Source organism: Lissotriton vulgaris, chromosome 12, assembly GCF_964263255.1.
Source record: "Lissotriton vulgaris chromosome 12, aLisVul1.2, whole genome shotgun sequence".
Taxonomy (NCBI): Eukaryota; Metazoa; Chordata; class Amphibia; order Caudata; family Salamandridae; genus Lissotriton; species Lissotriton vulgaris.
Genome location: NC_141700.1, coordinates 807,015,311 through 807,159,489, shown reverse-complemented (window position 1 = coordinate 807,159,489; position 144,179 = coordinate 807,015,311). Strand labels below are relative to the sequence as shown.

Genomic DNA, 144,179 nt, shown 5'->3' with positions numbered 1-144,179 from the left:
TTTGCTGTGGCTGGAAAACTGCAGCTGCAGAAGCATAAAGAGGATGGGGGTGGAGTAGCCAAACCAGTCTCCATAGGGACAGTGACACTTTAACACAGCACAGGCTCAACCCTACATTCTGCACACCCAGCCACACAGGAGCCCCTGTAATTAGATTAGTGAAGGGCCTGGAAGGGGAGTGTTAGAGAACCTTAGCCACACAAGTGAGTTGCCTTAGCTATATCTAACCCAAAGGAGAGAGTCACTCCATTTTGGATTTTGGAGGAATAGTGCTTTATAGGAGAAGAATCTGTCACACTTTGCAGGAAGCTGTCATGCACATGGATGGCACCCTGCATCCTATTGGTGAGGGGGGGCAGCTTAATGCCCAGGAACACTGAATAAATATGGCAAAACTGTATGGCAACTCAGAACTACTGCCTGAAATAACATGTAGACGAAGGACTGCCCTGCTGGAACCCTGCCATAAGCCCAAAGGACTGCACTCTGGAGGACTGCACCTGCTGGACAATCTTGTACTACAGCCCTAAGGACTATGGCTGGCCTCATAAGGATTTAAAGACTGACTCCCTGCAAGCTGCCGGTTAACAGAGCCCACCTGCATAATCTCCACCAAGAACTCCCCATATTTTTTATGCGTTCAGTATACATTTAAAGGATTTGGCCAGGTGCAGTGTGGAAATTGTAATCCCAACTTTCCAAGGACCATCTCAGAGCTTCTAGACCTTTGGATTGGTGTTTTAGGTACTTTGAACCCACAAGAGAAACTCCAGGAAGAAACTCCAGAAATTTGGAGTATAGAGCAAAATTTTAAAAAAGATCCAGGAGGTGACCGACTTGACGTTGAGAGTCAAGCCTGCGACCTCAAACTGGGAGCTGACCTGGAGTTCAGGTTTGTTCCTCTGAAATCACCAGAGCCAAAGACTTTCAAAAGTTGACAGAGGGCTAGCACTGGATCAAGCCAACAACGTTGATACTAACCTGGCCTGAAAGGGAGCCTTGATTGATGTTTAGATAAAATCCTCAAGAAACGTTTCTAAGTCCACCTGTAAAAATTTGACCAAGGTTTCCCCACTTAGTGTATTTGATCAGGGCTCCATCACAGTCAGCCTAAAACTTTTACTATGGTTTTTTAGCCCTAGAAACAGTTTTTTCTTAAAAACGTCATATCTCCAGTGCCCGACATTGTATTTTTGACATTTTGGTGTCATTTTATACATAAAAATATTTCCTTTGCTTATATACTGGTGTTGATTTGGTAGTGTGTGTGTTGTGTCTTACCTATTCAATGTATTTGTTTTTTCAAATGGTTTATACACCTGTCTCCTAATTTAAGCCTGCTTGCTTGTTGCCAGCTACCAAGGGTTGAGCAAGGGATTCATTTATTAAGACCCCAACTGAACATTTTATTGTATTTGTTACCTAATTCCTGGTGGTAAGTCACTGTGTATCATGCCTGATAAACCACCTTCCAACAAGGTGTATGGTGAAACTGACAAGGGGGAAGTCTGTCTAGGTCAAAGGCTGTTGATAGAGGAGAAAATTGGGGCCAATTAGTGGCCGGTTGTGTGGGTAGGTTCAGTAACAATCTGGATGAGGCCAAGGTTTGTGAAGTTTCCTTGAAGGAGCCTTGGATTTTGGGTCTGTGAGGTCTTTTAGATGAAAGGTATTGTTTCCAAGGAGGATGGAGGTGCTGGCATTTATGATGAGGTATGCAACAAAGTCCATGATGTCGCTAGCAATTTTGGTGCGGGGTCCTGGTGGCTTGTATTCAAGGGTTCCGGCAGGCAGAAGTTTGCTGTGATGTGTATCTTAAATGGGAACTGTTCCATGTAGCTTGTGAAAGTGTCATATAGGTAATGTAGTGGATGGTATCTTTGAATATGATTATATCTCCACCTCTGGAGTTGTGCTGATGGTCATGCCTAACGATCTTGTAGCCAGTGGGGATGACAGTAATGATGTCCGGTGCAGAGGTTTGGTTTAGCTATGTGTCGGTGAGAAAGAGCTGATCTGGAGTATGGTCATGCCATAGGTCCCACATCATTGTGGTGTGTTCGAAGAGTGAGCAGGTGTCAAGGAGCAAGCATGTGAGTGTAGCATGTTGTTTGGGTGGTGTTTGGTCTGTGTGAGTGGGAATGTGATGTCAGTGAGTGTGAACAGATGGGGTGCTGGGTGCTATTGGTACGGGAGTGGCCGGAGTTTGGGTCCAGGAAAGTACATGTGAACTTTCGTGTTGTGCGGTGCAGTGTGGCACAATGGGACCAGTGGTGACCAGGATTAAGAGCATGGAGGAGCACAGCAGTGTATTGTCGGTAGGTTGAGAACCAGGGTGCCTATACACTGGGCATAGTTGAGGCGAGGAAAGGCACAGATAGGATTGGTTTTGGTACATCAACGGTGCGTCCCCTGTGTGATGCCACTGCAGCCACCATTAAATAGGTCCTGGGAGGAAGGAGAAGCGCAGGGTACTGTGAGTGTATGAAAGTGAAGTATCGTGCAGCAAGGTTGGTTAGGCTTAGCTATGTAATTGTCTCACAATACCCCAAAGATGGTCCTTGCATTCAGAATAATAAATCCATAGCTCAGTCCTGTTAGTGTGGCAAAGAGCAGTCAGGCTTTACTAAAGGAACACGTGTTAAGCATTTTAGAGTAACAACATGGACAATGAGTAAGTGACATGACACAAAAAAAATCCGACAGCAATTTATAAAAAGTTTAAGCAGATTTTCATATTAGTTTAGAGACAAAAATGAAGACAATCGGAAATGTATGTCTGGAGTTTTGGATTTTCCAAGGAAAAGTAAATTAAAGCAACTCAATACTGCAGATCTTGACATTGCAGGCAATGGTATAAAGCACTAGTGGAGGTAGGTTATTGGCAGGATGAGTGGCGCGGAACCCACTGGGAGGGGGGGGGGTAAGGTTATGTGGGTCCCACTCCCAGGCCCAGGCCACGACCATCAGTTCAATTTTACCTGGCTGGTAGGGCCGGGGTACAGAGTGGTATTAGTTGTCCCTAGTGCTGAAGTGAGATCTGCGGGGAAGCTGATTTGGAGTGTGCTGGTGAGGAAACAGATGCAAAAAGGTGACAACAGGGCCACTGCAGTGGTCAGTTAAAGGTGCTAAGGAGTTCCCATGAAGTGTAGCATTGAGTGAAGATTGTGGCCACCAACAGGCCTTGGCAGCAGTAAACTCGGTGTTCAGATACTTTGACACCCAGAGGTCTGGGGAAAGGGGTACTCACCTGAAACTTGCTGTAGGCTAGGACTACATTTCTAATCATGCAAAGGACCATCTGCTTTTAAGCAATCCTTCAGGCAGCCCGATGGGCAGCGATTCTTTGTTTCCAGGATGATGTTTTACCTGCGGACTGCAGGGGGCTAGTGACAATAGTCCAAGGAACTCTGGAGTTTCCTTTGGCTCTCAAAGGGGTCGCTCTGACTGGGGGAACCAGTCTTTGGTCCTAGACGAGTTGCAGTCATGCAGGTCAAGAAAGGTTGCCACAGGTGCACACCTTTGTTTTGTGCAAGTCCTGTTGATGCAGATGTGGGCCTCTTCTTTGTCCTTTGCTGTAATTCAAATCAGAACTGAGGTTTTGGTGCCAGAGGTGTCCCTCGAATCCTAGATTTAGGTTTGTTAGGGGTGTGGGTGGAAGTACCTAGGGAGCTACCAGCCCCATTGACTACCCCCCCCCGAGGTAACCACACCCAGTGGGCTGAGTATCTTTGCTACCAAAACTCTCTATTCTACCACTTTTTAAATTGCAGAAACCTTTCATAGCGGTACAGATCAGGTAGCCCACCCTAGGGGTGGGGCTTGTCTCTGGGGATATACACCTCCTGACTATTGAATTTTCCCATCTGCCTGGGTGCAAATGTGCCTGGGGCCTTGGGCAGGGCTGTTTCCTCCTTTTGAAGTGGTGTGGCTCACTGGTTAGAGGCAGCAGACCCGTAAGCAGAGGACGGCCCGGGACCAGGGTTCGATTCCCGACGCGGCAGGGTCGTGGACCATGGTCAGCGGGCTCGATAATTCTCTTGCCTCGGTGCCTACTCCAGTCAGGGACCACACTCAGCAACTCTGGGCATTAGCTTGCCTCATCTTCACAACGGCCCCCCAGACCGCCGGGGATGCCTGGTTGCACCTTAGAGATACCCATTAGGGACCATCTCTCAGGGTGAGCCAGGACGGGTTCCCCAGCGGTCGAAGCGCGGAGATACTCCTCCGGGAGTCGATTCCTAGCGCTATATAAACCCACAATTAAATTAAATTAAATTGAAGGCAGCCTGGATGCATATCAGAGGCAGTGTAAACTTTGAAGCTCATCTCCTTCATGTGCCACTCTTAGCCATACTATTAGTTAGGGAGGGAGATGTCACCTCCTTCCCTTTCAGCCTTTTGTCTCTGATTCCTGGGAGCACTCACACCTCCTAGCAGTGGGTCTGATTCTTGTCTTGGTGTGAGCACAGGAAAGACTGGGGCACCCAAGTAGACAATCTCTAAGGTAGCCACCTGGGTGCATGTCACATCAAGTCTGTGATGAGAATGATGCTAGGGGTAATGAGACAAGGTACTCGATACCAAACATGACATATTTCCGTGGGGCCATAATGGAGCTGGCAACCTCAAGGCTGCACAGGTCCCTGCCCATATTATCCTAAGGCCCCCTGATCACTTATAGCAGTGCTTACATGGTGAGGGCAAATTCAAATTGGATCTGTTCTCACTGTTCCTGCGGTCTTCAGTGAAAGGCCTGCTGTCACCTGTTTACCTGGGTCACTCAGGATGGCACAAACAGTGCTTCAGGTCCTTGTGACCCCTGTAACTCCCATGCCCTGTGTACCACTGGTAACACTTGCCAGGGACTTATAAGGAGTTACATTCCTTGCCTAATGGGGTTTACAATTTGTTATGTTATGTTATTTAATTTTTTGAGCGCACAGCTGCCCCAGCAAAGGGGCGTCCCGGCGCTGTAACTGAAAAGGTAACATAACTAACAGAAAAGAGTAGGGAAATTTTAATAAGGCAGAGGGAAAAGATATGTTTTAACAGCCTTTCTAAAAACAAGAAGATTTTCCAAGGATCGAATATGCACAGGAAGCGCATTCCAAAGCCTAGAGGCCAACACAGTGAAAGAACAGCCACCTAATCTGCATTTTTGGAAACGTGGGACAAGTGCTAGGTTTTGACCTGCCGAGCGAAGGCTACGCGAGGGAGTGTACAGAGTCAAGAGGTGCTGGAGGATGGTAGGGGTGTCTGTTTTCAAGATCTTAAACGCGAAGCACAGAGTCTTAAACTCTATGCGTCTGATTACAGGCAGCCAATGTAGTTTAAAGATAGTGCTACGGGCAGAACAGAAGCGAGGTAGGCCTACCAGAGCCCTGGCTGCTGCGTTCTGCACCCGTTGGAGTCGCAGAACCTCCGCCTGATTGACGCCCAGAAGCAATAAACTCGCATAATCAAGCCTTGATGACACACTAGCTTGAATCACCATCTGGCGAGTAGAGGCATCAACAAATTTGAGGATAGGCCTCAAACCACGAAGAATTCCAAAACATGTAGATGCCACCTTCTTCGTATGACACGAGAAGGTTAATTTAGAATCCAGCCAGATACCAAGATTTTTTAGTTCAGAGACTGGTCTAGGGGGGGGTCCCAGCTCATTGGGCCACCAGCTCGCACCCCACAGATCAGGATGTTTTCCCAGAACCATCACCTCAGTTTTGAGGGCGTTGAGCTGTAAGCAGTTGGTAGTGAGCCAGTCAGCAACAGCCCTCAAGCCATCCGCAAAGTTAGATGCCAGTTGGTCAGAGTCCCCATCAAGAACTACCGCCAACTGGGTATCATCGGCGTATGATACCATAGTGAGACCCCAACTCTTCGCAACCGCCGCCAAAGGTTGGACGTATAGGTTGAAAAGAGTGGGGCTCAACGCCGAACCCTGCGGAACTCCTTGGGTGATGGCATGAGATTTAGATCTGAACGGTGGCACTACTACCTGAAATGATCGTTCTGAAAGGAACGATTGGAACCAATCCAGCGCCTTGCCTGATATGCCAGCCTCACTAAGTCTGTGAATAAGAATGGTGTGGGATACAGTGTCAAAGGCGGCACTCAGATCTAATAAGATCAGTGCCGCCGTTTGACCTACATCCAGTACAGAGCGGAGATGTTCTGCCATATATAGGAGTGCCGTCTCTGTACTGTGCCCAGACCAAAAACCATTCTGTGTGGGATCCAGTAGGTGTGCAGAGGTCAAATGTTTTGATAGGATGTTATTCACATGAGCCTCTGTGATCTTAGTCACCCATGGCAGAAGGGAGATAGGTCGATAACTCTCCGGCTTCACTGGATCCAACCCCGACTTCTTTATGATAGGCATGACACAGGCCGCCTTCCAACTAGGTGGAACAAGCCCGGTGGTAAGGGATTGATCCACCAGTTGTCGAATCGGTGGGAGGCAAATGGACGCTGAGTCCAGAAACTGGGCCGGTCTCAAAGGGTCATCTGGGGAGCCAGATTTAACCTTGGCCGCTAGGAGATTAAACTCCTGTTCCGATGGAATGGGAAGCGAAGCCAAGCACTGTGAGGTACGCAATGTAAAAGTCGTACTGTCAGGGTCGACTTTGGGAAAAGAACGATAGATGGTATTTACTTTCTCCACAAAGAAGCCAGCTAACGACTCACAGTGAGCAAGAGAACAGATCTCCGTGACAGGAAGCCTGCTTGCTGTGAGCTCCTTCAAGACTTTAAAAACCAGTTTGGACGGATTGGAACTCGCCTGGAACTCTCTGGCATAATAGTCAGCCAGAGCCCGACAAACAGCCCTATGATATATCTTCACCTTAGTCAGGCAACACATCTTTAGGTCTCTGTCATAGTTCTTCCTCCATGCTCTTTCGGCTTGACGGCAAGTGGCTTTAATCCGCCTTAGTGCCTCCGAATACCAAGGGTTAGACTGAGAAGAACGATTTCTGCTCCAGCTGGCCGGGATTAATATGTCAAGCGCTCTGACAATCCAGGCGCAAAAGATGTTGTACCCGGTTGTAACGTCATCCTTAAGAACCAGAGGAGTGGTAGTCATGACGCGGTGGAAGTCCTCCAGTTTGAGCTTTTTCCAGGGTCGCCTGAAAGATGTTTTATCGGGCTTCCCGGTGGCACGCGTTATCATTGTAACAAAAAGCTCGATGAGATGGTGATCACTCCATCCCATAGGTCTAGGGGGAGAGACCTCAACCAGTTGGAGATTAGTAAGAACCGGGTCAAGAATATGACCACCCTCATGGGTCAGGAGACGAACCAGTTGGGATAATTGCACTGCTTCAAGATCTTCCAGCAGGCTTCTAACCACTTGTAAGTCCGCGGCATCAAAATGTATGTTGAGATCGCCGATGATGGTGATATTGGAGGAGGACAGAGAAAGAGAGCTGACCAGCTCAGGAAGAGCTTTCCTGAAAGCACAGTCACTCCCTGGAGGGCGATATATCAAGAGACCTGATAGAGTTTGTGTCTGCCCAATATTGATAGAAAAATGGGCACACTCAGCACCAATCAAGTCCATGGGCTTCCAGGAGCAGGTGTAGCAGGTTTTAAAAGCCACAGCTATACCTCCTACTCTCCCCTTCCGATTTAATGTGTGGCTGGCATAGCCCGGAGGAAGGGCCAGATTGACAATAGCCACATCCTCATTGCCTAGCCAGGTCTCCGTCATAAAGAAGGCATCAGGGCCTTCCAACGAGATTAGTTCGTATATGTCTCGATGATGTTTCGACAGAGACCTTACGTTAAGGTGCCAAAGTTTAATGGCACTAGGGGGAGGGAGTGCTTTCTTCTGATGTAAAGATATCTGGCTGAGAGCCATAGATGGAGCAGGCAGTTCCCACCAGCCACATGGGCATGTATGGGGACCACACAAAGGATGCTGAGCAGAGTGCAAACAAACGGGCAAACCAGATCTAATACGGCGAAGGGCCTGACTAGAATACTGGAGAATCATGATGGCAATACAACAGAGTCCCTCCGCAATCCGCGCGTCCCAAGCGCGGACGAGCGCAGACGGGCAGGACTCTGGCTTGACTCCGGCGCGAGTCAGGCGCTACCGCTGCGCGTCACCGCTGCGCGAGTTGTGTGAGCTTTAAATAGGAGCTCACCTGAACTCCTGCAAAGCGCTAGAACGCTCAGGCAAGTGGCGCGTGATTCAATAGTCACCCCCAAGATGGCGACCGGCGCCACGAGCAGGCAACAAGAAGGTGAGTAACTCCGTCCAAAACGCGGTGGGGGCACAATTATAGTGTAAGTATAGGGCCAGGACAAGATGCAGATTAAAAACAAGGCAATACTAAATAATTCTAACAGAAATGCAAAAACTGGATTTTTTTAAAATAGGACAAGCGCAGCGCGCTGCAGTTCCAACAGCAACAATGCACCTAATGGCACCTTTCCAAAGGCAGAGCAACAGAAGTGCTCGCCTTAAATTTAAATACATCATTTAGGGAGAGAGCACTGGCACTGGGGCGTTGTTAGCAGGTTCCACTGTACTTTTAGAGTAAAAAAAACATCAGCTTTCAGGTCCAAAGTGGGCCAAAAGTGTGAGGGGAGGCACCTGCAAACAGCCTGCTTTCATACAACAAGCAACAAGTAATGTAACTTCCTGTGCAGATAGATGATGGGAAATCCAGTGCTGTCACTTCTAGTGCAAATGGATGATGGGCAATCCAGTGTTATCACTTTCTATGCATATGGGCAATGGGAACTTCTTGCTTGGCTTCCTTTAAAAATGGTTTTACCAGAAAACCAGTGCTGTCACTTCCTGTGCAGACAGAGGATGGGAAATCCAGTGATGTCATTTCCTCGGCAGATGGGCAATGGGAAATTAAGAGGTGTTGCTTGGATGCTTTTTTTTAAAGATGATTTTAACAGGAAACCATTGATGTGACTTCCTGTACAGATGGGTGATGGGAAATCGAGTGATGCCACTTCCTGTGCAGATTGGCAATAGCAAATTAAGTCTGCTTGCTTGGCTTCTTCTTTTAAAGATAATTTTGGCAGGAAACACTTGATGTATCTTCCTGTGCAGATGGAAGATGGGAAATCCAGTGATGTTCCTGCATCTTCCATGTTCTTTGAGCACTTCAGAAATGGCTCAAAACAGCAGCTTTGAGAATAGCATTCACATCACAGACTTTAGAAACTGGGGAGTAGGTTGGAGTAGTGAGGGAGTTGGTTTGAAGTGGCCACTATTTGTATGAGATGGCTTTTACTTCACAATGTATTCATTAGGAGGATCTTTTATATCTCCCTCCTCTTGTTAGAGGTCTATTTTTCTCTTTTCTTTCCTTTGGCACCTGTCATTTTCCCAATGGATGAATTTTATTGTTTTCGGCATGGAACGGGTTAGGGAGGGGGTGGGAGTTGAAGAATTTGTATGTTAAAATGTACAATGAAAAGATATTTATAAAAAACTTGACCAATAGCCCTTTGTTTAAAGGCTGACTCAACATCCCAGTGACAAAGTACTGTTGTGTGTGTCATTTAAAGATTAGGTGGGGATAATCCACATGTCTATACCATCAAATAAAACAAAATGACAATTGAGAATTTAGTGACAAGATATAATTTAGTTTTTATAGTTGAGAAAACCCTACTTCTTTGATGTGGATTATAATAACCTCTCTCCTCAGCATTAATGTTGGTAATGAGTCTAATATGTAATGTTACTGTAAATCTGTTGTATGATTTGTACTTTGGCATAAGTATTTGGGAGCTTGCATGTCAACTAGTGAAAGATGCCCAAAGCAATCAAACTCCAATGTGGCCTGATTAATTCTTGTGGCAGAGATCATTCAAAGAATCCCACCCATCACTTGGTAGTTTTCTTCAGGTTGACACCCGAGCAGTAACCGGGGTGCCCGGATATGGGTCCAGTGCTCGTTGTGTCACTGGATCAAACTACACCCGCCCGATGCACCCCAATCAGGGGTTTAAGTTCCAGTTTGGACTGGACTGGCCTGGCAGTCTGGGCCGGACTGTTCCCATTGGAGCAGGATTTGCATATGGCTTGGCATAATCTGTGGGGGCATGGTGGGCAAAAAAATCATGTTCTGGGATGCAACTCTGAATAATTACTAGTGAGTAATATTATTTCAATCATCCCAACCATGGCCAGTTTGTCTACATAAGCATTGAAACTAGGTCTATGAATGTCAGAGGTGAAAAACATTGCTATAGCATCAGCATGCACGGGGGGCGTGGCCGAGAGCCGACTATGGCGGACGTGTAGCTGAGGTGCTCCGTCCTGAGCCCTGAACACCAGCGGACTATCCTGTCATCCTGCACCGTTACCCACCCCGTCTCCACGTCCGAAGCTTCAGGGAGTGAGCGGCATACCTTTGCAGCGCACCACCCCTCTAGGACGCCGCCAAAACTTTGCTGACCTGTGGCGATCCCGGAGGCCTGTTTCCTCATGGCAAGCCGCGGACTCGATTTGCCTGGGAGCCGGGCTGTGGCGCGGCTCCAATGGACTACTGGCAAGCCCCGGAGGGGGGCGGGTCTACGGAGCTTGAGCGCACTGCCCGGGCCGGCGGCGGACACGGCCCCTGCTGCCGCCACACTGTCTGCCTCCACACCAACGAGCCTGGGTGACCGTCTCTGGCCGGACTGTCCGGATCGGGGCACTGCGCCGTCATGATAGCCTGCCTGCAAGAGACACACTTGAACTACGCTGAAGGCTTGAAACTCAGGAAGAAGTGGAGGGGTCAACTCTTTGCCACATCCTACTCAGCGTTCTCTAGGGGGGCTGCTATTTGGCTCTGCAACTCTGTTCCCTTTAAGCCGATTGAACAGCGAATTGATAATGAGGGCAGATATGTGTTTGTGAAGGGCCTGTTGGATGGGGACACGATTGTGTTGGGCTGTGTGTATTCGCCAAACTCTGGCCAATCAGATTTTCTGGTAAATGTCAATAGGATCCTTGCGGAGTGGGCAGACCACCAGTGGGTGATTGGAGGAGACTTTTATGCTGTCTTAAATGTTACACTAGATAGGTCTCACCCCCCACTACACGCCACAGAAAGCAGGAGACAGGCGGATGCGCTGGCACAATGGGCGGCGGGATGGGAACTGGCAGATGCGTGGCGCTGTGCGCACCCCCTGGACAGGGAATACACCTTCTTCTCCCCCCCTCACCAGCTACATACCGGGATAGACCGTATATTCTGTTCCCGCTCCCTGCTGGGATCGGTCGTCCGAGCCCAAAATATGGGGAAGACCCTCTCGGATCATAACCCTGTGGAGCTCACCTGGCAATGGGGCCGGATGCTGGCCCCGATCCCGACCTGGAGGTTACCCACAGAACTACTTGAAGACTCTGTCTTCAGGTCATCCATGGCGGACGCTGTTGAGACCTACTTTGCTACCAACACAAACACTGCCAGCTCCAGACAAATAGAGTGGGACACATTCAAGGTCTTCATCAGGGGAGAGGCGATGGCCTCCCGAGTGGGCAGGAGGAGGGAGGTGATAGGTGCCCTAAAAGAAGTGGAAGGTACACTGGCAATACTGGAGAGCGAAGCTGGGGGCACTAACACACACTTTACTCCACTGCAAGAGGCACACATTAAACACGCCGAGCTACTGGAAGACTTGAGGCTCCTAGATTATAAAGAATACACTATCAGACAACATACACAGGCGGATAGATCGGGCCCACTACTGGCCCGTATTATAAGAGACTCTCCGGTGAATCACCCGATCTTGGAAATATTGGACCAGGACGGTCTACTGGTCTCGTCCCAAGTGGGCATTAATGCCGCTTTCCGGGACTACTATGCCACACTTTATGGTCATCACCAGTGCCTCTCCGTGGTTGCATTAGAGGACTTCATGAGGGACCTTGAATTGCCCCAACTCACAGCCAGGCAAGCCAAAGACCTGAAGCGCACTATTACAATTGCGGAAATTAGACAGGCAATATGTGCTCTCCCGAAGAGCAAAACCCCTGGAACGGATGGCCTACCAGCTGAGTTCTACACTACATACATAGACCTCCTAGCCCCGCGTCTCCACACTTTATCTGGAAGCGTTGCGCACTGCCTCATTGCCCCAGTCCTCCCTCCAAGCTTTAATAACCTCCCTCTTAAAGCCGGGCAAAGATGGCATGCACCTAGCTAACTACAGACTCTTATCCCTCCTCAACACCGACTGCAAGATATTGAGCAAGATATTAGCGATGCGTTTGGCGCAATACATTCCACATCTGATACACCCCGACCAATGCGGGTTTGTGCCGGGAAGGAGCACGGCCATGAACCTTAGAAGGCTTGCTCAGCTAATGCTGCGGGACCCGGCGGAATTGGGTTCGGAAGGCTGCATCTCGTTGGACCTGAAACAGGCCTTTGATTCCCTTAGATGGGATTTCATGTTTGCTGCGCTCGCGAAATTTGGGATTCCACCCGAGTATATTGCTTGGGTCAAACTGCTCTATACCCGCCCCACGGCCGAGTGCGTACGTCCAGATACATCTCTGGTCCCGTGGACATAGCAAGGGGCACCAGACAGGGCTGCCCGCTCTCCCCATTCCTGTTCATCCTGGCCCTTGAACCACTGCTCTGTAAACTCAGAATGGCAGCTCCCCACTATGGGATCCGGGGGGGCACGACCACCCATGTGGTCTCCGCATACGCAGATGACATTATCCTATACCTCCGCGATCTGAGGGGAGACCTTGCTTCTATGTCTCAAATATTCGAGGACTTCAGATTATTATCTGGCCTCTCCATAAGCGAGTCCACACACATTTCAAATGGCGGACTCTATTTTCCGCTATCTCGGGGTACAAATCTACAGGGATGCGGCTATGATGATCGATGGCAACCTCGGCCGGGCTATGAGAGCGCTCAAATCCCAAATTCAATTTTGGTTGTCATTACCCTTATCAGTAGCCGGAAGGGTGGCCATCTCTAAGATGGTGATGCTTCCCCGCCTCATCTACTTTTTTACCAACTTGCCCTGGCATGACACTGGAGTGGTGACTGTAGGGGACCTCTTTGCCGAGGGGCGAATTCTGTCCTTCGGAGACTTTAGGACTGCACACGGTGTACCCGGGGGATCGTTCCTCATGCATGCCGGCCTCCGCCATTACGTGACTATTAGGTGGGCGCACAAGGGAATAGAACCTCCCACGAACCCATTACCAACGATGCTTTATCTTATGGGGACGGGGAGCCACCTGACTAAATGGTTAACCGCTAGCATCAGGACAGGGAGGGCAGCCCCACTGTCGCTCCTCAGGGCGAAATGGGAGGGTGATGTGGGAAGACCGCTACGAGACAAGGAGTGGGAGCGTATCCTCCAGTTCCCCAAAAAGGTAGCCAGAAACCCCAAATTTAAGTTCATTCAGCTCATGCTTCTACATAGGGCTTACTTAACACCACACCGCATACACGCCATGTTCCCTACTGTGGTTGACACATGCCCCCGATGCTCTGCGGATGACGCATTATTGGTACACATGCTGTGGGACTGCCCCAAGCTGGGCTACTACTGGTCCACGGTCGCCGAGTCACTCACCAGTGCAGGCGCCCTATCACGCACACTCACATTGGAATACGCACTACTGGGGTTGGGTCCCGCAGCGCGCACTAGAAGTGTAGCAACACGCTTTGCTGACCTGGCTATACTCTTGGCGAAGCGGGCGATTACGATGAGGTGGAAGTCGCCCAAACCACCTGATCCTGAGCTATGGAAAGCGGAAGTGACAAGGTGGGGCAAGGCGGAAGGTGAAGCGCTGCAACGCGAGGAACGCAGGGGCCTCAGAAAAACGCCGCTCTCACTGGATTGGTTTACCATATTGGGGATGTTCGAAGCGGAGGGAGATGGGAACTCTGTTGATTCGATGCCTTAGCACTGTACTGTGTCCTACGAACAGAGAAACCTATGTGACGCATCTGACTGTGGTGCACTAGATAAAGACACGGGATACCCCGTGCTGTTTATGCTGCTGCTCATGACTATCTGTATTAATCAGTACTATCGGGTGGAATGGACTCACAGGTGCAACCAAGTACGATCTGACTTACACATGCATGTGCAATGAGTGTCGAGAGAGGGGGGGTTCCTGTGGGTGGGGGGTGGGATTTTGTTCCGGTTGTTCAAGGGAATGTTACCTTATTAAGTATGCCACAAAATACAAAATATACGATGTAATTGCTGATATTATGCTTGCGAGAGCACGCTTTCTCCTAGTGCTGATGTTTACTGTTCACTCTGTAATGTTGCTCGAAACACTATGCTAATAAACAGATTTCCAAAAAAAAAAATAGCATCAGCATGCACAATGTCTTTGGAATAATGAATGTGGCAGTTGTTTATGCAGTATTGAATTGTTGTTAAATGGCAAAGTGGTTCACAGACATTAATATCTCTTGTTGTCTTTGTTTCTCAGACAATAGCAATGACAAAAGCGCTCTGCTCAGGGAACACAACTGGTGTGGCAGAATTCCTACTGACTGGACTGCAGGTTGACCCACAGTTGAAGCCTTTCCTCTTTTTTATATTCCTCAGTATGTATTTGTTAACAGTGTCAGGAAATTCCCTCATCATTCTAACTGTGTATCTGGAGGACAGCCTTCACTCTCCCATGTACTTCTTCCTTGGGAACCTGTCTCTGTTGGACATCTGTAACACATCCAGTGTCATCCACACCTTACTGAGTGGGTTATTGAAAGAAATCAACATAATATCTTTCTCTACTTGTTTGGCACAATATTTCTTCTTCGGCAGCATGGTAACCACAGAGTGCATCCTTCTGACAGTGATGGCTTATGACAGATATGTGGCCATATGCTTTCCTTTACATTACCGAACACTCATGGACCGCAGGTGCTGTCTTCAGCTGGCTCTGGGGTCCTGGGCAGCTGCATTCCTCCTGATAGCACCTCTGGCCTCTTTTGTGAGGACAGCACATTTTGTTGGAGTCAGTGAGATAGATCATTACTTTTGTGACTTTGAACCTCTTCTGAGAGTAGCCTGCTCGAACACCAACTTTATTAAAGTAGGAGCTTTTCTCCTATCAATTGCTGTCATTTCAACCCCTTTCATGGTAATTATTATATCCTATTTATATATTATATCAGCAGTCCTTAAATTCCCATCAACAAAAGGGAGAAGAAATGCTTTCTCTACGTGTAGTGCACACCTGGTGGTGGTCGGCACATACTTTAGCATGTTGATTATAATGTATATGGTGCCGTCATCTGGACACTCACTGAATGCAAACAAAGCGCTGTCGCTGCTCTACACCATGGGCACCCCAATGACTAATCCAGTTGTTTATGTCCTGAGGAATAAGGCAGTCTTGGAGGCCTTCAGAGGGATCCTACGGAAGATGCTAAAGTACTCCTATACCTAGAATTAACTTCTTTTGTATTTACTCAGTGTAAAAAGCTGCTGATCTCACTGATGGTTGCAATGTATATTGTTAGTGGGAGGATACAGTGTTGTTGTGGTGCTTTTTTGTTATAGGGCGGTGCACTGCCTTGATTGCATTTCACTTGTACTCCTAAAAATGCTGATGACTGCTTCACAGCATGAGCTAACTTTGATGGGTTATAGAAGCAACCACTCTAAGCATGGGAAGACACTGGACTCAGGTCTTAACCATAGTCCAAGTCTGGTGCCCTTGGCTGCAAGAGCTCCCCACTAGATTCACTCTTTTCTAACTATTTTGTTGTCAGTGTAAAATATGCATCTAAATGTAATATGTTAACATAACTTACTTTTTAGATAAATTAGCTGGCCCCCTTTTAGATGCCCTGTCTTTTAGACTCCTGCTATTTATTTCCTCTGATGGTGCATGGAAGCCAGTGTTGGGTACCTGTTTGCATTCTATAAAAACCTAATAGCATAACAACCCTAGTTGGGTACATTATGTGGAGTACTGTGCATTTTTCTAAAACTTTTGTGTGCAGTCTCTTCACCTCTGCACTGGTAGACACTCAAGCTGGGTACATACTTGGGACAGTGTTGATGATCTTCTCTATGGAATATGTTGATCTTTCCATCTGACTCGATGTTAAACATACCCAAGATTTAAATCGCTTAGCTTTCATCGAATGATATCACATCGCTCAAGCGGATTAAATCCTGTCTTGGTAAGGCCCTTCCACTTCTCTATTTAATGCAATATGCAGGCATTAGAGGTAATTTCATTAGTTGAGGTAACTTCATTGCAATATACATGTATTCGTAGCTGCAATTGCCAGGACAAATCGTGTGACTGCAAGGTCCACCTGACTCTAACTTCTCTTTTGGGCTTTGTATAGTCCTTCCTGGGTATCACAAGGGCAGTGAACCCAAAGGTTGTGTATGTTTGTGACAGTGCGCAATTGTACTGCACGCTGTGTCATGGGTTTTACCACAACCAGTGGATTATGTACATTAGTGTAGGGAATTTTCCTCTCACAACGAAAATAGGGATCTGTCATTCATAAATCTTGATAAAACCTACATGACCCATCTGAGTTGACTGAAACATGTAGAAGACCCTTGACCTGAATACAGGGTATAACTACTTTTTACCTGGTCCAAAATTTTAATAAATTGCACAAGGGTACTTGAGGTAATTTTTTACAGAGCACAGATCCCACAATCAATTCCCCTAGTAAGAGCTCCAATAGGTATTCTGGGTGAGGATTCGGTGATAAAGCATGCCATATGTGAATTTTAGTGGGTGAGAGTCCTTTTAAAAACAAGAAGGGATTCCTTATCTAGGATTGTGTATCAGTGGTCTCATTCCCTATTGATTGTTTCTTGGCATTGTCCAAATCCTTGTCTACAAAAGAATCAGGACCTCTCAAGGGATTTGTCTCATGGAGCTGTGTCAGGCTCCTTGAGAGTCAGCTTTGTACGGTCAAGGTCCCCTTGTGCAGACAAGTCAAGTATATTTGGTAGATCCATGAATAAAGGGTTGCCTTTACTGCCTTAAAAATGTGGTCTTTCTCCGTGGGGCCATCTTCATGAGCTGCTGAGTAGTCTCAGTATTTGTCAGGTATAGATTTATTTTTGGGCGGTGTTTTATATAGCGTGAACTTGACCCGATATCGGGTATCATAGCACTGTACATAGCACCAGTTGCATTACATGAGGACCCATTCATTTTTGTTAGGCACTCGGAGATTGAGTGATTTGCCCAGAATCACAGGATGTTCAACGTCATTGCTGAAACTCGAACCCGGTACCTCAGATTCGAGGTTGACCCCCTCTAGCCATTAGGTCAACTCCTCTCCCAATGGCTAATTTGTTTTTCAGAGGTAAGACAGTTTTCTATTAGTTGTCAGTGAAAGGTTCAGTCATCAAAGTCAGAGAGATGACCACTACCAAACCTGGTAATAATTCAACAGTTTCTTAAAAGACTTAAAATGTATAATATGCTGTTCCTGGTTTCAACTTGTTGAGTCTTACCTAAAGTCAGCGATAGCTGTTGGATAGCCTCATGCTTTCCAAAAAATGAACACATTATAATTTATAATTAAGCTATCTTGTTTTAGGATTAAACCTATAATACCTGATAAAACCCCACCAAAGGGTCTCGGATTATTCTGCTTGTGTTTTACTTTTTAGGGATGCCATTAAAATGTTGTTTTTTTCTTCCTTTTATTTCCTCCAGTTTTGTGTGCTTGGATTAAAAGTGCAGGGGTTAGAAGCATGCTTTAGGTTTCATCTAATCATTTTATACACCATAGTTAATCTTTGAATATTAAAGCATCATCATCTTCATCAAATTCTTTATTTCGGTTGGTAAAACCATAAAAGAAACAACCACACAGTTCCCAATTAGTACATACTGAGTTAAAAAGAGTATTTAGGGGCAAGCGGACCATAAATAGATAAAAAAAGAACACAAATTGACGTGATAAATCAGCGAAGAAAGGCAAGAATAATTCATTTCCCGTATGATACGTACTTGAGAACACGCTGACAAAGCGAGCCAGGGCTATAAGTCCACAGTAATTAAAAAGCTAAAGTGCTGGTGCATTAGCAAATATTGTACAAGTCAAATACCAGAATTAGAGCCCATATTTGATCTTTTGGCAGTCTTTAATTATGTCATTGATTGCTAAAACTGTTGGCTCATAAGAATCTTCGCCAATATGTACTATTACATTTAAACACAGCCACAGAATAGTAAAACTCTTTGATATATAAGCCCATTCACTAGAAAGTGCATATTAATAGCAGATCAACTGCCAAACACCCTAGAATTTAAACACTGAGTGGAAGATGTAATGATAGGTACCTATGAAAAGAGTGCTGTCGCCATGCACATTGGATAGGGGTGAAAGCATAACACAAGACTTTCCACATTTAAATGCAATCTATGGCTGTGAGATGTCCCATTATTCTGTGTGACACCTTCAGCTAATCATGGCTTTTTACCCAACTGCTGAGTTTTTGAGCCCATAGTTAAAATGTTACCAGCACATTTTCAAATCCTAGAAAAGAAAATGATGTCTGCTAAAATGTCAAGGCTGTTTTGAAGGGAGACATTTGCAGTGGAGAGACTTGGCAGCTCTTATACGTCCACACAACAGTAGTACCACCTTAATATATTCTGGCAAAGAGTTTAGAAAGCAGTGGCAGGCATGCTTATTGAACATCAGAATGCTGCCTTTACCCATTCATCAACTGACAGATTGCTGCTCTGAACTTTATATGGATATCTGTCTCAAATGTGTCTCAATTTTTGGTGAGGTCAGATTTTAAATTGCAGTTCTATAAATGCCACTTTTCGAAAAGTTGTAATTTTCTTGCCATAGCCACTTGGTGCCTGCAACCTGTCTCAGGTCACATGACTGGGTGTACTTGGCAGCTGGTCTTTGTATATTCCTCTTAAATAGCCACACACAACAGGAGCATGGGTGTGACTGAGTGGGTCATCACTCGCAGAATGGGAGGGAGGAGCTGGGTGCAGCCTCACCTACACCTGAATAGGCTGCATCTGTCCCCACACAAAGGGCTGCCTATCCGCTTCAGCTAGTCATTGGCAGATAGCGCCACATGAGATGCAAGAGTCTATGTGAATAATGTATAAATATAGAACATGCAACTATTGCAATGTATATCATGTAATTTGTAAGGTAAGAAGATCCAGTAGTCGTAGGTATTCTTGAAAGGGTGTTTATTAATTAAAAGCTGGTAAATAGGTAAATAGGAAGGAGGCCCCACCGGGAGCAGCATCCAGCTGCTCAGCCCACTCAATCAAACTGACCACACATTCAAACCATGCACACAGGAACATTCTAATGACATCACACACACAGGCTGAGCAGCAGGGAAAGAGATGATCAGGATATAACAGCAACCAATGACTTTTAGATTACGCATCTTTTAACTGTTTTAATTGTATTTAATTGTGTATAATGGGAATATTTCTTGCTATGTATTTGCAAAGATTTTAACTAATCAAGCAAAATAAAAATAAAATCTTCTCCTTCAGTTAGTCTGGAGCCAGGGCAGGGACAGCAAGAGGTCTGTGCACTTCAAACGCATGTCTCTGGAAGCTTCTTTCCACTTCAAGGGCACAAGTGTTTTAAAAGAAGGACCTCAAACACCAACACTTCCATACACTATTGGACATGTGGATACTCTGCCAGGAAGTAGGACTGCTGTGCTGCTGAAATACTGCCACTCTGCTTGACTGCACTCTTCTGGACTCCTGCTTTTCTGTGATGAGCTGCTGCCTGCGCTTGCCTGAGCAAGAACAACTGGACTTGCATCTCTTTAAGCCAGAACCCAGAGTGACTCCAAAGGCTAGTTGGCTGGACTACTTATCTGAAGCCTCAGGGACAGAACTGGCTTCCAACAACCTTGCACCTGCACTGGACTCTGTAATCTGTGAGCCTATCCCTCCAAGTATTGTCACCCAGTCCTGGACCCGTGGACCCTTGAACCTAAGATGCTTGGCAGTGAACCTGATGCATCTTCCCTGCTGTGTGATGCATCCCGAGCAGAACTGACGCATCTCCTCAGCTGAGTAAATCATCCTCAAGCAGAACCAGTGCATTGCTGCTGCTGGATGTATTTGACCAGTCGCAAAGACCTGCAGTGCCCAACACAGTCCTTTGAACAAATACATCACCCAGCTGCACGGTGCATCCACAGCCCAGATCCTTGCATCTCTCATCAACTGCAGCCTCGACAACAATACTGATTCAGAAAAGGGGGTGGTGATGAACAGAGTGTCTGAATTAAGCAGACCACTCTTACCCAGTCCAAAGATCAGGGCTTGATCCATCACCGTTTTTTAGCTCACTGCACCATCCCAGCTCAGAACTTGGCTATATGCAAATTAGTCTGACCCTGGCCCAGTGCATCATGGGAACAGGGCAGACCAAACTACCAAGCCAATTCTTATACTGGGAAGGAAACAAGCTACCGACAACAATACTGGACTCCTCATCACAGTCTCACAACTCCTTGCTACATCCCCGATGCCAGACTCCGCATCGCAAGCTTCCTCGACGGGACTCTTGATGAAGCAACAGGCCTTGCACCACAACCTCACTGCATTGCAGACCCAAACTCATCTCTTCTCTTGTTCAGTGCTTCTTCCACATGGATAAGTACAACGATCCACATCCAGGATTTAAGGTACTCTGTTCAGCAGGCTTAACCGGGTCCTCGTAGCTGGCCCATGCTCTATCGCCAAACTTGTGACTTTGTCCCGGTACGGGTGACCCGATATCCTCCATTGGTGGTTTGTGCTTCTTATGCACTATTTTCATTACAGACTATAACAATAAATATCTTCAATTCGATTAATTATATTTTTGTTGCTTTGGTCTTGTTTCATATATTGAAACTTACTTTGTTTTTATAAATCTGCTGTGGGCTTCTTTTGTGGTGTGTTTTTACTGTTTTACTGTTTGTAGTGTCCCACAAATTCTTGATACATTCCCTCTAAGTTAAGCCTGACTGCTCTGTGCCAAGCTACCAAGGGGTGAGCACACGTTAATTTGGGATATGCTTGTTCCTACCCTGACAAGGATTGTGGTTGCTGCTTGATCATGGCTATGGACCAGTCAACCAAGTGCACCATTTCTTCAGACAAGTAAAGAATACAAGTTCATTTGCAACTTTTTAACTACACTGCACCCTGCAGTATGGGCTATTTCGGGCCTACCGGAGGGGTGACTCATGTGTATTAAAAAGGATGGTTTAGGATGGACACAAGGTTTATTTTGCCAGGTCAAAATGACAGTTTAAGCTGCACACACAGGCAGCAATCGCAGGCCTGAAATATCTTTAGAGGGCTATGCAGGTGTGTGACACAATGAGTGCCGCAGACCCACTCGTAGAAAACAGGCCCTGGTTACATTTAGTAGCACTTTACTAGGGACTAAGAAGTAAAATAAATATGCCAATTGGGTGTATGCCAATTTCACCATGTATGAAGGAGAGGGTAAACACACATTAGCACTTTAGCACTGGCTAGCAATGGTAAAGTGTGCAGAGTGCTAAAACTAACAAAAATGAATTCAGCAAAAACAGGAGGTGTAAGGCAAAATGTTTTGGGGAAGATCACCCTTAGGCTGACAGGTCTAACAGTGTTGTACCATCAATTTTGCATTTTATAGTGAACATTTCAATGATGAGGTATATTATCTGGAATTTTATGGAGGACATAGCGTAACTATTCGCCAATATTATAGTTCTACATTTGCCAACATCGGGACGATGTAAGTCTGAGTGGGCTTTGACATTTTCGAATCGTTTCCTTGCAAGTCACTGCAGTTCCTAGTGGTGAGCAAAACTTCACATATACAAACTTTCTGCAATGCATGCAGGAAAAGTGACTTGTAATTATGAAGACGCCGATTATGAGATGCTACGGATAAACTGCTGATGGTAACATGAACAGCAATTTTGTAAAAGAACTGCGTCGACCAGAAAGGAATGGGACCCTGATGCATTGGGTGCTATTGTTAAATTTTATAAAAGTTGTAAACGTGAAAATACCGTCACAACGAAACGAATTATGAAAAATGTAAAAATAAAATAAGTGAACATTCTAAACACTAAACACTCTTTGGATTACAGTTTGAATTATTAAAACTTTGTTGAACTGAGTGAAGACTGGAGACGCTTTTCACAGGAGGAGAAAAGCGCTGATTTATGTTGGTATGGGAGAAAGGCAATTTGGTTTTTAGGGAATGAAGGTGTCCATTTCAGACTTAGATACCATTTCTAATTGCAATGTGTACTATTGACCCTAGAGCTGAAGTTTTTTTTTTTTTCTTTGGCATCTTTCCCCACTCAGTCACGTGGCCAAAATGTCCTCCTCCTCCTTCATTGTCAATCTATGCTGTGCACATTGTTCTATGTGAGTTCTTTCCATTAGCTGCACATGGTAAATGTAAAATAAAACTGAAAACTGAGACATAATAATATTTTTTAAGTCATAATGTGTAGTTCTTCTTCAAATTCAGGAAAGTGTCTAGAGGATGAACACTAGCCGCATGTGATATCAGAGAAATTGGCTTCATCATTGGGTGTGTCTTGTTGAGCTTTATAATTTGTGGGTATAAATTGTTTATTCATTTTTATCATCATCAGGCGCTCCACATTTGGAGGAGATAGACTGGTTCTTCTAACTATGACAACTGTCCCAGCTACACTAAACATTTACGCTGAGGAAACACTGGCTACAGGACATACACTTCACCACCATCCTGTAGATATCTGGCCACTGTTCCTTTTGCTATGCTCATGGACCAAAGTCGATTAATCCAGCTAGTAGTCATGTACAATGTTTTCCACTGTCAGAGTTGTGGATCTGGGTAGTTTCAAAGTTGCCTATGTTTGTGCAGTTGATTAAAGTCCTGGAGTGTTCATACATCAACCCTTTGCAGGGGTTAGAAGTGAAAGCGATGCTGTTGGTGTTCTAGGTTTAATGGCAGGAGATTGTGTTTCCACCGGTGGAAGCTGAAGCTGCAATTGCAACATGCTTCTGGATTTTGAGCCACAACTGTGCTGTCCAGAGGTTGAAGGCAGCACTTCAGTTCGGTTATGCCATGGATATTGCAATCATTCATCGTCTAGATCACTCACGTTTGTGACTATTCAGTTCTTGTAAATGGAGACTTACACTGATTAAAAGGGAATGAACAAGGGTAGCCCATGTGTGCACCATGGATCTGGTACAAGGACACACATATGCAATCTCTCTTTCCAGCCTTTGATTTGTGTTCACATGAAGGGGTAGCCTGTTGACGAAATAAGCTGCTTCTTCAATGACGCTGGTGTATGTTTGTTCCACCTTTTGCAGCATGTGTAATAATGGATTGGCTTAGTTCATGGTAACAATTGTACTTGCTGGCTTCCCATGTCCAAATCTGAAAAGGCAGTAGCAGTTGGATGAGGCACTTCACTAGACGGCATGTGTTACCTCCATTACCATGGCTTTGGCAGTAACCCCCTGCCTCTACACTGCTCTGCTCAAACAGGCTTTGCAGCACATAGAATGTCAGGTTTCACCCTGGTGCTTTTACTGGGGGTCTATTATCATGCTAAATACCCCTCAGTTGCTTCCTTTGAAAGAATTACTGGAATGAGTGTACTCCTGTGTCAAGTGATCAGTATGTTCTTGACAACTTCCTTTTTTTTAAAGTGCTGCACAATTAGGCTGATGCAATAAGATAAATTGTGAAGTATTGTGCATCAGCCATGGCCCTTATTAGTGCCATTGTCAGTTGCAACAAATCCAATACTTCTTCCAGAATGTTGGCCATTGAAAGTGATTTCTCCCAAGATAACATTTCAACTGTAGCATTTTGGCAAATACCTTGAAACACAGTGACAACAATAGGAAAAGTGGTTAGCCTTTGCAAAAATTAAAAGAGGCCATGTGTGAATTGATACAACTTGTCCAAATATCTGATGTGAGGTAGATGGAGTGAACAGTGCCCCCATTTCATTGCTTCACCAACCCGGTCCAGCACTTGATGTCAAAGCAGCAGTTTAAAAATAGGTTCATCTCGGACCATTCCATTTAGGGTAGAGGGTCTCTTCAAATTCCCAAAATACATCACCTTCTATAAAAAAATGGGGTCATCAATTTGGCTGGCTTCCCATTGTAAAAATGAACTAGAAGTTCGTTTAGTGGTGTTTAGCTAGGATTGTGCAATAGAAATACCACATACATACATACATACATACATAAATACATACCTACATACATACATACCTACATACATACATACGTACATACATACATACCTACATACATACATACATACCTACATACATGCATACATACATACATACATAATTACATACGTTGACTCCTTGCTGTAGATGGGAAACAACCTTTACAACGCAACTTTTACAACGCACTACCATTACAATGAAACTTTTACAACGCAACATCCATTACAACGCATGCAATTACAATGCAACCATTACAACGCATGACACTACAACACGCACCACTACAATGCATGTCATTACAACTCAGTCATTACAACGCATACCATTACAATGCATAACATTACCACCCAACACTTACCCTACTGTTGCACCCCCTGGAGTTAGAATAGTAATTTTTACCCCTACACTATCCAACACTTACCCTACTGTTGCACCCCCTGGAGTTGGAATAGTAATTTTTACCCTTACACTCTCCAATACTTACCAAACATGCAATGTAATGTTATGCATTGTAATGGTATGCATTGTAAAGGTATTATGCGTTGTAATGGAATGCGTTGTAAATGTAGTTTTTAAAATTTCGCTGTAATGACATGCCTTGTAATGGAATGTGTTGTAATGGATGTTGCGTTGCAAAAAATGTGTTGTAAAGGTATGCGTTGTAAAATTGTGCGTTGTAACGTCATACATCCCTGTAGATAGACTTGATAGTGGGTTGTTGTGTTTATTGTTTCTTTTATGAAAATCCCACCTCAATTGACCTATGAGGTGGAGGTAAGTTGTTTGGACAATTTGGAGTGACTTTATCTTTCTTTTCCTTGTGCCATCTTGCGGTTGCTGCTGGTGATGAAGTCACACTAGGAGGACAAAGTTTCTTATCAAATTATTTTTTAGGTTTTGGAAAAGAACATGTTCTCCCCCAGCCTAGATTGCACTTTAAATCTAGCCTTAATCAAGGTCTTTAAAGCTTTTCTGAACTTTAATAATGTGGTTTGAGCTTGAATCACAAGGGGAATCAAGTTCCAAAAGGGCATTCTAAATCTTAAATGACTTTCCACCCCATGTTTTGTAATAAAAGCAGAGAGCTTTAAAAATTGAGTATCTCAGGATCCCAATAGGAGAAATTTTTTAACTGCCATAGTACAATTTGTGAATTACACATACATTTAAAAAAATATATCTTATTCCCTGGCAGTCAGTGAAGTTGATAAATATGAGTGAAGAAGGAGTCAATCTATTTGAGACTGAAGATTGATGTTACTAAGGAGTTTTGGATGTTTTAGAGATGGTCAATATATTTAGAATGGAGGCCTGCATAAGGGGATTGATATAGTCAGAAGTGAGTTTACAAATGCATCCACTACCACTATTTTGTGGGAGAAACAGATAAAAGGGAGGGTGCATTGTAATACTCTCAGTTGATTGAAACAGGTTTGAGTAACCTTATCCATCTGACACTCCGGATTATGCTAAGACCCCAGAATGAAGTTTAAAATATGGACTGAATAGACCAGATATGGGGTGACACCAAGACGTCTTGGCCAAAAGGAGTTATCCCAGCGACTAAACTTGCTAGTGATGGGTAAGATATTTCAATGGCTTTAGTTTCAAGTACTTTTGATCGATTGATTCATTCATTCATTGTAGTCAGGATGCAATACAACCCTAGACAGAGGCTAAGCATCCACATTAAAAAAGTAGGGGGAAAACTAAGAGTCCACTGGAAAACCCCAAAGCAGTGGGGTGGCTATTGTTGAGAAGGAGCCATTTGGGTTTGTTGGGTTCTTTCAGTTACAAAGGATTCTAGCCAATTCAACATGTTTATTCACAGCTGGTAAAGTTTAAGCTGCTTCAGCAGGATTCGGTGGTGGATTGTGCTGCAGATAAATCCAGATGTATTAGTACTCCTGATCTACCACTATTCTTCGCATGATGGCAACATCTTCTTCCTCCTCATCACTACTACCTCCTTCTACCTCTTCAAATTCTTTCCCTCTCTTGCCAGGAGCTATCCTTTTGAGGAGCTCTTTCCAAAGAATTGCTTGTTGATTTTTCAGATGGGAAGCTGATCAACATACAATAATACTGACCTGACCTCCCACAACATACTGGTTTACAGCAAAATGTTCAATCTGTGAAGTGATCCTCATTAGGCCTCACTGTAAAGAAGTCCCAACATTTCTTATAGAGCTAAAGCCCCAACAACTTGATGAGGTGGACTTTCCAGTTGTGTTGTTCTTACCTTAGAGTGGGCTGCCACTGCAGTAAGGATGGGGGTTGGTGGTACTCAATAACTCACAGTAGATAAAGCAGAAGTCACCACTTTCTTCTCTGCTCTTACCTCCTAAACAGTAGGTATAGCAGACTTTCGATTTTGAGTTTCCTCTGAAGATTTGTTTGGCTGCAAAAGGAAATTTGATTTTTTTCTCACTGCTCTCAGCCATGACTGCCTTCACTGTAACACTCAGAGATATCTGCTTATCTGCTTTGGTTCTCATAGTGCTAGTGGTAGGTACCCTGGTGATAGCCAGGGGTGATCCTCCCCCAAGTGCCTTCCTGCTCAGAAGAAGGTACAGGAGGTGTGGTGTACACTCAGACAAAGGATGAGATCTTGACGGCAGTAGTCGTAATAGGGTTTTCTCACTGGCAACTTTCCTATCAGGATCTGTTTCTTAATGGTCATCTTCCTTACTTCTTGTACTCTTGGTTAGCAGCATGAGCAGACGCAGTTAGCAAAAACGTGTCTGGACTCTGAGGTCAGCTGATTCAAATACTTCCCTCTATCTCTGTATCCTCTTGGAGGTGTGAGACTTGGCAATTATAGTCAATATAACACAAGGCATCACCATCGTCATAACAATATTATAGAAATCAGTTTAATTAATAGCTAAATACCTGACAGCGGACAACAGATAAACATTGATTACATTATTTTTAAAAAGTGTGTGTCCCTCCAGGCAGGGCCATTGGACCTCTATGGAAGCTATGGGAAATAGGCAAAAAAGGATTACATTAATGAAAAACAATAACCGAGTACTACAGACTACTGAAATCAGCCACATACACAAATAAATACATCAAGAAAAATATCTAAAAAATGTGAGAAGTGAACAAAATTAACACAGGCTTCTAAAGGGTCAAAAAATCAATGTTCCTGACAAAATATTTTTAAATGTGGCATAAATTTATATTAATCAGGCACACATCTTGCCTCCACAAATGATGTCTGTAAAAGAACAGAGGTCCCAAACATAAAGCATAAAAACATCTGAATGAAATAGGTATGCAAGCAATGAAACCTATATCTGTTGCCCAGTGGACAGTTTTTAAATGATTTATTTTGCATAAATATCAAACAATAAGGTGGGAAGGAAAAACAAAACAAAAAGACAGTCAATTTGGACTACATAGGCTCAGGCACATACATATGACAAATTAAACTCAATGGTTGTAGTCACAATTCAAAAGTACCACTGTTCTTGTGTTCAAAAATATCAACATTTTCAATTGAGTCTACGTATTAAGGTCAACAAAGTTTTGATCCTTACAATAACATAGGATCATAATCAGGACATAGAATAGTATGCTAGATAGAGAGTCACAGAAATTGTGAACACTCACATGGCCCTAGTATTAAATTGCACCTTTTTCCCATAGAAGAAATGCACCGTGCAATTTCCCATCTTCCATCTGATGCAGACTTCATCTCCATTCGGAAGACAAGTTCCTCCAGCTCCCGTTGATACGCTTATTCGCTTCAGGCTCCGCGCTTATTATTGGATCCACCCTCAGACATTGTTTTCCTTGTACCGCAAGGTAATAACCCATTGTAATATGGAAGGTACCCCAAAGGACTCATCCTCGTATGACTGGGACACACAAATGCCTGACCGTAGACACATAATGCATCACTTACACACACGGACAGATGATGCCTTACTTCACACCACAACATGGCAACTAATTCTCTTGCTTCCCTTCCTTTTTTACCCTCTTCTTTTCCCTTTTAGTTCATGTAGTTTACAATTTCTGTCCTTCACCGAACACAACTATACACCCTAAAGGGACAGCAAACCACTTCAATCTACTTCAATACAGAACAACATCCCCACAACACACAGAACCTGCCTATGAAATACAGACTATAACCATAAACACTTCTCAGGAACAATGAACCATAGCTTCCATTATGAACCACTCAAACCTAAGACAGATCACTCTCTGAAAATAGGAAGGAAGACCCTGAAGAACTCACTGGAATGCTTGTTGCATAACAGCAGATGAGCGGCTAAACGTGCCACTGATCTAGCTAACCATATCATGTTACACTATCTAGACATAGGAATCCTAACACATGCCTGGTTAAATGACACTTCTGTGTCACTATTTGATATATTAGATCCGCCAAACTACAACATCATAAAAGTCGACCTCACACTAACACCTTACAATTGATTCTCCTGTAAAGGTATTGGAATTGAAGTCCTCACAAAGAGCTGATCCCTCACTAAATTACATATTATCAACCACCCCCCTAGAGACAACCAGACTTTCACTGAGAAACTAATGGGAACTTTTACAAAAGACACCTTACATCACCCAAACACAATCTTTCTATATGATTTTAACTTACACTGGAATGAAATCAAAGACCCACACATGAACTTGATGAAATCTTTCCTCAAATACCATGATCAGGTATGACCATGCATACAACAAACAACAAAGGAGCAACCCTATACCTTTTAATCTCAAAGACAGAAGCGCTATGTGTAGACTCAATGCCGTATGTGAGTGGGCCGATCACCACTGCATCTCATTCCACATCACAGTTCCCAAAGCAAAGGCCAAGAGACAGGAGGTGAAACCTAGATGTTGGGTCAGAGACACTTCAAATATGAACAGAGATGAACTAGTTCATCTATACTTTCTATGTCAAAGAAAACTTTATCCCTAGGAAAACATTTCTGATGTACACAAACTAATGGAAAACTACAACAGAACAGTGAATGACAATATGAGCAATGTAACCCCATGACAAAAAGGATCAAAAATAAATTAACACAACCAAGATACACCAGTCACCTAAATGAAGAACGGAGGAAATTCAGACTTGCAGAAAGTCAATGGAGGCAAGTACCATCCTCATCACACATAATAGAGCTCAGAAATCTGAGAAATGTTTACAAAAAAAGTAACTGCGATACAAAAATGGAATACTTCAGATCACAGCCGCAAATTGCAAAAAAAACACCCAAGCAAGCTGTTTGGAAACTAATTAGCAACATTACACCACAGGAAATGATCACATAATGGAACTGTGAAGACTTCTTAACCTTCTTCCATAAAAAGTTGAAGAAAATTCAAAGTGCAATAACAAAGGATTAAGCACATTTACAAGCAAATTTCTCTATGCCCAATGTCCACAACATAAGTAAACAGAATGTCAAAAGCTGCCAACACTATACTTCTATATGAAAGCAAATTATAAAGCCACCTGAAGTGAATTCCAGACACTCAGTGAGAGCACAATTGAAGCAAAAACCCTCTATGAGCGAAGCCAACAATACACTTCAAAGACCAAATACCTTCTAAAATCCTGAAAGACCTTAAAACTATTTTCTCCACTCTGAACTAACATTGTGAAGTCTTCCCTTTTTGTCTTAAAACTGGTCAAGTAACACCACTCCTTCCTGACTCTGATCTATTAGACATAAATGACTTGTGTCCAATATCCTCCATACCGTTTCTCATGAAATTGCTGGAATAATGTATACATACAAAACTATGCCAGCCCATTAGTCTATTAGACCGGTCTAAACCAGACTTTAGACCAGGCACAGCACAGGAAACAGTCATTGCACATATTATGGGTGGAGTCCTAAAAATACTGGACCAAAAGGACTCATGCCCCTTGATGCTCCTGGACTGGACCAATACTGAGCATTCAAAATGGTCAGACAATCTCCTAGAACCCCTAGAAAACAGAATGAGGTTGGCCAAAAATGCACTGAATGGTGAACCTCCTTTTTCCAGAAATGAGTGCAGAGAATTAGGCTGAGTAACTCACTATTCAGTGCCTCTCCGGTCTCAATCAGGGTTTCGTAAAGAACCACCTTATCCCCCACTCTGTTCAGAATATACATGGCTCCACTGAAGGAAATCCTTAAACAAGCTAATATATGTTACCACATTTACATAGATGGCACACAGCTACACCTAAAGATATAATTTCTGGAAGACATCAGAGGACTCACTAATGGAAACACAACATTGGCTGGCACAAACACACCTAAAATAAATTAAAAACCCTAAAAACAGAACTCATACTAATATCCATATCGCAATGCTCTCCACCAGCCGAAGAATGGATCAACAACTCAGTAGCCCTCAAATGCAAACCAAAGATCATTTAGTCATTTAACATCACTTGGAATAACTCTAGACAAAAACCTCAACAAGAAAGCGCTCAGCAGTGCAGCCACAAGAGGAACCTCTTTCCAAATGAATCTCCTCAAGAAACTAGAACCTTTCTTACCACCCTAATACTTGAAAACAGAAGCATCTAGACTGGAATATGGGTGTGCAACATAAACAAGACTGCAAAAAGCAAGGGCTGTTCCACTCAAAGCTTCTCTTAAACCTGCAACTAGGATGAATATAGGATCAAGATGCTACAACCACATTAGTCCTATGCTCCATCACTACACTGGCTCTCTTTTGAGGCCAAGATTCAACTGAAGATATTTTGTATAACACACAAATCTTTACATCACAACACTCCCTTATACCTGGCCCAGAAGCTGTCAATCACAGGAGGCAGTCATACTGATCAGATCTCCAGCTTTTTGTTGCTAAAACCTCTGAAGTTCAGAAAAAAGTCATGACTGAAAGTTCTCGGGTGGCACCAAAAATCTGGAAGTCCCTCCCACTGGGGACACCGACTAAACCTCCTTGCTCAGCCTTCAAAATAGAAATCTAATCCTAATTAACAGATTCCTGTATGTGCTTTTTAAGACAAAAAATCACTTTTGCTTTTAGCTAATTTTGTTGAACATGGCAGCTTCCCCAACAATAAAGTTTTTGCAAGAACTATGACAAAGAAAAACAAGCATTGATCACGTCAAAAACCTGTCTGACAACACCAGACCATTGCAAATGTTTTTTATGCTTGCCTTGAAGCAGGCACTGGTGGCAGCTGCAGCTAGATTGTGTAAAAAATTAACAAAAGCATATCACAGCAAATGGACCATCTGGGCAGGCATTTTGTAATTGGAAAGACAAACCTGTCATTCATACTACAGCTCTTCTCAGGTACCCCACCATGCAGGTATCACCCTCTCAATATAAGAGACTTCAATTGTTTGTTTAGTCACCACTATTATCTAACTGAGGTAACAATATCATGCTAAAAAGTATTTTGGGCAAATGTACATTGATCTGGCCACAATATTGGTCACCAATTGTTCACCAGTACAGATTTTCAAGAGCCTGTGTAATATTAGGTCAATATTTAAAGATCTGAGCCATAGGGCATTGCAATTTGAGCTACATCATGACATGTAACGAGGTAGGTTGCATATTGCGACTCACTAAGGCGGAAGGCCAACACCGGGATGGTGGCTTACAAAGTGTCAGCAGACCACCTTGTCTGTAGTCACATTTACAAAAAGCAAACTGCTTTTAATGCAGCCTTTTTCCTTAAAGGAAACCAGGCTATGTTTAAAAAGAAAAGTTTAATCTTGTTTTAAATTGGTGAGAGTGCTTTTGGAGCTCTGCCTACACCCAGGCAAACTTCTTTTTTTTTTACATTCAGAAAGAGGAAGGGGTCCCCAGGGGACCCATTCCCTTTTGTGAATGAGTTACTATCCCAAATTGGAGGCCAGTAACCTTTCAATGTTTGTAGGTATTTGAGTCTAAAACCATTGATGTATATTGGCAGGAATCGCTTTCTGGAAGGAATACCTACAAAATGCACCTTCCAAAGAGCAACTCTCTAGAATAGCGTTTTAAAAGCTTTAATGTTGTGAGAAGATTCACAGTGCCAGAAAAAAAGATGGCTGGACATTGTTATTAAGGATAAGTAGCAAGTTTGGGTACCCACAATGTGTCTTTGTTTAATGCCATTATCTTGATCATTTTTTTTTGTAAAAACGAATATAAACATATTATACATTTATTATTTAAGTGTAAAATATGGATTATTAAATATTGTATATTTAAACAATACATATGTACTATTTATATGCATTGTTTAACAATAATTTATATGTATTCATATATTTATCTATTTTAAAGAATCCACTGTATTTTCATATTATTTCCTATGAGATTGTATTTAAAGTCCTTACCTACATTATTTTCTATGGGAGGATGTTGCAGGACTATTGGTTTGGCCAAGTGTAGTGCTGTACTTACCACCATAGTGTAAGTTACTACAAAAATGTAAGTTATTACAAAAGAGCAGTTTGTGAATAGTAAAAAGCAGAAAAGTTACTCAAAAGTGTAAACTTACTAAAAAGTGGTCTTTGTGAATCAGGCCCTAGGTCTCTACTCTTCCATAGAGAGACAGTACATTAGTATTTGGTACACGACTTCAAAGGGTTTCTTCTGTCAGAGGGTCTGAAAGAAATCTGATTAATATTTGGAGTGAGTGAAACCTCATCCCTTTTGTTTTATTTTTCATATTAATCTTTATTCGATGATACATTATAATCATAAAAGATAACAAAACTTTAAAAAGAGACATGTTAAAACATTAAAAACCTTATTAAACACAAACCAATACAATACATCAAAGTAAGACAATTCATGAGTGTACAATAACTTTGTAAAATAAGCTGCCCTACCTAACATATACATCATAATTTACTAGGCAAACCTTATTTTATTGCAATGTAAGGCACCTTTTAGATAACCAATAACTGACGACATCACCACCTGATGCGTTAAGAACTGTAAGTATAAAAAGGCAGGTTGAAATTGAGCAAAACCCCTCACTTTTAAAAGTGGTGGTAGGTACCTACTACTCAGAAATTCATAAAGTTTATAAAATAAAACCACATGTATTAGGATCTGGGGAGAACTGTCATCACAAGGGCAAATTAAAAGGGCTTGGGGATCAAACTGACCTGGAGGGAAAGATATCATTGTACAGATATTGCCCAAGCAAAATTTAGTAAGCGGAGATCTATCCCTGGGATGCTTAACTGCTGGAACATAAATGTCAGGACCGATAACAGATTTGATGGAATTTTTTTCCAATACCCAAGTTTCCTTTTTTTTCCTTAAAATTATTTAAAAATCATTCCTTAAAAAGACCACAATCACCCTTTTTAAGGAGGTGTGGCCTGTCGAAAATATGCTACAATCAAGAGAACAGATTTTATACAGTTTATCCACGGTATCTTTTGTCAATCCATGTATTCCATACAGTCCTCAATCACACTCCTGTTGAACCACAATCTGTTGTTGACCCAAACAGAAATCCAGAGTAGCATGGAGCCAGTTTAACCTGATCCTCCACATAGTCACAGCCCAATTCCTCATGGGTGACAATTGAGGAACAGTTTGGAATCAACCCCAAAAGTTTCCTACAGAATCGGTGTTCTTCCAGCAGGATCCCACTACACTTGCGGTGCCTTAAATGGCAGCACCATGAGTCAGTGCTAGCAGACACGTATTTCTGTGGATCTGTAACAGGGGCAGAATGAGCTTATTACCCACCAACAGTGAAAATCTTAACAAGGCGCAGCAGGCTTATGTGAATTTGGAACAGCGGCTGGAATGGGAGGAACGCCAATTATTCTGATGGTTGGACGATATCCCCAAATAGGGAAAGGTCGAAACCCTTGTGATATTTTGCCCTTTAATGTCAGTGGGTCTTGCCTTGGCTGTTTTCCTCCCACAGACCACATAATTGGTCTTTGAGATGTTAGTATCTAGGTCCAGATCGTCCATCAACTTAACAAACTGGTCCACACAAAGTTTTAACCTATTAGCCGTTCTGGCCATCAATACGTCGGCGGCGGCATATAACAGGATAGGCACACTGACAGACTTTACCCTGAGCAGATCAGCCCCATTTTCACTCAAGCAGGAGTTAACTTTATTACTATATAATAAAAACAATTTTGGTGCCATCATGCATCCCAGTCTAACCCCCCACAGAAAGTTAAAAGATGCAGTAGTCTCCCCCTCTGTGCCGTATCTGATGCAGGAATTGACGTCCGCGTGTAGAGCTCTAAGAATTATTCAATTGAGCTGACAGTCCCATTTACCCAAGAATATCCCAAAGCTTAGACCTGTTCACCCGGTCAAAGGCACTACTGAGATCCATGAATGCAAGGAAAATGTATCCCTGCTTGGCCACAACATATTTCCCTATAACAAGGTTGAGGTTCAGTCATTGTTCCACTGTGACCATCCCTTCCCGAAATCCATATTGGACAGGGCAGATAAAATCGTTGGCCTGGGCCCAAGATTCCACTCGCAGAAGGACGATATGCACTACCACCTTTACCACTGAGCTTAAAAGGGAAATTGGTTTATAGCAAGTAGGGTCCTGCCTAATCCCCTTTTTAAAAACAGGGACTATGGTAGCTGATTACCAAGTTGACTGTAGGCCTAGCTGGGTCACAGCATTAAGAACATTAGTCAGGACTGAAGCCCAGAGATGAGGTTCAGCCTTGCATCCCATCCTTGTCACCAGTGTTTCAAAGATCTTCATACTCACATATCCAATAAGGAAGGCAAAAGGAGAGCAGGTACAGCGCAGAGTAGTTTATTAGACAACTCGTATGTCTCAAGTACAATTCATGAATGCCCGTAACTCCCACATACCTAAACCACTCTGGCTCCATACCATTTGAATCAACACATCCCACGCGGTACAATTCAAATGATACCATGCAGCCTGGAATGTTGTTTGAAGTCGACATGAGTGCTTGAGCGCTCGTGTCCACCTTAAACATCAACACATAAACACATAACACATTCCATCTGGCCGAGGTACTTTATTTGAATGACTAGCAATGATTGCATCATACAGGAAGGGGTGGGAGCACACTGCTTCACCTCCCAGCACAGTTCGCCCCTTAGCATTCTGGTCAATGCAGTTCATGGTATGTTTACTTCAAATTTCACTGGAATATTCCACCAAAGTTGGTGCAGGTTAGTGCTGTAAATCTGTAGACACGTGTTTCTGGATATCATCCGTCATCAGTACAGATAAAACACATTTTATTTGGGGTTTCTGAGCAGGCTGCCACAATCTTTTCAGGTGGTCTCAGTACCTCTCACAGGCGCATAGGTGCATCTCCACAAGCTCGTCAGGTCAATGGCTCAAGGGAGCCTTTTCAAACAGAAAGGGTGGGAGTACACTGCTTCACCTCTCAGCACAGTGCCCCTTCCCATGATTGCATCATATACCTCCTCATACTCAAACCTGATCTCAAGTGGATACAGGTTATCAGCATCACCCTGGTTATAGAGGAGATCTTTATCAAGTGTGTACACCTTATGATAGTGGGCGACCCAAAGGGCTGGAGGGATGGAGAAGCCTATATTATCTTGGCAAGCAACATTGGGCTGCCTTCCATTAACCACTGCCCAAAAACCCCCGGAATCTCTAGAGAAACAAGTAGACACCAGACAGTCCCAAGAGGCTTCTTTGATCCCTGCCTTACTCTTGCCTAGTGCAAATTTATAAACCCTCCTAGCCTCCTTAATAATATCCTGATGACAGGGTTTAATGTTCAGGGCCTCCCGCAAATAATTGCCTGTGGACCTACATGCTTTGTCAAACCAGCCCGGCTTAGCACCCCTGGGTTTACTCGCCATATCCCTTATGATATCAGCAGTAGACTCGTTTAGCTGGTCAACAGCCTCCACCACTAGAGCAGGTGATGTATCAAGGGCTAACAGGGGCTCCAAGATAATAGCAATATTCTGTCTGACTATAGATTTATTCACTTTATCCATTGAGAGGTTACCCTCAAACCCCCATCTTTTGCAGCTAAGCCAATCAGGCCAGGATCAGGAATCACGTCCGGGTCAACATTAATTCCTAGTGAAATTTCTATAGGGTTATGTTCACTAAAGTTAGTTTCATGGACCACTCCTGGCCTAACAAGACAATCAAGGGACCTCGAGATGGCACCTGGTCCCCTCTGAATGGAAGCTCCACAAGATATCCTTTGGTTTGAGACACAACACACACAGTGATGGAGGAACCTCGGTGAACACTGGCTTTTTTGGTGAAACTAAACTGGGATGACGAAGACACACACTGGCTGATCGATAATATCCACCATTGAGCACCAGCAAATACTCATCAAGCTACACGCACCAAGCGAGCACCATTCAAAGCCATGAACTTTAAACCTGAAAGCCATTTATCCCATTGAGTTTACAAAATTGTCAAGAATATCATTGAAAGCAATGTGCGCCTCAACGCATGCTGCACGTTTCATCACTCTTACATCCCTAGAAGCATAGGTCTGCTCTTTACAGCTCTTGTGAAGATGTGTTGTAGAGTAAACACATAATCCATGCTCAAAGCACCACACAATGCACTTAAATTAACACCCAGCTTCAGCACCCTTTGAGAAGCATCCACGACCTACCACACAGCAAGATACACAGGATGATTACATTGGAGCAGAAACCTCCCCATGCTTCATCACTCTAAGTACCCTCCATCCAGGGCTCTGGAGTTCTCTGTCTTTACATCTGTGAGGTCAGCACAAACTACTAAAATGCAGGAATCATTAGAAGACTTGGTGATACCCCCAATACACTCCACTTTCATCCACTGAAAGCAAGTCTTCAAGTGCCTATAGACCCCATTACACAACCATTGGTGCCCTTCACAAATCAAAAATGAATAAATAATAAAACCCTTACAGTAAGCACATTGATTAAGATGTAATGAATACTGACAAAACCATTTAAAAACTATTCTTACAATAAAAATAAATGACAAAAATATTGGTTTCTGAATATAATGCATGTAATTGAATGTGATAAATATGTGAATATTAAGTGTACATTTCAGGTAACAAATGCCTGCCGCATGCTAGATGGGATCTGTACTCAGAATGATACAGCGAGCAAAATGAACTTTAGTTGGAATAGTTTTTAATTGAAATTTAACATTAACACTTGACTGGTTTTACACTTTGAGCTACTTGCACAGAATGGGTGGGGCAGCCAATCAGCATCAAGGTAGGAGAAGCAGGTTAGAGCTCTCCCCTCATCTTTTTAACTTGTACATCTGCCCCAGTACAGTCCAGAAAAGATGGATGTCAGACTATATACCTACGCTGCAGACATGCATTTCCTTTTCACCTTTGATAATTTCATGAAATCAAAGAAAGTTTTCCAAAACACAATGATGTACACCCATAACTGAATGAACAGCAACCAGTTAAAACTAAACTCTGATAAAACAAGCATTTTATCACTAAAAACAAATATAATTTATGGGACCCTTCCTTCGTGTCCTTAAGAAGGGCACTCTCCATACTCCCAAGACATCAATAAATAGCCTTGGGGCCCTCCTTGATGTCTATGAAACCTGACTAGGAGCAGTTGCCTCCTCCTGCATCTTGTGACTTTGAAGAATTGGGAAATTCAGAAAGTCTCTCACTTTTGAAGCCATTATCCAAGTCTTCATTGTCTCAGTCAGCTCTTGGATAGACTACACAAACTTCTTTACTTGGGCCTCCCAATGTCTCTAAATATCAAACTACAATTCCCACAGAAAAGGGCAGTCAGGCTGTTTTTCAGCATCTTAGACACTGCCACATCACACTTCTGATGAGAAAGCTACACTGCCTTCCGGTAGCACAGAGGACTGTCTTCAAACGGGATGCATCATTTTTAAATCTCTCCACAGAAGAAGTCCGGCACCTTAGATCTACCTAATTGAATCTTAAGTTAATGTCAATATTCAGAAAGAAGATCATAGGTGGTGCTAGATTCCCTATACTTGCCCCCTGCATATGGAATCTCCTTCCTGTTGACATTAGATCCACACTCAACTATGTGAGATACAGGCAACTCCTAAAGCATGACTCTTCCAACTGGCTTATGAGTAAACCACATGCTGCTGTATATGCACTTGCTACCCAAGTGCCAAGAGACCAACCCGGTGAACGTGCACTCAACAAATACTCAGTAACATAAGATAACAGGTGAAGCGTACTCCATCATGAACGTGCACTCAACAAATGCTCAGTAACATAAGATAACAGGTGAAGCGTACTCCATCATGTATTGCGATGAAAGCCCTTCCAAGGAGGTGGAAGCAAACACCAAGCAGCCAATGTGATAACATTGATGTTAATTTACCCATCTGGACTGATCCAAGATGTGATTGATGCAATTTCAAACCAATGGATGAAGGGGCCAGACACCAACAAGTCAAAGCACATTGTAAAGAGCAGATGTTGCAGACAGGAGCACCATCAAGCTCCATCTAAGAGACCTTCAATGCCTCTTCAGTAAACACCTCTTGCTAGCTGTCCTGAAGTCTCACTCTACCATCTCCTACTATATGTGTCCTCACCTATCACACAATGACTTTACCTTTATCCTATGATGCTTATGTTATGTTTTCCTATTATTACTATCATCATTTTTATAGAGATTCCACATCTCACCATTTTTATTTTTTATGAAATAAATATTCTGTGTTTCTTCCATAGTGGTCATTTTGTATATCGTTTAGACTGCGTACAAAGAGAATTCATAATTTCATTAATAAAGTTTCCATCATAATTGTACTCATGTTAACTCTGTATTTAACTGTGTTGCCCTAAGGGCCAGGTTTACCTGCAACAAAACAATTATATTAACAAATAAATAAATAGTGAAGGAAGGCCACTTACCTACCTGACGCACAACTAAACTTTACACTGGTAATTGTTCCTCTAATGATAAGTGAACAGTAAATTGCTGTGTTTCACTCCTGGGATCTCACAGGTGAATTTCCTCTGGATCACACACAGCTCATAAATTCATCGCTGCTGGGAAGAGGAATCCATCTGACAGAGGTATGTGCAGGACTGATGATGAGTGATTGCTGCTATGCTCTGCTAAACTCTCCAAACTCTAGAGTCCACTGGAGTTCAGGTGAGTATTGGATTCCTTGAGCTTCCACTTGGTGCTGAAGCCACAGTCTCCCAGGTCACGCAAGGGCAACACGTTTACAAAATGCGGGGCGCATTAGCAACAGACGGCGATAAATATCGCAAAGCTCTTTCATATTTATCGCTGTCTATCGCTGTAATTTATCAACCGATTAGCGCGTTATTTACAACGTGTATAACCTAGGTGATAAATATTTCAGGGTTAGTGCAAAAATGGGCAAACATTGCTGGAAAACCAGCGATGTTCACCCAAAAACAGCGAAAACATTGCTGATACGAGCATGTGGTCGTAACCACATAATCCACATCCCATGTAAAGTATGTCCTAGTCTGAATTTTAACAGACGTTAACATCCAGAGCTAAGGGTTCGTTAGCGCGATTAAGATTAATGCTACGCCATATTTGGTGTCCTTGTAAATATCACGAAGCTGGTTAAGCAATATTTTCACATGGAGCATTGTCAGGCACGCCTCCTTTGCATCTCATTAAAGATGCGATGCGGGGAGTGCTGACAAATGGCGCTAAGACAAGGACACACGCGTTAGCTTGTCCTTGTAAATAAAGCAATAATCTATTATTGCCGCTTTTTCCCTCGAAAATGGACGCAAAAGTGGCGATAATATTATCGCAAGCCCTTGATAATATGCCCCGCGATTTATTAGGCAGAAAATACATACACACATTAGGTAGAGCACAGTGGAGGTAACGAGGTACAGAGCATACTTGTTGAAAGGTGATCCTTAGTGGCTGCCCGGACTAGTGGTGGGAGAACTCGCTGAGTGGCAATTGGAAGTATTTGGGTAGAATTCTGTGATAAGGAGTGTGCATGGTGGCCAATATTCTTCCAATTCCAAAGCTCCCACCTGTGTTCAGTACTACTCTCAACATTTAATGGTAACAACCTCAGCTTTTTTCAAGAAAGATGTCAAATTACAGTGCAAAGTTGGTTTAATCTCACCCACACTTCTAAAGGAGAAGCAACGGGTGGGTATGGCATGACAGGATCACACACACACATGTGTTGTCTTCTTACACTGGTTTCTCGGACTTCCTCAGTCATGAGCTCCACAAAATGAGTGTGACCAGGAATTGCAATCTTACTGATACCTGTGAGCTGATGCTTTGTTTCTTCACAACCATGTGGCTGGAAGGCACGGTATTGTCACCACAAAAATCGAATTTATGATACCATTGAAAATAAAAGTAAAAAAGACTCAAGGAAACAAAGATAAGGTGCACAATATTTTTGGAACACTGTATCCTTCAACGATGAAAAACCAAAAACTGGTACATAGGATTTTTCGTCCTACTCAGTTATGGCGGATATTATATCCTTTTACCCACTCCAGCCGTGTTTTGGAGTATTTTACGGGAAAAAGGGGTCTGTGTGAAAAGCATGACTGAGTTACTCTAGTATCTAGCGTTAAATTATCGCCTTACCAAACGTTGGGCACCATGTAGTGTAGTTCCTATATTCCCAATAGGCTCTGCGCATTGGAATAATATATACTATAGTTTAGACATAGGACTGAGGTCGACTAGGTCTCTATCGAATACATTAGACTTAATTGTGAGTGCCAGATAGCTCAGAGGTCACTAGAAACTTTCTCTAATAAACAAGAAGGGATTAGTTTTTGAAAATGCAAAAATGTAGCAGATAGAATTTGCCTCCTTTTAGAGTGCAGACCGCTCTTGCTCGCCCTTGCTACAGCAGCTGCCATCATTGTGTAGATCCTTTAAATACTGTGGCAAAATTTGAAAAATATTTTTAAAATATTTTGAAAAAATTGAAGAATGTTGTCATATTTCTTTCTTTCTTTATTTCCCGTTTTTTTTATAGCACGAACCAGACCCCCCCCCCCCCCCCCCCCCTCCAAGGCAGAAAAGGCAAATTATGCGGCGTATGCAGCCCATTTTCTGAGCATAATACTTCATTATTTTGTCTTTTTTGTACACCTATAAACACTGTCTGGGCTTTAGTTGCACCTCATAACTGCCAGTTTAACACCCAAATATAGCGATAAGCAACAGAAAGGTGACCAGTCAACCTTTGTAAATGGACTTGAATGTTTAGTAACTTTAGAAACTGTTTCAACTAGAAACAAATGTGTTTGTTAAAATCTGCAAATTATGCAGCAGATGATGAATTATGTGGCAAATGCGGCAAATCCATAATTATGCAGAAAAACGCCCGGCCGCACAATCACATAAATCCAGTAGCTCTGGGTATGACGGCAGGCCGATGATGTAAAATGATGTAAAATGAACCTTGTATCTTACGCTGGTTCACCCCCTTCGTCCTCCTCACAATCCCCACTCTACACCCCTTCTCATCCTCAAACCTGAGGGTTGTTCTTCCAGACAAGCCTGCCTCCCGCTCACACCTCTATTTCTCACAACGTGTCCCACCCACCCTTTACACTCCCTTGTACGGCTGTGAAATGCAGGGCAGTTGTGAGCGTGGGTGATGCAATTGTGAGCGTGGGTGATGCATTTGTGAGCGTGGGTGATGCAGTTGTGCATGCACAAGTCACGCCTTCTGGCTGGGACTGCATTTTCACTCACTTTTCACACTGCTCCACCTCAGTATGAGAAGAGATTTGAGGTCGTTTCCTCATGAGACAGAGGTGGCGGCGACGTCACCTGCCCTGGGATTAAAAATAAAAATGTGTTGCGTTTTTTAAATAAATAATCACTGCTCAAGCAGTCCATTTCTAATCACATGTCAGCAGTGTTGGTCGGTCTGTGCACCAAAATAAAAGAGGCCCTGGGAATCAGATAGCTTAAAAAGTCATTGGGGCATATGTAGGTAGGCTTTTGCGAATCACAAACGCCGTAATTTCCAGAATTACTGGTGTTTGCAAACACAAAAGCGTGTGATGCTATGTAGGTAACAAATGTTCAATGCAAAATTGCTAATCGCAGAATTTGCGATTAGCAATTTTTTGAGAAATGGGTTCTGCGAATAAATGTGTGAATCTGCAATCTGCGTATCAGTATTTGCAAAAATCGCAAATACCGTCACGCATAATGCAAATTCGCAATTTCCAATGTAGGAAAAAATCGCTAATTGCGAATTTACGAAAATCACAATTTTGCACTTCTAAATTACCACCAACTCTGACCATGTGGTAACCAGGTGCAACCTATATAAAGTGGCCCATAATGCCTCAGTGGCTTCTCACAATGGCTGGGCTTTATGTTATAGCCAGGAGGTTGCGCATCCGACAGGTTGAAGAGAGAAGGAGACGCCAGGAGAGGATCTACAGGACACGCATAATCCTCTTCCAATGCACTGAGGAGGACATCCATGTGTACTACAGGCTGCATCCAGAAAGTATCCTGGAGCTGATAGAGGAGCTGACACCCATGCTTGAGCACCCCACATACAGGGCCCACACCATTAACACACACATACAGGTGTTGTGCTCACTGCACCTCCTAGCGTCAGGGAGTTTCCAGTGGGTAAATGCCACAGTGGGAGGGGTGTCCCAGAGCGCACTTTCACGTTTCTTTCATGCTATTCTCAATGCTATGATGCAGAGGATGCACACCCACATCAAATTTCCAACCACACAGCAGGAACTTGACCAAACAGAACAGGATTTTTATCAAATTGCCCAATATCCCAACGTGATTGGCTGTGTAGATGGAAGACATGTCGCACTGTCCCCCCCATCACACAATGAGTATGTTTTTAGAAACAGAAAATCATATCATTCAATTAACATCCAGGTAGTCTGCAATGCCAAAAAATCTCATCACCGATATCGTATCTAAATTTCCAGGGAGCACTCATGATTCCTTCATTTTTAGACACTGTGCTTTACATCGTAGACTTACAAATGGCGATTTTGGAGAGGGATACCAGCTAGGTAATTACATGGCACACACAAACAGTAGTATGAAATGTTGAAACTTTCAACATCTCACTAACCCTCACCATTCTTCTTCCATGCAGGAGACAGTGCATATGCTGTGCATGACTATATACTCACACCCTACCTGAATCCAACCACAGCTGCTCAGCGGAGATACAACACTGCCCACAGAGCCACAGGAGTCACCATAGAGCGAACCTTTGGTATCCTGAAAAGCCGTTTCCGCTGCCTCCACAAGAGTGGAGGCACTCTACAGTACAGTCCAGAAACATGTTGCAAGATAGTGGTGGCCTGCGCTATGCTACACAATATTGCCATCTAGAAGGGCACCACAGTGGATTTGACTGACTCTGACACATCCGATGAGGAGGAACCAGCCCCCCAACGTAGATGTGCAGGAGGAGCTGGGGCAGCTGCAGGGCGCATGCGATGTGATGACATCACACATAACTACTTCTAGGTAAGAGAATAAACCACATAGACCAATGTTTTGGTTTTAAAAAAAAGTACATCCTTAAATGCAGGATATGCAATGTCACACAGTGTGACTGTAAGTCTGAAATATGCACGTGTTCATGTCCACACAGTGCCCAAATGTCATTAACGTAAGTCCTCATGGGATGTGTTTCTTCACGACATACCATTGTCCATTCTGCTCTTTCACCTACGGTGTGAACGCCCTGATGCCCCACCGTCAGCCTGTTCTGTATTTTCGGTGTTGTTTTCCACACCTCTGCCCTGACGGCCACTCCTACGCCTTTCTGCTGGTATTGGTGGAGTAAGTGTGCTTCTACTCGATTGGCCATCAGTGTCTATGCTACCTGGCCTAACAATCCCCCCAGTTACAGCAGCACGCAGCTGATCAAGTGAATGGCACACAGTGCCCAAATGTCATTAACGTATGTCCTCATGGGATGTGTTTCTTCACGACATACCATTGTCCATTCTTCTCCTTCACCTACGGCGTGAACGCCCTGATGCACCACCTTCAGCCTGTTCTGTATTTTCGGTGTTGTTTTCCACACCTCTGCCCTGACGGCCACTCCTACGCCTTTCTGCTGGTATTGGTGGAGTAGGTGTGCTTCTACTCGATTGGCCATCAGTGTCTATGCTACCTGGCCTAACAATCCCCCAGTTACAGCAGCACACAGCTGATCAAGTGAATGGGTCAACTGCACCAGGTTCTTGGCAACATCCTGACAGCAGTGTGCCATTTCGTGTTGCATGCTCACTGTTCTTCTACAAAGCATGGAAATGGCTGTAGATTGGCGGCTCACAGCCCTTGCAAATTGGTCCAGCCGTGTTGTTAAGCGTCTTTGGTCCATGCGCTGGGCCTGCCTAGCAATCCTTGCTTCATTTAAATGTGCCTCTGTTGCTGTTGCAATTTGTCTGATGCCAACTCTCACCTCTGACATGTGTTGATTGTGTTGCGCCAGCTGACGCTGGATTGATGATATGCCTTTGCTTTGCAGGCACTGCACATGTAACATTTGGCCCTCCAGCCCTGCAAAAACAGACCTGTTGTGGCACTGCAGGTGTTGTTCCGTGCCCTCTGGCTCCACTGCCAGTCGTGTTGGATGCGGGTGTTTGGGATCTGCCCTGAGCAGTGCTAGGTGATGCATCAGCCTGTGTCTCGTCTTCAGCATCTGTGGACCCAGATTGCATTTGTATTAATGCAGGAACTATTTTGCGCTGTTTTGTTTGCACAGAAGGTGTGTCAGTTGTGGCACCCTGCCTCTTCTGCCCTGCCTGGTCCTCTGATGAAGGTGACTCTCCCACTGCTGCAACAGGGTCCTGTGTTGGTGGTCCATCTGCCCCTAAAAAAATCACACATGAGTTGTGTGTCATTTTCTATTTTTTTTCAATAAAGGTTTTTGACAACACCATTTACATGCCTGCTGGTCTATTTTGTGTACTTTGCATATACCTATTGGAGCTGTTCCCTATATGCCCTTTGTATGTGTATCTGCCCCTATTTACATAACATAGGACTACAATTCTCAGGATGCTTCACAGGGTATTACTAAAAACATGGACCGGATTCCTATTCATGCATGTGGATTTTGGAGTTTAGGTGGGATGAGAATGCATTCGGTGATGCATGCATCTTACCTTCTGTGGTGTCTCCGGTTTCAGAGCTGTCCAGGTCAGCCACGCCCTTCACTGCCTCAGGCATTAGGGTTGTCTCCACCAACTCTTCCAGGGCCGTCGGCTCTGGTGTAGTGGAGCTCCCACCTCCAGTTGCTCTGGCTTCTGGCAATCTCGTGGCCACCCTCTCCTTGGACCTTTGCCTCACATCGTACCACAGCTTCCTGAGGTCATCAGTGGTACGATGGGTGACGCCAATTGCATTCACCTTCTCCTGTATGTCTGCCCATATTTTCCTCTTCCTTGCTTCAGGCACATGAAGTGAGGCTTTTCCAAAAAGAAGGTCATGTTGCCTCACCACCTCCTCTGTTAAAACCTCCAACTCTCTCTCAGAAAATGTCTGCTTCCTTTTTCTGCATTGTTCTTCTGCCTGCTTCTCTCCACCTTGATTTTCTGCACCTTGTGATTCCATTTTGCAGTGTTTAAAGTCAGAGCCAATTCCACAATCCCTCCACTCTGTCTCTCAGCCAGCAACTGACTCTGGGACAGGTGCAGGCAATTAGGTGCAGCATGGAGATTCACACTTCCTGGTTGTGATGTCATCATTCTGCACCTGAATTGCTCTTTACCGTTTTTGCGATTCCTTAATAGCGAATTCGCTAATAAGGAATCGCAATTTGAGTAATCGCACAAATATTCTGCACATTTTTGAGAATCACACAAAATTAGCTATTTTTTACCTACATCCGATTTTGCGATTCGGAAAGTGTGATTCGCCGAAAATCGCTTTTTCCGAATCGCAAATTCGGATTTACCTACATATGCCCCATGATCCCTACATATGGATTTGTGACTGCGCATTATTGGCAGCATCCGTCTCTGTCTCACGAAGGACCGCTCAGGTCCATGAAGTGTGCATTGCATGTTTGCAATCTCAGGCAGACTGCAAGAACAGCTACCTTCATCGGTGATATCACAGATAATGCAATATACATTGTGGTAATGTTTTACATATTTTGGTAAATCGGCTTATTAGGCAAGTACATTTTTGTTTAGTTTCTGTAAACAGAGTACTTGCCAGTCGAATGCCCACTTACGTGGTACCTGTTTTATACTGATGAAGTGTAAATTATCATTCTAATATATTAAGACATAATTGATTACTGAGGTGTTGGATACATGTTTTAATAAATTACATTTACCTGTATGGCATGTAAATGGAGCTAATATCTATCTTGTTTAGTTTTTTCTCCACCTTAAAGGTTTGATGTGGTGCACTTTTCTTGGATAAGGTAGACACATCTGAGCCACCACACACCACACACATGTAGATATACGCACACATGTGTATGCGGTCTTTCTCTCTCTCTCTCTCTCTCTCTCTCTCTCTCTCTCTCTTCCCCGTCCCCTTCCAATGCATGGCATATGATGCATTCCTATATAACTGGGTCTTCTTTTGTGTCTTTATGCCGACCTCTCTGTCCCTCTCTCTGTCTGTCTCTTTCTCTCGCTCTCTCTGTCTCTCCCCTCTACCTCTCACTCTACCCCCATCCCTTGCCATGTCTGACACATGACGTAGGCCATACATAACTGGGTCTTGATTGTATTTATGTCTCTTATGCTGAGAGCTCCCTGTGTCTCTCCAACAGACCCGCAGTGGTGATGCTCTTTCCTCTAAGGCATTATGCAGGAAGCACAGGAACAGGGCGCATGTCTCATATCATGATGCATGTCACAGGGGCGGATGTTCCAGTGCCTGGTAAGGTCACCTCGAGTGACTTAACCTGTGCTTGAAAATATCGCCCCTGTTCACACAACAGTTTACGTGTTAGGGGCATGACATGGCTGTTGCTGTGGGTGTTCCCACGCAACACCCCTGTTCACAGATGCATTTCCAGATTCACAAGAAATCGTTAATCTGGAGGTGCATCTGAATGCTACGCCACCCTAGGGATAGCGTAGCGAGTTGCAACGAGGAGAAATGTTTTCATTTCTCCTAGTTTTTTCCTTTTTCAATGCGTGGTGCATTCTACAGCACACATTGGAAGAGGAAATCACCTTAATTGATTGTTTTTGTGCAGGAAGGGGCCCCTTCCTGCACAAAAACAATCTCCCCACGATGCACCATGGAGGAAGGGTGCCTGCGCCGGCGCATGGCTGTAGTTTATGCGCCAGCGCAGGGGAAGCACAGAGATGCAACATATTGTTGTAAATATGTGGCCTCCCTGTGCTTTGAAACTAACGCAGCGCCGCGCAGTAAAATTACTTGTGGCGCCACGATGCGTTATTTTCTTGTAGTCCGCCCCTCCATGTTGTGATCCATAGTGAATCACAAAGGAAAGTAAGTATGTAAAGTTTGTTCCCTCTCCTTTTTAATTTGCTATGCATTGTGCTCATGCATTATCATCACTTTATTAGCAACTCCAAAAAGGGAGTGTAAGGAATTCTCCAAACATAAACAGATCCTAAAGAACTGCTTCCATCTTGTGAATGGTGTCTGTCTGCCTTAAATGAGCCAGCATTGATTGAAGAAACTGCTGCAGCCCCTCCATAATACATATCAACAACTGACACCTTTTATTTTTAAAAGCAGTAGCAGTCCTGGTCCCTTTAACCAATTATTTTTAGCTGCATTTATATTTTGCCCTATATTTTGTGTATTACTGATTTAGCACAGTAACTGATTTAATTTAAAAACATTGTTGAAATATTATTTTTTAATGTGGTCATATTTTTTAATGGAATTTGTAATTCATGATGTGGTGAAGGATACGTATATTACTGGAAGCAATTCAGACAATACTGAGTAATAAGGAGTTGAACTATATAGTTAACTTTCCATTTTTCCAGGCTGCGGGTTCAAGCCACCAATTCACATCAACTAATTTACCTTAGGGTTTGAAGGTCTGTTATTAAAGTCAATGTAAATATGAACAATGATACATTCATGTATAAAAACAGAATCGCATCTCTTTCGACAAATTTGCCCATAATGAACTCCACTTCAACACCTACTCAGAAGTACATGGTCAGGTAGGCCCTAAGACTGAGGCTTTGGGTCACTGATTGACAGGTCACAGGTGGGGTGGTACGTAGGTGGCAGACAGGAAATCCAAGATATACCCCACAGATAGTCACAGCGACACCATATGGTCCAGGAAGATTGACCCCAATAAAGCACACATGGCCGGAGGGGTACGTGTGTACCCAAAAGACCATAAAATCAGATGCCACATAAAGCTAGGAATACATATCCAATCAGGACACAGCACACACAGTATATGCAGTGATCACGTGCACCCCATGTCGGACATTTGGACATCTTACCAACTGCCCGCATCGTGTCCATGCAAGGTCAAGACCCACCTGGATTCCTCATCAATGCATTATTTTATGACTCTAAAGACAAGAGCTTGCATTTCTTATCAAAAAAGGATTACCAGAATTGTTTTATTGCATCCAACAAATTATGTAAAATCAATGGCCGATCGATAGCGAATTGAGACAGTTATCAGACCCTATGCCTGTAACTGATCTCCCGGCCATACTCTGTATTTAAACAAACTATTCCAGTATTGCCAAACGCCTCCTTTCTTGTTTTTTTCAAGATATTTCACATTCAAGCAACAGGCCAACCAGGATATTATGAATAAATTCAATTCTCTTGATTTGAATTGCTTTTCGTGAGAAAAGTTTTTCAGGCAACAAAAGATAGGAGTTTGTAGGAAGAGAGATAGTGATGCTCAATTATGGACACTAAAATGAGGCTTTTCAGAAGATTTCAGTTCCTTGCGCTTCACGAAGTAATGATTTTTATGCATGGACAATTAACATTAAACTTGGGAGGTGATCACTGTAGAAGGGGAAAAAGTCTGTAATCCGCAGCCACAACAACAACCAGCCTTTACAGCAGAGTCACTACTCCGACTGCAACGTTACCACGCTTTACTTTACCACTCAAGTTGTTACAATGACTTGCTGTAGGGGTGCACTGTTGGACTGGTGTTGCATTTTTAAGTCCAACACTCCCTACGGTTGCGTAGACTGGAGTTGGAGCAGTAATTTACACTATTCCAAAGTCCATTGCCCCCTAAAGAAAGTCATTGTAACAACTTGCATGGTAAAGTAACAAGTGGTAACGTTGGGGTAGTGATTGCATTGTCAAGGCATACGTGGTACCGTCATGTAACCCTGTAGAAGTCCACGGGCCTAATTTATGAAAAGTGACGCATCCCTGCGTGAAAACAGCGATGCGTCACTTTTCACTGAACCCTCCCTGCGACCCTAACGATGCGTCATATTTACAGTATGACGCATCATGTCGCAAGGAGTTACAGATACGTCAGTATTTCTGACGTATCTGTATGGCGCAAAAGTGACTTATTGATGGAGTGTGTCACAAAAGTTACGCAACTCCAGCAATGTGTACTTTCACATGGGCAAATCCCATGCTGTTAGTGCCTCTGTCAGTCTTACGCCTGCCATGAGGCAGACGTAAGATTTTGACGTATTAGCGTCCTAGAAGTGGCACAGTGAAATCTTATAGATTCCCCTTTCCTCACTTCTATGACTCTTTATTGCGTCAAAACGCCCCCCATGCATACATTATACCTGGCACAGGTATAATGTGGCGCAGGGGTTTACAAAGTGACGCATCTACCTAGATGCGTCACTTTGTAAATATGGTGCAACAAGGCACATTTGTTTACACCACTGGTGCATCACAAAAAGTGACGCACCAGTGGCGTAAAAGTGACGCACAGCCTCATAAATGAGGCCCTACATCTTTAATATGAGCTATCATCCCAGGTGTATACGCGATGATGGACACCAAAGCTCATTAGTTGTGATGTCCAAGCTCATATCGTAGAAAAAAAATTTAAGACCATAAAAGTAATGTTTTTAAACCTCCATTAAAAAAAATATACATTGCTTGAAGGCAATGTTTTAGATTGCTTTTTATAAGTCAATACAATGGAAACAAATTGTGGAAAAAAACTTTAATGTGTGCAATAACATAAAAAAATACATTTAAAAGAAAATGCAGTTCAGTACATAATAGGTGTTTGTAAAATGCACATCCTCCTGGAGGGGTTTTGTGGTGCTAGAATAACAGGTAGTTAATGTAACTCAGACCAAGGATGCCCAGTGTAGTGGCCTTTGGAGGGTAAAAGGCTCAGGAGACAAGCTTTGATCTGAACTTGTGGCCACATTACAGAAGGGCTGTTTATTAACTGTACAGCAAGACTATCCACATCTACTCTTTCACTGACCCAGTGACACTTAAGAATTCTATTTCAAACCTTAGGAAACAACTGAGGTCTAGGTGAAGCCTGCAATGGGAAAGAAATAGATGCATCACTATGAATCAAACCTAAAACTAAAACTGAACTCTACCTTAGTAAGATGAATTGACTTATTCATTTATTTGTACGTGTTAGATTAAGGCTGAACAACATTTATTTGAAACTTTATTGAAGCTGGTAGTTACACGCATGTAAGTAGGTTCATGCACAGTCATATCAAATCTATTAATTTATTTGAAATAAGCGTGCAATGACCTTGATTATATTTCATGGTATGTCCTTATAAAAATGTAACAGTACACATGTGTAATAAATATTGCATTTGTAAGCCTTGTCTCACTGCTTTCATGAGTATGTAAAGCAGTTATTGTGAATGAAGGGAATATATTACTGATCCCTAAAAAACACATGATACACTGCTGCTTCAGTTCATTCAAGTAAATGCATTGACACTTATCCTGAATGTAGTTCTACCCTCGTAGGAGGGGTTTAGGCCAATCAACACTCAGGTAATAATAATAATAATAATATTAAAGAAATGTATAAAGCGCATGGTTACGCCATTTCGGCGTGTCCTCGCGCTGAGTTAGAAGAAAGGGCAGAGACGCATCAGCGGACCAGATTGTACTAGGCTGTGAACAAGTATGTTTTCAGCCGCTTTCTAAATTTAGCTTCCGAGCTTTCTAGCCTAAGTGATAAAGGGAGTAAATTCCAGTTCTGAGCTGCCAGGACCCGGAAAGAGCAACCTCCCATTTTTGCCTTCTTTACCTTTGGGATTACCAGCTGGCCAGTCCCGCTGGATCTAGGAGACCTTCTTGGAACATATCTGGTGACCAGGTCTCTCAGATATACCGGGCCCGCATTCTGACAGATACGATGACAAGTAAGTAGTGTCTTAAACATAACTCTTTTCTTAACTGGGAGCCAGTGCAGTGCGTCAAGGGCTTTTTTTGAATCCGCCCTCCTGGGCTGCATAAGAGCCAGCCGTGCGGCAGCATTCTGTAGAACCTGTAGCCTACCCAGGCCCTTAGCCGTGACTCCCAGATAGAGTATGTTCCCATAGTCAAGACGAGATGTAATGAGAGCATGTATCATCGTCTTCCTAGCCCCTAATGGGAGGAGATCCAACATTTTACGCAATTTTTTTAATACTCCAAAGCATTTCCTGACTAAACGTCGGATATGTCTGTCATAGGAGAGAGTGGTGTCCACCTAAATCCCCAGATCTTTTACATCCATACAAGGTGTAGGGCCCAGACTCGGAGGCCAGTATTCCGATGTCCAGCTTGAGATGTCACCACCGACCACCAGCACCTCAGTCTTGCTGCCGTTCAATTTTAGGCAGTTCATATCCATCCAGGAGGCAAGCTCCTGCATGCATGCTCTGAAATTGGATGCCGCAACCTTTGGTGCCTGGGATAGGGAATCCAGCAACTGGGTATCATCAGCATAGGAAACTACATCTACTTCAAAAGCCTGTACAATCTCTGCCAAAGGAGACATGTATAGATTGAACAGGGTGGGGCTAAGGGCAGAGCCCTGAGGTACTTCCTGCTCCAGTTTAATATCAGTTTAATATCATCGGAGTAGTGGGCACCTTGTCTGACCTGGAAACTGCGCTCTACTTAAAAAGATTTTAGCCCCCTCAGGGCCGGACCTGAGACACCAACTCTGTTCAGACACTGTAGCAAGGTGTAATGTGCCACAGTGTCGAACGCTGCACTGAGATCTAGCATAATCAGGGCCATGGTGTGTCCCGCATCGGCTCCCTGTCTGATGGTTTCCGTGGCCCGTAGTAGGGCAGTTTCCGTAGAATGGCCTGCCCGAAATCCCGATTGTGAGGGGTGTAGGAGACTAGCGTCTTCCAAATGAGTCATAAGTTGTTGATTAGCCACCTTCTCTGCTACCTTAGCCAGACATGGCAAAAGCGAGATGGGTCACAGATTTTCTAGTGTATCATGACAAACATTTGTTTTCTTCATAATTGGCAGAACAATAGCTCGTTTCCAATTAACTGGCAGCGTGTGTAAAGTAAACGAGGTATCTAACATATGTCTGATAAATGGCTCAAGAATCTCCAAGCTTTCCCCCATCACCTTAGGTGGAGCAGGATCTCTGGGAGAGTCAGATTTTACACTAAGGCAGATACTCCTTAGGGACTCAGGAGGGGGGACCGTGAAGTTGTTCAATCTCAAACCTGTCTTTCTATCTCCCAGCTGTTCTTCCAAATCAGCCCCACTAGTTAGATTTCCTGCGAGAAGTAATTTGCCACCCGATTGCACTCTTCCACAGAGCCCTTGCTTGGTACAGTCGTACTAGCAAGGGAGGATATTACCTTATAAATTTTAAAAAGTTCTTTTGTGGAATTCTCAGCCCTCCCAATTCTGGCCTTAAAATGCGTGGCTTTAGACCGTCTTAACAAGCTTTGATACTTCCTCTGTTCCTCCCTATATAGCAGGTAAATAGACAATGTGAGACACCTGTTGCTGTTTTACACCTGCAATGCCAACATATATGAAAACTGAATCTGGTTTATATGTGATTAAAGGTGTTACTACAACAAATGAGGTTTAAGCTATCAATTGAGTGTGCCCTTCATAATGAAATGATGCTTCAGATCTTTTCCCAGTGGGTGTCTCTGCTCATTATTCTTGTATTTGATCCTTGCCCCGTGTGCCTTAACTGGATCAAACCCTGCATAGATAGAATGCATCTAGAAGGGCCACCAAAGGAAAACATGTAGTTGGGCAGAACAGGAACTACAGAGATTTTACAGACTCAGGCCTTGGAAGTAAGACACACCTCACAGATCTCACTAAATCATTCATTATCAACACCCTTTACATGTAAAAGCAAATCTTAAGTTACTATGGGACTTGTGTATGTGAACTCAGATATCAGATGAAAAGCATTATTTGAGGCGAAATATCTGATTATGGCCTAGATGTAGGTGGGCAAATACCAGTCGGTAACGGCCCCAAATCAGTGATTTTTCTGTTGCCGACCGGTAGTTAGCCCTTTCCAATGTAGGAGGCTGGAAATAAGGATTCAGTATTTTACCGATTCCTCATTTTCGGGAATCTGTAAAATACTGATTCCTTATTTTAAGGAATCAGTAAAATACTGAATCATCAAAAACAATGTAGCTAGCACTCAAGTGAGTACATTTTTGCTTTAAGGATTCGTTATTTACCACCAACTACAAGTTGGTGGTAAATACCGAATACCTTTAAAAAAACAATAATTTGCTTTTTTCAAGGTGCCATGTGGCAGACATACATGCCCTTAGGGCATGGATGTGCGCCACATGTGCACACAAGCACTATTCAGGGGTGCAACAGGGTGTCAATGTGACACCATGCCACCCTTGAATATGCTCCCGCTATTACTGATTCGGTAAATACCGAATCGGTACTAGTGAATGGCTTCCCATTCATTCCTATGGGCCTCCAGGCCCGTTAGGAATGAATGGGAAGGTATTCCTTATTACCGAATGGGTGTTACAGAATCGGTAATAAGAAATATTACCGAATCAGTCAATTTTACTGATTTATTACCTACATCATATATACCAATTCCTAAATACCAGATCGGTAACATTTGGTATTTAGGAATCGGTAAAATGAGATTACCTACATCTAGCCCTTAATTATAGTTGATTCATTTGCACTAAAAAAAATCAGCTTTTTAGTGTGATTGATTGTTTGAAATGACCATCTTTTCTGTGCTAGTTCCCCAGATTGCTGTCTTCACAGCCCTATTCTCCTACTGAACTCATATTTGATGGCTTTAGGGGGGTCTGCACACTGTACCCCTGCTAACCAGAGGTAAGGTGCTTGTGCACTCCCTTCCAAATATGGCACATTTTGTTAACACCTGATAGGTCCCATTTAATTTACTTATAGGTCTCTTATATATGGAACTACCATTACCCATGTCCTGTAAATGGAAGGCTGCTAGTGGGCAGCCCCACTCAGTGTGCCTGCCACCCACTAAAATGAAACATGACTCAGACCTGCCATTGCAGCCAGTAGTGCAGCTTAAACCTGCCATTTTGACCTGGCAAAATAAACCTTATCTAGGTGAACTTTTCATTTTAATACTTACCCCTAAGTTAGGCCTGGCCAGCTCATAGGGCAGAGAGCATGGTATTTAAGAGGTAGAACATGTATATTTAAAGTTTTACATGTGCTTACAGGTAAGAAAAAGCACAAAATTCAGTTTTCACTGTCGCATGGCGGGATATCCCATGGAAATGCTCTGGGTCACAGTATAACACATTATAATGCATAACTACGGTATGGGACTAGCCACAAAAACGATCCAAGGACTCATTATAATATGGATTTGGAATCCAACTAATGGTCAATCCCAATTTTAAAAGACTGTTTTGTAAATGTATGCCATTTCCAGCCTTAGCCAAATGTGCCTTTCTGCAGGCGTCCAGAGTCTCCTGACAGTTAAAGGCCCTCCTGTGGTGTAATGTGTATTGCTTCCAGACTGTGGACAAAAGACCTGCATTCAGAGAGGTATGTGTCCTCCTGACAGAACAACTGTTTTGTAGCTGTCCCTGCACTGATTGTACTTCAAGGGGTAGCCTGGGGGGGCTGTACCTAGCGCTGCCTGATTTCAGAAGACCCCTACCCTGTCAGGAGAGGATGCAGCTCACAACTCAACCTGCCTGCCCTTAGGTTCACTAGCCAAACTGGAACCAAACCCAGGAGAAAGGGAGATACTGACAGAGGCAGGTTTAGGATTAGAGGAAGGTTTGCCCCACATCAAGATTACTGCACTGGGCATAAAGGTTGCATCCCCAGTATTTAAAACCGGAACACTCCTGGAACTGAGAAGATTCAGGGGAAGGACTGCCTAGCTGTCTGAAGAAGGGAGGTTGGACCTGCTTGCCTAAAACCAACAACCTAGAAGTGACTACACAGGTCAGTTGACTGGCTTCCTATTTGATTTACAGGGACACAACAAGCTTCCAAAGGACTTTGCTGCTTAGCTCTGACCAGACCCAACTGGACCTGACCTGGTCCCCTCCGATGGCCTCTGTGGGAGTGAGTTCTGATACCCAAGTGCTATCCTCAAGGTCCTGAACCCTTGGCTAAAGTCAAAGTGTACTTATCCCTTATTAACTGGTGGTATTCCCTAATCCGACAAAGGTGCAGGACCTCGTACTACAGCACCACAACCCCTGATCAGCAGCTTCGCCGGATCTGAAACAGAGTGATGCAAAGCTTTGTGTCACAGCACCATGCAGCACCTGATTGGTGACTTCACCGGATCTTACATAGAGTGACACAGAGCCTGGCATCACAGCATCATATAGCCCCTGATTGGTGGATTCACCAGATCTTACTTAGAGTGACACAGAGCCTGGCATCACAGCATCATGTAGCCCCTGATTGGCGGCTTCAACAGACTCAATGCAGAGTCTTGCATTGCAACACCTCACACCTTCTGATCACCTGTTTCATTGGACCTGATACAGAGTGACTTCCCAAGGACAGAACTACACTTTCTAGTGGAACAAACCTAGTCCTGCACCCAGTCTGTGCTTCCTTGGGGTCAGTCTGAACTTGTGACTTTCTACCTTTCTGGTAACCGGACACCTGCAGTGGTATTTGATAGATGTTGGCACTATTTTTAGTCTTAAACTATAAAAAATTTAAAGTTTGGTATCTACTGATTGAATTTTGTCATTTTGGTATAAATCAATTTAATACATTTGCTCTATTTTCTGAAATTATTCTTGTGTTGTGTTTTTACTTTATTACTGTTTGTGTACTCCATATGTACGCTATGCATTGTCTCAAAATTAAGCCTAACGCTTGTGGTTCACTCTGACAAGGATTGTGGGTTTTATTTCAAGTGAATTCTCATCCTCATCAACCAATAATCTCATTTCTTACCGTCATGTAACCCCTCCTGAGTGTGTTTAAAGACATACCCCCTCAATGCTCTCTTAATTACATTAAAGTCTGTATAGTTTCCGGCGCTTGTTGCATAATGCAAATGCAGTTATCGCTTTTAAACCTGCCTTCTCTGTTATTGTTAAGCTCTTTTAATCTGTTCCCTGCAGCAGTTGCCATCATACGATCAGTAGTAACTCCAGGTGCAAACATTGGGGCCCTTATTTATGAGGCCTTGCATCAGTTTTGCACCGCCGGTGCGTCACTTTTTGTGACGCACCAGCGGCGTACAAAATGCGCCTTGTTGCGCCATATTTAAAAAGTGACGCATCTAGGTAGATGCGTCACTTTTTAAACCCCTGCGCCACATTATACCTGCGTCAGGTATAATGTATGCAGAGGGGGCGTTCGCCCGCAAAAAGCCTCGTAATAGTGACGCAGAGAAATCTATGAGATTTCACTGCGTCACTTTTAGGATGCTGTTACGTCAAAATCTTGCGCCTGCCTCACAGCAGGCGTAAGACTGACGCAGGCCCTTTCACATGGGGCTTTCCCCATGTGTAAGGACGCATTGCTGGAGTTGCGTCACTTTTGTGACACACACCAGCAATGCGTCACTTTTGCGCTTACAGATGCGTCAGAAATACTGAAGTATCTGTAAGTCCTTGCGACATGATGCGTCATACATTAAATATGACGCATCAGGAATGTCGCAAGGAGTGCACAGTGAAAAGTGACGCATCGCTGTTTTCACGCAGCGATGCGTCACTTTTCATAAATGAGGCCCCTGGATTTAGAGCTGCTTCAACGAGAAACTGCCTTTCCTGCTCTTGAAACACCTACAGACCGGCGGCTAAAAGCAGCACCTGTTTGGGTATTTTGACAACTCTGCTGAAAACATGAACTTCAGAAACTCCTGACCCGCTTATTCAGGACACATACCACTTTTTCACTTATAATCCACTCAAGTCTGCACCAACATGCCGGTGTTGAAATTAGTCAGCACACCAGGTGTCTGGCAATTGTTGAGCAAGCAATGGGCTATGACCTGATTCTTTATTATAAACAACAATTGCAATTCAGCAGGAGGTAGCATTTACTATCAGGAGTCCCTGGATTTCTTTCAACTAAAATGTGATAACCCTGTGTCTACTTGATTTTGGGCCTGGTCAAAATTAAGTAGGAAAAGCATTTATCATCAACAAAAATTGGAGGAAATGAGAGGAGTGGGCTGTCTGTGATTGCTTCCCTCCAATCAAGTACTATCTAATCAACAGGAGGCAATCAGGATGTAAAGGGTATTGCACAGAAGATCATTCAATTTAGAGTCATTCTAATGTATAATTTGTGGTTCTCTTAAAAGTTTATGGCAAGCTCCCACCCGCCAACCTAGGTGAAAAGCTTTCTCGTTGGGTTTACCTCATTTGTGCTAAAGTCTTATAGGGACGGGTGGACTCCCCCTTTTCAGGGGGTGCTTTAATGTGGTGGCAGATGTGCCTCCGATTGTTTATGGTCGAAATCAAAAAAGTCGGGTCAAAAACCCCTACACATAATCCGATAGATTTTTTTAAAGATCGATTGTAAGTGGATTTTATTAAACAAAGGGGCATATTAACAAGAACCTTGTTAAACTGATCACAGTTTTAGCGGCAGGAAACTGCTGCTAAAACGGTGATAATGGGCTTGATAATATGCGTTATAGAATTCCAATAGAAGCCCAGGTTAGATGTGCAGGACATCTAACCTGGGCTTCTATTGGAATTCTATAACGTATATTAGCAAGCCCATTATCGCCATTTTAGTGGCAGTTTCCTGCCGCTAAAACAGCGATAATTTTAACGAGGTTCTTGCTAATATGCCCCTCAGAGTATATGGCAGAGGTTCCAAAACATTTTAGAACCACCGTCCCCTTTTCAGCGCATCAAATTTTCACAACCCACCTACCTTCAATGGAAATGAGGAGAGTTAAAACTAAAGCTTCATGTGGTAGAGGACTATCATTCACAGAGAGCACATTTTCAATTTAAATAGCCACAAACTTTGCCCAGTTGTGCAGCTTTATTGATGAGAATTATATAGCATATAGCACTAAAAAGATAATGTTTCTGTTAATATTTATCATTTGTGCATCACCAATTAAAGTGGCTTTTTTTTGTTTTGATACCATTAAAACTTCTGTTTCCAGCACGCACACTTCAGAATTACAAAACATTTACTTCATTTTTGCTTTTCTAACTGTTGAATGTATACAGTTAATTTACAGGCATTTACATATTGTGTGTTGCAAAAAACAAAGGGGCTTTTTTACTAGCCGCTTGCGCCTGCTGGTGCGTCACATTTAACATGAGAAAGAGTGATGTGCCGGTGGCACAAGGGGATTGTACATAAGCCCCAAAATCCTAAGATTGCCATATAATTTACTTTAATATCTCCTCCCACTTTGCAGTCGAAGAAAGAAAAGTAAAGACCTAACTCATGTTAAAAGAACAAGGAGTCATTTGTCAGAAGACAAAGCCTTACATTTTACCTTTGTCGTTGAAGCACTGCAAATGTGACTAGATAAACAGAATTCATTTATTGATCTGATATTCTTAACTCACCGAAATCAGGGATTGCTATTGGTCTCACATCCCCCAAGGTCGACATGTTTCAGCTGTGTAAGCTGTCCAACCAATTGTGCTAGATTACCTTCAGGACATAGATCCCAATTGTTGAAATTATCTACAAGGCCTTTTATATGTTATGGTGTTCAAATGGAATACTAACACATACACATGATACTAGCATCCGCATTTAGTTAAATACTTACGTTAGTGTTACTATAACGCCAAATTGTAGTCACATGCAAGGGAGAAATATTGTACATTTTGAAACCACCCCTTCTCTGTGAACTAGGGAAGGCTGTGACATCCATACTCTTTTCAGTCTTAGCATTGCCAGGTTGTTTGTATGGCCCCAAGAAGGGAGGTATATGGGATTCTCCTTGTGGTCATATACTAGGCTAAAAAGTGAAGAACCCTTATGCCCTGGTTGCCTCTTTGAATATATAGAGTTGGAAATAAAATCTCAGTAAGATTGCAATAATGTAATGTTTTATTTCTATTATTGTGCTCCAGAATATGGTTGTGAACATTTTTTTAAAAGATACAAAAGACGATAAGGAGAATGTTTGCAAAGTGTCTAATGACTGGCAATCGCCTTAGGTAGCATTCCTACCCATCGTTCTTGATCATGTGTGTTTGTGGACATTTTAGGTCTAGGGTCCTCCACCAGTAAGCAAGTTCTGATGACATAAGACTTCAATTCCCTCAGCTGGCAGGTCTCACTGTCACATAAAGTATCACTATGATATCCCATATTACCAATAGTCTAAATTAATATTTACTTCCTCTTTTTTTCCTAGATAATAGCCATGTCAAAAGCAGACTGCTCAGGAAACACAACTAATGTTGCAGAATTCCTGCTTATTGGACTGCAGTTAATCCCACAGATGAAGCCGTTCCTCTTTCTTGTATTCATTACTATGTATTTGTTGACTCTGTCAGGAAATGGCCTCATCATTCTCACTGTGTATCTAGAAGTCAACCTCCACTCTCCTATGTACTTCTTCCTTGGGAACCTGTCACTGTTGGATGTCTGTGCAACGTCCAATGTGATGCCCACCTTACTCAGTGGGCTATTGACAGACAGCAATATAATTTCTTTTTACACTTGTTTGACTCAATACTTCTTCTTTGGTTGGTTGGTATCTGCTGAGTGCCTCCTCCTGACTGTAATGGCCTATGACAGGTATGTGGCCATATGTTATCCTTTACATTACCAAAAACTCATGGACCGAAGGTGCTGTCTTCAACTGACTGTTGGATCTTGGATAACTTCCTTTATTATGATAGTGGTTGTGCAGTCTCTAATGAGTACAGCAGAATTCGTTGGCATCAATGAGCTAGACCATTTCTTTTGTGATTTTGAACCTCTTCTCAAAGTAGCCTGCTCTGACACCGCCCTGATTAACTTGCTTGCTTTTCTCTTATCGGCTGTTGTAGTATCAATCCCTTTCACTTTTATCATTATATCTTATTTATATATTATATCAGCAGTCCTTAAAATCAAGTCAACTAAAGGAAGGAGTACTGTTTTTTCTACATGTAGCTCCCACCTTGTGGTGGTCAGCACATACTTTTGCATGTTGATCATAATGTATACAGTGCCGTCAACTGGACATTCACTGAATGCAAACAAAGCATTATCGCTGCTCTACACTGTGGTTACTCCAATGACTAATCCAGTTGTTTATGCCCTGAGAAATAAGGCAATAATGGAGGCCTTCAGGAAGCATTTAAAGAAGATGATTTGATCTATACATGTCTAAAAATCACAGCCTTTGTTTTTAAATAGTGAATGTATGATCAATGGTTGTAATTGTTATTAGTTGCATCCTGGGTAGGTTTTTCCTCTTTATGTTTTGTGGGTTGGCATAGAACACTATCTTGAACATGTGTAGTGCGCTGCAAAAGTATGTCAAGTCCTTAAGCTAATTTTTCTAAATATTGATGGTTTGATCTGGTTATAGCTCTAGATTTTCTTTTGAATCCATAGTAGACTACACTGTCTGGAGAATTGTGCATATTGCCAGGAAGAATTGGGTACCGAATCATAGCACCTGGAAATCAACTTGGCACTGATGGTGAAACTATTACTCCTAAAATGAATATATAAAGTGCTGGAGTATTTAAAATAAAAAGTAGGTAGCAAAGGGTTCACAGTTATATTCAACACATTACCTACTGGCGGTCACCAGTAGGTAGTTATAGCAAGAACCATGTTTCCTTTAGAAAATCATTTTCTGACTTGCCTATACCTGTGGCGGCAGTTGATGCATCTTGACAAAACTTCCCCAAAAATGTGAATCTCACTCCAGCTACAGCCTGGAAAGTTTTGGGGTGATCTGTCAAGCGGGGGCTGAGAAAAAGGGGGGGGTCCAGACCTCATTTTCCCCATTTTATTTCCCACAGAGATTTTGAACATGACCTCATCCCAAACCTTTGAACAGAATTACACCAAATTTGGTAAAAAGCTAGGGCATATTATCAAAGACGGCGTTAAAATTATTGCCGGTTTAGCGGTAGAAAACGGCAGATAAAGCGGCGATAATGGGCTTGATAATATGCTCTGGAGAATTCCAATAGAAGCTCAGGTTCACACCAGAACATGGACTTCTATTGGAATTCTCAAGGACATATTATCAAGCTCATTATCGTCGCTTTAGCGGCAGTTTTCTGCCACTAAACTGGTGATAATTTTTAACGCCGTCCTTGATAATATGCCCCCTAGCTCTTGGTCCAGAAAGCATGCTTTATGTGAATTGGTCAAAATCCGTTAACTAGTTTTAGAGGTATTATCTAAAATCCAAATTAGTATATTTAGGAGCACGCATTCACCTGCAGGGAATTTGCAGCTCCACATGCCACAGCAGAGTCCTGAATGGCTGGCCGCAACCTGAGGGAAAAGTTGCGGCTGACATTTTATATGTTGTGAAATGGTCTCTTGTGCTGAGAAGATGGTTGAATATTAAGGGAAGGGGTCAGGTGAGAACTTTCCTGACCCCTTGTGTATGTTAACAATGAGGGGCAAGCATGTGTACATGGGTCACAAATATCCAGAAAGGTTTTTTTTGCCACTTGCGAGATCTGCGGACCACTCGTAGGGTACATCACTGTCCCTGTGTAAATCTGTGGCTGATGCACGGATCTCACTTGACTAAAACAAAAAACACTCCCACACCGATTCACATACGCATAGAGACACTCCATTCAGATACTCTCCCACCCATTGACATACTGATACAGACACTATCACAGCTACTCACAAACCCATGCAGGTACTTCCACACCCACTCGCATACATATACAGACACTCTCACACCCACACACATACCCATACAGACTGTATCACACCCACTCACATGCCAAGAAAGACTCTCTCATACCCACTTATATTTCCATAGAGGGACTCATCCACACACTAAACTACCCATGCAGACACTGTTATACCCAGTCGCATACTCATGTAGCTGTGTAAGAGAGTACAATTGGTTAAGCAGTGTATATGCTCCTCTTTTAGGGCAGTATCCTATTTATTAGAAAGAGATAATCTGCCCCAATCAGAAGTTTACAAAGGAATTGATGGTTGTTCCTCAAAAGAAGCAAAAGAAAGACAAGGAACAAGATGTTAACAAAAAGAACTGGAAAATCAAAGAGATATTCTAGGTTTCCAGTTGGGAAATAGTAATGCTGTCAACAGCTATGCTAATATTGTTCTTAATGTACTCTTCCATTTACTGCGATGTGCAAATGCAATTCAACATAAAGCGGACAACAGATTCTACTCTCAACTGTGTCATTTGCTGCTGGAACATTTGCATAGTGATAGGACTGTAGCACATTTTGATTTAGCTTTACAGATCTAATAGAAATAGATAGTGGATCTGTAGTATTTTCTTTCAACTATTCAATAAGATACACAGGGATTTATTATGATCATCCATGGAGTTTTGGAACAAGAAGAAGTAAATACTGAGAACTGAGCTGCACATGGAATCATGCCTGTGAAGATTGCTCTTTTACATCGACCACTCAAATCAATTCTGAATGATTTCTCTATCTAATGTTACCGGATTCCAAAACTGTGCCTTTTGACAGACTGATGAAGGGGCTATCCAAAGTTTTACCTGCTCAAATTGTAGATCGGATCGTATGTCTACATCACAGCTACAGAGAAGTGGGAAATACGTACTATTTATTTTACAATGACACAGAGCTGAAGGATCTAAAATTGAAACTTACATTAGAAACCTCAAAGCAGGACAGCATTTTATTTCTGGACGGTTGTACACTACAGTGGGTATCATATTTGATAAAGGACTTTGTATAACTTCAGGGCACTGCACTGTGTTCTTAAGAATGTGTAAGTGAATGGACGGAATGCAATGACAGCAAGCTTACATTGAAATAAAAGCTGCCTTACCAACACCCACATTCAAACCTCTTCTTTCTTCCACTGAAGTTCTAAGGACCATTTCTGTTTAAAAAGTGGTATAAAGTGTTTGCTCTTCATGGATAATCACTGTTTAAGACATAATTCCGCCTACAGGGGTAACGTCTTCAAAACGGACTCCAAAAATCCAATGTGCATTACATCTATCTCGAGCAATGGACTCCTTTTAGTATCATAACAGTTTTTTTTTGTTTCTTTAAATTAGGTCAGTAGCTATAGTTAAAAATAATCTATTAATTATTTGTAGGGAGTGAAATGCATGGTGTCACTTATTTATGGTTTCATACTGTGCAGTTATGTTTTTTTTGTACAATCTAAGTGATTGTTTTTCCCCCTCTGTTCAAGGATGAATATTTATACAGTGCATGGATTATGGCGTACAGGTATGACAGCTGAGAACATAAAAAAGTTGCTTACAGTGTTCCAGCTGTTTAATGCTGTATTAATAACAACTTAAAACTTAAACGTTACTGTGCATGTTTTCTTTACAGTTATGTTGGTGACTAGTTACCTCTTTAAGCTATATAGTACATCCAAAAAGACATATTGGCAGCCACTGGATGCACTGCAAAACTAAAGCACAAACTTATATAGATACTAATATAGGCAGGCACACACTGATGCATACAGTGAGACACTTTCGAATACACTTATGAATTCTTTGCCATACCTAGTCACACACTGAATCATACACTGAGACACCCTTGCAGAAACCTATTCATACAATTAACCACCCAGGACACACACATACTTACACTGACACGCCAAAACACACATGAATGCATTCATTGACTCACTCAGACACTCACTCATGCATACACTAATTCACCCCAGGAAACACTCATACCTGTACTTACACAGTATAGAAATACAATGATGCATTCACTGACTCACTCAGACACTCACTGATATATACACTCAGGCCCCTGGGACACATTCATACACACACACTGGCACAACAAAGCACACACTGATGCATTCACTGACTCACTCAGACACTCATTGATGTTTACACTCAGGCACCCTGGGACACATTCATACACACACACTGACACAACAAAGCACACACTGATGCATTCACTGACTCACTCAGACACTCATTGATATATACACTCAGGCACCCTGGGACACATTCATACACATACACTGACACACCAAAGCACACACTGATGCATTCACTGAAGCACTCAGACACTCACTCATGCATACACTAATTCACCCCAGGAAACACTCATACCTGTACTTACACAGTATAGAAATACAATGATGCATTAACTGACACACTCAGACACTCACTGACATAAACACTCAGGCACCCTGGGACACATTCATACACACACACTGACACACCAAAGCACACACTGATGCATTCACTGACACACTCAGACACTCACTGACATATACACTCAGGCACCCTGGGACACATTCATACACAAACACTGACACACCAAAGCACACAGTGATGCATTCACTGACACACTCAGACACTCACTGACATATACACTCAGGCACCCTGGGACACATTCATACACACACTGACACACCAAAGCACACACTGATGCATTCACTGACTCACTCAGACACTCACTGATATATACACTCAGGCACCCTGGGACACATTCATACACACACAATGACACACCAAAGCACACACTGATGCATTCACTGAAGCACTCAGACACTCACTGATATATACACTCAGGCTCCCTGGGACACATTCATACACACACACTGACACACCAAAGCACACACTGATGCATTCACTGAAGCACTCAGACACTCACTGATATATACACTCAGGCACCCTGGGACACATTCATACACACACACTGACACACCAAAGCACACACTGATGCATTCACTGAAGCACTCAGACACTCACTGATATATACACTCAGGCACCTTGGGACACATTTATACACACACACTAACACAACAAAGCACACACTGATGCATTCACTGACACACTCAGACACTCACTGATATATACACTCAGGCACCCTGGGACACATTCATACACACACAATGACACACCAAAGCACACACTGATGCATTCACTGAAGCACTCAGACACTCACTGATATATACACTCAGGCACCCTGGGACACATTCATACACACACACTGACACACCAAAGCACACACTGATGCATTCACTGAAGCACTCAGACACTCACTGATATATACACTCAGGCACCCTGGGACACATTCATACACACACACTGACACACCAAAGCACACACTGATGCATTCACTGACACACTCAGACACTCACTGATACATACACTCAGGCACCCTGGGAAACATTCACACACACACACTGACACTCCAAAGCACACACTGATGCATTCACTGACACACTCAGACACTCATTGATACATACACTCAGGCACCCTGGGACACATTCATACACACACACTGACACTCCAAAGCACACACTGATGCATTCACTGACACACTCAGACACTCACTGATACATACACTCAGGCACCCTGGGACACATTCATACACACACACTGACACACCAAAGCACACACTGATGCATTCACTGAAGCACTCAGACACTTAGGGCCTGATTACAACCACAGCAGAACATAGGATCACCGAAGTAGCAGTGGCGGTCTGCGAATCCGCGCACTGGCGGTCTGACTTGCGCATCACAAGTGCAGTGGTAGGACAGCCACAGGACCGCTGCAACTGCTGGGGGTGAATGATATCACAGCAGTTTAGTAGTGCAGCGATTAGAGGCCCCAATATGCTGGCAGTGCCACTGTGGCACCGCCAAGCATATTATGAGTTTCCTCAAAGTGACCGCATTTATGGAGGTAAGCCTGCCAGGAAAAGGGTGGCAATGAGGGCACTAGGAGGGCCTTAGAGGGCTCCCTGTTGCCTCTGGGTCTGAGGGTACTGCGGGGGGGCACATGGTGTGCCCCCCTGTTTGTATGCACCCTTTGTTCCTGCACGGCATGGACTGCACAGTCCATGTCGTGCAGAAATGTGCTTTGGTGCTCCCATGGTCCTGCCTTTCTAAGGCTCACATATGAGCCTTAGAAAGGTACCGCTGTGGGCTTGCCAGAGCAAGATCTCCCACCTTGGATTCAAGTCAGACTCCAGAAGGTAGTTTGACTATGATTTTGGTGGTGTTGCAGAGGGGAGTTGGTGAGGTGGCCTGTTGCAAACCGCCAAACTAGTAATCAGGCTCTTAGTCAAACATACACTCAGGTACTCACTTATATAAACACTAATACACCAAAATACACACTGATGGATTTACTGACACACTAATATACTCAGTCATACATAAACTGAGACACTCCAGAAGACCCTCATGCATATACTGGCACACACACACTGATCATTCACAGATACTCACTCATAGATACAGTCAGACACCCTGGGATATACTCATAAATACACCGATACTTCAATGCTTATTCTTACATTTATCTACATACAAAAATGCACAAGAAATATAAAGACTCAGCTCTTTGATTAATTCAATGGTGGTTCTAAAAATAACCTTTTTAATAGTTTTAAAAAAAAATTAAATTTTTGCACTGTTTTTCCCTCATAAACTAACCAAAGCAAACAAATAAACTGTAAACTGGATGCAATAAAGGTGTTGTGGAACATTAGCATGAAAGCCATATGAAGAAAACTAACATCAGTGCTAGTTTACTTCAACAAATAATCGTAAACATTCTGCAGTTTTACTGCTTCAAGTTTGTGACAGATAGCACAATATGCTGCCATGCCTTCTAACTTTGTAGAGGCAGCGGGCAGGATTTACTGCAGGACTCCTGTTTGCGGAAGAGGCTGAACCACCTGTAGCATCTGCAGATATAAACTCCCTCTCCCTCACCATATGCAGATAAGACCGTTCATGTATGGCCTTGATGTGTTTCCACATACTTGGTATTCCATGGCTGCACTTGTATTCAGTGCCACGTGATAACTTCTACCTATTGAGGTTGCTTTTCACAAACCTGCAGATACCTTCTCCACTCCAGACAGTATAGTGAAATACTGCCTCACCTTGCTCTCCTTCCTAAAAGTAGATAGCACTTCTTCTTTGTCTTCTTCATCAGCAATACGTTGAGGAGCTCCAGATGAAGTTGGAGCTTACCCTCAGATATAGAAAAAAAATGCAACTGGCAGAAACTGCAAGCAATGCTTCTCCCACAATAGATTGAAGGACTATAACTGTTTTAGATAAGCCTGGGTGGAGTTCGAGGAGTTCCACTACGCAAACTCCGCAAAGCGACCAAAACACTCTGTTGCACTACGCAGAGTTTCACAAGCGGTGGGGAGCGCACATGTGTGCTGCAGACTTCAGTACACAGGGAAAGAGCAATATGCAAGGAGAAATTAAAAATGTCTCCTTGTATCGCATTTTAAACACCAGGTATTTTCTGGTCTTATTTTTGGTGCTGGTGCGGTGTCAAAAAGCAATGGGTGTTGTGGCAGAACGCCCACTGCAACACCTATTGCCTGCCTCTTTCATGCTAAGTGCTACATGAAATGGGGAATTATTTACAAGGCGCCGTTAAGCCTCGTTAAGTGACGAAACGCTGCCAATACACTATTCATCTTTGGATTTCTGTGTTGATGCTGAAGTTAAAGAGCTGTTAAGGAGTACTACAGACAGTTTCTTCTTAAAGTTGAGATTTATAATATGCCCATAAATAAAGCTAGAATTCCAGTGAAAACCTTTAGACATTAACATTAAGGAAAAAAATAAAATTATCATTGACTCATTTGCATGGAGTTTAACATATAGTATCATCGGAAGCCCTGTTTTTAAGGTGTGCACCATTCTGCTAATTTTATGAATATGTTTATTTATTTATAAAAAAAATTATGAACTACGAAGGCTTGTCTATAGTGCCTCAATAAACATGCATTTTTAGTGTCTAATCTGAAATAGTTGACAAAAAAACTCTATATCAGATGGGGCAATTAACAGTGCATCTCTTGAAGGCAAGGGACTTTAACAAGGCAGAGGGACTTTAAAAGCCGGTATAGCCCTGCTTGAAAGGAATTCTCCTCTAATTTGCAGGGGGTAGTAAGGGTTTTATATACTAGAGTGGTCAATCCAGGGTTTCTTCTAGAATCTATGATTTGAAAACAGTCATTAATGTTTTAAAAACAATTTATAATGTTTTTCCTAACAAATGCGATCATGCACAGCTGGCTGTTGCCAAGGATCAAAAAAAGCAATGACCTTTATACAGGATAATTATTAATTATGCAGTGCCTGAGGACATGTTTATGTACATCAGGTACAGGGATTAGGATAGGCTACTAAGGGGCAGATTTACAAGCCTCCTGCTCACCAGTACATCCCTTTTCATGACATACTGGTGGTGCAGGGGGCTCCTCCATATTTACAAGGAGAGGAAAAGCCACCCTGCAGGACTTTTCCTCTCCGTGTAAATACGGCCCATTCACACGCAGCAGTTTGCATTGAAGGGGTGTTCCATGGATGTTGCTGTGGGTGTTCCCATGCAACACCCATAGAACAAGACACATCTCCATATTTATGAGAAATAGTAAATCTGGAGATGCGTCGGAATACTATGCGTCTGAATGCTATGCGTCTGAATGGCATAGGGAGGTGCAACAAGGAGAAACTTTTTCATTTCTCCTCGTTTTTTCCTCTTTCAATGCGTGCTGCATTCTACAGCACGCATTGAAAGAGGAAAAAGCCTTTAGTGATTGTTTTTGTGCAGAAAGGTGCCCCTTCCCGCACAAAAACAATCTCCCCATGGCGCAGGCATCCTTGCATCTTGTAAATATGTTGCATTCCTGTGCTTTGAAATTGCTGCTGCGTGGCGCAGCCAAAGGGCTTGCGGTGCCAGGCTGCGGCACTTTCTTGTAGATCTGCCCTTAAGAGTCTGGTGTCAAAGAGACGGGAACAAGCTACTAGGTAAAATGCACCTGTTTCAGAACTGTTATTGTTGTGGTGGTGGGATAATGTGTGTCAAAAGGGGTACACATGACAGGACATGACACCAACTCCTCACCATAAGGTCAACAGGTTCTGCTAAATTATAATAAAGCTAAAGCCATGAAAAGTGTAAAGATCTTTTATAACTAAGAACCTAAAAGCAATTTCTTTAAAAAGCCTAATAAAAAATGTTAATAATACAAACTATTTTCTCTAAAAGCGTTCAAGCGGTTCTCTAAACTGATATAACTGGTTATTATTTCACTGAGCACCCTGAAAGCCACTATGCTCAGTTAGAGCAGAGAAGGAACAATAAAACAAAGTCATTTTCTGACCTTCAATTTGGTAAATGTTTGAAAAGTTGCCAATTAGTTTCCAGCCCGGGAGAGGCCACATTGTTTATGAATCCTGCGCTGAAGACTCAACATCATTGAAAATCGTATCCTCAGGCGCACTTCCTACAGCACTTCCAATATCATGTTAAGTAAGGAAAGATGGTCATCTCCAGTTCCCAGCAGCCACACGGGAAAAAGTAAATGCCTGCACAACTGGAACCAATGCCTGTACCTCTGGAGAGGAGTTGATTTCCCTCCCAACAGGAGCGGAAGCATCCCTTGGAGGCTATAGAAAGGCCGTCATCAACATAGGAGTACACTGTGGACAACGGTACACGTAAGCCTGTAAGAGCTCCATGAGCACTTCTGTGTCCGGCGGTGCAACCGATGGAAGTGTCAGACACAGGTCCAACACGCAGGCAAATCAGCACAAAAGGCAATGGAACACAAACAGGACACAGTATAGCCAGACTGGTCTAAAAGATAGGAATTAATGCTCACTCTGCTGTCAAAGCCGAGGCATACCCAGGTAGAACACAATACGCTCACGACAACGTCCTTCCAGCAGTGTTATCTCCATGTCTTGAGGGATTAGGACATCCATTGCGTAGCAATAGGATTAGTATCAGGATGCCCGTAACTGATAGCAGGACCAAAGGAAGCACTCCAAAAATGCTTCCAAGTACGGAGTGTATGAAAGCTGGAATTACTCTGAAGATGGTCTGAAAGATGGTTAGGAGACCTGATCCAAGATGCAAAAATAAGTGTACGATCCCAGTCGTATCAGACATGTTAAAAATACGATGAACCATTTCCCCAAAATGGATCTGGAAGTTTTATGGACCAGGGCCTGTCTCCCTGCCGAGGACCTGCAAACTAGAGATCAAAAGTCTCTCGGGCTGAATTTAAAGCCACATTCTTTTATAACAACATGGCTTTCAGTCTGTTCCGTCCATCACCACCCCCTTTTGTACCGCTTTCAGTCTGTTCAGCAAATCAAACCTTATACCGTAAACATTTAATGAAGGCCACAGTGCTGCCTCTCTAACTGTGAGTGCCAGGGGAAACAATACTTGCTTACAGCAAACAACCTGATGTTGCTAGATATGCAATGCCAGGCGCCACCCGCAACAGCCTTGATCATTCAGCATTAAATAACTTCCATTCAAAAGTAACACAAAAAGCGGATGAATCACAGCAACTCGGGAGTCATTAAAGTAGCAAGATAAGTTTGCTTTTGAAGCATTACATACTACGTAAACCGAGACCTCCTTATACACTTAAAGAACCACTTAAAGCCTTCTCACAGTCTGTTCCACTTAAGAAAGCTTCAGTGTCCTTATTTCTACATCTATATCTGTATGGTAATTCCCAGGATTCCTGTATGTACCCTTCACCCAACGATTTCTCTTCCTGCTTGGATGTCTCTAAACATTCTGTAGATGGTAACTCTGCTACCGTAAAAGGTAACTTCTCTTATTTTTCAATGAGCAGCATGGTGTACTTTGCATCTCTGTGTGCCATGGTCAATTGTCTGTCGGTCAGATTATAAGCCGAAAAGAAATTTGGGATGTTAATGGACCGCCATGGCACGTGGCCAGAACGCAATGATTGTAGCGTCCAGCTCAAAAGCAAAATGGAGAGCAATTGCCGATGTTGTAGAATAGACAAATCTTGTTCCATTAGGTCAATATCTGAGGACACAATTTTGCCCAATGAATAAATACGTGAAGAAAGTGTGGTCATACAAAGACCTTTTCTAGGTTAATTCTATAACTTTCACGTAATCTGTCTGCAGCATCCTGTTGGGAGGCTTTCCACAGTTCATTGTAGATGGCATATAAGAAGCGTTTTTTATACAGTTTCTCAGGACCTTGCCGGAAAACCCTAAGAACCATGTTTTGTGATAGAAGGGGCAAGTGTTGTTTCACCTGTACTAGTGTTAAGGATTTAGCAATTCTAGACACAACTTCCCAACACTATAAGAAGTCACTACCCCTGGGTTGTCTGTGTGTACATAGGGGGGGTTAAGCATATGGATACTAAACTCTCCAGTAATACCCTTGAATCTTTATTGACACCTATTTGTGTCAATAGGCCAAACCAACCATGCCGTCCAATTGGGAGCTGATGAATTGTATGTACCATTCTGTATCATTGTTCCCAGTACCTCCTCACTAATCAGTGCATCGTTTGATATGCCTTCAATATGCATGGGCAAGGGAATGCGTGGTGTTTTTAGGTCTTATATTTTTGCAAACCTTTAGCAGGTAGTCTGTTGCACTGTTTTGTTCAGGGAGATTATTTGTAATGGTATGAGGCAAGCATTAAATAAAGCCTTTGTTCCCCAGATAAATGTTATATCTATCATGTCCCTCCAATAGTTGAAACCTTGTATAGATAGTTGGAAGATAAAAGGTGCTGAATTTATGAGTTTGGTGTATGTCAGCATCATTTTCTCCACAGTTGCATCAGTCTGTACTAGATTATAATAGTATGAGATTGGGTCTGATGTATTGAATCCTGAAAAGTATGCATATTTCTGTGCAAATGTGGCATAACTTACTTTTGGTTGTGTCGGGCAATGTTCCCATTGATGGCAAGTGTTTACAGTGTGTGGAACACTAGCTCCGTGCAAAAAGTTATGACCATAGTGTTGTATAGCGTTTTAGGACCCTAGTGTAATTTTTCCGATTCATGCCCTTATATAGGTATAAATCACCTTATCCTTATATAGGCATAGAAATCATAACCATATTTAGACATGGCCCATGCAGTCCAAATATGGCATGGCCACTTCTACTAGTTCCGAGAAGCCACAATGATTTCTTGGAAAACTCGGCTTCAGCAGTTAGGGACTTCCCCTTGCCTGAATATTGATTTTTCCAAGAACTCATGGAGTTGTCAAAGAACTGAGACTCGTTGATGACGTTATTATGTTCAACTTTACATCAAACTCGACACCTTCAAGGTATAAATATGCCCACACTTGCCATAGCAAACACAAGGAAGCAGACCCTCCAGCAGATGCACTGAGAGAGACGCTGTCTTTACTCTTGCCGAGAAATCCAGCTCAGGTGTTTCCAAGCTCCCCTTGCAGGGTGTTGGGATATCGAGTCCTGAGACAGAGAGATACGAGTCCTCCTTCATTCTAAACCAAGATACGAAGCTGATTAGACCCTAAGAGAAATCTTGGATAAATTCTTGGGGAAAAGAATACTAAACGTATGCTACACCACACTTACGTCTTCCCTCGTACTAGACTTAGGTTAGGTACATCGGGGTAGACGTTTTTTAGAAGCACCAGTTGAGTACTTTTAGTCTTTATTTATTTATGTATCTATTTTATGGCTTTGAAACCATACCATGCTTTTACAGTATTATTTTATAATACTCTTCTTGTTGTACGCATTATACTTTATGGCCAGTATTACGATTGTAGCAGTTCATTTCTTCTGCATGAGAAAGAAGACTGTTCAATAAATACCTTTTATTGAAAACGCCCATCTCTCTATTTCTCTGCACCTTTGATGAAACGAAGCATACACGATTGACTGAGTAAAATATCTATCTATTGTTTCCACGACTCTGAAGATACATTTCATCTCGGGGAAACAAAGTTGTCATGTTTATGCGGTTGTCAGAAACTAATCTCTTCATGTTTATTCGAGAAAGTTTCTAGTGACCTCTGAGCTAGCTGGCACTCACAATTAAGTCTAATATATTCGACAGAGACCTAGTCACATCTATAGGATGTATTATTCCAATGTGCAGAGACTATTGGAAATAAAGGAACTACACTACAATAGTGCTGGTAACAAGACATAATTTCAAAGTCAGATGTATCTTCTTACAATTCCCTTTAAGAAAATGCAGCAGATTGTTCTAAATCTGAGAGCATAGTATTTACAGTCTTCATGTCCCAATCATCAGAGAGTGTACTCGGGGAAAAGAAATCATTCAATGAAATTTTAAAGGCACGTGGAATTTTCAAATGTTCAGTAGGACCAAATATATCATATGAAACCCTATCCCAAACTATACCATCCAGTACTAGAACTGCTGTAATGTTCACAAGGGACAGGTCTCTTGTTCATGGTATGATGGCGTATGATGTTTCAAGACCAAGTTTACAGATTGTACTGAAGAGCGTTGTGGGAGGTAATGTTCGTTCAGTAGTAGGAAAAAGAAAGTTACTATACCAATAAAAATTAACAAGAACAGGATCCCTAATGCAAACCAAAGATGCAACCAAGGGGACACAAAGTAAGTCTTCTTCAGCCAGATAAAGAATTGTTGGCATTTTCCTTTTTTAGAAATAGGTGGCGTTTGCTTAGGTTCACTTGGATTTGAAAAAAAAGTCATCGAAGTTGATGAAGTAGTCAGACGCAGGTCGATCCATCTTTGGGAGCTCAGCAGTATTTGTAGAACTGGCAGGTGCTTCTGTTGAAGGCACATTGATGTAGATGTCATTATTGGGCCGAATTGCAATTTATGTTTCATGTATTTGGATGGTCTTCAACTTCAACTGGTGTAATTCGCACTCCGTTATTTGACACTCATGCATCTTATGCAGAGCAGTCTTGAAATGTTATTAGTCTTTCCATCTGAACTTCCTGTATAACACTAAGAAAGTATCACTCAATGGCCGACATCGGCTGATTCGCTTCAAATTCCTCAACTGGGTGTACTACACCCCAGCTAGGCTCTGGAGGTATGGCTTGAGGGGTTCTTGGTGGATTCTGCTCGTTGCGAGAGGTGCGGAGACCCAGATGCGGACTTCCTACACCTTGCTTGGCAGTGCCCTGGCGTCTGGGACTTTTGGGGAAAAATATTTGCTGATATTAGCGAGCTGACGGAGGTTGTCATCACACCTGACCCCCTGGTGGCCCTATTAGGATACATCAAGAAGCTGCTGAGGGCGATCAGACGTTTGGTAGACATGGGCCTGCTTGTGGCCCGCCAGGTGCTGGCTTGTTGCTGGATGAGAGGCCCATTGCCCACCCCTAAGCGCTGGGCGCACGACATGCTCTATTGCTGCACACAATCTGAAAATTATAGTGAGCTGCAGCCCCCCACTAGCAGACCTAAGAACTTCTGGGGCCTGTACCAAAATTACTTCTTCTCTTCACTTGACATCTAGGTAGTTTCCGACAAGGTAGGCCCCATTATTGGGGGCAACCATACACCTTGGGCTTGGTACTTTGAAATTTCCCCTTTGGAAAGTTCCCCCATGTGTGTTGTGGTATTTGACCGTCACTACTTATCAGACAACCTTGGTTCCCCGCCCCGTTGCCCCCTTGTATTTTACAGACATAGACTTATGGTCAGTATGTACCAAGTGCACAAAACTATAATGTGCATTTTAATTTCTCGCTTAATATTGGTTCACATCTGCTTACCAATGTAGTTGTATTTACCGTGGTTACCTCATAGACCTGAGGTCAATATGCACCGAATGCTTCCAACTACTTGTATAAACTTATCTTGCATGTTGGGCTATATGTACATACAATTTGCACGTATTTAGTTTGCGCTGGTATACATTCTTGTAGTGTGTCAAACTTCTTTTCCAGGCAATGCGCATTGGTGCTGGGTTGTGATTCAACCCCTATGATGTATTTTCTCACGCATGGTTGTCATAGCAACGGGTAGTTCCGAGTTGCTGTTTGACTACAATCATGGCGGTGGACGCCTCGGTTAACTTTGATCACATTGAGGTGTATGCTTTCAAAGGGGCATTACTTTTCTTCTGTGCAGTCAACAGGAGAGTGCATTAAGACGGGCACATATGAATTTCTGCATTTACAACAAAATGTGTACGATGTGAAAGAATTATTTTATATCGTTTTAAATGTGTGTTGGATAACACTTGACACAGTATATTACGTGATTATTGCTAATATGTCTGTTATGAATGTGAAACTTTACATTTACGTTGTATGTTACCAAGTCCTGTTTCCATGGCCATGATCCCTGGCATTATTTACCGGAAACTGTGCACTTTCAAACTAACGTGATCAAGGCTGTCCGCAGCCGAAACATGTTGTTAGTTTAAATAAACACCCTTGGAGTCTTTAGCGGTGTTGTGTTATTTTGCGGACTGAGAGCACCGTTACTTTGGAACTTTTGAATATATATATATATATATATATATATATATGATCAGTCTTGGAACTAGGCCTGTCTTTTTGCCCTACAGCTAACTTTGACTTTGCCAAAACACGTATCAACCTGTTTTTGTTCATGCGCAAACTTAAGCTTTTGAAGCTGTACGCTTCAAAACAAAATATAGGTTCCTCAAATCTTAGATTAGTGGAGACTCCCCCTGCCCCTACGGATGCTACTTTAACCATAAGGGACATTGACACACTGGCGGGCATGAGGGAAATCCAACTGGGTGCCAGGGATTGGGAAATGGACCGTGAGCTCTTGATCAGTATGGATTTGGAGGTCAAAAAAAGACAACCCAGATCTAAGTTCAATCCTATAACACTGCATGATACATTCCATGAGACTGTTTTACTTGATTTATTGACCTTATGGAAAAAGGAGGACACCAATTTTGCCGAAAACCTGACTGCAGCACAAAGGGCTGGCTTGCAGTCTTTGAAACAAGCATCTGACTTCGTCATAAAACCCTCTGACAAGGGGGGTAATGTGGTCCTTTGGGACATCAATAAATACCGAACAGAGGCCAAGAGACAACTAGAATTCTCAGGATGTTACCTGAGATCCAGTTTGGCAAGATACTACAAAACCATTCTGGAATACCACAAAATGTTAAGTGAATGGCATGAGAACGACTTGCTGAGCCAAAATGAGTTCCAGTTCCTACTAACAAAGAAACCCGTTACCCGGGTTTTCTATATGCTGCCGAAGGTACATAAACATTCCACCGATCCTTTTGTCCTTGGCAAATACATTTCTCTTTCCACTCTTCTCAAACATTCTGGAAAAAATCGTCAACTGACAGTGATCCACCATTTGAGCAGTATCACTTTCTTGGATTCTAATCAATCATACATCTGCTCTTCCCCTTCTACATATATCCCTTTTCTGTGCCACAGATGGCATTCAGTCAATCCTTGCTCAGGGAGGTTCTGCCACCCAGAACCTTTTAGATCTCTTTCTGCTCCAAACCTCACCCTTTTACCCCCAATATTTAACAAGCCTCCACTTTCAGCCCAACTCTTTTCAATGTTTACTTCACCCTTCCACGTTTCTCCACTTGTATTTTGGGTTCAATCTTCACGCAGGTTATACTCAAGTCAGTGCTTCCATCAATGACAACGTCAGTGACACTGAAGGAAGTTTTCATTCTTGCACGGTAGAAGTAGCTGACTGAAGGATGACATGAAATTGTCTTTAATTAAATAGTGGCGTGACTGAGGGCCACACTTTCATTTGGTCTCCCCGTTAGCAGCCCTCAGAGGTAGGTGATAATCGAACCCTGGTCACAACAGATAGAAATCTAGGTATGTTTTCGAAGGTGCCCTGTTCATGAGTTTACCATCTTCGTCTGCTCAGGAACATCCTCCAGCTGCTTCACTTACCACCAAGAAAAACAGGATTTCTGCTTACCTCTCGCACAGGCTTCAGGTAGTCAAAAATGAAGTATTGTGCATCATTCTTGCACTATCACCACACTTCTACATCAACTACCATCTTAAGAGTCTTCCTTGGCTTCAAGTTGCCAAACATTCTGAGTCAATATTTACTTTCAATTCACGCAACTCAGTGCAGCAGGACAGGTTGTGTGAATGGGAGAGAGTTGGACAGAGCCACATCTAGTATAAGATGACACTCTTCATCTCTCTCCCTGCGCTGGCACACTTCTGGCCGCCTAGCACCAATGCAGGCCCCCTGGTACCGGAGTGCAAGGATTCCTGGGTTACAAGCAGGATTGTTTCTGTGCAGGAAGAGATACCTTTGAACAAGCCTTCAAGGGCATGTCCATCTTTATATGTGTGCCAAGGAAGGCAACACTCATAGAGAGAGGAAGGAACAAGGAGAAACAACATTTCTCCTCAATATGCCTGCTTCAGGGAGGCACAGCTGTTTGACACAATCACAGGGTTAAAAATGTTTGTAACTCTGGGAATGCCAAAATCCACGGCCGGATGCACCGGAATGGCCATGCAACACCCATGGAACACTTTCCCAATGCGAGATAATGCACTGCGGATCTATGCGCTGCCTCGTGTTGCTATGAATTTACTAAAGCATGCACAGTGGCTTTGCGTGGCTTAGTAAATGCCAAAAAGGATTTTGCTTCGAGGCTGCACCATAAAAGAGTCGCAACCCGGAGGCAAAACCCTAAGTAGACCTGCCCCCTACATTTAAATCCCGGTGCATTTGCCATCATGGTCTTCATAACATAGACCCTATGTATCTTCGAAGCAAGATTCAACCGTAATATCTCAACCCTCTCTCAGTTCATCCACTGCTACTTTGCTCACTCTTCACTCCTGTGGATCGACTCATCTTAATGGTCATTCCTTTTCCTTTCTGGCAGGTAAACACAGAAACTCTCTACTCCTAAAATCTGCAACATCACTAACCATGTTTCTTTCCATAAGAATAATAAAACCAGCCTCTTTCAGCATGACTAATCCCCTCCTTTCAGTCTGATCATTTGAGCGACAGGGGAACACATTGGTGTAGCAGTCTTGCTTTAGAAATGTACTTTATTAATCATTCAAATACATAGGTGAGAGATGAAAGAAGATCAAAAGAAACTGGTGTGTTCAGTGTGGTCCCAAAGAGAGAGTGAATAAACACAAAGAGTTAGCAAAACAGACCTAAGCATCCTTTATTCTTCAGTGCTATGCACTTAGGTATTTGCACTTAAGCATTTGAGTGAGAACATTGGAACTGGAAGAGTGTGTCATTTATAGCAAACAAAAGTCACACCTACTTTTAAAAATTGGTCCCCTTGGCTCAAGACAGGTTTTAAGTTATTACTGAACAGTCCACAGTCTAGATACATTTCTGCACAATTTTGGGGACAGAAAATATAACAAAACTACTCAGCCACAGATTGTTTTGTGAATGTTTCCCAAAGCCTTCCTCATATCCTCATTCCTGAAGGTATAAATCAGTGGATTGATTAGAGGAGTCACCACCGTGTACATCAGGGACAACCATGTGTTCAGATTGAGAGTATTTTCAGCTTTTTGGACCATGTATATAAACATCAGTGTTCCAAAATATATAGCAACCACAGTGAGATGGGAGCTACAGGTGGAGAAGGCCTTCTGTCTCCCCGACACAGAAGAAATTCTCAGGATGGCAGATATAATGTAGGTGTAAGATACAATGATGAAGAGGAAGGGAAGAGATATCACAACAAGGACAAGAACAACAACTTCAATTTCAACGATTCTAATGTCCGAGCACGCGACTTGTAGAAGAGGACTTATGTCACAAAAAAAATGGTTAATATGATTTTTACCAACAAATTTCAACATACAGATTAGAGATGTGTTAATCCAGGTTGCACCAGAACTTGACAACCAGGCAGTTGCTACCATTTTAAGGCAAAGTCGTTGGTTGATGAGCAGGTTGTAGTGTAAAGGACGACATATCGCTATGTATCGATCGTAAGCCATGAGTGTCAAAAGTAGACATTCAAAGTCAATTAGCCAACCAATAAGAGACAGTTGGGTGATACAACTGGCGAGAGAAATTGTCCTTCCATCTGTCAAGAGGTCGGCCAGCATGTTAGGAAGAATAGTTGTTGAGTAGCAAATCTCCAGCAGTGACAGATTGGCAAGAAAGAGATACATGGGTGAATGCAGGTGGGTGTCAGCTGACACGGTGACCAGGATGAGGATGTTCCCAGTCATGGTCAAGATGTAGGCGGTCAAGAAAATCACAAAGAGGAAAGGCTTCAATGTAAATACATTCCGAAAGCCCAGGAAGACGAGCTCCACAGGTTCAGATGTGTTTTCCCAACACGCCATGTCTTTTCATATATATCTGTGGAAACGTTTAAGAATATTTTAAACAATTAGCAGTGGAAATATCTTTATAGACTTTATAGAAGTATTGAGAAATGAAACATGAAGAGGGCCAGCAGTGCACCTGAGTTCTAGATTAGCACAGCCAATGATGGTAGACATTCAGGGCCTCATTTATGAAAAGTGACGCATCGCTGCGTGAAAACAGCGATGCGTCACTTTTCACTGCGCTCTACCTGCGACACTAACTATACGTCATATTTACAGTATTACGCATCATGTTTCAAGGAGTTACAGATACGTCAGTGACGCATTGCTGGAGTTTGTCACAAAAGTGACGCAACTCCAGCAATGTGTACTTTCACATGGGCAAGTCCCATGTTGTTAGTGCCTGCTTCTGTCTTATGCATGCCATGAGGCAGGCGTTAGATTTTGACGCATTAGCGTCCAAGAAATGGCGCAGTTAAATCTCATAGATTTCACTGCGTCATTTCTATGACTCTTTTTTGCGTCAAAACGCCCCCCTTGCATACATTATACCTGGCGCAGGTATAATGTGGCGCAGGGGTTTACAAAGTGACGCATTTACCTAGATGCGTCACTCTGTAAATATGGCGCAACGTGGCACATTTTTTACGCTGCTGGTGCGTCACAAAAAGTGAGGCACCAGCGGTGTAAAAGGGACGCAAGGGCCCATAAAAAAGCCCCTCAGAGTTTAAGGCTCATTAACACCCTTGGTAGCGCAGAGCGTGAGGCCTACTGTATCCATAGGCAGGTAGAACTCACATACACATTCGAGTTAGGAGATATGAGTAGCTGAAAATAAATGTTTACTAGACCAATTTCAACTTTATAGAACATACAACAACAGTAATAACAAACAAGCTATAAACAGGGCAAAGTAACAACCAGATAAAATCGCCTGGAAGAAATAAAAAACAAAAATGCATGCATACCTGTCGGACCTGGCCCTCTCTACAGACTCACCCCCAAACATTTTGCTTTCCTCCATCTACTTTTTGCTGAATTCATTTTTGTTGGCCTTAGGACTCCGAGTACTTAACCACTGCTAGTTAGTGCTGAAGTGCATGTGCTCTCTCTTCTAAACATGATAGCATTCACTCATATCGATTGGCATTCTTAATTCACCTATAATCTCTCGTACACTGAGCCAGACATTTCTAAATGGAACGCTGATAGTGGGCTTTCGGCACTGCTAGTACCACTTGTTATGAACCCCAATGTACCTCAATATAGACCTGGGTAGTTACATGACCTTTCACCTATATTGGTCCTACCATTGTTCTGCATAATGGGTTTGGTGCAGACCTTGTCCCTAGTTAGGTGCTGCATAAATGTTTATTGTTTACATCTTTTTATTACCAGTTTTGCACATTTTAGGAAAACATACAGTCAGATCTGTGCTCTTGCATTGTTTAGAAATGAAACGCAAAGTGGTTGGCAATAACATGACGCACAATGTCCAATATTAACGGGAAAGACAGATGCATGAGTGATGACGAGCATATCGAATCGTAAGGCAATATCCCCGGACAGGGCGGAGCAGTACTAGCATGTCGCGCCAGCGGGTGGCATGTAGGTGGATTAAACATAGTGCAGTTTGAATCTAACTGGGGACATGGGGTACAACAAAATGAGGACAACAAAAGTCAAGGAGGGGAAAGGGGGGAGTCACTTGAGACCTGCTGCTGCATCGAGTGTAGCCGGGGGGCCAAGGCTGCCAGAGACCAGTGGTAAGGAAGTTCTGGAACTGGAACTAAGGGGCTAAGTAGGTGCTGCATAAATGTTTTGTGGTGTTCTCTGAAAACTTGCCTCATTTATTATGCATGAGGATTCTCAATGTCACAGTATCAGAGCAGGATTACCATCTTCCGCATAATAACTCTGTACAGGGGTCATCGATATCTTCACCCTTGGCCGATATGCCCACACTGCCATGACACATCTAGGTAGAACCACTGACTGTATCTTTTGAGTATATAAGCACCTCATATGTGCTGGACAATTCAGAGGAGAAAGACTTCCATGCTGACACGAGACACTGAGGTCCCTGCAGGCAGATAATCCAGCATGCAGTCGTCTGACATCCCTCGTGGGGTGCTCAACTCAAGACCAAGATGGGGTCCTACACTCGCTCACATTAGGTAATGGGGTTGGCTCTTTTCTAGGGGAACTCTTAGCTATACACCTACATGCATGCTAAGTACACTTAGGTACACCTAGTTATGGTTGCATCGTAGGAGTATGTATTACTACGGTCATGTGTTTATGTGCCTGCATATATTCATTATTTTAGCACCATGGTAGAGTTCTACCTTTTATTTACTCTGTTGGTGCTAGTAATCATATATATCTGTTTCTGTCTCATGGTTGTTGCAGTACACGTATTTTACACTAGAATGACACTGGTTCAATTAATACTTATTGAAAACATCCCCACTGTTTAGACAAAGTGAGCACGAGTGGCTGAGCGAAAAGTACTGTACTGTTTCCACAATACCTGAGGGGACAGGGTTGTCATGTTCAATAGTTGCCAGAAACTGTTCACTCCTTGGTAAGGTTGTGGGGCTTATAGTGGCACTGTGAGCAAGCTGGTCTACAGGCGAACATACCCTGTGGGGGTATCTAGAATCAGTCTGGACTCCAATCCTTTAGTTTATGTTGTCTAAACAGGCAGATCCTATATATTTATAGGAAATACACGACACACCCACTTAAGTAGTCCTTTAAATATGCATATGTCCTGCCATTGCAGAGCCTGTGTTTGCAGTTTAAACAGCCATTTCAACCTAGCAAAATAAACTGTTTGCCAGGCCCAACCCTTCTTTTTTAATATATATGTCATCCAGGGATGGCCCATGCAGGTAAGAGGATTGGGACTGGATGGGAGTGGACATATGAGGAGGAGGTAAAGTTAAAGAAAAAAAAGTCACTTATGCGGCGAGAGCAAGGTAAGTGGTTTTCTTTCTTTTTAACTTTACCTCCTCCTTTTTTATTGACTACCCCTCCACCCTGCCACCTCAATCCACCGCTCTTACCTGCACGGGCTGCTCCTGACGTCATTCCTAGGCTAGGCCCAGGACAGCCCAGAGGGCAGGGTGCAATGTATTTAATAAGTAGAGTGTGTACTTTTAAGTTTTGCATGGCCTTGTAGTGAAAAGCTCTTGAATGTGCGCAAGGCCTATATTTCCCATAGGTTAACATTGGGATTACAATATTACATTTTATAAGTGTAATTTTCAAATGGGAAGATATGATTGATTCATGTTTGGTGTCTCTGGAATTCTATTTCAAAATCCTAGCTCATAGTGAGGTCGGATTGTAAATCACTGTTCTGAAAATGCCCCTTTTAGAAAGTTGATATTTTCTTACCTTAGCCATTTGGTGCAATCACCCTTTCTCTGGTGACATGACTGGGTGTAGTTGGCAGCTGCGCTTTGTGTATTTCTCCCAGAAAACCACACACAATGGGACCTTAAGTGTGACTGAGTGGGCCATCACTGGAAGAAAGAAAAAGGAGGAGCTGGGCCCAGTCTCATTGATACCTACATAGGCTGTGTCCTATCCCCACATAAAGGTCTGCATACCCCCTGTAGTTAGTCTGGAGCCAGGGCAGGAAAGACGGGGCAACTGTGCATTCCAAAGGAATGCTTCAAGAAGCATCTCCTAACTTAAAGGCACAACTGTATATAAATGAAGGACCTCTGACAACACCACTTGAGTAAATTCTGGACCTCTGGATACTCTGCCAGGAAGAAGGACTGCTGTGGTGCTGAAGGACTGCCACTCTGCTGTACTGCCCTCTGCTGGACTCCTGCTCTTCTGTGCTGGTCTGCTGCACTCTTGCCACATACTGCAAAATTGCCATTATACCCCCTTAACACTCTTCGCACTCTTGTTTTTAAGCCTGCCAAGGGGATCACAGATAAAAGAACCTGACTGTACCCCTTAGGTAGTTTAAGGCACAATTTTCACTAAACACCACCATAGACCCTCACTCATACTTACAGCCTAAAGAGAAGATCTTGGCCAAATAGCCCTCTCATGAGGCCCGTGGGGCATTGCAGTGCCGGCCCTATGAGGAGCTAAGCCCTATGATGAAGAATGACATCCACTTGGGTGTGTGAGGGCTCAATCTTCCTTAATTACTAGATTTTTCGTCTACACCCTACTCTGTCTCTCTTTTGATAGGAAAGCTACTCTCCACTTGTATAAGTATAAATGAAGGACCTCATACACCACCATTTGAGAACACTTCTTTACCTCTGGATACTCTGCCAGGAAGATGGACTGCTGTACTAATGAATTATTACCACTCTACTGTACTGTCCCTTGCTGGGCTCCTGTTCCGCTGTACTGATCTGCTGACCTCCTGCTTGGGTGAGATGGACTGTGCCTGCATCTTTTGATCCCAGAACCCAGAGAGACTCCAAGGGCTAGTTGACTTTCCTCCTGATCTGAAGCCTCGGGGCATAACAGGCTTCCGACTTGCACCTGGACTCTACCTTATGTGAGTCAACCCTTTTAAGTGGTGCCACCCAGTCCTAGGTCGTTAGAAGTGCACCTAAGGCACTTGTAAGTGGAACTGGAGAATCTCCTCTGCTGAGCAACACATCACTGAGCAGAACTGATGCATCATCTTGGCTGAATTATGCATCCCTCAGCAAAACCGACTCATCGCCACTTTTGCATGGATTGGATCCATTGCAAAAACCTGCATCACATGCCACAGTCCTCAGAACTGACGTATCACCCCAAAAGCGCAGCACAACCACAGCCCAGGGCTTTGAATCTCTCACAAGCTGTATCCTTGATGGAAAATTCCGCATCGGAGCTCCTAAAAACTGTTGCATCTCCAGCAGGGTTCCAAATCCCGACTCCGAACTTCACATCACAAATAGAGCTTGACGTAGCTTGTGTAGTTTCACTCCACAGAATTCTGCAGGGTTACCAAAAAACTCTGCCAAATTCTGTGGAGTTCTGAGCGTGGGTGAAGTATTCCTCGTCCACCCCTCAATTTTATATCTCCTCTTTCAGGACCTCCATTCCATTCACAGGCCTCATGCTTATCTGCTCTTCATCAGTCATCAGCTAGGCTACACACTCGGAATAAAACCCTGTAATTAATTGCTCAGCTGCATCCTATAACACCCCTGTATGTGCCCGGCTCCCCCGCTCAGCACTACCTACCATACATGATGAGTGATGATGTTTTCAGCACTTCCTCTCTGGACTAGAGCTAATTACTGCACATTGAACACCTCGCCTCCCTCCCCACCGCTGGCAGATACTCTATGGGGAGCACAGAGTCTTTGCCACCATCAAGCTGAGCGTGGAAAGGAAAAACTCAATAAATTTGCCGGCGGAGCGGAGTATGCTGCCCACCTCTAGTCACAAGCCCCGTCGAAGGGATCCTCGACAGTGATGCAACAGGACCTCGCCACATCTGGAAACTAATGCATCACTTCAGCAGTGCAAATGGATCCATGTAATGATCCGCAACCAGTATTTAAGATTCTCTGTTCAGTGGGCCTATCTGGGTCCATATTGCCGGCCCACACTCCATCACGGTAGGCCTGAACTTGTGACTTTTTCTTGTCCGGCATGGCCAGATATCCCCAGTAGTGCTTTGTGCTTTTTGGTGCTGTTTTCACAAAAACACTTTCAAGTCCAATATCTCCAGATCAACTAATTGGATTTTTGTCATTTTGGTCTTGTTTTATTTATTAAAAGCTTCTCATTTTAATATTTGAAGTGTTGCACAAATACTTTACACATTCCCTCTAAGTTGAGCCTAACGGCTCCATGCCAAGCTACCAAGAGGGGGAGCACAGGTTAATTTGGGGTTTGCTTGTGCTTACCATTACAAGGATTGTGGTTGCTGCTTGACCAGTGCTTACACCTCAGTCAATCAATCAATCAGGGAATTATAAAGCATGCTACTCACCCTAGAGGGTCCCAAGGCACCGGGAGGGGGAGGTCTGCAGTTCTGCTCATCGAAGAGCCAGGTATTGAGGGCCCTCCTGAAGGTATCCAGGGAGGGGGCACGTCTGAGGTCGGTCGGGAGCTCATTCCAGGTCTTGCCCGTGAAGTAGGAGAAGGCTCTTACCCATGCCTTGGCTCTGTGGATGCATGGGGTCACAGAGAGGAAGAGGTTGGTGGATAGGAGGTCCCTTTTGGGTATGTGGAGTGTGATTCTATTGTTGAAGTATTGGGGCCCGATGTTGTGTAAGCCTTCGTAGGCATAGATGAGTACCTTGAAAGTGACTCTCTTCTCGACGGGGAGTCAGTGGAGCTTTTGCAGGTGTTGGCTGTGGTGTTTGTGTCAGGGAATGCCGAGGAGGAGTCTTGCGCCGGTGCTCTGTATCGTCTGGAGCCTGCAGAGTAGAGATGTATTGATGCCAGCGTAGAGGGTGTTTCCATAGTACAGTCTGCTGGTGATCAGTGCGTGGGTGACTGTCTTCCTTGACTCGGTGGGATCCATTTGAAAGTCTTACAGAGGATGTGGACGCTGTTTAAGCAGCTTGAGGCAATGACGTTGACATGTTGGTTCATGGATAGAGAGGAATGCCAAGATTTCTGGCGTGATCTGTGGGGCTGGGGGGGCTGCTGAGGGCGGTAGGCCACCATGTGTTGTTCCATGCTGAAGGGGTGGTTCTGAGGATGAGGACTTCTGTCTTCTCCAAGTTGAGTTTTAGGCAGTGTTGGTCATCCAGGCTGTGACATACTGCATACTATCCTGAAAGTTGAGCCTGGTGGTGGGGGGGTCCTTGGTGAGGGAGAGGATGAGCTGAGTGTTGTCAGCATAGGATACTATGTTGAGGCCGTGCTGTCAGACGATGGTGGCGTGGGGGCCCATGTAGATTTTGACGAGGGTAGGGCTAAGCGACGATCCTTGTGGGACTCCGCAGTTGACCTCTGTGGGTTCAGAGAGGAAGGCAAGCAATCCAATTCATTGGCTTCTGCCTGTGAGGAAGGATCGGATCCAGTCAAGGGCAGTTACTTGTATGCCGGTGTTGTGTATTCTGGTGGTGAGTGTGCGGTGGGAGACTATGTTGAATGTTGCTGAGAGGTCGAGTAGAATCAGAGCTGCTGTGTGGCCTTGGTTGAGGAGGGTGCAGATGTCATGTGTGGCTGCTAGTAGTGCAGTCTCGGTGCTGAGGTTTCTGCCAAATTCGGATTAAGAGGGGTCGAAGGTGGCGTTGTCTTTGATGAACTTGGTCAGCTCTGCGTTGACAGTCTTCTCAGCAACTTTTGCCTAAAGGGGAGGAGCGAGATAGGCCGGTACTTTTTGCGGTCCATAGGGTCTGTTGAGGGCTTCTTGAGTGGGGGGCTGACTTCTGCATGGTTCCAGTCATCAGGGAAAACACCGGTCTTGAAGGTGGTGTTAATGGTGTGTCGTAATTCGGGTGCGAAGGTGGTTGTGGCTCTTTGGTAAATGTGGAGTGGGCATGAGTCAGTGGAGGTCCCTGAGTGGATGTCTTTCATGGTCGAGGCAGTCTCTCTGTCGTGATCGATGTCCAGGAGGAGATGGTGGGCTGGCTGGCGATGTCAGAGGGCAGGGTGGCTGCAGAATTAGGTGTGTGGTCATTGAAGTTGTCGTAGAAGTTTTTGATCTTCAGGTGGAAGTAGGATCGGAGCTTCTCGCAGAGGTCCTGGGAGGGGGTGATGTCCGGGGCTTGGCTGTGGGGTTTGGTGAATACTTGGATGATGGTCAAGAGCTTGTTCAAGTTACTGGGGTTGGTGAGGATTTTGTTGTGGATGAAGGTTCTTTTGGAGGTTCTGATGTGTTGGTGGTATGTTGTCATGGTGCCTTTGTGGGTGGTATGTTTTGTTTTTCTGGTGTCTTGCTGTTCCTCTAATTCTTTTCTAGGCATCTGCAGGTGCGTCTTGCTTCTTGGAGGTCAGTGGGGAACCATTTGGCTTTTTTGGGGCCCTGTCTGTCAGCATTGCATAGTGGGGTGAGCTTATCTGTGCAGTTGGAGATCCAGGTGTGTGGTTATCTGGCTGTTAGGTCGGTGTTGGTAGTGGTGGAGGGGGTGTTGCGGTTAAAGGTGGAGTTGAGCTGGCCTTCGGTGACTGTTCCACTTCCTTTGTGGGGGCGCGGAGAGGGTTCTGGGTGCCTTGGGTTTGTCGACGAGGAAATGTATGCAGTGGTGGCCAGTCCATGGGGGAAGTGTGGTGTGGCTCAGGTGTACGTTGTTTCCTCCTGTGAAGATGGGGTTGATGGTGTATCCACCAACAACCTAATGTCTTACAATACTATCCCATCGTTCTGCATTCTGCAGTACAAATAGATAGAGGAACACGTCTCCAAGAATTGTTTTTGTGCAGGAAGGTAACCCTTCTTGGACAAAAACAATCCTGTCTGCAATGCAGGCTCCCTTGCACCATGATGCAAACTTACCTACATTTGCAGTAGGATGCACTGAGTGTGCCAGCACAGAGAGAGAGCAGGAATATATGTCAGTAAATATGTCTCATTTCTGATTTCACCTCTTAATGGAGAGCAACAAGGCAAATGATGATAAATATGGCCCTACGTGTATAGAATCAGCTGAGCTTGTGGAGCTAGGATCCATCTGATGAGGTCTCTTAAGGGCATAATTTACTCTATTTATAAAATAAAATGCATAAGTCTGTCCCTTTGATTTACAGACACTTGCATTATCTGAATGCTGTCCAAGTAGCTATGAAATAATGTACCCAATACTATACATATACATATTCATAGAAGACCTCCAAAAAGGTCAAAACTATTACCAACTAAGAAAAGAACAGTCAGTGAACCAAATTCAACCTAAAATAACTAACAAACCAGGGAAATGTACAAAATGCTACAATTCAAAGTCAGACTCATTTTAAATACCAAAGAAATGTACTGCTTAAAAATAATAGCTAAATCACTATTATAAACTATCTATAAACTCACAACAAAAATATAAACAAAAAACAAAAACAGCATATCAATTTATCTTATATGTTTAACTATTTATTTTTATAAATCAATCTATAGTAAAACTATATTAATAAAGTTCAAAATAAGATTGATAAATAACAATAATTCATTTAATTATTTAACTCAAAATGCTCATAACAAAACCAAAAAGATCTCATATACAAAATATAGAATGCAGCTCAAGAACTGAAAAAACATATATGAAATAAAATATTTGATTGCAGTAAAAATCCAGTCATTAGAATCTAATAAAAACCAGGGAAATTCGAAATAAGCACACCAAAAGATCAGAGGATATTAAAAAATATGGTTTGTTTGAATCAGACTAGATGAATCTCCTTTTTTATAAAATGCAGTAAAAATAGAGGCAAACATAATATACTCAACCTAATAATACATGCATCACAAACACAATACAAAAATACCATTACAAACACAGTAGAAAATATGACAGTAGCGCGTGGACTTTTACCGCCCACCACCCTCGTGGAAAACAGGACCGTCCGCGAGCTGAGCGGCGGTCCCGCACTGCATATTAGGATGCGCCCGCCACAGTGGCGTTCGCATCATGCATTTTTAACATTGTGGCGGGCGGTGCTCTCAGTATCGCCCGTCACAATGCTAAAAGTGCTTGTATGCATTTGCATACACAAAGCGGCAGGCACCGCGCGGTGCCTGCCGCATTGTGTATGCAAATGCAGGGGGGTATCACAGGTACCCCCTATGTGCACCCTCCAACCCCCTTCACCATGGGGGCCCACAGGGGGCTCCCGAAATGAAGACTGCATGCCTTGCCGTGGCAGCATTTCCGCCACAGAAAGCCATCTGTTTAAGCCCATCCTAATATGACTGTCGGTGTCTGATAGACACTTTCACCATATTAAACCTTTTCTGCGTTGGTCGCAAGGTGAACTTGGCGGAAAAGTGGCAGACGGTCTTTCCGTCCGCCGCGGTCCTGCCCGCCATGCTAATATGGCGGGGGAAATGGGTGGCGGTCGGACCTGGATGTCGGGCGTATCGCCACCGCCCGCATGGTGATGGCGATCCGCTCGACATCCTAATGGGCCCCATAGTGAGGCCTAAAACACTATGGGGCACATGTATGACCGTTTTCAGTTGTCGAAAAAGTTTAAATTAAGCGCGTTTGCAACAGCTAAAATGGCTTTTGGAATATACAAACCCTATTTTGTGTGTCTGTAACCTAATACCAACTTCCAAAATAAGGTTTGTGAGTCACTATTAAGAAGGGGCATGCTAAGGGCATTTTTTCTAATAGCGAGTCGCAGGGTGGTGTAAAAGTGTTTTGCGACCGGAATGTGGTCGCAAAACAATTGCAGTTTACTGCCTACTTCAGCTAGGTGGGAAGCCAGTCTCAAACGGGAAGTTTCCCCAGGGGACCCATCCCCTTTGTGAATGGTGGTGAAAACGTTTTTTTAAAATCAGGCAGTGGTCCGATGGACAACTGCCTACTTTAAAAAAAATAAAAAATAAAAATGTCTGTTTTTAAATGCATCCCGTTTTCCTTTAAGGAAAATGGGCTGCATTTAAAAAGAAAATTGCTTTATTCAAAAAGAAATCACAGACAAGGTGGTCTACTGACCCCAGCAGGCCACCATCCCTGTGATTACAGGCCATTTCCAATGAGTTTTAAATTGTGACCCACCTCATGAATACTAATGAGGTAGGTCATTTGTGATCCCTTTGTGAATCACTAAATCTGTTTGAGACACATTAGTACATTACATTTTGCGACTCACAAAGTGTGAGTCACTAAAAATCACAATTTGCTAGTCGAAAACTGAAATGGTCCCATACTACATACCAACAGAACACAAGTTTACCAAAAAAAAAACACCATTATTCACACTAACTGAACGTAGCCACATCCCCACTCTCATAATGTCTGTCCAACAGCAACTGGGAACCGTAACCGTACACAGATGAATTGCATATCAAAATGATACTAATAAAGTACAAATTAAGGGTAGCCGCCAAAAAAATTGCCACGAATGAAAAACTGTTCCTAAAAATCTATATATATTTTAACAAATAATAAAAACTTTCAAAAATGTACGCAAACATTTCAATAAGGTGTAAATAATGTAAACAATGTATTGAAAAAGTAAAAAATTGTATGTAAAGTGTGAATTAACAGTACTATAAAAAATATATATATTAAATAGTACTAATTAATATATACTAAAATATGTAGGAATGCAATATACTATGTATAAAAAATAAATGTATAAAAAATAATAGTTATAATTTGGCTTAAAATATTGCACCAGAGTAACGTGTGATTAGGGTTCTGTAAAAAAAATTATATATATATATATATATATATATATATATATATATATATATATATATATATATATATATATATATATATATATATATATATATATATATATATATACATATATATATATATATATATATATATATATATATATATATCAAAGTTTTAATTAGAAAGGTTTCTTAAATAAAATACATACAACATGTAATGAAATTAAGATGTATTCTTGTGTATTTTTAAAAAAAACACTACAAACTACAATCCTTTTTTACGGAGCTGTTGTAGAACAAAGGGGATATATTTACAATTCCTACTTCAATCTAGGCCAGTTTGAGGAAGTCGTTGGACACAAATAGAGATCCATTATGTCAATCAAAAATATTTTGGGGAAGGTGTTGAACACTGAAATGGTCACATTGCCACTCAAAACTAAAAGATTTTGGGGAACAGGTTGGACGCTAAAGTGTTGGCATACTATGCCCACTTCAATCTCAACCATTTTAGGGAAGGTGTTGAACATTAAATGAGTCATATTTACTATTTTCCCTCCAACTTAAACAAATTTGGTGAAGGTGTTGGACACAGAATTGGGCAGAATAACAATTCTCATGACACTATATATCATTTTACAAACTCAATAAAATCAATTAAAAAGCAAAAAATGTGAACTACAATAAACTCTTGCAATTTAGATAAATACTGCAAAAATTTAATATAACACAATATAAAATACCAAATAAACAATATTCACAACATTTTAAAAGAATAAATTAGACATTGAAAATTGTAATATAATTAACATAAAAAAGACAAATGCATAATATTGACATAGGTTAGCTATTTCTAAACTATAAAATTGCTAATTTACAAAAACAAGTTTACTATAACATATTAGCTGGTTTTCAGAATAAATACATAAAATAAATTCAAAAACTAACACAACAAAAAATGTTTCAAAACATATCATGTATAATAATATTTTAGAAACAAATTTTTTCAAAATATTACAATAAAGGCTACAAACAATATTCTTTCCTTTGATATTTCTGTCTACTAAATTTCAGGTCTTACAATTATTTTTTTATCGATAGCCTGCCCAATCGCCTCTACATCTAACCCCCCACCCTCTCTAGTTCCCATCACCTCTGACACCCAGAACGCTCTAAAAGTCATCAGCAAACAAATTGCCTGAAAAAACACTGCACATCCTGGGAAGGCATGTATTTCACATCTGGAATATTATACTTCCCAACATCTATACCTTAATTGCCTATTGTCTGTCCCTTGTCTTTCCCATGTTCTCTTACCCATCGCTCTAAAATGTAACACCCAAACTCTCCTTATGATGATCTAGATCCCCAAAAGCATTTCCCTTCGAAGGCTACGCTCACCAATGTCTACGCAATCATCAGTGGGGCCTGACCTCTCTATTAACGACATCACAAATTGTACCAGATTATCCCTCCTCTTTTCCATCCTCTCCCAATCCCTTCTATGATGAACATTTGGCCAAACTTTGAGCTTTCATCTCCCCATCGCCACAGCTCCTCTGGCCGTCTACATGTTGCTCTGTATCCGGTGCCAAATTACCAAACCTGAATCACTGGAAACGAGACAAAGCATCAGCAGTTCATTGCCAATCCTGGTATCTGCCTTGATTGAAAACATACATTCAGCTACAAACACCTCAACACCACTTCCCTCAGCAGTCGCAGCACTCACTGATCAGTTGTCAATTACATTCACCAATGCTTCATTGCCTGTTACTCTACTCATGTGCCCACAGATTGCCAGCAAAACTGAAAGGAATTCCAGAAAGGCAATGCTGTAGCTCCGCCTCTACCATTCCTCAGGCTGACACTTGGCGCACCACCTTCCATTCCAAAAAAGGGCAAACTCACCCTCTCCAGTTGCCTCTGTGCAAATGCACACATCCCACTCTAGTGTCATCCACATTGTCACTCCTTTACAGTCTTCCAAAAATGTCAGACAAATGTTTATGTCTTGTGAGATGCCTGCAGTTATTTTCACCCTGTGATGAGGCTTTGTTGGGCCTTCAGTGCCAGTGCCAGGCACCTGCAGGATACCCGCTTGGGCGCAATCACTCTGCAGGCAAAGTTCACCCGTCTCCACTCACACATCGCCCTATCCATAATTTTCAACAACAAATTCATCAATGTTTCAAATTTTGACGTTCAAGACCCGGGACACCAAATGTATGGTAATCATCATCATGGAATGGGATTGTGGAGACGGGACCATCTGTTCTTTCTCCCGCACGTTGGACTCCAAATACTCAGATGACCACTTCATCACCCTCCTATCCTTGCATGTTCCCCATTCCTGTGTCATACCCATGAACAGGAACTCACAGAAAAATGGGCCACCTGGTCTGATCCAGCTCCCATCTTCACCACCTACCCCAGTAATGAGCTGAAGTATTGAAATACTGCGCCCGCCATGGTACACTACATACACATCGCTCTGTCAATGTAGAACCTTCCATTACACTGGATATCTTAAGAGGGAAATCAGATGTGTGCACAGAGAGAGGCTGATTGAACGTCTGTCTTGCTCATCTTTGCACCCCTGCCTTAGTGCCTGACCACTGCCAACGCCTCGTCACTTCCAGTATAAGTAATTGAAGAGTAGTCCTTTGCAACATAGTCATTGAGGAACTCTCCTTCTGGCCACAACAGGAGATGTATCATCCCACATTCTCCAGCCTCCTTCTTCAGAACCACACCTACAGGTGAGATCCTCAAGTTTGGCATTGGGAAGCCTTAAAGTGTACCTGCCATCCTGCCTGCCTTACCTTCCTTACATGACGTCTCTCTTACGCTTCCACCTTTCCCTGTATTGATTTCAAATTGTCAGCCCAGTGTCTCGCGCAGCTCTTTGCATGGGATTTGAAAATGATCTTTAAACCCTCTCCCCATGCCGCCATGGCCTCCGTTGGGGTATCTACACATCCATGAGGCCAGTCCCCTAATTTTAAATGGAACATTGCCCATTTCCCATGACACCTAGGAATCACATATCAACCATTCTAGTAGACATTATGTTTTGTGGTGAACAGTCAAGAGAAACACAATCTCAGGATATACAATGCACCGCACTGATGAGCGTTGTCTGTACTAACAAGACTTTCTTAACGTCCAGAGCATCCCTTCTTTGCAATCTTAGAATAACAAGCGATTGACAAAAAAGTAAGAATCTAAACCCATGGCTTCCAGTTTGAGTGCACCCCCTGATGCCGGTACAGAGATCACTGTGCTGTATTAGAAGGATTGCAACTTATGAACAGGAAGCAACAAAATGTTCTGTTTCAAATCCAGTACCCACTTGCTTCTGGGATGCGCTTTGCCTCCAGAGTTATCTTACCTCTGTTACTTCTGTGATGTTACTGTTGGTGCTCTGACACCCTACACTGGGACGAGGAGCGCTATAAAAGAACTACAATTAAAAAAGTAATTGATGGCTGCATTTAAAAAGAAAATATATATCTGTGCAGATGTTTATGTGAGGATACGAAGCACATCCAGGTGTGCCCGCAGTATCAATCGAATGTCAGTGACAAGCCCGTGCTTGCAGTAAAGCAGGGGCGGTGTAAAGGGAGTAAGTATGGGCGAATTTTGCGAATCTTGCGTTCGCGAATTTTGCGGATTTGCGAACTTGCAATCCGCAAAATCCGTGAATTCTCGCGAATTTGCGGATTTTTTTTTTATGTTCGCACGGGTTTCTGCAAGTTCGCGAGGGTTTTGTACAATTTCGCAAATTGCGAAATTGTACAAAACGCGTGCGAACTTGCAGCAACCCGTGCAAACACAATTATATGAAGAGAAAGAAGCTCCTGGCCACAGGAACAGCACGGGGATTGCGCTCATGAAAGTCAAGGATGCAAAGGCCTCTACCCAGCATCACAGCTGATTTTCCACAGTAGATTTTGGGAAGAGGCACACCTGTCCCGCCTTTGAGGAAATATAAATTTTATGGTCAAGTTGTGTTCCCTAGCGCGTACCCCACCGACTCCATGTACCAGCTAAAAGTGCATGTAACTTCCCTCCTGTGTCAGCTATGAAGACGCAAATACATTTCTGTTAGTGCCACCCCTTTGTGACACCCATCTGTGACGTTTCTAGCACACACCTCCAGTTCACGCCTAGTCCACGCCTTCTGATTACGTACTAGTAACACGTGTATACTGTTATCTTGTCTTCTCTCAGCTGTTACGCCTACTATACTGTTTCCTATGACATGAATTAAGTATATAAGCTATGGACTGTCAATAAAATGTAGCGCTCTATCCCTTCTTCCACCCCTGCGGTGGGAAGAACATGATATTATGGTCCTGACCATTCCTTTTTGAGGAATAAAACCCCTAAGAACTCTAACACCACGGACTCTGGTTCTTTCTTTCCGATTTGAGTTATTATTGATTAAGTACTTACCTGCATAGAAATTAAGAGAGTAAATTATATATTTACTTCACCTTGAAGACGCTCATGATTGTTTTTGGGCTAATGAATGAGTCACTGATTTTGAGCATCAACTAGTTCGAGCGACCATGCAAAGGCCGCCCTCTACCCAGCATCACAGCTGATTTTCCACGGTAGATTTGGGAAGAGGCACACCTGTCCAGCCTCGAAGACGCTCAGGATTGTTTTTGGGCTAATGAATGAGTCACTGAATTTGAGCAACTAGTTCAAGTGACCATGTGTGTGTTACTATGCAATCGCCCTGAAGGGCGCAGGGGTCCCTTGAGTGACCTGTGTAAGGCTGTGCCTGTAACTATTTTACAATGGCGCCAGCAAGCTGCCAGCGCCGTTGTAAAATAGTTACAAAGCTAGTTTGCACAGGAAGCACTTAGATAAAATAAAGCAGCACCTGCTTCGTTTTATCTAGTGGTTCCTGTGCAAGCTAACTTTGTAACTATTTTACAACGGCGCTGGCAGCTTGCTGGCGCCATTGTAAAATAGTTGCATGAGTGGGGGTTCAACTTTTGAACCCGTTACGCTCGCGGATTTTTTTTTGCGGATTTTGCGGGAAATCCGCAAAATTCGCGGATTGCGGATTTCCCAAAAATCCGCAAAATCCGCGAGCGTAACGGATTTCCCGCTCATGCTTAGAAGGGAGAACTGGCCAAAAAGTGGATGCAAAATCTGGGCCTCGACTGATACATTTATTTTTAAATCCTTGCCACAAAGGAATGGGCAACAAGGAGAAACAAGGAGAAACGAGGAGAAACAAAGAGAAACAAGGAGAAACAAAGAGAAACGAGGAGAAACAAGGAGGAACAAGGAGAAACGAGGAGAAACGAGGAGAAACAAGGAGAAACGAGAAGAAACGAGGAGAAACAAAGAGAAACGAGGAGAAACAAGGAGGAACAAGGAGAAACGAGGAGAAACGAGGAGAAACAAGGAGAAACAAGGAGAAACAAAGAGAAACGAGGAGAAACAAGGAGAAACAAGGAGGAACAAGGAGAAACGAGGAGAAATGAGGAGAAACAAGGAGAAACGAGGAGAAACGTGGCAGTAAATCGGTTCTGCTTAATTGGCTGCAAAACCTGTACTTTAAAATATCTTATGGGGTTAAGGCACCTGCTGCGGAGATCTTTTTGAGCCAGATAAGTCTCAGGGAATAATAGTAATGGTGAGGTAACTCTGGAGGTCAACGCTCTTGCTGCAGAGATCTGTGTCTTGTCTAGTCCCAGTTTTGAATCCTTGTGTCTCCTGTGAAGCACATCATGTAACATGCAAATAGCAGAGTTTTATTTTATGTAAATGGGTAAGAGAGTTACTGCTTTTTAAGACAGAGCTCCCCTGGTTACTTGCGGTTCATACCGTTTATTCCTTCTCCTCTACCACAGTGAGGTATGAAGAACACGTGACTCCAACACCTTGTAACCCTCGCTGTCATATCTAACACATCCTGTACATTAAATTACAGATGTATGATGTACTGTCAATGTATAATTTGTATGTGTGATGTAAAGTGCTCTGACTCCCTTATTGGGACGAGTAGCGCTATAAAAGAAATAAAATAGCGCCATTTAAATGGTTATTTGTGTAAATACTGGGACGACCGACACCTCTGCCGTTCTTAGAGTGCGTGCGTATCTCTTATTCACAAGGGCAGAAGAAAGGCAAAAGCATTTCTCTCACAAGTACCTGTGAAGTGATAGGATGGAGTCGTTGTTTCCCCCATTGCATCTCGGTGTGAGGCTGCGATAGGTCCCAGGCAGGATACTCGACAATGAGAGGCCTGATGGCCCTTTAACTCCGGCTTTTGTTATGGGCGAAGCTGGAATCTGATAGGCCAACGTGTAGGCGCTGCGGAGAGTGCCCCGGTGTCGGAAAAGGGCGCAAGGCCTTGTTTGTCACATTTCTGTGGGGCCCAACCTTCTGGCAGGGAAGACGGCGTCCTCCCTGTGGAAATAGTGGGTGGACGCCGTTCACCCGCGTGTACCCTAGGCTTGTGCCCTGAGCGTGTGGTATGTAGCTGGTGGTGCACGCAGCACACTGTTACGAATACATAAATATAGCATGGAGTGACAGCGCACTGTCGTCACAGCGCAGTTACACGCACCAACGACTCGACTCTGTTCGCGCATCACTAAGTAAAAAGTCTTAATTTTTTGATCCTTTAAAAATCTTTGCTAAAATCACACTTCAGAATTATAAAAACAGTGCTTCCTTTGTACTTTCTTAAATGCTGGTACACTTTGAAATAATTTGTACATTAAAAATGCTATTGTGTTAGGAAAAAATTGTCATCACACAAACTTTGCAACAGAGTTCACTCGACAAACCCGCTCACGCTGCGGTCAGAAAAGGAGAAGAGAAGACCAGTCTCCGTGTTAAAAGAAGAAGCAGCAATGCGTCAGAGAGCCCAGCCTGACCTCTGACCTTTAACTCACAACACATATAACAAGATGATGCCAGCATTTCAAGGCGTCCTTCACTCATTCACCCTTCGAGCTCTAACAGGGACATGTCTGGGGGTGCTGCCCCCCCTCGCCCAGCTCCTGCGCCCTGGGGGGACCCAAGGATGCCTCGGGCCCTGGAGCAGGCAAGGACAGGGGCCCCTCGACTCCTATTGGGGTTATAAAATACAGCAATGCCAGCGTTCGATGGGCCCCGGTGCCACTGCACTTGCCGCACCAGTGCCAGCTACGCTTCCGCCTCTGCCAGCACTCTCCCTGCCCTCCGACCTTTATAAGAGTCACAGTGAGAGGAGCCTGAACCCCTCTGCTCTCCAGGGCACCCCACTATCCCGCCGAGCATAATTACAGCCAGACGAGCTGGGAATAAGCAGGGATGTGAGCTCCGAGCGAAGACTTCTGCCCTCCTCCAATACACACATAACTATAGCAAGCAGAATTTGACATATACTAATATATTCAAGGTGTAATATATAGACAAAACCACTTATAAGAATATATGAACAAATAAATAATGCACAGATGTACGTGTCCTGTACACAGGGGCGTAGAAGACACTTAATTTCTGGGGGGGACAGGGACAACCTTTTGGACTTTCCAGTGTCCCGATACAAATCGACCATTGTCTGGAACCGTACACTCCGTTAAAAGAATACAATTGCATCGTTTTGTAGTGAAACATTGATAAAGGCAGGCATGTAGTCACAGTTTGCAAGTATGCTTCGATTCACAAAGTAATTAGACCAAATGAAGATTACTCTAAGGCCCAAGAGAAAGGTGGGGAGAAATCTAAAGAAAAGAGTCTTCTGAAGGTCCTCAAAAATCTTTCTCTGGGGGTTGGTCCCATTCCGTTTCCTACTCTAACAACAGCCTTGGTGCTATTTGTGTAAGGAAAAACGTAAAAGGACAAAGGATGCCAATTGCTCTAAGTCTAGCACCAATACTGCTACTACTACTCCTAAACCTCCTGGTGCCACTAGCAATAGCAATGGTTGTAGTAGGGCCCCCAAGAGTTTAGCTGGGTTAACCTTGTGTACTAAAGAGCGTTCTGGCTTAGTCAGGACACCCACTCAGGCTGTTTTAGTCTGTGATGGTGGCTCTGAGCTCCCGACCCTTATTCTAAGTCCCACTAACTTGGGCAAATACAGACAACAGCCTCTCATCAATGGTCAGGAAGCTGTGGCATACAGGGGCACAGGGGCCAGTGTCACTGTGGTGACAGAAAAACTTGTGTTTACCTAGCAGATTCTACTTGAACAGATTTACCAAGTGACCGATGCTAACAATACCAGGACAGATGATTCCATGGCAGATGTCTTTCACAGCTGGGGAGGGGTAACTGACCCAAAGAGAGTTGTGGCATCCCCCAACCTACCTGTGGACTGTCTACTGGGCAATCATTTGGAAACATCAGACTGGTCTGAAGTGGAGTTCAGGACTCATGTAGAAATGATGGGAATTTCCGCCAGTGTCTTTGCTGTCTCTAGGGCTGAGGCCAAGAGGTTAGGCACTGAAGGAGCCCTGGATCCTGAAGAAATGGACCAACCAGCTCCCAAGAGAAGGAGCAAGAAGGATACAGATGTATCCTCCTCTCAGACTTACAATGAGAATTAGCCTCCTCAGGGAGATGGTCTCAGTACTTGTGAAGGAGCTTTACGAGAGGAGCTTGGGCCTGACAAGGCAGAGAAACTGGGGTCACCTCCCAGACAGGACTTATTATATTGGGCTGGGGTTTGGGCGCTTGCCAGTGGCACCAGACTACTTTGAAGGCCCAAATTTGGCTACTTTGAAGGCCCAAATTTGTGCCTGTCTTCTGTTTGAGACAGTTCAGGAACCCCTGGTTTCCACTTTGGCACGAAAATGGACAAAGAAAAGGGGAGTATCCTCCCCTCTGTCCAGCCCCGCCTCTGGGAGGGACCCCAAAGTCGTTGCAACCCTTTCCCTAGGGTACTTAAGGGCTCCCCCGTGGGTAGGTCCTCAGATTCTTCTTGGAACAAGACTCGCCTTTGAAACCAAGACACTCTTCTATCGTTTGGGCACTTGGACTTCGCCGAACTTTGACTGGACCCGAGACTGCATCAAGGAAGGTTCCTGTTGTTCCTGGTCCCTCTGTTCTTCAAGTCTTCTGCGTCTTCTGTGTTTGTGCATCACTAAAGTTCTCGAGAAGGCCTGTGGGCATCAAGGACATCCGAAGTAATCTCCCTTGCCACTCCCCTGCATCTGAAGGCACTGCAACAAAGCTGACCGGTCTGCTGCTCCTGTCATCCAATGGATTTCACGTGGCCCAGCAACACAGGTTCTGATTCTACAGCCCCTAGAGGCCTGAACTGTCATCTCTGCAATTTTGAGGACAGTATATCTCATCGAAGCCGCTGGTACCACTCATGTGTACTGCGATGAATTGCTGTTGCCAAGGCTTGTTGGCTCTGCACTCCAGGGATATTTGGGCTACAAGACCCTTCAGAACCTCATCCCTCAATTATAAGCATCCTCACTGCATCCTCTGCACTGTGGGCCTCCATCTTTTGTGAGCTGCCTGAAGTCCTCTCGTGACTCCTGTGCCTTCGGCATGTGGGTCCTCTTGAGGGTCTTCCTTTGCTTCAGTGGGCTCCCCTGCTTGCTCAGGCCCTGCTCTGACTCTCCTGCACTTGGTGAGTCGCTTGGATCTTACTGGTCCCAATGTTTGCATCTGTTTGCTTTCCATGAAATTTGCGGCTAGCAAGGCTTGTTGGTCCTCCTGCTAGACATTGCCACCTGAACACCGACACCCAATATGGGACAGCTCGTGCATGCCTCCTGGTCTGCCTCAGCATCTCCTGGTCCTCGCAGCTGCAGCAGCACGGTCACCGTCTTCACTTTTGAACCTCCCAACATCGGTGGGGAATGTGCTTCTGTGCCTTCTGGTCACTTCAGAGTGGGATAGACTCTATCCCCTCTGCTTGCAGGTTCTTTTCTTCAAGAATCCATTCTTGGATTCCACTGGACACCTTCAAATGCTTCTTCAGAGGCATCTTCTTTGAAGTCTTCCTTTGTCATCTATGGTAGGTTCCGACGTTAATTCACCCCTATGCACCTGGCTTCCCTGGTGAAGTTAACCTGGTTCCTGGGGCATCCATGGGTGGGATTACTTCTAAAGTGTTTTTTCGGGTCCTCTGGGAAGGGTCCTTCTTCTGAAAAACTGCAACCACAACTTCTCCATTGGCGTCCATCAGGCATGCGGCTGTGTTTCTACTCTGCACACAGCCCCTTGGGGTTCCTGGGTACTTACATTGGGTAGTTCCTTGTGTTCCCATCTCCTATGAGTTTTCTGGTCCAAGTCCCATTCTCCTTGAAGTTTGCATTGCACTTTCTTCGCATATGGTTTGGTCTTCCCCTGGACACCAGTGTATATTTGTGCTGCTTACCTAATCATTTTGAAGTAATCTTGTGTGTATTGTTGATATCTCTGGGTAGAAGATATACCAATGTGTTAGTGATTGTGTTGCATAATAAAAAAGCCTTTGTTTATAAACATTGTGTGGTTATTTTTCATCTAATCTACACTGTTAATTAAATGTGGTAACACAAGCTGCTTTACACTCCTTCAAGATAAGTCTGAAGGCTTCTATACCACTTTGAGAGCTTTATATGGGTATCAAAGACCACTATAATCAACATACAGGTTGCCTGTATTAGTGCAAGGTGCATCTCTCCTGAGAATGTGAAATGTGCCCCATATCCTAAGCCAGCCTCCCACAACCACCAACATCACCTCTCTAATATACTTCTCCCAAAAGAGCACAAGTCCTAAAAAAAAGAAGTGGGGCACTAACCAAGTTAGGCAGGATGTAAGTGACATCACAGCGCATGACATCGCACGTGACATCACAACACATGACCTCACTGGAAATGATATCACAAAAAATCACATCAGATTCTAAGACCTCGCATATTTTAAGCAGGTCTATCATGAGTACATTTGAGCGCATTACAATATTTAACAAATTAGAGTTTGCGTCGAAGTTGTGCCAAAAAGTGATGCAACCCTGGTGCAAGGACTAGGCCTTCACTTATACATTTATGTATTAAACTATGCCAGAAAGAAATTGGCAATAAGGAGAAACATGGCTGTATATCTGTTCTGCTTAATTGGTTAGAAATTCTGCATTTTAAAATATCTTATGGGGTTAAGGCACCTGGGGCCAGATGTAGGTAGGCTTTTACCGGGTGGAAACGGGCGAATTCGGCCATTACCACCCGGTAAAAGCAATTTGACATGTAGGTCCCTGTAATTTACAGACTCGGTAAATTTACCGATAGGTAAATTTACCGAGTATGTAAAATACCGAGTCGGTAACATTATGGATACCGGTAAATTGGTATGTAGGTGGGACTCTTCTGAGTCCCACAAGCAGTACAAAATCGGTATTTTACCATCAAATAATACTTGATGGTAAAATACCGTTTCAGGTGTGCATGCACATGTGTGCATGCACACCTATGCCATATGACAGGCAGACCTGCCCTTAGGGCAGGTATGCCTGCCACATGGCACCCGAGCCTCTTTTGGGGGTGCCAGAGGGTGTCAAAGTGACACCCCCTGCTCCCTTGTGGCTATCGGTATTTACCGATGTGGTAAATACCGACCGGTAAATGCCCGTTCATTCCTATGGGCTTCAAAGCCCATAGGAATGCATGGGCATCAACTGGTCGGTATTTACCGCATCGGAAATTACCGACTGTTTCCGATTCGGTAATTGCACATCTGCAATTACCTACATCTCGGTATTTTTATTTTCCGACCTCTGAAATACCGAGTCGGTATGACTCGGTATTTAAGAGGTCGGAAAATAAAATTTACCTACATCTGGCCCCTGGTGCAGTGCTCTTTACGTACCCAGTAAATCTCAGGAAATAATGATAATAATGGTAAGACAACTCTGGAGGTGAATGCTCTTGCTGGAGAGACAGTTGTTTTGTCTAGTCCCAGTTTTGAATCAATGTAGCATAGAGGGTTAATATGTCTCACGCAAAGCACATAATGTGATATACAGATGATGAATATTTCTTTTATGGGTTATTATTTTTAACACAGATATCCTTTATTTACGTGCAGTTCATGAATTGTAATCCTTATAATATAGCAAAACGAATTATAAAGGAAAGGACATGTGACTCCTACACCTTGTAACCCTCACTATCTATGTAACACATCCTGTAAATTGATTTACACACATATAGTTTATTGTGAATGTATAATGTATATGTGTGAAATTAAGCGCTCCAACAGCCTGGATTGGGTTTAGTAGCGCTATAAAAGAAATAAGACAAAATAGTGGTATTTAAATAGTTATTTATGTAAATATTAGGACAGACCAGCACATTGACATAACATAATGCAAGATGGCTTAGACTATGTTTGATGCTAATTGTTCTCATGTTCCAGGGAAAGGTTCAACTGCTCAAAATAAACATTCCAACAAAACATTAGGTTTTGAGTGGCTGAATTGTGCAGTGTGAAACAGTCAAATGAGGTAGGGTCTGGGCTGAGGAGGGACAGTATGCAGTCAGCCAGGGCCGACTTTAGGGTGGTGTGACCGGTGCCACTGCACCAGGCACCAAGCTCAGGGGGTGTCATTTGCCTTTGACCAAAATGCATGCACTGTCCTCTTCCATTTCCACAACATTGTGAAAATAGAAGATGGATAAATGCGCTCACGTGGTTGCAGATGGATGTACACGGACAATAAGTATGTCCCTCTGAAGATGCCTCCTCTGCTGCTGCACATGCAGCAAGCGCTGCTGCTGGGCCTCGAGTCCACCACTGTACCAGTGCATGTGCTGTGCAACAACAGCTAGTCTAAGCAGCCGTGCACCCTCGGGCTTCTGACAACAAGCCCAAGGGCCCTCACAGGGGCAACCCTCAGATACAGGAGAGGAACATCACTGGCCTTCACTCGAGTGTCCATCACAGGAAATTGAGGCAAAGCACTGTGGCTGAAAACACAGCTCTTGTCTTTTGGTATGTACAAACCTTCCTTGTCTTGCCTTTATTCATGTCTTTATGTTTTATTGTGACCAGTCTGCCTGTCAATGTTTTTACTTTACAGCCTGCCCCCTTAACACAGCTGTTCGGATCCACACTGTCTTACTTTACAGTGGTAGACAATCTGCCTGTGCCTATTTACACTGCTCTCCTGCTACCAGAGGCCTACCAGTGTGTCATGGACCCCAGTGCAAGAAAGAAAATGTGCCCTTCAGGCCAGTGGGTCCCAGTGACCCTGTGTGCTGTGTCCAGTATTCCCTTATCTCTCTTTACGCTACTCTTCTGGTGTATAGCCTACTTGTGTGCAGGGGCGTAGAAGACACTTAATTTCTGGGGGGGACAGGGACAACCTTTTGGACTTTCCAGTGTCCCGATACAAATCGACCATTGTCTGGAACCGTACACTCCGTTAAAAGAATACAATTGCATCGTTTTGTAGTGAAACATTGATAAAGGCAGGCATGTAGTCACAGTTTGCAAGTATGCTTTGATTCACAAAGTAATTAGACCAAATGAAGATTACTCTAAGGCCCAAGAGAAAGGTGGGGAGAAATCTAAAGAAAAGAGTCTTCTGAAGGTCCTCAAAAATCTTTCTCTGGGGGTTGGTCCCATTCCGTTTCCTACTCTAACAACAGCCTTGGTGCTATTTGTGTAAGGAAAAACGTAAAAGGACAAAGGATGCCAATTGCTCTAAGTCTAGCACCAATACTGCTACTACTACTCCTAAACCTCCTGGTGCCACTAGCAATAGCAATGGTTGTAGTAGGGCCCCCAAGAGTTTAGCTGGGTTAACCTTGTGTACTAAAGAGCGTTCTGGCTTAGTCAGGACACCCACTCAGGCTGTTTTAGTCTGTGATGGTGGCTCTGAGCTCCCGACCCTTATTCTAAGTCCCACTAACTTGGGCAAATACAGACAACAGCCTCTCATCAATGGTCAGGAAGCTGTGGCATACAGGGGCACAGGGGCCAGTGTCACTGTGGTGACAGAAAAACTTGTGTTTACCTAGCAGATTCTACTTGAACAGATTTACCAAGTGACCGATGCTAACAATACCAGGACAGATGATTCCATGGCAGATGTCTTTCACAGCTGGGGAGGGGTAACTGACCCAAAGAGAGTTGTGGCATCCCCCAACCTACCTGTGGACTGTCTACTGGGCAATCATTTGGAAACATCAGACTGGTCTGAAGTGGAGTTCAGGACTCATGTAGAAATGATGGGAATTTCCGCCAGTGTCTTTGCTGTCTCTAGGGCTGAGGCCAAGAGGTTAGGCACTGAAGGAGCCCTGGATCCTGAAGAAATGGACCAACCAGCTCCCAAGAGAAGGAGCAAGAAGGATACAGATGTATCCTCCTCTCAGACTTACAATGAGAATTAGCCTCCTCAGGGAGATGGTCTCAGTACTTGTGAAGGAGCTTTACGAGAGGAGCTTGGGCCTGACAAGGCAGAGAAACTGGGGTCACCTCCCAGACAGGACTTATTATATTGGGCTGGGGTTTGGGCGCTTGCCAGTGGCACCAGACTACTTTGAAGGCCCAAATTTGGCTACTTTGAAGGCCCAAATTTGTGCCTGTCTTCTGTTTGAGACAGTTCAGGAACCCCTGGTTTCCACTTTGGCACGAAAATGGACAAAGAAAAGGGGAGTATCCTCCCCTCTGTCCAGCCCCGCCTCTGGGAGGGACCCCAAAGTCGTTGCAACCCTTTCCCTAGGGTACTTAAGGGCTCCCCCGTGGGTAGGTCCTCAGATTCTTCTTGGAACAAGACTCGCCTTTGAAACCAAGACACTCTTCTATCGTTTGGGCACTTGGACTTCGCCGAACTTTGACTGGACCCGAGACTGCATCAAGGAAGGTTCCTGTTGTTCCTGGTCCCTCTGTTCTTCAAGTCTTCTGCGTCTTCTGTGTTTGTGCATCACTAAAGTTCTCGAGAAGGCCTGTGGGCATCAAGGACATCCGAAGTAATCTCCCTTGCCACTCCCCTGCATCTGAAGGCACTGCAACAAAGCTGACCGGTCTGCTGCTCCTGTCATCCAATGGATTTCACGTGGCCCAGCAACACAGGTTCTGATTCTACAGCCCCTAGAGGCCTGAACTGTCATCTCTGCAATTTTGAGGACAGTATATCTCATCGAAGCCGCTGGTACCACTCATGTGTACTGCGATGAATTGCTGTTGCCAAGGCTTGTTGGCTCTGCACTCCAGGGATATTTGGGCTACAAGACCCTTCAGAAACTCATCCCTCAATTATAAGCATCCTCACTGCATCCTCTGCACTGTGGGCCTCCATCTTTTGTGAGCTGCCTGAAGTCCTCTCGTGACTCCTGTGCCTTCGGCATGTGGGTCCTCTTGAGGGTCTTCCTTTGCTTCAGTGGGCTCCCCTGCTTGCTCAGGCCCTGCTCTGACTCTCCTGCACTTGGTGAGTCGCTTGGATCTTACTGGTCCCAATGTTTGCATCTGTTTGCTTTCCATGAAATTTGCGGCTAGCAAGGCTTGTTGGTCCTCCTGCTAGACATTGCCACCTGAACACCGACACCCAATATGGGACAGCTCGTGCATGCCTCCTGGTCTGCCTCAGCATCTCCTGGTCCTCGCAGCTGCAGCAGCACGGTCACCGTCTTCACTTTTGAACCTCCCAACATCGGTGGGGAATGTGCTTCTGTGCCTTCTGGTCACTTCAGAGTGGGATAGACTCTATCCCCTCTGCTTGCAGGTTCTTTTCTTCAAGAATCCATTCTTGGATTCCACTGGACACCTTCAAATGCTTCTTCAGAGGCATCTTCTTTGAAGTCTTCCTTTGTCATCTATGGTAGGTTCCGACGTTAATTCACCCCTATGCACCTGGCTTCCCTGGTGAAGTTAACCTGGTTCCTGGGGCATCCATGGGTGGGATTACTTCTAAAGTGTTTTTTCGGGTCCTCTGGGAAGGGTCCTTCTTCTGAAAAACTGCAACCACAACTTCTCCATTGGCGTCCATCAGGCATGCGGCTGTGTTTCTACTCTGCACACAGCCCCTTGGGGTTCCTGGGTACTTACATTGGGTAGTTCCTTGTGTTCCCATCTCCTATGAGTTTTCTGGTCCAAGTCCCATTCTCCTTGAAGTTTGCATTGCACTTTCTTCGCATATGGTTTGGTCTTCCCCTGGACACCAGTGTATATTTGTGCTGCTTACCTAATCATTTTGAAGTAATCTTGTGTGTATTGTTGATATCTCTGGGTAGAAGATATACCAATGTGTTAGTGATTGTGTTGCATAATAAAAAAGCCTTTGTTTATAAACATTGTGTGGTTATTTTTCATCTAATCTACACTGTTAATTAAATGTGGTAACACAAGCTGCTTTACACTCCTTCAAGATAAGTCTGAAGGCTTCTATACCACTTTGAGAGCTTTATATGGGTATCAAAGACCACTATAATCACCATACAGGTTGCCTGTATTAGTGCAAGGTGCATCTCTCCTGAGAATGTGAAATGTGCCCCATATCCTAAGCCAGCCTCCCACAACCACCAACATCACCTCTCTAATATACTTCTCCCAAAAGAGCACAAGTCCTAAAAAAAAGAAGTGGGGCACTAACCAAGTTAGGCAGGATGTAAGTGACATCACAGCGCATGACATCGCACGTGACATCACAACACATGACCTCACTGGAAATGATATCACAAAAAATCACATCAGATTCTAAGACCTCGCATATTTTAAGCAGGTCTATCATGAGTACATTTGAGCGCATTACAATATTTAACAAATTAGAGTTTGCTTCGAAGTTGTGCCAAAAAGTGATGCAACCCTGGTGCAAGGACTAGGCCTTCACTTATACATTTATGTATTAAACTATGCCAGAAAGAAATTGGCAATAAGGAGAAACATGGCTGTATATCTGTTCTGCTTAATTGGTTAGAAATTCTGCATTTTAAAATATCTTATGGGGTTAAGGCACCTGGGGCCAGATGTAGGTAGGCTTTTACCGGGTGGAAACGGGCGAATTCGGCCATTACCACCCGGTAAAAGCAATTTGACATGTAGGTCCCTGTAATTTACAGACTCGGTAAATTTACCGATAGGTAAATTTACCGAGTATGTAAAATACCGAGTCGGTAACATTATGGATACCGGTAAATTGGTATGTAGGTGGGACTCTTCTGAGTCCCACAAGCAGTACAAAATCGGTATTTTACCATCAAATAATACTTGATGGTAAAATACCGTTTCAGGTGTGCATGCACATGTGTGCATGCACACCTATGCCATATGACAGGCAGACCTGCCCTTAGGGCAGGTATGCCTGCCACATGGCACCCGAGCCTCTTTTGGGGGTGCCAGAGGGTGTCAAAGTGACACCCCCTGCTCCCTTGTGGCTATCGGTATTTACCGATGTGGTAAATACCGACCGGTAAATGCCCGTTCATTCCTATGGGCTTCAAAGCCCATAGGAATGCATGGGCATCAACTGGTCGGTATTTACCGCATCGGAAATTACCGACTGTTTCCGATTCGGTAATTGCACATCTGCAATTACCTACATCTCGGTATTTTTATTTTCCGACCTCTGAAATACCGAGTCGGTATGACTCGGTATTTAAGAGGTCGGAAAATAAAATTTACCTACATCTGGCCCCTGGTGCAGTGCTCTTTACGTACCCAGTAAATCTCAGGAAATAATGATAATAATGGTAAGACAACTCTGGAGGTGAATGCTCTTGCTGGAGAGACAGTTGTTTTGTCTAGTCCCAGTTTTGAATCAATGTAGCATAGAGGGTTAATATGTCTCACGCAAAGCACATAATGTGATATACAGATGATGAATATTTCTTTTATGGGTTATTATTTTTAACACAGATATCCTTTATTTACGTGCAGTTCATGAATTGTAATCCTTATAATATAGCAAAACGAATTATAAAGGAAAGGACATGTGACTCCTACACCTTGTAACCCTCACTATCTATGTAACACATCCTGTAAATTGATTTACACACATATAGTTTATTGTGAATGTATAATGTATATGTGTGAAATTAAGCGCTCCAACAGCCTGGATTGGGTTTAGTAGCGCTATAAAAGAAATAAGACAAAATAGTGGTATTTAAATAGTTATTTATGTAAATATTAGGACAGACCAGCACATTGACATAACATAATGCAAGATGGCTTAGACTATGTTTGATGCTAATTGTTCTCATGTTCCAGGGAAAGGTTCAACTGCTCAAAATAAACATTCCAACAAAACATTAGGTTTTGAGTGGCTGAATTGTGCAGTGTGAAACAGTCAAATGAGGTAGGGTCTGGGCTGAGGAGGGACAGTATGCAGTCAGCCAGGGCCGACTTTAGGGTGGTGTGACCGGTGCCACTGCACCAGGCACCAAGCTCAGGGGGTGTCATTTGCCTTTGACCAAAATGCATGCACTGTCCTCTTCCATTTCCACAACATTGTGAAAATAGAAGATGGATAAATGCGCTCACGTGGTTGCAGATGGATGTACACGGACAATAAGTATGTCCCTCTGAAGATGCCTCCTCTGCTGCTGCACATGCAGCAAGCGCTGCTGCTGGGCCTCGAGTCCACCACTGTACCAGTGCATGTGCTGTGCAACAACAGCTAGTCTAAGCAGCCGTGCACCCTCGGGCTTCTGACAACAAGCCCAAGGGCCCTCACAGGGGCAACCCTCAGATACAGGAGAGGAACATCACTGGCCTTCACTCGAGTGTCCATCACAGGAAATTGAGGCAAAGCACTGTGGCTGAAAACACAGCTCTTGTCTTTTGGTATGTACAAACCTTCCTTGTCTTGCCTTTATTCATGTCTTTATGTTTTATTGTGACCAGTCTGCTTGTCAATGTTTTTACTTTACAGCCTGCCCCCTTAACACAGCTGTTCGGATCCACACTGTCTTACTTTACAGTGGTAGACAATCTGCCTGTGCCTATTTACACTGCTCTCCTGCTACCAGAGGCCTACCAGTGTGTCATGGACCCCAGTGCAAGAAAGAAAATGTGCCCTTCAGGCCAGTGGGTCCCAGTGACCCTGTGTGCTGTGTCCAGTATTCCCTTATCTCTCTTTACGCTACTCTTCTGGTGTATAGCCTACTTGTGTGTCTAAACTGCTGTCCCTTATATGCAGTCTATTTTTTGACCCTCTTTACACTGCTGTGGCTTGTGCTGCTCTGGTGTGTACAGTCTGCCCGGTACCCGTTTTCTGCTTCTGTCATGGTGTGTACAGTCTGTTATGGACTGTTTTTCATACCGCTTTCGATGCATACACAGTCTGCCATCCGACTAATTGAAGTGGCTAGGATACCAGATGTGGCCTAAAGCACAGAGCTTCTGACTTTGCAACTGGGCACTTAGGCTCACTATGCTGTGACTCTGGGCAAAGTATTTAATTTTCCCATACCTGGAAAAAACATGAATCTGACTTGTGTACTATAATCTGGTGTTTACATAAAGCACTGTGATCCCATTCGGCCAAGTTTGCACAATATGAAAACTGCAAACATGGATAAAATGGTGGGTGGACACCCTGGCCTAACCTGCTAATACTTTTTCTTTGTGTCTTATAGAGCATCAGATGCAATTCATTTTAGAAGTCTCATTGGTTTAAGCACCTTACAGTAGCTGTGCTTCACGTAGCCTTGCACCTGTCACTGTGTGTGCCGCACAATGCCTTTCAGCAGTGTGCGCCTATTGCATTCTAGGCACTTCTTTCTATTCCTTTACTTTGTGTGCCTCTAGTCCAAATGCCGTTATTGTTTTCAGGAAATTAGTAAATAGCACATTTACTTCTCATGTGCTCAGAGCGCCGTAAATCTGAAAACCTTAACAAACATTACACCAGCATTGTTTTCCCGAATAACTTAAAATTAAAAAGTTTGTTGGGGCGCCCACAGAGATGGTCGCACTGGGCGCCACCAACTCTACAGCCGGCCCTGCACTCAGCAATCAACAAACTGCCTCATCCTTGAAATGAAATGCAGACTGCAGGCAGTGGGTGCGGCGAGGAAGAGGTGTGAAAACACTCCTTAGCTTTGCGGCAGAACAAAAGGGAAGGTCACAGGTCAAGTACAGGGCCATTAGCACGTCAAAGCACTGGCGCTTTGACATACCAATGGCCCTGCCACAGACAGAAGAGAGAGGGGAAAAACGTTCGTCCCCTCGCCCCCTCCACCCTTGTCCCCCTTGTCCCCCCCACTACAAAATCTGGGGGGGATATGTCCCCAGTGTCCCCCACAGTTCCTACGCCCATGCCTGTACAACCTGTGTGACCTATGACATCACGGGGAGGGCAGGCGCCCCGACACACCTAAGGGGCCTCTGTGCCAGGGTCACGTGTGCCCGGAACAGGAGAGGGCAGGGGTGTCCAGCATTGCACGTGAGGCCTTCAGGTCCCCAGGGCCTGGTTCTAGACGCCATGAAACACTTTACACACTGTGAGTCCAGGAAGCTGACCCGACAGCAGATGTAAACAAGGGCAGAGTGCGCCACACACTGAAGAATAGTTGTGGCCTAGTGTTCCAGGGATGAGGCACACATTTACGAGTGCAGAAGAGAAACAATTCCACCAAGTCTGCAAAACACATATGTGTGCAGATGTGAAACAAGGGCACCAAGTGTGTCACACATTAAAGAAGTGTTGTGAGCCAGTGCTCCAGGGTTGAGGTGCACACCTACATGCGCAGATGTGAAACAATGCCCCCAAGTGCTCACACCTACATGCGCAGATGTGAAACAAGGCCACCAAGTGCTCACACCTACATTTGCAGATGTGAAAAGAAGGCCACCAAGTGTACACACCTTCATTTGCAGATGTGAAAAGAAGGCCACCAAGTGTACACACCTTCATTTGCAGATGTGAAAAGAAGGCCGCCAAGTGTACACACCAACATAAAGTGTCCACACCTATATGTGCAGATGTGAAACAAAGCCACCAAGTCTGCAAAACACATATGTGTGCAGATGTGAAACAAGGGCACCAAGTGTGTCACACATTAAAGAAGTGTTGTGAGCCAATGCTCCAGGGTTGAGGTGCATACCTACACGCGCAGATGTGAAACAAGGCCACCAAGTGCTCACACCTACATGCGCAGATGTGAAACAAGGCCACCAAGTGCTCACACCTACATTTGCATATGTGAAAAGAAGGCCACCAAGTGTACACACCTTCATTTTCAGATGTGAAAAGAAGGCCACCAAGTGTACACACCTTCATTTGCAGATGTGAAAAGAAGGCCGCCAAGTGTACACACCTATATGTGCAGATGTGAAACAAAGCCACCAAGTCTGCAAAACACATATGTGTGCAGATGTGAAACAAGGGCACCAAGTGTGTCACACATTAAAGAAGTGTTGTCAGCCAGTGCTCCAGGGTTGAGGTGCATACCTACATGCGCAGATGTGAAACAAGGGCACCAAGTGCGCAAACATACATGTGCAGATGTGAAACAAGGCCACCAAGTGCTCACACCTTTATGTGCAGATGTGAAAAAAGGGCACAAAGTGTCCACAACTTTGTGTGCAGATGTGAAACAAGGGCGCCAAGTGCACACACCTATATGTGCAGATGTGAAAAGAAGGCCACCAAGTGTGCACACCTACATGTGCAGATGTGAAACAAGGCCACCAAGTGTACACACCTTCATTTGCAGATGTGAAAAGAAGGCCGCCAAGTGTACACACCTATATGTGCAGATGTGAAACAAAGCCACCAAGTCTGCAAAACACATATGTGTGCAGATGTGAAACAAGGGCACCAAGTGTGTCACACATTAAAGAAGTGTTGTCAGCCAGTGCTCCAGGGTTGAGGTGCATACCTACATGCGCAGATGTGAAACAAGGGCACCAAGTGCGCAAACATACATGTGCAGATGTGAAACAAGGCCACCAAGTGCTCACACCTTTATGTGCAGATGTGAAAAAAGGGCACAAAGTGTCCACAACTTTGTGTGCAGATGTGAAACAAGGGTGCCAAGTGCACACACCTATATGTGCAGATGTGAAAAGAAGGCCACCAAGTGTGCACACCTACATGTGCAGATGTGAAACAAGGCCACCAAGTGTACACACCTTCATTTGCAGATGTGAAAAGAAGGCCGCCAAGTGTACACACCTATATGTGCAGATGTGAAACAAAGCCACCAAGTCTGCAAAACACATATGTGTGCAGATGTGAAACAAGGGCACCAAGTGTGTCACACATTAAAGAAGTGTTGTCAGCCAGTGCTCCAGGGTTGAGGTGCATACCTACATGCGCAGATGTGAAACAAGGGCACCAAGTGCGCAAACATACATGTGCAGATGTGAAACAAGGCCACCAAGTGCTCACACCTACATGCGCAGATGTGAAACAAGGCCACCAAGTGTGCACACCTATATGTGCAGATGTGAAACAAGGCCACCAAGAGCTCACACCTTCATGTGCAGATGTGAAAAGAAGGCCACCAAGTGTGCACACCTACATGTGCAGATGTGAAACAAGGCCACCAAGTCTGCAAAACACATATGTGTGCAGATGTGAAACAAGGACACCAAGTCTGCAAAACACATATGTGTGCAGATGTGAAACAAGGGCACCAAGTGTGTCACAAATTAAAGAAGTGTTGTGAGCCAGTGCTCCAGGGTTGAGGTGCACACCTACATGCGCAGATGTGAAACAAGGGCACCAAGTGCGCAAACATACATGTGCAGATGTGAAACAAGGCCACCAAGTGCTCACACCTACATGCGCAGATGTGAAACAATGTCCCCAAGTGCTCACACCTACATGCGCAGATGTGATACAAGGCCACCAAGTGTGCACAGCTATATGTGCAGATGTGAAACAAGACCACCAAGTGCTCACACCTTCATGTGCAGATGTGAAAAGAAGGCCACCAAGTGTGCACACCTACATGTGCAGATGTCAAACAAGGCCACCGAGTGTACACACCTACATGTGCAGATGTGAAACAAGGCCACCAAGTCTGCAAAACACATATGTGTGCAGATGTGAAACAAGGGCACCAAGTGTGTCACACATTAAAGAAGTGTTGTGAGCCAGTGCTCCAGGGTTGAGGTGCATACCTACATGCGCAGATGTGAAACAATGCCCCCAAGTGTGCAAAAATACATGTGCAAATGTGAAACAAGGCCCCCAAGTGCACAAAAATACATGTGCAGATGTGAAACAAGGCCACCAAGAGCTCACACCTTCATGTGCAGATGTGAAAAGGAGGCCACCAAGTGTGCACACCTACATGTGCAGATGTGAAACAAGGCCACCAAGTCTGCAAAACACATATGTGTGCAGATGTGAAACAAGGGCACCAAGTATGTCACAAATTAAAGAAGTGTTGTGAGCCAGTGCTCCAGGGTTGAGGTGCATACCTACATGCGCAGATGTGAAACAATGTCCCCAAGTGCTCACACCTACATGCGCAGATGTGATACAAGGCCACCAAGTGTGCACAGCTATATGTGCAGATGTGAAACAAGACCACCAAGTGCTCACACCTTCATGTGCAGATGTGAAAAGAAGGCCACCAAGTGTGCACACCTACATGTGCAGATGTGAAACAAGGCCACCGAGTGTACACACCTACATGTGCAGATGTGAAACAAGGCCACCAAGTCTGCAAAACACATATGTGTGCAGATGTGAAACAAGGGCACCAAGTGTGTCACACATTAAAGAAGTGTTGTGAGCCAGTGCTCCAGGGTTGAGGTGCATACCTACATGCGCAGATGTGAAACAATGCCCCCAAGTGTGCAAAAATACATGTGCAAATGTGAAACAAGGCCCCCAAGTGCACAAAAATACATGTGCAGATGTGAAACAAGGCCACCAAGTGCTCACACCTTTATGTGCAGATGTGAAAAAAGGGCACAAAGTGTCCACAACTTTGTGTGCAGATGTGAAACAAGGGCGCCAAGTGCACACACTTATATGTGCAGATGTGAAACAAGGCCACCAAGTGTACACACCTTCATTTGCAGATGTGAAAAGAAGGCCACCAAGTGTACACACCTTCATTTGCAGATGTGAAAAGAAGGCCACCAAGTGTACACACTTACATGTGCAGATGTGAAACAAAGCCACCAAGTCTGCAAAACACATATGTGTGCAGATGTGAAACAAGGGCACCAAGTGTGTCACACATTAAAGAAGTGTTGTCAGCCAGTGCTCCAGGGTTGAGGTGCATACCTACATGCGCAGATGTGAAACAAGGGCACCAAGTGCGCAAACATACATGTGCAGATGTGAAACAAGGCCACCAAGTGCTCACACCTACATGCGCAGATGTGAAACAAGGCCACCAAGTGTGCACACCTATATGTGCAGATGTGAAACAAGGCCACCAAGAGCTCACACCTTCATGTGCAGATGTGAAAAGAAGGCCACCAAGTGTGCACACCTACATGTGCAGATGTGAAACAAGGCCACCAAGTCTGCAAAACACATATGTGTGCAGATGTGAAACAAGGGCACCCAGTGTGTCACAAATTAAAGAAGTGTTGTGAGCCAGTGCTCCAGGGTTGAGGTGCATACCTACATGCGCAGATGTGAAACAATGTCCCCAAGTGCTCACACCTACATGCGCAGATGTGATACAAGGCCACCAAGTGTGCACAGCTATATGTGCAGATGTGAAACAAGACCACCAAGTGCTCACACCTTCATGTGCAGATGTGAAAAGAAGGCCACCAAGTGTGCACACCTACATGTGCAGATGTGAAACAAGGCCACCGAGTGTACACACCTACATGTGCAGATGTGAAACAAGGCCACCAAGTCTGCAAAACACATATGTGTGCAGATGTGAAACAAGGGCACCAAGTGTGTCACACATTAAAGAAGTGTTGTGAGCCAGTGCTCCAGGGTTGAGGTGCATACCTACATGCGCAGATGTGAAACAATGCCCCCAAGTGTGCAAAAATACATGTGCAAATGTGAAACAAGGCCCCCAAGTGCACAAAAATACATGTGCAGATGTGAAACAAGGCCACCAAGAGCTCACACCTTCATGTGCAGATGTGAAAAGAAGGCCACCAAGTGTGCACACCTACATGTGCAGATGTGAAACAAGGCCACCAAGTCTGCAAAACACATATGTGTGCAGATGTGAAACAAGGGCACCAAGTGTGTCACAAATTAAAGAAGTGTTGTGAGCCAGTGCTCCAGGGTTGAGGTGCATACCTACATGCGCAGATGTGAAACAATGTCCCCAAGTGCTCACACCTACATGCGCAGATATGATACAAGGCCACCAAGTGTGCACAGCTATATGTGCAGATGTGAAGCAAGACCACCAAGTGCTCACACCTTCATGTGCAGATGTGAAAAGAAGGCCACCAAGTGTGCACACCTACATGTGCAGATGTGAAACAAGGCCACCGAGTGTACACACCTACATGTGCAGATGTGAAACAAGGCCACCAAGTCTGCAAAACACATATGTGTGCAGATGTGAAACAAGGGCACCAAGTGTGTCACACATTAAAGAAGTGTTGTGAGCCAGTGCTCCAGGGTTGAGGTGCATACCTACATGCGCAGATGTGAAACAATGCCCCCAAGTGTGCAAAAATACATGTGCAAATGTGAAACAAGGCCCCCAAGTGCACAAAAATACATGTGCAGATGTGAAACAAGGCCGCCAAGTGCTCACACCTTTATGTGCAGATGTGAAAAAAGGGCACAAAGTGTCCACAACTTTGTGTGCAGATGTGAAACAAGGGCGCCAAGTGCACACACCTACATGTGCAGATGTGAAACAAGGCCACCAAGTGCTCACACCTACATGCGCAGATGTGAAACAAGGCCACCAAGTGTGCGCACCTATATGTGCAGATGTGAAACAAGGCGACCAAGTGCTCACACCTTCATGTGCAGATGTGAAAAGAAGGCCACCAAGTGTGCACACCTACATGTGCAGATGTGAAACAGGGCCACCTAGTGTACACACCTACATGTGCAGATGTGAAACAAGGCCACCAAGTCTGCAAAACACATATTTGTGCAGATGTTAAACAAGGGCACCAAGTGTGTCACACATTAATGAAGTGTTGTGAGCCAATGATCCAGGGTTGAGGTCCATACCTACATGCGCAGATGTGAAACAAGAGCTCCAAGTGTGTCACACATTAAAGAAGTGTTGTGAGCCAATGCTCCAGGGTTGAGGTGCATACCTACATGCGCAGATGTGAAACAAGGGCACCAAGTGTGCACACATACATGCACATATGTGAAACAAGTCCATCAAGTGCTCACACCTTTATGTGCAGATGTGAAAAAAGGGCACAAAGTGTCCACACCTTTGTGTGCAAATGTGAAACAAGGGCGCCAAGTGCACACACCTACATGCGCAGATGTGAAACACAGCCACCAAGTGCTCACACCTACATGCGCAGATGTGAAACAAGGCCACCAAATGTGCACACCTATATGTGCAGATGTGAAACAAGGCCCCCAAGTGCACAAAAATACATGTGCAGATGTGAAACAAGGCCACCAAGTGCTCACACCTTTATGTGCAGATGTGAAAAAAGGGCACAACGTGTCCACAACTTTGTGTGCAGATGTGAAACAAGGGCGCCAAGTGCACACACCTACATGTGCAGATGTGAAACAAGGCCACCAAGTGCTCACACCTACATGCGCAGATGTGAAACAAGGCCACCAAGTGTGCACACCTATATGTGCAGATGTGAAACAAGGCGACCAAGTGCTCACACCTTCATGTGCAGATGTGAAAAGAAAGCCACCAAGTGTGCACACCTACATGTGCAGATGTGAAACAGGGCCATCTAGTGTACACACACCTACATGTGCAGATGTGAAACAAGGCCACCAAGTCTGCAAAACACATATTTGTGCAGATGTTAAACAAGGGCACCAAGTGTGTCACACATTAAAGAAGTGTTGTGAGCCAATGCTCCAGGGTTGAAGTCCATACCTACATGCGCAGATGTGAAACAAGGGCACCAAGTGTGCACACATACATGCACATATGTGAAACAAGTCCATCAAGTGCTCACACCTTTATGTGCAGATGTGAAAAAAGGGCACAAAGTGTCCACACCTTTGTGTGCAGATGTGAAACAAGGGCGCCAAGTGCACACACCTACATGTGCAGATGTGAAACGCAGCCACCAAGTGCTCACACCTATATGCGCAGATGTGAAACAAGGCCACCAAATGTGCTCACCTATATGTGCAGATGTGAAACAAGGCCACCAAGTGTAGACACCTACATGTGCAGATGTGAAACAAGGCCACCAAGTGCTCACACCTACATGTGCAGATGTGAAACAAGGCCACCAAGTGCTCACACCTACATGTGCAGATGTGAAACAAGGCCACCAAGTGTGCAAACCAACATAAAGTGTCCACACCTATGTGTGCAGATGTGAAACTCGGACAGCAAGTGCGCACACTTAGGTGTACAGATGTGACACAAGGCCATTAACTATATCATATACTGAACGATTGTTGTGTCCCAGTGCTCCAGGGCTGAGGGGCACACCTACATGTGCAGAGGTGAAACAAGGGCACCAATTGTGTCACGCACTAAAGAAGTGACCTCCAATATTGTGTCACTGAACGGGGTTCCACAGGAATCAGTATACGCGGAGATGCTCAGATAATTTAAAGATTCTTAAAATCAATTATCTAATGAAGCGGAATGAATTAAGGCAAAGTTCAATGAGCTTTTAGCTGGTCACTCACTTCTGGTCTGTGTCTGTGGCAGCACTGCCAACCCTGAATCAACACTGCTAGTCTGTTTTTCTGGCATTCTGGGTACCCGCTACCTTTGTCAGGCGTGGACATTGCTTCAGCATTGGGTCCACCCTTCCCTTGTCTATAGAACCCCAGCTGCAAATAATCATTTTTATCAATGCCTTTCTGTTCTTACATAAATTTAATATCAGACATTGAAAATGACCAGCCTTGAGGTCTTTGACATTTGTGTTATGTGAATTATGCTCAACTAGATAATTGATTTCCCAATGTTTGAATTGTTTGTAACCTCCTTTTTTACTTTGAAAACCCCTTATAATACTTATCAGAATATACCACACCACGTGTGTACCCCAAGGTTCTGTTTTGGCACCAATCTTATTTAATCTTATTATAAATGGAGTGGTTGATCCGCCCCTGTACTGGATGGTGAAAAGTGTGCATTTATTAATTATTCACTGAAAAAACATAGGTTTCAGGGACGTTATAGTTAGTTGAACATTTCACTCGTACAAAACCATAGAAATTCCCCTGTTATAGTTAGTTCAGCTAACTATAACTCGCACCCCCACAATGCACTGCTGATGACGTCACATATTACATCATTCATGATATGGTCAGTGACATCACTGATGACATCACTGATGACATCTCAAATGACATCACTGATGACATCATCCATTGACTGTGTGTTTCTGTAGAGTTTAAATATGTTTTATATATATGCTAAGGTGTATTGAAGAATGAGCGGGTGTATAAGTGTGTGGATGAAGGATTTAGTAGATGCGTGAGTGATTAAATATGTCTTACTGAATGCATGGGTTAGTGACTAAACTGTCTGAATGTGTGTATCAGTACGTCTGTTGTTGTGTAAGCTGCTGCATGTGTTGGTCAGTAGCTACATGAGTGTTTACACAGGTTATTGATTGGTTGCCTGAGTATTTATATGGGAGACTGAGTGTGTAAGTGGGTGGGTGGGAGGTGTGTGACTCTGTGCATAGATGTGTGAGTGGTTGATTCACTGGGTGTATGGGTTCAAGAGTGCATGTGGAAACAGCTGTATGGGTAGGTGAGTGTGTGTATGGCTGTGTTAGTCAGAGATTGGATGTCTCAGTGGTACATGTCCATGGCAGTGTATGTGAGATTTGGAGTATATAAATGACTAAACGTGAGTCAGTGATTGTGAGAGTGGCTGTATGGATGAGTGTGTACTGGTATCAGTGATTGTATAAGTATGTGTTAGTATATGTTTGATACGTGAGGTGTTGTGTGTATGACTGTATAGGTGAGGAAATGGGAGTGTGATTGATTCTTTGCATGACTGACTAGGTGTGTAACTCGATGGATGAGTGGCGGTGGGTGACTGTCTGTATAGGTGTATGAGTGCATATGATAGTGTTGTATTAATGAGTGACTGTATGTATGAATGACTGTATGGGTGAATGAGTGGATGTGTGTGTAGACCTAGAAATCAGTGAGTGCGTATGTAGTAACTGGTATTGGTGTGTAAATGGTTTAGAAAATGGTAGTCTGTATTTTACAGTGGGTGTATCAAAGGCTATATTAGAGTGTGAGAAGGTGGATCAGATTTTTACGCGGATGATGTCATCAGTGTTGTAATTTGAGATGTCATCAGTGATGTCACTGACCATGTCATGAATGATGTAATATGTGACGTCATGAGCAGTGCATTGAGGGGGCGTGAGTTATAGTTAGCTGAACTAACTATAACAGGGGAATTTCTATGGTTTTGTGCGAGTGAAATGTCCAACTAACTATAACGTCCCTGAAACCTATGTTTTTTTCAGTGAATTTTTAAGGTTTTTTAAATGCTAATTTCTAACTATAACGTGCCTGGAACCTATGGTTTTTTCAGTGAATGTCAAAGTTTTTTTAAATACTAATTTCTATCTATAACGTGCCTGAAACCTATGGTTTTTTTCAGTGAATTTCAATGTTTTTTTAATGCTAACTTCTAATTATAATGTTAATTTAACCTATAGTTTTTTCAGACACCCAAGAAGGACACAGCACCCACTCCCACAGACCTCAGGACCTCCCCCCGTACCACCCCTCTCCCTACTACCACCAAGGCAGGGCAGAACAGGACAGCGAACCCTCCAAAAACGGCATGGTCCCTCACCCATATAATAGCTCAATGTTGGGAAATATGGCAATGTTTTTTCAGTAAATTTGATTTTTTTTTAAATAATAATTTCTAACTTTAATGTTCTTGAGACCTATTTTTTGTGAATTTCAATGGTTATTTAAATACTCATTTCTAATAATAATTGTTAGACGGGACCTGGAGGGTCGGCCGAGGACACGGGGAGAGGTCTCCGGGGAGAGCCGTCTCCAGCGATCGTACAGACAAGTAACTTCCCCCCCACAGATGTACACCACACAAGGATAAGGTTCAACGTTCTTTATAAGCAAAACTTCAAGTACGGTGAAATGGTACAAGGAGGTCTGGACTCAGGGGTCCCCTCTATTCTAGTCTCTTGGTTGGGGAAAGGGTAGTGGGACAGTCTCGTTACCAATCTGGTAGATGAAATAGCTCACAATCCTCGAGCTCGGCGTTCTAGATGGTCGGGCCGCGGCGGAGCCAGCAGGTCCCGGGATGGTTGAAGGTAGTGACGGTCCGCGGCGGAGCCAGCAGGTCCCGATGAAGGAGGTGGTTACAAACGGTCCGCGGCCACGCCAGCAGGTCCCGACGACGAGGAAGGTTTCAGAAGGTTGCGGCAGCGCCAGCAGGCAGGTTGATAGTTCGCAAGGCAGGGCTACGGCAGCGCCTGTAGTCCGTCAAGGATGAGTTCTTCACTGCATCTCTCGACTCCAGGATACAACTGCCTTCCTGCTCTGGAGCTGCCCCAGTTATAGGTCTGGCGCCCTTTGATGTCCGGACCTTCGCACTTGGAGGTCGGGAGGTCCAGGATGAGGGAGTCCAGACACCCGGCAGGGGGGTGGAGCCAGCGCCCGGGGGAGCTGGGGCGATCGGCACCTGGCGGGGGAGAGCCATCGACACCTCTTTCTCCCATTGACCTGCCAAGTAGTCCGCTCACCTCCTGGGTGGATGGTGGTGCCGGGATGTCGGGGCCTGGCCAGGCCCAGGGTTGGGGTCGATCGGAGGCCATGCGGCCTCGTGGTGCTGTGTCCAAGATGGCGCCCGGCCGGGCGAGTGGGCCGGTAGGGAATCGGGCCCATGATGGGGAGATGTCCAGGGGCAGGGGTCCCATATGAGACGGGAAACGGGGGGTTGTTGCGTGTAACACCTGAAGAGCCAGGCTCGGGCCTGATCGTGCGGGGAGGGAGCAAGCCTTTCACGTGGCCTGTCCAACATGCGTCCCCCCCAGCTGAAGGCGGGGAGAGTCACCCATCCTCTTGGGGACTCTCTTCGTCGAGGCGGAAAAAGCGTGACAGGCCATCTGCGTTGGCGTGGTCTTGCCCTGGTCGATGTTCCACAGTGAAGTCCATCCCCTGCAGGGAGATGGACCAACGCAAGAGTTTCGGGTTTTCCCCCCGCATCTGCATTAGCCACTGCAGGGGCCGATGATTGGTCTGTACCCGGAAGTGGGTACCGAAGAGATAAGGCCGGAGCTTTTTGAGGGCCCACACCACGGCAAAGGCCTCCCTCTCGATGGTGCTCCAGCGTTGCTCTCGGGCCAGGAGCCTTCTGCTGATGAAAGCCACTGGCTGGTCAAGTCCTTCGGGGTTCAGCTGGGAAAGGACTGCCCCAATGCCATGGTCGGAGGCGTCCGTTTGGACGATAAATTCCTGACTGTAGTCGGGGGCCTGGAGCACAGGGGCGGAGCACATGGCGGCCTTCAGCTTCTCGAAGGCCGCTTGACAGTCGGGGGTCCAGTTGACTTTCGTTGGTTGGTTTTTGGATGTGAGTTCCGTGAGGGGCCCCACAATGCTACCATAGTCCCTCACGAACCGCCGGTAGTAGCCTGTGAGTCCCAAGAAGGCGCGGACCTCGGTCTGGGTGATGGGGGGCTGCCAAGCCTGGATGGCAGCGATCTTGAGTTGCAGAGGGGCCACCAGACCGCTTCCCACCTGGTGCCCGAGATAGGTCACAGACCCCTGGCCAATTTGGCACTTGCTGGCCTTGATCGTGAGGCCAGCTCGTTGGAGGGCCTGTAGCACCTCTCGGAGGTGGTGGAGGTGGTCGGACCAGTGGCGGCTGTACACAGCGATATCGTCCAGGTAGGCGGCGCTGAATTCTTCGAGTCCCGCCAGGACCTGGTTTACTAGCCGCTGAAAGGTTGCTGGGGCATTCTTCATGCCGAATGGCATGACCTTGAAGTGGTAGTGGCCATCAGGGGTGGAGAAGGCAGATCGTTCTTGGGCCCGGGGTGTGAGGCCGATCTGCCAGTAGCCCGCTGTCAGGTCGAAGATGCTGAGGTAGCGGGCAGCTCCCATGCGGTCGATTAGTTCATCTGCTCGGGGAATGGGGTGTGCGTCTGTTCTGGTGACCGCATTCAAGCCCCGGTAGTCGACGCAGAACCGGAGTTCAGGCGTGGTGCCGGGGGCGGCCGCTTTGGGGACCAGTACCACCGGGCTGGCCCAGGGGCTGTCGGAGGGCTCGATGACCCAGAGCGTGAGCATCTTGGCCACCTCCTCTTGGATGCAGGCCCGTACCCGATCTGGTACGCGGTAGGCCCGATGGCGGACAGGGGGACTCTCTCCGGTGTCCACGTCATGTAAGCACCAGGGGGTGACCCCTGGGGTGAGGGAGAACAGGGTAGCGAACTGCAGCAGGAGGTCTCGGCAGCCTTGGCGCTGTTCCGGGGTGAGGGCCTCCGAGAGTCGGACCCCGTCCACGGAGCCGTCCTTCTCCTGAGTCCGTAGGAGGTCAGGAAGTGGTTCGGAGTCCTCCTCGGCTCCGCTGTCTGTTGCCATCAGGAGGCTGAGCTCCGAGCGCACAAAGTGGGGTTTCAGTCTATTGGCGTGGAGGACCCGGAGAGGGTTCCGTGAAGATTCCATATCGATGAGATAGGTGACAGGGCTCTTGCGCTCGACTACCTTGAAGGGCCCTGTCCATTTGTCTTGCAGGGCGCATGGTTCGGTGGGAGACATTACCCACACTTGTTGGCCAGGTTCAAATTCAATGGAGGAGGCATTTTGATCGTACCACCGTTTCATGTCTTCCTGACTGGCCTTCAAGTTTGCTTTTGCCATTTCCCTGAACCGTCTGGTCTGGTTGCGGAGGGTTAGGAGGTACTTGAAAACATCTGGAGGGTTCTTTAGAGGGGGCATTTCCCAGCCTTCTTTGACTAGGCTGAGCGGCCCACGCACCGGGTGTCCATACAAGAGTTTGAACGGGCTGAAGCCGAGGGACTTCTGGGGGACTTCTCGGTAGGCAAAGAGGAGGCACGGCAGTAGCACATCCCACTGGCGACGGAGGGGCTCTTCCAACCCCCCAATCATTCCTTTGAGCGTGCGGTTGAACCGCTCAACCAGTCCGTTTCCTTGGGGGTAATAGGGGGTCGTGAATCTGTAGGTGACCCCACACTGTTGCCAGAGGGACTTCATGTATTTTGAAATAAAGTTTGTGCCCCGGTCGCTGACGACTTCTCGGGGGAAGCCCACCCGGGAGAAGATCCCCATCAAGGCCCGGCCGACTACCGGGGCTGTCACAGTTCGCAGGGGAACAGCCTCGGGGTAGCGAGTGGCGTGGTCCACCAGTACCAGGATGAACCTATGTCCTTTGGCCGTACGGGGGTCCAGGGGCCCCACAATGTCTATCCCCACCCTCTCGAACGGGGTGGTGACCACCGGGAAAGGTTGCAGAGGTGCTTTAAGCTTGCGGCCGCTCTTCCCGCTGGCCTCGCACATGGGGCAAGACCGGCAGTTCTGGAGTACGTCGTTCCTCATCTTGGGCCAGAAAAAGTGAGTCACCAGGCGACTGTAGGTTTTGTCCTGACCCAGGTGGCCAGCCAGGGGGACATCGGTGGCCAGGTTTAGCAAGAAGTCTCTAAAGCGTAGGGGCACCACTAGCACTCGACTGGCCCCTAACTCTGCGATTCTCTGTTCGCTGTACAACAGGTCATTGTCCCAATAGACCCAATGGGTTCCGGAGGTATCCCCGGCACTCTGGGCGAGGGCTTGTTGGCGGAGTCCCTCGAGGGAGGGACAGGTCTTCTGCTCGTGGCGAAACTGTTCCTGGGTGGGCCCCCCCTCCTGACGCCACTGAGCCAGGCCGGGAAGGTCCTGAGGCTGAACAAGCCCCTCGGGAGTTTGCTCTGGGGGGACGGCACGGTCGGTATCTTCTGCTGGAGCGACCGGGGGAGGAGGTGCCGGCCATTCATGTTCTTCGGGTCGGGGGGTGGCACGGGCAGCCATGGACCGGGTGGTTACGCACGCCCAGTCCGGGATGCCCAACATCCCCAGGTGCTCTCTCCTCTCTACGGCGGCCCACGGGGAACTCTCAAGATCATTTCCCAGGAGGCAGTCTACGGGGGCATCATCTCGGACCGTCACCTTCAACATGCCGGAGACTCCTCCCCACTCGAAGGGGACGCAGGCCATCCGACATAGACTCTCCGAATTGTCGGCTGAACGGACAGGGCAGAGAACGTTCGGCAGGATCTGTTCTGGGGTCACCAGGTGACAGCGGACGGCCGTTACACTGGCCCCGGTGTCACGTAGGGCTTCGTCCCGGCGTCCATTAATGTTCACCCACTGACTGTACTTCCGGGTGTTGGCGGGTAGGGGGACCCGCGGGACCATGTCTCTTCCCCCTAGGCACGCTAGAACCATGGCGGCGGGTTCCCATTCTTGGTGTTCTTGCTCACATTCCTCGTGTTCTTCGGAGATTTGTTCTTCCCCCAGGGCGGCGGCAGCCATCTGGCGGGGTCTCGGAGTCTGGCTCTGTGGACAATTCGGGTCGTTTGCGTAGTGGCCGACTCGCTGGCATCGGTGACAGGTGACATTGGCTCTGTATCCTGGCCGCGCCGGGGTGTTGCCCCGGTTGGCCGGGGGCGGGGTGCTGGTAACGGGAGCGGCCGGGGCGTTGTCTCTTCCTCGGCCCTGGCCCCCTCCTCCTCCTCGGGGACGGTGCTGACCGTGGTTGTTCCGGTTCTGTTCATGGGACCCATTTCGGCCCACTCGGGTAATTTCCCACCGGTCAGCCTCGGCGGCGAGCTGCCGCGGATCAGTCAATTTACTGTCGAGGAGGTGCTGCCTGAGCTCGACGAAGCAGTTGTTTGACAGATGCTCCCATACCATGAGATTGAAGAGTTGCTCGTAGGTCGTTACGTTGCTTCCCTTGATCCAACCCTCGAAGGCTCGGCTGAAATAGTTCACGTACTCCACCCAAGTTGTACCCGGGATCCCGGTGCAGTCTCGGAACCTCTGGCGGTACATTTCGGGTGTGAGCCCATAGCGGGTGAGGAGGGTAGCTTTCATGTGGTCATAGGAGGTCATCAGATGGTCGGGAAGCTGTAGCAGGACATCGCGGCCCTCATTGACGAACCTCCCCCATAGACCGGCTCCCCAGTCGCTGCGATCGATCCGGTGGGAGGTCATAGCGATCTCATAGGCCTTGAACCACTGCTGTATGTCGTCATCTCGGAAATATTCTCGAACGACATCCTTGGGGATGTGTACCTTCTTTTCTGTTGCCCCCGGGGTGCGCGGTTGCTCGGGCACCCCTAATTCTTTGTTCTGCTTGCGTAAGTCTATCTCAGCCAGTTTGCGCTCGTGTTCATACGCCAGTCTCTTCTCTTCGAGCTCTCTTTGTCTCTGTTTCTCTTCCCGTTCTTCTCGGAGCCGCAGGTGTTCCAGGTTCAGTTTTTGTTCGGCTAATTTGAGTTCGCCATCCATTTTGAACCGGGCCATTTCTAGCTCATGTAGTCGGTTTCTTTCTCGTTCTTGGATCTCATCTTGCGAGAGACCCGTTCTTTGCTCCTCGGGGGCCGTGGTGTTTTTCTCTGCTGCTGTGACATTTTGGTCCGGGGGTCTGACGGCCCCGGTTTCTGCCCATGACTCAATGGCGTGCTTGAAATCGTCTTTAGTACTCAGACCGGTGGTAGCGATACCTAGTTCAATGCAGAATTGTTTCAACTCACGATGGCTGTACTCTTCCAATTTCTCCATCTGGAATTTCTCGGTGGATCCGCTTTCTTTAGTTGACATTGTGGTTTTGTTGTGGGGTGAGCTACTCTCTGTACGATTACGCGTCGATTCGGATCGCGCCGCTGGCCACCAATGTTAGACGGGACCTGGAGGGTCGGCCGAGGACAAGGGGAGAGGTCTCCGGGGAGAGCCGTCTCCAGCGATCGTACAGACAAGTAACTTCCCCCCCACAGATGTACACCACACAAGGATAAGGTTCAACGTTCTTTATAAGCAAAACTTCAAGTACGGTGAAATGGTACAAGGAGGTCTGGACTCAGGGGTCCCCTCTATTCTAGTCTCTTGGTTGGGGAAAGGGTAGCGGGACAGTCTCGTTACCAATCTGGTAGATGAAATAGCTCACAATCCTCGAGCTCGGCGTTCTAGATGGTCGGGCCGCGGCGGAGCCAGCAGGTCCCGGGATGGTTGAAGGTAGTGACGGTCCGCGGCGGAGCCAGCAGGTCCCGATGAAGGAGGTGGTTACAAACGGTCCGCGGCCACGCCAGCAGGTCCCGACGACGAGGAAGGTTTCAGAAGGTTGCGGCAGCGCCAGCAGGCAGGTCGATAGTTCGCAAGGCAGGGCTACGGCAGCGCCAGTAGTCCGTCAAGGATGAGTTCTTCACTGCGTCTCTCGACTCCAGGATACAACTGCCTTCCTGCTCTGGAGCTGCCCCAGTTATAGGTCTGGCGCCCTTTGATGTCCGGACCTTCGCACTTGGAGGTTGGGAGGTCCAGGATGAGGGAGTCCAGACACCCAGCAGGGGGGTGGAGCCAGCGCCCGGGGGAGCTGGGGCGATCGGCACCTGGCGGGGGAGAGCCATCGACACCTCTTTCTCCCATTGACCTGCCAAGTAGTCCGCTCACCTCCTGGGTGGATGGTGGTGCCGGGATGTCGGGGCCTGGCCAGGCCCAGGGTTGGGGTCGATCGGAGGCCATGCGGCCTCGTGGTGCTGTGTCCAAGATGGCGCCCAGGCCGGGCGAGAGGGCCGGTAGGGAATCGGGCCCATGATGGGGAGATGTCCAGGGGCAGGGGTCCCATATGAGACGGGAAACGGGGGGTTGTTGCGTGTAACACCTGAAGAGCCAGGCTCGGGCCTGGTCGTGCGGGGAGGGAGCAAGCCTTTCACGTGGCCTGTCCAACAATAATGTTCATAAAACCTATGTTTTTCTCAGTAATTCTGAAAAAATGAATGATATTTTATAACTTTAATATCCGAATTTGATTGTTTTTTTTATTTATTGCATATATATAATGTATTCTTGTTTTTTAAATATTAAACAACAACATACAGTATGAAGGGATCCCAGCCCAGAGCCACATCTGAAGACCAACACATGTCATAGACCTACTGATCAAGCAGCTCCGACACCCAAGAACGCCACAACACCCACCACCACCCCCAGGCTCCCCACTCTACCACCAAGGCAGCGCAGAACAAGACAGCAAACTTTCCGAAAACTGCATGGCCCCTCAGCCACACAAAAGTTGAATATTGGGACAGGTGTGAACAAACTATATGTGAAGGAAGCAATTCACCCATGAATAACAATGCGCACAATGCAAAGTGTAGCGATGACGTGCTGGACACATCTCAGTGGGAAACAACCTTTACAGCGCAACTTTTACAACGCACTACCATTACAACAAAACGTTTACAACGCAACATTCATTACACCGCATGCCATTACAACGCAACCATTACAACGCATGACACTACATCGCATACCACTACAAAGCATGTCATTACAACGCAGTCATTACAACGCATACCATTACAACGCATACCATTACAACACATAGTACCTTTACACTATCCAACACTTACCCTACTGTTGCACCCCCTGGAGTTAGAATAGTAATTTTAACCCCTACACTATCCAACACTTACCCTACTGTTGCACCCCCTGGAGTTAGAATAGTAATTTTTACCGCTCCACTATCCAACACTTACCCTACTGTTGCACCCCCCTGGAGTTAGAATAGTAATTTTTACCCCTACACTATCCAATACTTACCATACATGCAATGTAATGTTATGCGTTGTAATGGAATGCGTTGTAAAGGTAGTTTTTAAAAATTCGTTGTAATGGCATGCGTTGTAATGGCATCCGTTGTAATGGATGTTGCGTTGTAAGGAATGCGTTGTAAAGGTATGCGTTGTAAAAGTATGCGTTGTAACGTCATACATCCCATCTCAGTGTGGAGAACACACACCTCTCCATGTGCACAAATGCTACTGGAAGTAATCAACAGAGGGTCCTTGAAATCTCAATGGGGAGGAAGAGAGCAGGGAAATTACCACAGGCAAAGTACAAAATCTTCCCCCTAGGGCTATAAAAGTATTGGTGGTTCATCCAGAATACATATATAGTTGTCCCACAGAATCAAAGTTTCAACTTTTTATTATCGAAAATATAGCAAAGTGAAATACAATAATATTTAAGAATGATTTTTTATTTTCTTTTATTTTCAAAGACATTCCTAAACAATTAACGTCATACAAATATAAACAAAAAACAAAAATAGGCCCATTAGGAATAATACAAAACGTGATAAGGAACAAATGCATACAAAACACACAACCAAATCTCACAAGACAAGAAAAAATCCAACACATTATTAGTAAACAATACAATGGTACAATAATATTGTTATACAAAATGCAAAAACAAAAAGACAGTCGTCAGCATGTTTGCCTCCTCCAAGCACCCTGAAGTAACCTGTTTTTCCACTTGCCAACGCCCACTTCTCCTCATAAAGCAATTTCAGTCATGCTCTTCGAAGTATCTCCTCAGCTCAGTGGGTGTGCCACTATAGCTTCCGTAACCCTTTGTGCTCCAGTGTGGCTTCCAGAGGTAAAATATTCTATTTCAACTATCAGTTTTCCACTCACCTTCACAGTGTGTCATCCATCTACGGTAACACACACACCATCTTCACATTAGTACTTTATTACAATTGTTCAGTAAGTTTGTGTGTTTTCTCCTCTCATCCCTGCACCCTTGACTCTCAGCAGTGACGCGCAGACCACCTTTGGCTAGTTATTCTAATAAGGACCTTTTTGTGATATGACGCAAACAACATATTCTACTGCATAAAATGGGAGTGCATGGTCGCAAAGTATATGAAACATTACCAGAACAAGAAGTTGAAGAAGATGATGATTTAGATGTGTATGATGTTACACTTATGATGATAGAAATACATTTTGGGGATAAAGTAAACATAGTCCTTGAAAGTCACAAGTTTTTTAGCCGTGTGCAGGGAAAAATGAGTCGGTCAACACCTACATAGCACGTTATACAAAAACAGGGTTAGACCCAATAAAGTCAAAAGGACCTGGGTAATTGTCAGTATGAAAGGAAAGGGGTCCTAAATAAAGTAAGTCACGGTTATTTGATCTGTATTAAATGAATTCAAAAGAACAAAGCTATTGGATGCAAAAGAGTTTAATTCAAATTTTGCATTTACATCCTATTCAATAGTAGAAACTCATAACACATTTGGATTATAACAAATTTCGATACATCTAAGTGCCCACATTCACAACGGGAGGGGGGAGTGAGGAGGGTGAGTGTCGGGGGTAAGGTAAGGATAATCTGATTCATTCAGTGACAAGTCTTATTGTCAATTTAAAGACTATGTAAACGTGGTCCTTAATAACAAAGGCCACACCATGAGGCTCCTAAAGAGTCCAAATTAGAGTTGTAGAACAAAGAACCTAACTCCGCTAAAGTCGTAAATGTCTTGATTGGGGTCGGAGTTGGTCGTTGAATAGGTAGTCTACGTTTCGACCCGGATAGGCAGTAGGAATGTTTTGCTTACAAAGAGGGTCTTCGTCAGGACAAAAGGAGTTGTGGGTGGGCAGCCTTTCGCTGAGGGCGAGAGGGGCTGATCCAACTGGAAATGAAATCTCACTGAACACGAGTGGCGAGATGGCTGTGTCACCGGAAAGTGGATACTTTGATCTCTGAAACTTTCCACAACGTCTGTGCGGAAGAAAGCGTTCTTAAAGATTGGTTGTCACCCCTATGATACGGGATCAGTCCGTGATCTCTGAGGGTATGTCCAATGTCTTTAGGCCGTGCCGATAAATGCTACAAGATTGATCACCCTTCTGTTCTTAAAGGACACAGTGGTTCTGGTACACTTTAAGGTGCTTAACACTTCGTTATGTCCCAATCAGATTTGAGTAAGAAACATCTTTAATGTATTGTAGTTTCTAGGAACTCGTGAATATGGGAAAATCACAATCCCTTTTACATTATTGAGCCGCTACTGATGAGAACTTATCTGAGGGACAACTGGAATATATATGTTTGTAACAGCCTCCTCGAAAATGCGGAGATAGCTGGCAGAATCGATCCGATGTGCTTAGGACGCTGTCTGCTCTGCCGGCGACACCTACATAGCAGCATTGAGGGGACTCGCCTAACTAAGTGATTTTGGGGACCTTGGGGGCATATTGCCAACGTTTACCGATATTTATCGCTAACAATGCTTAGCAACGAATTTTTTAACGCTAAGCATCGCCAGAAATTATCGCAGAGATAACTTGCTATTAGCAAGGTTTATCTCCAAAGTGATAAAAATCCTTGCGCTAACTGCCAATTGAGAGATTATCGCTGGAAAACCAACGATAATCTCTCAAAGTTTGGCGTTAGCTTGATGATAGGGGCTCACAAACTTAGCCATGATATCCACCTTCCATAGGATATCATGGCTAAGTCAGGAAAATACAAGGTGTAAAAAAAGCAGTGCTAACCGCGTTTAGCGCTGCTTTTTTTTATCACTAACAGGGTTAGCGAAATCCTTGATAATAGGAGAAATGTTGCTTAACAACATTTCTCCTATTATTTTTCTCTGGAACGCCCCCTTCATCTCATTAGAGATGTAAAGGGGAAGCGTAGTGAAAAAGGGGGCTAACATGCGAATTTGCGTGTTAGCACCCTGTTGCTGATAGAGAGATAATTTTATCTCCGCTTTCTTGGCTTTTAAAGCCAAAAAAGCAGAGATAAATCCCTTGATAATATGCCCCAAGATGACTCTCTTATAAGGGATCAATTAGTCAAGTGCACAAAAAGTAGTAGAATACAAGAAAAATTACTTGCAAGAAAACCCACATTCAGAGAGGCCATTAGTTTAGCGCAATCAATTGAGCACACGGCCGAGTGCATGAAAGAAATGAAGGTTAATGAAGAAGTATTTGCTTCTGTCCAGGTAGAGGAAGTGCACAGCGAAGTACACAAAGTAAAAAACAAATATGTACCTGTCAACAAACCCATAAAGGAAAGTCATGGTTTGAAATTCTTTAGATGTGGCAGTAGTGATCACCTGGCTAACAGTCCTCATTGCTCTGCACAAACTGTCCCATGTAAGAGATGCAACAGAAGTGGGCACTTTGCTAGAGTTTGTAGGGATGGGGACAATACCCAAGTAAAAATGGTTAATGTGCAGGGTGAACAACATCAGAAATTTGAATTTCAAGTGAAAAGTGAAGGTGGGGTTTCCAAACCTGACTATCCCAAATGCATGGTTCTACTTTTTAACAAGCCAGTGTGTGATGTAATGTGATGTGATGTTGATTTGTATAGCGCCCTACCACTCCAAGGAGCATCTTGGCGCTTCACACAGCTGAAAGATGGTTACAGCTAACCTGCCCCCCCCCCCTCCTAGGAAACGCCGGTTCACATTAGTACTTTGCATACTGAGTCCGCCAGGCTATAGATCCATGTTTTAAGAGATTTCCTAAATTTCAGTTCAGAGCTGCTCGCGCGAAGCTGGTGGGGTAATTTATTCCATGCCCTGGCTCCTATTACCGCCAGGGATTTTCCTCCCTTAGTGGCCAATCTGAATTTTGGGACAATCATAAGGTTGGCTGTGGCGGATCTAAGTTCGCGGGAGTGGTAGTATCGCCTGAAATTTTTGTGAAGGTACAATGGGCCTTGCCTATGGAAAGCCCTATAGGCGATTGTCAAGACCTTAAACAGAATACGCTTCTGAATAGGGAGCCAGTGAAGAGCATCCAGAGCAGCAGAAGCCGAGGATTTTCTCGGCCATCTGAGTACCAGTCTTGCGGCCGCATGCTGAACCATCTGAAGTCTATGCAGGGCCGATTTATTTGCCCCTGCATACAGACTATTGCAGTAGATGTAATAAGCGCTACCGCGACTGTACGTCTGGCTGGCAAGGATAGTAGATCAAAAAATTTCCTAAGGCCCTTTATGATGTTAAAACATGAGCCAGCTACTTCCCTTGCTTGCTGTTTGAACGAAAGGGTCTCATCGAATTTGATCCCTAAGTTTCGTGCTGCTATGATAGTACTTGGCGGGGCTTCTGCATCCTCTGGCCTAAACGACTGAGGGGAAAAAGAGTTGTTTAGACCGAACGGCAGAATTTCCGTTTTAGCGGAGTTACACTTAAGATGATTATTTGTCATCCACGCGAAAGTCACAGTCAGACACTCTTTCAAAGTCTGTTCAGCACTGGCCATGTCCTCGTCCAAGACTAGGACTAGCTGTGTGTCATCAGCATAAGCTATTGTGCGGATGTAAAATGAGGAGATTAATTCGATCAGGGGGACCATATACAGGTTGAAAAGAATAGGGCCCAAACTCGAGCCCTGTGGTACCCCTGACAACAATGCTTTCTCCTCAGAACAAGACTGCCCCAGCGTAATAACCTGCCGCCTGTGCGTCAGGAAATTTTTGAACCACTCTGACACGGTGCCCGCTATGCCCGCACTAGCCAGGCGATGTAACAAGATAGCATGGGACACCGTGTCAAAGGCTGCAGATAGATCTAATAGGATCAGAACTGCCTTCTTGTCCTGATCCAATGCAGTACGTATGGTCTCTGTTGTGAACAGCAGAGCAGACTCTGTGGAGTGATGGGCTCTAAAGCCAGCTTGATTGGGATGGAGAATATGTTTCTCCCCCAAAAATGCAGTGAGCTGCTTATTTACACAGGCTTCTGCCAGTTTACATAGGACTGGGAGCAGCGAAATGGGTCGCAGGTTGGATAGGATCGTATGATCCTGCAACACCTTTTTCTGTAGGGGTCTTACTGCTGCAATTTTCCAGTGGGCAGGAATCTCGCCCATCTGGAGCGATGAGTTAAGGATGGAGTTTATAACAGGGTTGGCCTCCTCTATTATAGCTTTTAACAGCGCTGGGGGGCAAGCGTCAAACGGTGATCCCGACTTAATTGAGGATATAGCTTGGAAGGAGTCCTCCAGGCTGATCGGGGCAAAGGTCTTCCAGCATGCTGAGTGAGAGTCTATAATATTTATATTGTCCCTTGCCTCCAGTTCACCCAGCTTGACCTGAGGGAAATCTTTCGTGAGATTGTGTATTTTCTGTTCGAATAAATCCGCTATCTCGTCACATAGAGTCTGGGATGGCGGGATTTCCTTTGCTAGGATTTTAAGATTCCTGAAACTGTTAACAATTTGAAAGATTTCCTTCTGCTTATTTCCTGTGGCTTCGATCATAGTTGTGTAATAGGCGGATTTAGCACGTTTGATCAATGCGTGATATTGCCTCCTAGCTGTCTTGCACACCGCCTGTTCATTCCTATCATAATGGCGACGCCATCTGGGTTCCAGGACTCTCCCTTCTCCTAGTGTTTCTTTTAGTACACTCGTAAACCAGAGGGCAGGTTTTTTCCCTTGCCTAGATCTAGACGTTGTCCCTCGAGATTTCACCCTATCCCCTATAGCCCTCATCCACTCCTCATACCTCTGGTTATCAATCACAGTGTTCCCTAGCATGGAGGGTTTGCTCTCCTTCACCCAGCTGTTGAGATCTGGATGTTCTATAATTTTCCCCCAACGTGGAGTAGGCCTTCCATTGTTTTGTACTACTGTTTTAGTAGCCTTATTACCATCTACCCTAAGGCTGAAAGCAATGAATTTGTGATCAGACCAAGTTTGGGTCAGGGGGGGTTCTACCTTCATCGTGTCCAGGTTGGAACTGATGTAGTCCAATATATTTGTGGGTGGGTTCCACAGTTTGTATTGTCAGCCCCAAAACATGCAAGATCTCTCTAAAACACATTGGGATCACTAACATTGTCCAGGGGAAGATTTAAGTCTCCCAATAAAGTAAAGTTGGCGAATTTAAGGGTCAGGTTGCTCAGGACTTCCCCCACACTTTCTAAAAATTGTGTTGGTTGCCCAGGAGGACGGTATATCAAAGCCCCAGCAAAGGTGAAGGAATCGTGAGCCTGGATACTAAAGCCAAGGCTTTCTGCTCCTTATATGTCTGGTAGTTCTGTTGTAGTACATGTTAGGGAGTCCCGGTGGATAACTGCCAATCCCCGCCACGCTGTAAAGGTCTGTCCAGCCTCTGAATTAGGAAGCCTGGTGGTAGAGCTTGTACAATGTCGGGGTTTGACCAATCTCTCAGCCATGTTTCAGTAATTAATAAACAATCTAGATCATTTTCTAGGATGAGATCATATATATGTAAACCATTCTTACACATGGAACGTGCATTAATAAGGCCCCCGGTTAACGTCCTACATATCCTTTTCCCTGTCGGTCTTTGATATGGTTCCAATACCTGCTTACAACTATGACAGCTTATAGGACCTACCCAGGTCTTTACATTAAGGGCTTCGTGACAGTGCTTAGGCTGTTTATTCAAGGATAGTATAAGGTCTCTAGACAGCTGATAGCTGGTATTTACCTAAGCAGTATATCTGGCCCCTGGCCCGTCCTCAGCGCGGACGGGCGCAGACGGCTAGACTTTGGCTCGACTTCGGCGCGGCAACAGCGCACCCGGGGGCATGACCGTCTGCCTTTATTCTGACGTCTGCATCGCTAGACCGCTGGGACTTGTAGTTCCCCTAAGATGGCCGCCAAGAAAAAATATCGGGCGTCTCGAAACACAGCACCTTAATCGGCTGCGTCTATTCGGAAAGTTCTGTGCAGGCTACTGCTGAGAGGGCACCAGGTAAAATTCAATCTCAAATAGCCGCGCAAAGAAAATAAGTACAAAACTAAGCAATTTTAAAAGCTGCTACACATACAATCTATCTCCCGGCTTTTCACCTCGAGAGGACAATGGACAGTGGAGTCTCGCGAGCATACGCGCACCCTGCCTTTATTCTGACGTCTGCAGCGCTAGATCGCTGGGACTTGTAGTTCCCCTAAGATGGCCGCCAATAAAAAATATCGGGCGTCTCCAAATACAGCACCTTAATCGGCTGCATCTATTCGGAAAGTTCTGTGCAGGCTGCTGCTGAGAGGGCACCAGTTAAAATTCAATCTCAAATAGCAGCGCAAAGAAAATAAGTACAAAACTAAGCAATTTTAAAAGCTGCTACACATACAATCTATCTCCCGGCTTTTCCCCTCAGGAGGACAATGGACAGTGGAGTGTTTCCAGACTTTTGCTCTCCATTCACCCTACTCAATCTTGATTATTACAAAAAATCCTTGGGAGATTCAGGTGTAGAAATAAGTCTACCATATATTTCTCCCAAAGGTTATACCAAAGACCCCATTCCCCTTATAGGAATGATAAAGTTAACATAGACTTTAAAGGAAGATCCACTGTGGGTAAGGTGTACGTGGTACAGAGAGGGTCAAATCTTCTTGGCTGACAGCACCAGAAGGGGCTGGGCATTATACTTGGCCCTAATAATAAAGACCAAGTCATCCTAGTGGAAGATTCCAACAGTACGCTATGTGATGCTTTTCCTGAAATCTTTGTGGATAAAGTGGAATTATTGAAAGACTTCCAACACAATGATAAAGTACACATAGACTCCTTGTCAAACAAGGAGTCAAATCTGTGGTTCCTCTCCTTATGAGAGAGCCTCTCAAGAAGGAGCTAGACAAGTTATGTGAGATGGGTGTCATCCAACCTATAGAATCCTCAGAGTGGTTGGCACCCATAGTCATAGCTTCTAGGGCCAATGGGGAAGGTATTTGCCTCTGTGTTCATCTACATAGTCTCAATGAGAATATATGGGTAGAGAGGTTTCTCCTCCCCTCTGGGGAAGGGCAAGTTTTTTCGGTCATTGACCTATCAATGGCATACCACCAGGTGGAATTACACGCTGCATCTAGACCATTAACAGCATTTACCTCTCCATTTGAATCATATATGTTTGTCAGGATGCCCTTTGGACTTGCCTCTGCTGCAGCAGTTTTCCCAAAAATGATGCAGCATGTCCTTACGTGCATCACAAACACCCTGTGCTTCCAAGATGATATATTGATTTATGGGTCATCTGCTGAAGAGCACTATATAATTTTTAAAACAGTTTACAAGAGACTTTCAGAAGCAGGGTTGACAGTGAACGGCTACAAGTGTAAGATCAAGGTAGGCTCTGGGGACTTCCTTGGGCACACCATTTCTCAAAAAGGTTTTAGACCTAAATACAGTTTAATTCCAGCAGTCAGTGATGCTCCATACCCGACTAACACAGAGGAACTTAAATCCTTCTGAGGCCTAATCGGTTATATGGCCAAGTTTGTAAAGAATGTTTCTGAAAAATGTGATCCATTAAGTGAACTATGATGATAAATTGTATTGCAATGAGAAAATTGTTCCACCTTTTGACCTCAGAAATAAATAATACATCTGGCCCATGAGGGGCACTTAGGAAGGAGCATCACGAAGAATAAAGTGAGAAATTACTTCTGGTGTCCCAAAATGGATTCAATGGTAGATCTGTAAGTCAAAGAATGCCTCAGCTATGGTAAAAGTGATAAAAACCAAAACCCTACACAAAGTTCCTTTGTCTCCAGTGGAGGTATCTGTTGTGCCAGGGCCCCAAAAGAAGTTCATGTTTGTTTTAATAGACTATACCCACCACTGGATCAATTTCAAATTCACGTCTTCTACCACAACAAGCAGCCGTAACACATTCCTAAAAAACATCTTTTGCAATGAAGGAATTTAAGCAATTTTAGTCACAGATAGCGGAGTGCAATTCACGTCCGAGGAGATGAGAGAGTTCCTAGAGGAATTAAATATCAAACATGAGAAAACTGCACTCTACTGTCCTAAGGCCAATGGGCTAGTGGAAAGAATAAACCACATGATAAAGGAACATATTCAACTGGCTATCACCAATGAGGAGCTGAGCAAATGCCAGACACTCGCGCCAACATGGCTGACGTTCAGCAGTGATAGTGATGGATAGTGTGACTGTGAACTAGTACACATTCACAAGGGAAAGGGGGTTGCAGGTATGCCCACGAAGGGCAACCACCCGGTATAAAAAACAGATAAAAATTGGTGCAGTGTGGAAAATTGACCCTTGCCCTGAGGAAATTGCCGCAAAATTCCCATTGGCAATGAAAAATGTTGGTTTTAAAGTGAGTAGACCCACAGCATGGAATAAAGTAAAATAGCCAGTGGCTGTCTAGCTCGTTTTTAGATTAGGAATAGCGGTATTCTAATCCAGATCCCGCTACTCCTTACAGGGTTGACACCACCGAATGCCCGGATAAGCTATCTGGTGCACTGGCAACACATGATGCCACACTTAGCACTTTGTCCTTTTGTTTTTTTGCTTTTTTCTTATTTCACCACAATTTTTTGTTGTGAAATGGCAGTCGCTGTTGATGAGAACCTGAGGATGCAGGCGAGTACCAGTCTGCGCACTCCCATGGAGTTACTCCCGTGAGCCACTGTCAACCTCACTCACCTTTTTTCCTTTTCTATTTATGTTTGGTCATTCACATTTGAGGGTGGCACAGACCATGGGAGACAGAACCCACAGACACATCTGATTTTAAAGATGATCCGGGATTCCCTGCAATAGACAGCATAAGTCTAACCGCTGTTCCGTCACACAAAGTTGGTTGATTCTAGACGTATGGTGGGGTCACTGAATAGTTCATTCACCTATAGAACAGGCCCATTGTTGGTTATGAGTCTGTGAGTTGAGTGTGACCTGTTCTTTACCCCCTTCAGCTCCTTTATGTATATGGTATCGCCAATGGCCACAAGATTGAGGATTTGCTTAGAGAGTGCATCTGGGTGTAGCACACTGCACCAAATCTTGTCACAGGGATTTTTCCCTTCGTGGCTCTAAGAGGGAGAGAACCTAGCACCAAGATGAACACCCTGTGGTTGGAGGGAGGTAAGAAAGTTGATTCCAACTGCTGGGAGGGACGAAGGAAAATTCAACAACATCAAAGGGATTATAAAAGTTGGTATGACCAGAAACATGGGGTTAAGGAGCATAACCTCAAGACTAACAACCCTGTACTAGTGAGGAAACCCACCCATGTTCATATTGGTCAGAGCAAATTCCAACCTCCTCAACAGTTGGTAAAGGTAAGCAGGAATGTGGTCCTTCTGGAGAATGGACAGACATGGAGTGGTAATAGACTTGTGAACTTAGCATACATTCTACCTCTCCTATATAGGGAGATGTGTTATAACCTTCCTGTAATTACTGCTGTACACATTACCTGTCTATCTCCATGGTTCCTTCCACCCTTTTATTCCCCTTCCTCCCTATGTATAATGGAACGTTCCACCTAGAGTGGACAATAGAATGTTGACACTCTCTAAGTGTGAAGAGTGGATGGCAAGAATAAAGAGTTCTACTACCTTACCTCGTATTGCTTCTTTTAGTCAGAATTCTAACAAGTACCTTTTGTTCTGGCCGACCGCGGTGGTGTGTTCCGGCAGTGGTGGTCATCGAGGCTGTTGTGTGTAGCAGAGCGGTGGTGTGTTCCGGCAATGGTGGTCATTGGTAAACAGACATAATATTGAATCCAAAATATAGACTGGACATAATATCGAGGAAAAAATATAGACTAGACAAAATATCGACCAGACATAATATAGACTACAAAAATATCGAGTTATATCGATATTAATAGCCAAAATATCGAATCAAAAATATAGACTAGACATAATATCGACTAGATAGAATATAGACAAAAGAAAATGGAAAATAAGGTAAGTTTTTACTAATTTTTAATAATTGTGTAATATAAATCTGTAGCGGGTAGTGGGTTTATAGGGGAATAGGGTGGGAAGTAATTTAAATATAATTAATTAATTATGCAATTATTAATACTAATTGTAAAAAAAAAAAATAATTGGTAATTAAAAAATGTTAGTTGGTCATTAATAATAATTAATTAATTGATAAATAATTAATTTATAGTAAATTAGTTTCAGTAGCGGGTAGTGGGTTTATAGGGGAATAGGGTGGGAAGTAATTTAAATATAATTACTTAATTATTGTAAATTAATATTAATTGTAAAATAATTAATAATAGTTAATTTAATAAAAAATAATTGGTAATTAATAATAATTGATTAATTGATAAATAATTAATTTATTGTAAATTAGTTTCAGTAGCGGGTAGTGGGTTTATAGGGGAATAGGGTGGTAAGTAATTTAAATATAATTAATTAATTATGTAAATTCATATTAATTGTAAAATAATTAATAATAGGTAATTAAATAAAAAATAATTGGCAATTAATAATGATTGATTAATTGATAAATAATTAATTTATAGTAAATTAGTTTCAGTGGCGGGTTGTGGGTTTATAGGGGAATAGGGTGGGAAGTAAATCAATAATTAATTAATTATGTAAATTAATTAAATTGTTTAATTAATTAATAATTGTCCATGAAATTAAAATTAATTGGTAAATAAAAGTTATTGGTATAGGAAATTAAATTTACTTGGTACTAATATTTCTATAAATTATAATTAATTATGAAGTTTTGCCTTTTTATACTGTTGCACTCACTGGAGTGGGAATAGTAATTTTTACCCCTACGCTATCCAATGCTTTCCCTACTGTTGCACCCACTGGAGTGGGAATAGTAATTGTAACCCCTACGCTATCCAGCGCTTTCCCTACTGTTGCACCCACTGGAGAGGGAATTGTAATTGTAACCCCTACGCTATCCAACGATTTCCCTACTGTTGCACCCACTGGAGTGGGAATAGTAATTTTAACCCCGACGCTATCCAACGCTTTCCCTACTGTAGCACCCACTGGAGTGGGAATAGTAATTTTAACCCCTACGCTATCCAACGCTTTCCCTACTGTTGCACCCACTGGAGTAGGAATAGTAATCTTTACCCCTACGCTATCCAGCGCTTTCCCTACTGTTGCACCCACTGCAGTGGGAATAGTAATTATAACCCCTACGCTATCCAACGCTTTCCCTACTGTAGCACCCACTGGAGTGGGAATAGTAATTTTAACCCCTACGCTATCCAACTCTTTCCCTACTGTAGCACCCACTGGAGTGGGAATAGTCATTTTTACCCCTACGCTATCCAACGCTTTCCCTACTGTTGCACCCACTGGAGTGGGAATAGTAATTTTTACCCCTAAGCTATCCAGCGCATTCCCTACTGTTGCACCCACTGGAGTGGGAATAGTAAATTGTACCCCTATGCTATCCAACGCTTTCCCTACTGTTGCACCCACTGGAGTGGGAATAGTAAATTCTACCCCTACGCTATCCAACGCTTTAGCTATTGTAGAATTCACTACAGTTGTTACAATAAATGTTAACCATTTTGCTATGCTACGGTAAAATTATTATATATGTTTATTTAATAATATTTTTTATATAAATATATATGTATTATTTTTTTTAATTTGTTTAATTTACAATAAATATTTATTAATATAACATTAATTTAATAATTTTAAGTAAGTTTATAATAAATATATTTATTATTACATTAGTTTTAACTTAATTTAAAGACATTTAAAAAAAATGATATTTTTACAGTCTCTATTTTTTTAACTCGATATTTTAGAGTCGATATTTTAGTACTTACCTGTTTAAAGATAGCCAGTCGATATTTTGTCCATCGATATTTTATCAACGATATTATGGTAACTCGATATTTTTGAGGTCGATATAATTTCAGTGATTCGAGGTCATTGAGGCTGTTGTGTGAAGCAGAACGTTGTGGCTCGTGGTGCCCTAAGGTTGCGGTGCAGGCAGCAGCTCGGTGTCGGTCGTTCAGCTGCATTGGTGAGACCAGGGCTGCGGTGCGAAGAGAGGTGATGCTTGTCGAGGTGCTAACGGTTGCCGTGCAAGTGGTGGCACCTGTCGAAGATCGGCGGTTGATGGGGCTGGCGTCAGTGGGACGCGTTGTGGTGTGGGATAGGGTGGTGCTTCATGTAGCTTATGAGCGGGGCCCTAAGACCAGGGTACAGACCACGGCAGCGATGTTAGGTGGAAACAGCATCATCGGTGAGACCAGGGCGGCGGAGTGAAGCGAGGCGGTGTGGAATGTGGTCTCCGCAGGTCACAGTGCAAGCAGCGGCTCAGTGGCAGCAGTTGTCATCATGGTTGGTGAGACCGGGGTTGCAGTGCGAAATGCGGCAGTGCCATCTACAGTTCCAACAGGTCACATACCCACCGGCGGTCTTGGGGACAGCGTTGGGTTGTGGTTTCCCTCTGTGGGAACTGAGACCCCTGGTCCCGAGAGGAAGGTGGAGTCTTTTCTGTTCCTGAAACAAGCTCTACCTCAAGCCTATGGAGAAGCTCAAAGAAGTTTCAGAAAGTTCAGTCCAGTCCTTTCTCTGCCCATGACAGAAGCAGCTACTGCAGGCCAACACACCAAAGCACACATCAAAGTGGTAGTTCCTCTTCATAGCTTCTCCAGCTCTTCTTCTTGGCACGTTTCTGAGTCCAAAAGAGTTTTAAAGTTCTGGGGTCCTGGCCCCAATATTTATACCACATTTCCATGTGTTCTCCTGTTCAAAGAGTCTCTGTGCTTTAGTCCAAACCAGTTCTTTTCTCTCTGGCCCAGCTTCCTGGCAGGAGGTTGAGACAGCATTGTGTAAGGCGGACCAGGCCTATTCAGGTGCAAGGACATCTCCTCCAACTACTCTAAGTGCATCCCCAGTCTATTCAGCCCAGCCCTGACTTATTCAGGAGACGCAGGACACACCTCGAATCCCCCATAGGCTGTCTACATTGAAACATCCCCAGCCCCTGTCACTTCAAAGCCAGACAGTCAATCCACAACCCAGAAGAGGCACACAGGACGGTTAAGCAAGAAAATACTCACTTTCTAAAAGTCGTGTTTTTAAACCCACAACATAAAAATAATCAAGATGCATTTTTATATTCTGAGTTCAGGCATACTAACCGCCATTTGGCTATCTTGTCCCAATGAAAAGTTATACTTGTAAGATGTTACAAAGTATCCCCCGTTCTATCCGATTGGGCACATAGCCTTTCAATAGTGAAATACGAATTACATTGTAGTTTAATATCAGGACATATCAGCAAATCAATATATGTCCTACCTTTCACATACACTGCACCCTGCCCATAGGGGCTCTTAGCCCTACTTTATGGGTGACTTGCATGTCATAAAAGGAAAAGTTAGGGGTTGGCAAGTGGGTGCACTTGCCAAGTTGACATGGCAGTAAAAACTGCATGCAGACACAGCTGTGGCAGGTCTGAATTACCTCTACAGGGCTAATTCTGTTGGTGGCACAACCAGTGCTGCGGGCCCACTAGTAGCATTTGATTTATAGGCCCTGGCACTCTTTTCTTGTTTAATATGTTTAATAAAGGTTTTGACATTTTATACATCAATACAAAGATATTATGCAGCTATATTTGGCGCCATCTAGAGTCAATAGGAAAACAACAAGTCCAGGTTATAAAGCAATTGATCCCGAGAAGGCCACAGCAGTGAACTAAAGCAATCAATAAAGAACAATTGTCAAGTCTCGTCTATTATATTACCACGCCCCACCATTTACCATGCAATACTGTCCCGTAATTGTGTATTATAATTTCAGTCATACAGTGTACATCAGGCAGGTAAGTACGCTTCTCGTGGCTTCACTCCGCCATCACAGTAATCTGCTACTAGAATCAAACAGTGTTAAAAATCAACACATAACGGGGAAAAACTGTAAGGGTAGAGGGGGTTGGAAGAAAAACCGGAGGCCATGTAGAGGTAAGAGAAGCAGCTATCAAGGAGATGCATATCTGTACTACTAGGAGAAGAAGCCATCCAGTGTGGGGTATAAGAGGCGCTGTTTGTGCATCGATGTTAATATGCAAGTCATGAGTCTACTCCTGTATGATATTCTAGTCTTCCGGGGAGGATACGTCTAGTGGGTCATCCTACATCAACAATCCTTGTAGGGCACATAGCATAGTATTCCATGCAGTGGAGAGGGGAAATGTACGCAGACCTAATGTATCTTCCCATACCAGGTAGACCACTTCAGCCCGAACCCAGTTCAACATGGAG

General features: G+C 44.3%; 1 protein-coding gene across 1 annotated transcript; it reads left to right on the top strand.

Annotated features, from left to right (window-relative positions):
• The first annotated feature begins 59,962 nt into the window (after nucleotides 1-59,962).
• On the top strand, nucleotides 59,963-60,904 carry LOC147678813 (olfactory receptor 11A1-like). Its single transcript, XM_086945734.1, has one exon. It carries the CDS (start codon nucleotides 59,963-59,965, stop codon nucleotides 60,902-60,904), a length of 942 nt encoding a protein of 313 aa, XP_086801860.1.
• Nucleotides 60,905-144,179: the final 83,275 nt, after the last annotated feature.

Bases quoted from the DNA above. Each gene is read 5' to 3' on its own strand.
- LOC147678813 (XM_086945734.1), top strand. From the start codon at position 59,963: ATGTCAAAAGCAGACTGCTCAGGAAACACAACTAATGTTGCAGAATTC.